The sequence below is a fragment of the Carassius auratus genome, chromosome 17 (assembly GCF_003368295.1).
Source record: "Carassius auratus strain Wakin chromosome 17, ASM336829v1, whole genome shotgun sequence".
Taxonomy (NCBI): domain Eukaryota; kingdom Metazoa; phylum Chordata; class Actinopteri; order Cypriniformes; family Cyprinidae; genus Carassius; species Carassius auratus.
In genome coordinates this window covers 12,804,651-12,948,829 of record NC_039259.1, presented here as the reverse complement: position 1 = coordinate 12,948,829, position 144,179 = coordinate 12,804,651, and the positions used below count along the sequence as shown (strand labels likewise).

Below are 144,179 nucleotides of genomic sequence, written 5' to 3'. Positions count from 1 at the left end.
AGTTCTGCTGACTGACATGAATATTTACCATACCACTATTATAATTAATGCTCAATTAATGTACACGTAACAGGCCCCAATTCATCCAATGATCTATAAATGTGTTAATTAACATGAACTGTTTGATTAGATTAAAATGAGCTGTTTTAATGGATATTAGTGTTGGGAATGTGAGGCTTATGGTTTGTGTTTGTATGTGAGCAGAAGGACATTGGAGACGTGGTGAAGGAACTGTCAGAAGATGCTTCAGAGGACAGCAGTGATAGCATGTCTGACACCCGATGCACAGAAAATAATAGCACCACTACCTACAGCAAAGATGGACGCAGAGGAAGGTGGAAGAGGAGAGGTAACACATTTTATGAATTTATATATTGTATAGCCATAATTAGAGCTGGAGTGTGCAATGTTTGCATCCCTAGTGTCACCAAATAGAACTGCAGAATTCAGTAATTTTCTAACAGCTTTCCTGAACACTGCACCTGTCTAGAACCACTGCATCGGAGCAATGATATCACCAAAGTGCTACTGGGGGGAACTAACATACAAACAGCTCATGTCTGTATATTAAACTGGGTTTTAACATTTAACAGATAATTTCTTACTTAAATGCATTATACTCATGCATTATGCATTATATTGTTTTGAAATAACTTGCTACACAGAATAAGGATCTTTTGTAACATTATACATGTGTTTACAGAATAAAAATGTGTCCTTGCTTATTTTGTGAATCTTAAAGGGGTCATATGATGCTGCTAAAAAGAACATTATTTAGTGTATGAACTTGTTTGTATTAAATGTGTTTATGTGGTTTAAAGTTGAAAAAACACGTTCTTTTCCACATACGGCACATTATTGTTTTTCCTCTATGCCCCGCCTTTCTGAAACACATCGATTTCCACAATTTGAGTTGAATTACTGAAATAAATGAAATGAACTTTTCCACGACATTCTAATTTATTGAGATGCACCTGTAGATTACATTCTGAACCATGAATGTGAAACTCATACGCTGATATGTATAAATTACCTCACATTGAAGTTTAGGTTTGCCCAGTTCAAGACAAAGTATTATTTGAATGCAAAACACCCTTTAAACAGGAAATTCTCCTTTTTTTTTATGATACCACTTCCTCATTTATATATATATGAGAGAGTAGTACGAAGCTAACTGAACTAATGTAGGTTTTACCTCCGTTCATCTTGCAGAAACAAATTATTTGAGAATAATGCACTCTAACAGAGTGAATTCATGCAGAACCAAGTACTGTAAGTAAGTCTTTCATCTAAATATCCTGGTGAAACTTTGAAACAGTGGATTGAGAAACCAGGAAATAATAATTGCTTTAGCAGCATGCTATTTATGGAAGCTAGTCTTATTAAGTGTTTGTCTTTTTAAAAACACCAATCGTTTAAAAATGTGCTTGGGTGACTGAATTTATATTTACTATTATTTATATTTTCATGTTTATGGCTTAGATTCTGATCTCAGTACATGATTGTTTTTAGTTGTGTTGCCACTACATATAACATTTGCTAAATATATAAATGTGTATTTATGTCTTCCAGACTCAAACATTTGTTTTGAATTCTGCAGATTTAAATACGTCAAAAAGGACAGTTAAAAAGCATATTTATGAATTTATGGTTATTATGGAACAATATAATAGCAACATAATTTCCAAGTGCAAACTAAAAACTTTTTTTTTTTTATATAATAAAAACACACTAAGAAATAATATTTCAGAATATAGACTGCACTAATCATGTATATGGTATTTGCAAACTAATTGTTTATCTGTTTTAAAATGTCCTTGAATTGTCATGGAGTCTAATTATGAATATGCCGTTTCATTTGTGTGCGAGTATAACTGTGTTTGTGGTGTTGCAACTAATGAATTGCTTTCCTACCATTCTCAGTGCCAGCAAAACTGCAATCTCAGCCGTCCTCCCCACAGTCTCGCTGTTCATCTCCGTCAGTCTCCAACAGCAAACTCATATCCCCATCACAGAAACACAGCAAGAAGGCCCTCAAACAGGTACTGCCACCTACACTTATTAGTCCTGCTTATTTATTGGGTTATAAATAATAATTACTAAATAACTAATTTAATATACCACTATAGATATATTCATGTGGCATCAGTTATGCTTCAAGGGATAGTTCACCCAAAAAGAAAATTCAGTCATTAATTACTGCCAAAAACCCTAATGTCATTCCAGACCCATAAGACCTTTGTTCATCTTTGGAAACACAAATTAAGGGACTGCCGTGTTCAAGGCCCAGAAAGATCATATAGGTAGTCCATCGTGATACTGTTGTGAATGTGTGTCGAAGATTGTTGAATTAAGTCGTTATTTTTATTTTCTTTGGGCACAAAAAGTATTCTCATAACCCCATTAAATTCCAGTTTTCACATGGACTATTTTAAGGATGTCCTCGCCACCTTTCTGAGCCATGATGTGTGTCAGTTTTGTTGCCGTCTATGGAGGGTCAGAAAGCTCTCGGATTTCATCAAAAATATCTTAATTTGGGTTTCATTTTTGGGTGAACCCTCCCTTGAAGCATTACTGATAGCACATGGATATATCTACCTTGGTATATTAAGATCTGACCTGCTGTGATATGAACCACTGTTTAAACCTTGCAGTTGAGACCCCCTGTGTTCTCTGTTTGCTGCACAGCAGTAACCTATGTTATTTAAGCTGTGGGTTTATAGACATTCTTTGTCATACTTCATTCATAGGCACTGAAACAGCAGCAGCAGAGGAATCAACGGCGGCAATGTGGAATCCCCAATACCTCCAGCCCACGACTGCTCCTCAAGACTGTCAAAGACATGACTCATGACTCCTCCAAATCCTGTACATACATACATGCATACATACATCTCCAAATCCTGTACATACATACATACATACATACATACATACATACATACATCTCCAAATCCTGTACATACATACAGTATGTCAGATTGAATCAAATTAAAGCCTGCTCCTTAGTTGTGTCCAATGTCATTTTTGAACACGTATATAAATGCAAAATGCATATTAAACCGAATGTCTCCGTTTGCTCTAGCTTGGGAGCTGAAACAGACCGAGCGCTGTCCTGCCAGTCCACACAACTCTACCTCCAGCTCGTCCTCCTCCATCAAAGCAGATGTGTGCCACGCGACTGGGGCCAGGAAGGTGTCTCAGCGCACCAGTAGGCTCGGTGCCAGTGAGTATCGTCACAGATCACGGTCATTTGTGTCAGCACATAAAATGCCGTAACTGATCCCCCGCCTTGGATTTTCAGGACAACTGAAGCGTACCAAGTGTGAGATAGATGTTGAGACACCAGATTCCATCCTTGTCAACACCAACCTGCGAGCGCTCATCAACAAGCACACTTTCTCAGTGTTGCCTACAGAGTGTCAACAGAAGCTCCTTAAGATGCTGCCAGAGGTTGACCAGCAGGTAGCAGAACACAAAAGGACCCTGCAGTGTTGAACATACAGTATTATTTTGTGAATCATGAATCTCTGATTGTCATTGGTAATACTTTGCAGGCTAGTGTGGATGGTGCACTGAAGGTGACCAGCTCTGCCTTGAACAATGAGTTCTTCACATCAGCAGCACAATCTTGGAAGGAGAGATTGTCAGAGGGTCAGTTGTTGTCCTCAGTGATTTAAAATTAGTTAAAAGCTTAAATGTGCACAACCTAATTTTGCTTTGCTGGCATTGCTCTTGAACAGCAGGCACGTGCACACATAGACATCAAAGGGGGCTTGAGCACCTGCCCTTTTTATTCCTGGAGAGAAAGTGCCCTTTTTTCTGGGGTGCTTTTTTTATATATATATATATTCCTGTTTGAGCACAGCTTCCCTGTCCAACAAATATATTTATTGAAGAATAGTATATCTAAATATCAGGTCAGGAGTTCTGAAGCGCTCATTGACCACAAAACCCCCTGCCCCCTCCCTTCCCCCTTTGCCCGCAACGGCGCACATCAGATACACAGACACACACCTGCAGGCAGCAGCAGCCCCTCCCAGAAGTGTTTTTCTTGGCTTGTGCTGAGGTGAGTGGAGCTGGTGATGAACAAAAGATTAAAATACCAGTGCCTCGAATAATGCTCGAATTTACTGCTGATTAGCCAAAGGCGAATATAACTTAGTTAACCTGTGTTTAGCTAGCATGCATGCCTCATGAGCTACTAGACTAGAGCTGTGTAAGGGATAATCCCTATACATTATCCTCCTGCTTTTTACATGGCTACCTACCAAATAAATAAATAATTTGACACAAAATATTAAAAGGGAGTTTATTGATTTAAACCCGATTGTATTGCTTCCGCTAAAGAAAATAGTACACTCCGTCTCTACGGTTAGAATCCTGTGAGTCCATAGCAACGCTCTGTTTTTCATGGCAACGGTCTGTTATACTCCGCACAGCGCTCTGTTATCAAGAAATAACAGACCGCATTCTACATTGGAGATCAACCAAGCCATGTAATAAAATAAGTTAATAAAATAAGAACGTCCCCAGTTAGTTAATGACTTACATCAAGAGTCTTTCCCCCTGAAATTTAGAAATCTAAATTGGTGAATCTAGAAGAAATCTTCAGATGCAAACAGATGGAGGATAGGCTACACTCTAAAAAATGTAGTAAATCTGAGTAACTGCATCTGTACATTAATAAATAAAACTGAGTAGAAATAAGTTAACATTAAACATTAAAAATAACTATATTTATAAATTAACTTTTTATTTATGAACTTTTTTTTAATTTCCTCTAAACCTTTATAAAATAGTATTCCATACAACCACAAATACATACATGACATTGGCTTTTATTTAATTTTATTTAAATTTTACTAAATTATTTTGGTAAGTTTAATTCAAACAATCAAGTAAGATTTTCAGAGAATTTATTAAGTTAATTAAGTTAAATATTTACTAAGCCACAGAATATTTTTTGAGTGTGGTTTAAAACAAACTCCCATCTAAATGTGGATTTTGAAGGTTTTATTTGATGATGGTGATGATACAGTCCTCCCTCAAATGTGAAACTAAGTCCTTGTCAGTCACCATCAGTTATTGTGTATGTGTACATGCATAGCAATAATAATATTAATGTATTTGATTAAAACATTAAGGCAATTCAGTATTCGGATGCTTAGTTGTGTGAAGCTAAAAAGTTATTTTGCTTGTGAAACAAAAAGTATTTAAACAATTAATTTTAATCATGCTTGCAGTGCAGGGCCAGGTAGGCAGCATAATGCAAAGTTAACAAAATAGCAGCAACATTCCTCTTCAGTTTAGAGTGAATATTTGTGTTGATTTAAAAGTGTTATGTGTTCTGATAACACCAAAATAATTAAAATGATGTAGTGCCTTGTGCAAAAAAATAAACAAATTATTAGTAAAACACACCCCTCTGCTTGATGCAGTTATTTTGGTTATTCTAAATATATACTTGAAACTAGTAGCATAGAAAATGTTTTCAAAACATGCACATTGTGGGATGGTTTCCTTTGCTGCTCTATAAACCTAGTGAATACTAAGGAGACCATGGTTTCTGTGTGAACTGATTATTTTGTAGACATCTTTTGAAAATTAGAGTTTGAGGAAGATAAAATTAATTAACTTTTTTTATTATTTTTTAAAAAGGAGGTCAGTGTTGCTTTAATATACATACTTTATTGTTTAAAAAAGAAAGAAAAGAAAAAACGTAATTATGAGAAGTGCCCTTTATTTCACTTGAGCCCCTGCCCCTCAAAATGTCTGTGCACGTCCCTGTTGAACAGCATTGGTTATTGAAATGTAGATGAAAATGTCAAGTGTTCATGCAACATAACAAAGGCAAATATACTGAAAAAAGTATATAAAAATTCCCCACTGTATGTGGAGATGTACTTGTCATCCAGTTTATTCTGCAGCCGAAAGTGTCCAATAATACAGGGGCTACAGAAATAAAATGAGTAGTATTTGGCAGGTCATGTGATCTCAGTGTGGTAGCCACCATGAGGAAGCAATGTCCTGTAGAAAAATACAGATTTTTCTATTGCAAGAGTAATTTGAATTGACCTAATTTTAAAAAAATTAATTGATTTCTTTATATATATATAAAAAGTAAAATTCTTAACGAGTAAACATTTTGCAGTGGAAAAAAGTTACTTAGTGTGCTATATATAAATGAATCTTCAGTATTTGTGTGACTTATGCAAGGCTGTACTCTCAGGTGAGTTCACACCAGAGCTGAGACTGAGAATGCGGCAAGAAATCGAGAAGGAAAAGAAAGTGGAGCTTTGGAAGGAGCATTTCTTTGAGAGCTACTATGGTGAACAGTAAGTCAGCCACCAAGACTCATGGAAATACTGTAAAAGAGAATCAGAAAGTATGGTCTAGTTCAAGGGTGTCTTATTCTGGAGGGCCACTTTTTTTTTGCAGAGTTTAGCTCCAACACATTTAAGTTTCTAGTGATCCTGAAGACACTGATTAGCTGGTTTAGGTTTGCTTAATTAGGGCTAAATTGTAGCATAATGTGGCCCTCCAGGAGCAGGATTGCATGCCCTGAAGCCTGAAAATTGATAGAAAATTGGTCAGTGGGTGACAAGATTATTGTATCATAGGTGATGTTTTGTTTTTGATGTCCTTTTTCCTCATATTCTGTCTTTCTTGATTTTAATTTCAGATCTGGACTGAGTATAGAGGAATCCAGAGAGCTTACAGAGGTTAGGAGTGTTCCTGAACCAGCTAAAAGCACGGTCTTATCAGAAAAGCCAGCGACTGTCAAAGAGTCTCAGAGGGTAAACCCAGTGACAGAGGTCATCCACATGGAGTTGAGATCCAGAGATGTGAAATCAACAGTAACACATGTCTCGACTGAAGAGCCGGTCAAACCTCCTGCTCCAGAGCAATCACCTTTATCCTTAGACACGAGAAAGGATGCACAGGAAGAACTGATTCCGGAGTCCTCTGTTCAAAAAGCAGGGGAACCCAAACCTGACAGTGAAAAAGCACTGGAAAATGAGATCACATGTAAGACCCCAGCATCTCCTTTGGAAGCAGTGGTCACCTGTTTGAAAGGAAGTGAGACGCACACCCCTAAAGATGAAAGTCCTGTTTGTGAGGCTGGACAAACCGTAATGGAAAGGACTAAGGCTGGATCTCCAGTAACTGCTGCCACTTCTGAGGCTCTGAAAAGAAAAGTCTGTGATGAACAGGATACAGAGCACAGAACAGAGAAGAAGCCCCGTGTCACTTCATCAGAAGCGTCATCCACAGTGACAACTAAAGAAAAAGTACAACAAAGAGTACCTCCTCTCAAAGTAAGTTTTAGGTTTCATTTGAACAAACCCCTAGCCTTAAATGGATAGGGAAATTCTGCTATTAACTACTCACCCTTATGTTGTTTCAAACCTTCAAGACCTTTGTTCATCTTCAGAACAGAAATTTAAATCTTTTTGATGAAACTAGTGAGTGGCTTCTACATTTAAGGCTCAGAAATGTATTAAGGATATTGTTAAAATAGTCCACGTGACATCAGTGGTTCAACCTTAAGCTACAAGAATATTTTTTGTGTGCAAAGAAAGCAAAAATAATGGCTTATCCAACAATTTCTTGTCTTCCGTGTCAGTCTTCGCTGCACATTCATGAGAGTACCATGACACGTGTGTGGTGCTGCTGACACAGGAGCATGTGTTCTGATGTAGAACGTCACATAGATTTTTTTAACATTGTTCTTGCTACCCTTCTGGGCCTTGAACTTGTCAGTAGCGTTGCTTTCTATTCAGGGTCATAAAGCTCTTGGATTTCATCTTAATTTGTGTTCTGAATGAAGTTCTTATGGAATTGGGAGGATATACTATACCTTTAAATATTAAGCACTGTTGCACACCCTGTCTATGCCAGATGAGTGGAATGAGATTCATTAGAACCCATTAGAATCATTTGTGCTCTTTTTATATAAATGTAATTGGATTTGGAACGTTTGCTTTGATGTTTCCTATGTAGACACCTTTAATCTGTTAGCAATGGTCACACCCAGTGTAGACATGATGTTGTTTGTCGTTTGTTCTGCAGTATCTATTTGATTGATGTAGGTGTGGCAGTTGTATTGTGTGAGTTATTGAGGAGAGGATTTTCTTTCACTTTTCTAAGCAATCAGACTTGTATACAACTAGAATACTCTAGCAATCACCTAGGCATGCTAGCAATGACCAGGCAACCACTCAAAGCACCCTAATATTGTAGTACACTCTTAAAAATAAAGGTGCTTCATGATGCCACTGAACAACTTTTTTGTCTAAATGGTTCCATAAAGAACTTTTAACATCTGAAGAACCTTTCTGTTTCAAAAATGTTATTTGTGGTGAAAGAAGATTATAAAAAGGTAAGAAAGAGATGGGTCTTTAAAGAACCTTTGACTGAATGGTTCTTTGTGGAACTAGAAATGGCTCTTCTATGGCATCGCTTTGAAGAACCTTTTAAGCATCTTATTTTTAAGAGTGTAGGGAAATTGTCTGTACAAAGAACTGTAGAAAATCTAATAATAATTTTTTTTCTGTACTTTATTCATTTTTTGACATTAAATGCCACACTAATTGTAATTTTTACTCTTTTAGTAACACTCAAACTCTTTCTTTGCAGATCCCAGTGTCAAGAATTTCCTCTGCCCCTGCATCTACTGAGCAGGTATCTCCAAGAACTCCGGTTCCCATTCCGTTGACACCCCCTAGCATTCGACCTGGTTGCACCGGTGCACGCACTTTAGCTGACATCAAGGCAAAAGCCCAGTTAGCACGTGCACAGCGTGCTGCAGCAGCAGCAGCAGCCGGGTCGTCTTCCTCAGTGGGAACTGGGTCAGTTGGAGGTACCTCAACACCCTCTCCAGCTCGGTCCATGTTAGAAGATTTTTCACCAGCAAGCAGCAGAAGTCAATCTGTTTCACCTATAAAGCTAAGCTCTGGATCTCCAGCTCCTGAAGGCACAGTGACTCTCTCACAAACCTCTCCTTCCTCAGGTTCCACTGGACACGCAGACCCTGGTCTTGCACAAGCCTTCAGTGTAAGCCAGGGTTTTTTAAAAGATAATTGCTCTTCGATGGGGTTGCAAACCACTGGGTGTACGCTGAACCCAACGAGCAAGGATCAGCATAACCTCCTCAGTCCTGCGGGGTCTCTAGCACCTTCATGTCAGGCAGGAAACGTGACTGTTCTGAACACAATTGCACAAAACCAGAGACCACAGCAAACACCTTTTTTAGCAGTGTCAGTCACCAAGCCTAGCTCTTCAATCCCAGCAAATAATCCTCTGGTCACCCAGCTTCTTCAAGGTAAAGAGGTTCCCTTAGAAAAGATCCTCCCAAAGCCACTAGCCAAAATGGAGGTTCAATCTGTGGCCATTTCTTCCAGAGATAAAGGGAATCTTGGTGCTACCACTGCTGGGTTGAAAAAAGATAGCTCAACAAACCAAGAAGAATCCAACCAACTTGGGAACCAAGTTCCTCTTGGCATGCAATTTGGAAGTGTGGACAAGTTGGTAAAAGTTGGTACTCAGGACCAGATGCTCCATCCACTAGGGCACAAATGCGAGCAGAAGAACACCAGCTCCAACTCCCAATTTCAGTCCTGTCAGTTAGGTCACCATGAGGGTAGCCATGACCAGAATATCTATCTAGGCATCTTTGGACGGAAAAGGGTATCCAAGCCAGCTATGACTGGACACTACCTCCTCAACGTGTCCACATATGGTAGAGGATCCGAGAGCAGCAAACGGCCCCATCTAAGTAGTAATAGAGGCTCTGCTCTCGCCAACCTGAAGAAAGAGAAAATCGAAGCAGAGGAGAGTGTGAAAGTGAATACGAAATCACTAACCCTTAACCCGAATTTCCCAATGGTCAAAGTGGAACAGCAGGGATGTCTCATAAATAAACCAGATGATGGTTTGCCACCACAACCCTGCTCTGATATAAAGTCTGAATCTCCGTCCCTGAGTTGTTTGTCCAGCAAAGACGAAGGCAGCACTTCTATTAGAACCAAAGAAACATGCTCAAGAGCACAGCTTGATATGTGCAGCAGTATACCGGGTAAAACAGAGCCATATCAGTTAGGTGACTGTCACCAACGCATGTTCTTGTCTCAGAAAGCCCATAATGGACCTCAGTATGGTGGCACTATCAGTATGTCTGTCCCTCACACGCTGAACCACAGTATGGCTGACACTCCAACTTCTCCCACTGTGTCCTGCAGTGGTGATGGTGAGACGGCTGCTGGAGGTATGATGTCTTTTTCCGTCACTGTCACTGCCATACCTGCCGGTCACCTACTGGATCAGGACAGTCAGGGTGAGACCTCACCTGAACAAGCCTACATAGAAACCTCTGCGATGGAGGACGTTCAGTCAAAGTGCTACTGCCGGCTGAAGGCCATGATTATGTGCAAGGGATGTGGTGCTTTCTGTCATGATGACTGCATTGGTCCATCCAAACTGTGTGTGTCATGTTTGGTGGTGCGATAATTGTCATGAGGATAACCTGCAACTTGTAGGATAAACTGCAATCACTGCAGTGAGGGGTAACAGAAATGTTACTACAGTACAGCAGTGTTCATGTATCCGTTGTCATTTGAGAGGCAAGCTGTTGTGCTGTATTGGGGGAATTCACTAAGAATGAACTGCGTCGCTAATAGTGCTGTTTAATTGCACGTACCTTCTGCTTTGTTTTAGTGGATGATATATACAGGAGTTATATGCAAATCAGGTAACATGACCAGCAATTCAGTTCTGAGTACTTAGTTAGGTGAATGCAGCAGACTACCTTTATCTGGCATGCTTTACTGGGCTGTTCGGTTTGGCTGCACTAATGCAATCCAGACTTTGAATCGGCACCATAAAATTCCTAAAGTGCTCGACTACACTGTATGTCTGGATATGTACCAATTCTTTTCTCCATCATTTGCATTTCAGCCCTTTACGCGCCTGGTTAAACTGGATCGTGGATGCTAATGAAGACGCCGTGGCTTTTTGCACTGAAATGCAGCGCGTAACTGTTTAGTGAATTTGCCCCTTTGTTTTACTTTACTGAACAAACAAATAACACGCTAAAAGATAAGGTATGAAAAATGTGCAATGCCGAGTAATACTTCCTCGCATTCATTGAGCACCTTGTTTTAGACTCAAGACTCAATATTGAATAGTGGCAATATTTAAGCCTTGATCTATTTCTGTTCTATTTTTGTAATATCATTTTAGAAGTTGAAATGAATATACTACTATTTTTGTAGATGTTAAAAATCATGATTCCCCTCCACCCTTCAAATTGCGGACCTTGTACACATAATTCACACTAGTTTGCTGGATTAGAAACGATAATATCAACATATAGTCTTTGCATTTCCTGTAAAGCTATTTGTTGGTTGGTTTAAGCCTTTGTGACACAAACAAAGAACCACACAACTGAAATACCAGTTACTGCAGAATTACTGTGAATATGTAAACCTAATACATCAGCCTGCCTTGTTACTAGGTTTATATGGTACTGTTCAAAGTTATTTATGGGACAGAAGGGAGTTTGGTCAAAAATGTTAACAGGCTTCTCTTAGATCAGTGGGTTTTAAATGAGAGAAGAATGTAATAACAGGTTTATACTGATAATGGCAATAATTTGTATATTTACAATATTTATTAAATCAAGAGCATTAGTCCCTTACATCTAATTTTCATCATGAAAAAGGATTTATTAGGGTTGCCCTTTTTATGTTCAGAAAAATGTCTTTGCTCTAAAAAAAGAAAAATGATTTGTATGAATTAAAGCACTTCTTAAACAATCTAATGTACCCTCTCAGGAGCAAAAACAGGTCTTAATCATTTCAATAGCCTGTGTCGAATCATTTAAGTCGTTTACGACACACCAGCGACATTGCCTCTAATTAGAATAGCAGATACTCTCTGTACCCTCAGTTTTTGGGGTTAGGAAAATAATGTAGTATCAACAGCAAAACTATTATGAGCAATGAAGTTAAACACTCAGAAGGGAGATTTAATGAAGATTTTTGTTATTGTTTTGTTTAGTATTGTAAATACTGACTTTCTTTTAGATGTAAAAAAATTTCTACAAAGCATCTTGCCTAAACATATCCGATTGTCTCTGATAACTCAAGGTTTTTAAATTGTGAAGTACTGTCCAACACATCATCATTTGAATCATTTTAATCATGTTTCAACATTAAATGTCGTGGCTCAGTTTCTGTCCTGCTACACAGATACATTTTTGATACCAATAGTTCTATGTATGTTAGAAAAAAAACTTGTTGCATCTTTGAATTAGGTTTTTTTTTTCTTTATCATCTGCCTTCCAGGCAATAGAAATGTAAAAGAATTTTAGATAGGATTTGCTTGGTAATATACCAAAGTTGATTTATGGGGACTAGATAATCAGATTTTGTTTTAATGTCTAGTTAAGCAAAGTAATATATTTTAAGTAATATATTTTAATAAAAAAAAGTCTATTTACAAAATGTTCAAGGAACAGGGTATTTACTATATCTTTTTATTGGCTGTCTCATTTTGGTATACCTGTGTCTAAGGTGTACATAAACTTTTTACACAATTTTTATCGTACCAGGGCCCCTGTGATCTGTTGATATTTTTGTGTGGCTAGTTTTGCCTGCGAAGAATTGATGTGTCCTCACAGTGGATTTTTAATTGACTAATAATATCTGTGTGAAACTTGCAGCTCACTTTATTGATTACTGAAAGTTAGAGAAGAAAGAAAGCTTTTTACAGAAAAAAAAATAAAATCCATCAGGTTATAGTGTTTGTGTTGTATGAATAAAATATTTAGCGTGGTGGTTGGGTCGTGCTGAATGTCTTTGGGTGTGAGGTTGTTTCTGTGTAACTGGCTTTCATTGACTTTTGTCAAACTGTCGCTTTCATTTACATATGTACACATATGCAGCATTTAAACATACAAGAGACTCATAGAATATAACTGTGATACCTCCATTGTACTTTATATCAGGCCTTAGATCTGATTTGAATAAAAAACTAAAACAAGTGATGTTTGGGTAAACTTCCAGTTCTTGAAAATGTTTTAATTTGTCAGCGTTAAGTTAACCGCAGCGTTTGACTGTTGTTGGTTATTTACTGCTTTAATTTCCTTTGATATAGCTGTTGCAGCATGGAGCATGACTTACCACCACCTCAGTCGCCAACCTTATATGCCTGTGACATTTTACAAAATACTTGGAATTTTTATTAATGAGGCAATGTTTTCCCCTGTGGAACCCTGAAATTATTTGAGATGTTGGTATTCCAGAACTTACAGTGGCTTCCACAGTGCGTGTTATTTTATGTTTTAAAAGTCAGTTTTTTTTTTTTTAATGTAAAATAAAGGTGAATGTAATATAGTAATTGTAATCAGCACTTGTAAGCCAAGTGTATTTTATCAAGAAACAATATGAATAAAATGCAGTAAAATGATTTTTTTTATTCCTTGTTTTCAGTTATTTAAACATTAAGGGATGACCTACTGCTTTACTACATATTAAAAGGTCAAGAGCACAAATGTTCACTTTTACACCAATTCATTTAATTTAAGTGTGAATTTCACCGTGACATAATGTTGCTATGTAAAACAATAGTGATTCACAGTGGGCTGTTCATGAAAAGTTGTGTAACAAACGGACTGACTGCAGAGGGTTAGTGGAATGCAGAGGTTTATTGACACAGAAAATTCCGAAGCAGTGGGAGAGATGCAGGTACATGGATTCTTTGGTGAGATGGTATGGAGATAGAAGGCGACAGATTAACACCAGAGCATCTTCTTACAGAACCGGGGGTGACCAGGGTTGCCGAATAGTAGCACACACCTCAGTAGATTTTGGAGATGGAGACTAGGAGGGATAGTTCGCTGGAGAGAAGGTAAGAAAAAAAAGAGGTAAGTTAATGAAGTCAATGTAGGTAACTAAGACAAAAGGAATGTTCCGCTTTGTAGCCAAGAGATCGCACAACTTTGTGAATGAGGTGTGTGCTCTTACGTGCTGCAGAATTGACTCAATTGTGAACAAGTGCCGGTGATCAGTATTCAGGTGAGGAAGTGCGCTGTAATGAGCCTGACTGACTTGTGACAGTACCCCCTCCTCCAGTGCCCGCTCATGAGGGCCAAATACCCCAACGACGATGTGGTCTTCCTCTGCCTCGAGGAGCAGGACGATCTAGGGGAGATGTATGGAATTCCTCTAGGAGTGTGGGATCGAGGAGCATTCTTCTGGGCCATAACCTTCCCAGTCGACGAGGTATTCCAGTCTGCCACCATGCCGCCGGGATTCCTGAATCTCTTTGACCTTGTAGACAGCTCCTTCTTCCAGAAGCAATGGGAGAGGGGGTTCTTCTGTCCTTTCAGGCTCTGTGGAGACAGGAAGGTGAAAAGGTTTTAATAATGAGACATGGAAGGTGTGGTGAATTTTGTATTGAGGAGAGATTTTGAGTCTGTTGGTGACCGGGTTGTTGATCTGTTCCTGGATTGTGAAGAGGCCGACAAATCTGGGACTAATCTTCTAATTCTTGCAGGGCAGGCGCAGCCTGATGTCACTGGTGGATAGCCAGACTTTTTGCCCCAGTTGGTAGGTGGGAGTTCGGCGAAGGTTGGCTGCCATCTTTTGTCTGCGCACTGCCCATTGGAGGTGATGGCGAGCCTCGTCCCAGACTCTCTTGAGCTCCCGGAACCAGTAGTCGACTGTGGAGATGTCGGAGGGGTCTCCTGACCAGGGGAAGAGAGGGGGCAGAGTATGCACTGGAATGGTGTAAGACCCGTGGATGGTTGACAGAGTGATTTCTGGATGTACTCGGCCCAGCCCAGGAACTGGTTCCAGGAGTCCTGGCCATGGCAGAAGGTTACCAGGAAGCGGCCGACTTCCTGTATCTTCCGCTCAATTTGACCAACGGATTGTGGATGGTATCCTGAGGAGAGGCTTACGGTCACATCTAGGAGTGAGAAAAAGGACTTCCATACTTGGGATATGAATTGGGGTCAACGGTCCGACACAATGTCCTCAAGGAGGCCAAATTGGCGAAAGACCCAATTGAATAACAGCTCCGCGGTCTCTAGGGAGGTTGGAAGACCCTGTAGGGGAATGAGTCAGCAGAATTTATAGAATCTATCAACAATTACTAGAGTACAGGTATTACCATTCGAGGGGGGCAGGTCTGTAATAAAGTCCACTCCTAGATGTGACCAGGGACGGTATGGAATGGGTATTGGGCGAACCTTGCCGACAGGAAGATGATGGGGGCTCTTAGAGATGGCACATTCGGTGCAACCCCGGAGAAATCTCCTGACGTCTCCTGCCATATTGGGCCACCAGAAGCGGTCTTTTAGCAGCATTGCCACAAAGAAAAAGCTTGAAGTGGTAGGGGATGTGGATGGTACGATGTAACCCTGTATGAGAGCAGGGAATCAGATCAATGAAGCAGTTCCAGGGGCTGTGGGGAGGCAGTTGTGAGGGCAGAATAAGTCACTAAATTCTTGATAACAGGAGGGAATATCTACAGATAGTTTCTCTACGGGACTCTCGATGGAAGGTAGTATTAAGGGGCAGGACCTCCGATGGTCTCCTCAGTGGAGATGGCTGATTGGGGAAGCAAGATTGGAAACACTGGACACCCCACCGGAGGATTTTGCCTGACGACCAGGAGATGATCGGATTATGTTGCACCGGCGAGGGGTGACCCAGAATGATGTCCGCTGTAGAGCACTTGAGAACCAGGAACTTGATGGATTCAGTATGTAACAGGCCTACAGTCATTTGTACCGGACCCACACTATACCGGACATGCCGCCGATTTAATGGTTTTCCTGTTATGGTGATTGCTTGGTAGGTGGTTTCTTTAGCGGCGGTGGGTAACTTGAGCTGGCGGCAGAGGTTCACCGAGATAAAGTTGCCGGCTGACCCAGAGTCGAGGAGGGTGGAAACTGGACAGTGGTGGTGAGTGGGTTCATCTTAATGGGAGATGGTTTAATGTAACTCGCCGCTGGACGTGGAGGGCGAAGGGGACAGGCCAGGATGTGATGCCCACTTGAGCCGCAGGATAGGCACAGTCCCTGGGTCAGCCTTCTCTGCCACTCAGTTGGAGTTAGACGGTGGGTGTCAGTCTGCATAGTTTCAGGGTCAGACTTGGGAGGATTCTGGGGTTCAGTCCGGCAGTAACGTGTGGATGGTCGGGTGGGTGAACATTCCTGGAGGCAGGACTGAAGGTGATTTGAGTACACTATCTGAGCAGGGAAAGTAGAAGTGGGATGTTGTGGTGGATGAGCCCTTGCTGGAGAAACTGGGGAAGTAGCGAGAGGAGTTAACACACGCGGTAGCGAATCCACCAGTTCCTGGAATGGGTCTGATATACTCATCCTCAGCTTTTTACGGTCCTAACAAATGGACTGACTGCAGAGGGTTAGTGGAATGCAGAGGTTTATTGAAACCAGTAATTCCGAAGCAGTGGGAGAGACAGGTACGTGGATTCTTTGGTGAGATGGTATGGAGATAGGAGGTGATAGATAAACACCAGAATATCTTCTTACAAAACAGGGGATGAGCAGGGCTGCCGAATAGTAGCACACACCTCGGTAGATGCTGGAGATGGAGACTAGGAGGGATAGTTCACTGGAGAATCATAGAAGTCTCTAGGAGATGAGGAGATACTTGTTGGAGAGAAGGTAAGCAAAAAGAGGCAAGTTAATGAAGTCAGTGCAGGTAACTAAGACAGAGGAATGTTCCACTATGTAGAGATCAGACAACTTGGTGAATAAGGTGTGTGCTTTTATGTGCTGGGGAATTAATGACTTAATTGTGATCAGTATTCAGGTGAGGGAGTGCGCTGTGATGAGCCTGACCTACTATATTTATAATTGTGGGAAGTCGTGGCCTAATGGTTAGAGGGTTGGACTCCCAATCGAAGGGTTGTGTGTTCTAGTCTCGGGCCGGACGGAATTCTGCATGTACAGTTCTCTCTCCACCTTCAATACCACGACTTAGGTGCCCTTGAGCAAGGCATCGAACCCCCAACTGCTCCCCGGGCGCTGCAGCATAAATGGCTGCCCACTGCTCCAGGTGTGTGCTCACAGTGTGTGTGTGTGTGTGTGTGTGTGTGTGTGTGTGTGCCCATTTCGGATGGGTTAAATGCAGAGCACAAATTCTGAGTATGGGTCACCATACTTTGCTGAATGTCACTTCACTTTTTTTTTTTTCATAAATGGCTGCCCACTGCTCCGGGTGTGTGCTCACAGTGTGTGTGTGTGTGTGTGCATTTCGGATGGGTTAAATGCAGAGCACAAATTCTGAGTATGGGTCACCATACTTGGCTGAATGTCACTTCACTTCACTTTTTTTTTTTTCATAAATACTCGACAGTTTCAAAATCATTATTGCAATCATTATATGTGTAAAACAAGCTCCTCCTCTTTAAAAACTAGTTCTGACATATAACACTTTGACATAGAGTGAATTGGTCTAGTGTTTGTAGCTCCACCATAAATACATGAATACCAAAGTTTTGTGTGAGAGGTAGGTTCGGGTATTGCAAGATTTTATATTTTACCTTCAAAAAGACCTGTTGTAAAGAAAAATGAACTATAGAAAAGTCAAGAAATTCTGACTGCATTTAACGCTTTTAGATAATAACATAGGCCTTTGATAATAATTGCTTAATGTCTTTATAATAAATTAATCAATGCATCATTGCATTATTTGTCTGATGATGTTCAATTATCCATGTTTCAACCATAAATAACCAACAGCTGTTTACTATTCCACATGAATCATGGTGATTTTGGCCTTTTCAGTGTCCCACTGTAGGAAGCTACAGACTTTCTCAGACGATTTGCACTAATATGTCTATAATTTATTTTATGAATGCGTTATGTGCATTTTCTCTTTTGATTTGATTAGGACACATCCTGGTTTTTTTTAAATGGTATTGCGTGTGATTTAATGTTTTGGCTACACATTGCAATATTTCAAAAAATCTGAAATGCAAAAAATTTCCCACCCTATAATAAGCATACACAGTATAGTCACTCACACATTTGAGCAAGCATATTGCACTGCATTACATAAAACAAACAGTCGGCTAATAGCTTAGTAATAATCGTGCACAAGAAGAGCACTAGTGCTGCTCAGTGATGGGAAGGCAGGGGTGCTCTGCTGTCCTCTGCTGTTGGCTGGTGCTCAGAAAAGCGCTCGTGCTGCAGTTCCTACAAGACCCAATCAAACGGAACGCTAAGCACGGCACAAACAGGACGATGGGGGAGCGCAGCGCGAGCAAATTGCGGATTATTGGGTCGGTATTTGTCAGCCTATATTAAAAACAGGTGAAACGAAAGAGAGGGATGATGAAGATGATGAAGAAGACGATACGCCAGGGATCGAGCGCGAGACCGTTGATCGCTCTCCTCAGATGCTGATGATGGTCGCGCGACCTGCGTGATTTCCTCCCGCTGGTAAGATCATCCGCTAATGATGCTTTCACATTCAGATACACATACAAACACACGCAGCCAAACAGACGTGTCCTCAGAATATAATCTCACGGATCCAGCTGTATGTGCACCATATAGCATCTTATTTATTTAACACGCCAGGTACACAGGGAATTAAATAAAGATAACATGGCCGTATGCATTAAGCGTAGATGCTGTCATTTAAACCCATTTACTATACACAGTGTGTACATCCGTTGGTTAGTGTAAAATCCTCACGTTGCGCGAGTCTAGAGGTGCGGTGTGTTACTTCTACCTTAGTGGGCCTTAAATTCACTTGGAAGTAGCCCTGCATCATGCGATTAGATGAGCAAATCTAACGAAACGATTTGTTGAAGCAAGAAGTCATAACGTCAGCAGTGTCTTTAACGGTCAGGAATGACATAATGCTCTCTAGCGGTGAACGAATCAGTGCTTTTGAGCGAATCTTTTAAGTGAACGAATCTTGTTCACTGACTCGAATGTTTTGATTCACTGAAGTGTCTCCCGTTGACTTCCTGTCATTAGGATCCAGTAGTAGCCTATCTAGTGTTAAGAATACTTAATTACTAAACAAATACGCTGTTTAGCTGCTAGCTTAATTCGGAATAGCACTGTAAAACCTGCATTTGTTACCTATCCATCTAAATTAAACCCATTAAATGTAGGCCTAGCTTTGTTTGCATAAGTGGTTGATTCAGTAATGTGAAATAGGCCTAATATTTTTCACAATAATAAAAACAGTGATTTTAGATGTGCAGCAGTTGGGTTCTGGAAGTAAAAATCATTACTCATTTTCTCAGTTGGGAAATTTATTTTTTCATGATAACTTGCGAATCTTTCTGAATGCCTACATTGTTTATCAATGGCATATGGATTTGTTGAAGCCATCTGTGCTTTTAATTTTAGCTCATTTTTTAAATAAATGTTTAGCAGCAGAAATCATGTTGGAAAAACTACACTTCCCAAGATGCTTTAGGAAAACTATGCCAACTAGAGAATCAAATTGCCTCTGCAGGGAACGCCCTCTCCCATGAAACACCCTGAATTATGTAATAAAGATGGTTTTCCTGTGATTGTAAAATTCATATAGGGATAGCTCACCTAAAAATGAAGATTCTGTCATTAATTACTCATCCTCATGTCGTTTCAAACCTGTTAGACCTTCATTCATCTTCGGCACACAAATTAAGATATTTTTAAAGAAATTTGAGAGCTTTCTGGCCCTCCCAAAGACAGGATCCTCCTAACACGGTCAAGGCTCAGAAACATAGCAACGTGATTGTTACAAATGTATTGCCACCAAAGTATTTTCGTAGCTTTGTAAAATGACGGTTAAACCACTGATATCACAATGGATCATTCCATCGAGCTCCTTGCTACATTTCTGAGTCTTGATCATGTTAGGATCCTTGCTGTCTGAGAGGGCCAGAAAGCTCTCAGATTTCATCAAAAATATCTTAAGTTGTGTTCTGAAGATGAACGAAAGCCTTACGGGTTTGGAACGACACAAGGATGAGTAAATAATGACAGAATTTTTCATTTTTAGGTGATCTGTCCCTTTAAATATTTTTCCTGTGCTTTGCAGTAAGTTTAACAAACAGGTGCTGGTCATATAATCAGAAAATCATCAAAAAGTTGATTTATTTCACTAATTCCATTCAAAAAGTGAAACTTATATTAATTCATTACACACAGACATATATATATATATTGATATGATATATTTCAAATATTTATTTCTTTTAATTTTTTAATTTTACAAAGTCAGTTGCGCTGGGTGCAAGATAGGGCCCACTGTTTTTAATTTGATTGGTCTTTTGCAATGCTTCATGGGATTGTATTTCTTTTCTTCACTAACCCGCTATAGTTCACAGTCTTAAATATTTTTTTGCTAACAGTAAAAGTTTGTATCTTATGATTCACTTTGTAGCTAGTTGGCTTGTTTAATGGCTTATAATGCTTTAATGAAGACTTTTTTTAAATCCCTGAAAAAAAAATGGACAGGCACTAATGCACTCTTTTCCGAATTGATCTGCTGTTTTGAGTCTGTCACTGAATCAGTCACTTGATTTCATTAATGCTCGTCAGTTTTGTGAAAATAGATGTGTGTTGTTACTGAATCAGTAGTGAATGAATCATAACAGATCATTCACGATGTGAATCAAAGGATTCAAGTCTCTGGGATTCCTAAAAATCCTTTCTCCTAATGGAAACAGCAAGTAAATATGAGTTGACGGCTGATGTAACATTTTATGGTGAGGATGTAAGAACAGTAATAATAACTCTACACTTTAATGTAATATCCAGTATTATGTATATATTTTTACATGCAGTACATTCAGAATCCGTTGTCTTCATGTGACTCTTTAGCGGCTCGTTTCTCATCTCTCTTGTCTCTGCTCATTACTTTGACTCACAGCCACATGCATGCATCTCCTTTTCCCACAGTCATTACACTCACTGCCTCTATGATGTGTCCTCTTCTTGTCACTATCAAGTGGCTTCTCCTTAGCGGCTCTTGTATCATTAGTCAACAGGATGCAGTCTGTGCAGACACTATTGTCATACATAATCAGCACTAGCACAGATCAAGAGAACTCACATGCCCTTTTGTGAACGGGGGATTTATTCCAGGGTTTATTTTTGTATGTGTGTGGGCTGGATTGGGGGGGATGGGTATTTCCCCAGATGTCAACATCAAAATGTTTTTCCTCACATAGGAGCTTCCTGGTTCCTTTGCATCACCTTATCTGAGTCCCAGCCAACCTGACAGGTCAGTAAGAGTCTTAAGGAGCTTTCCGTGGACTGACGGTATGCACTTTCAGTTTGCAAAAGATCATATAGGACAGCTCTGAAAGACTTGTTATTGTTTCTGTTTCTTCGCGGAATATTTATAACATATTCGAATGCTATTTTGTGAGTTTTGCTGCTATTGTATGTCGTGTCTTCGTAAAGAGGCCGTGGTTAAGCTGTGGTATTAAATGGACCTTTTTGTGTTGTGTAGAATGATTGAAGAGGGGAGTAAAAGCAGCAAGTCCATGGTGGAGAAGAGACAGCTCTTCATGGAGATGAGTGAGTTGCTTTCAGAGTTAACAACACTTTCTGCACAATGCACCACACACATACACAGAGGCCTTGTCGAAATCTATTCGCCTTTCACTGCCACAGGGCGATAGACTGGCACAAACTAGTGTCTCTGGTTGGAAGGCAAAACTGATTTTGAGAAAACAGTAGAACTGGGTTGATGATGGTCCAAGTAAAACTGCAGTACAAAATGTCACAGTTGCTTTGTATGTTAAAAGTAATTTTGTGCATGTCATAAATTACATTATTTTTGAAGGCATAGTTCACTCGAAAATACCTCATGACTTTTTTTCTTCTGTGGGACCCACTTATTGGCCTGCTTTTATGAAACTTTGATGGTCACATTTACAGATTCTCTACAAACCTTTCATAGGTGAAATCAATGCCCCCAAGAGTTTACACATGGGTGAAAATTCTCCATGCAGATTTTGCATGTGTTCAAGTTGGTAACGTGCATTGAACAACAGAAAGCTGCTTGATTTGAAAGTGATGTCTGTGTGACGTCTGTGTGAAATATGCTTTATTTATTGCTACACTATACTGACAATAGACAATGGATCTTTTTTTGCCCATCATTTTTTGCTAATGAGACTAGACAGTGCCTTTATGGTGGGTGATTATTCATCATTTTGCAGCTTGACAGCAGGGATCCCTTTCATGAATAAAAGTTCTTTATTGGAATGTACTGTATGGTTCCATCAAAGAACCTTTAATATCTGTGGAAACTTTTCATTGTGCAAAAGGTTTTTTATAGTACAAAAAGGTTCTTTAGATTATTCAAATGTTGTTTACAGAAGTTGTTTTAATAACTGTTCACTGAAAAGTTCTTTAGAGCACCCAAAATTATTCTTTTATGGCACTGCTGCAAAAAAAAAAAAAAAAAAAACCTTTCGGAAGTTTAATTTTTATGTGTGTATTCACTTTCTTTATGTAGACAAAAGCAGCTAGTACATTTTTCAACATATATGTGTTCCTTTTAAATAAGGAACAACATGAAGGTGAGTAAATAAAATCATTTGAAATTTTGAATATCATTGAGATATACTGGATTTAGGATATGCACTACAAGAAAAACTTGCTTTGCTTGAAATTGTGCGGTTTCACTCACTGGTATTTCAGTTGTTCTGTTCCAAATGCTCTGCAAAGGCATATTTTTTGCCGTTTGGAATGCAATGTAAATGTGATACATAAAACTCACTGCACTAGCATGTCAAAAATGCTTTTATAATGCAAAATTAATGTAAACACAAAACATCTGATATGTTAAAATAACTTTGTGCATTAGTGTGAATGCAAACTATTAAACCTGCCACTGTTTATGTCATTAGTAATAAATGGTTTATATTCCCTTGTATGTTTTGAAGATATATTTGAGTTGATTACAATTCTTGCCAGGCACTGATTTTATTTATTATCAAGCTGTAGTTATATAAAAAAGTACTAAGTAATTTAATAAAAGTGCACTCAAGAATCGTTTTGGAATCGGATTGGAATCGGATGCCTAATTTTCCCAACCCTAGTAAATAATGGCAAAATGTGAATTTTGGAGCAAACTATAAAATCTTTTAAGGGACTTTGCAATGTGAAAGTAACAAAACAGATGCATGTCTTTTTCACCAGGGGCACAAAACTTTGATGTTATTCGCCTCTCAACGTATAGGACGGCATGTAAGCTACGATTTGTTCAGAAACGATGCAACCGTAAGTCATGCCTCCATTTATTTTAAAATAGCATTTTACATATTTTACACATTACATATTTACATGTACGTGGTACAACGTCACTTTGGTTGTATAACATGTCAATTTGTACTTGGATATGAAAAACAACGAAACATATCCATTCCGTATTTTTAATGATCTCACTGGTGTGTCGTAGTTCATCTAGTGGACGTGTGGAACATGATCGAAGCTTTCCGTGACAATGGGCTGAGCACGTTAGACCACAATGCGGAGATTAATGTGTCACGTCTGGAGACCATTTTGTCTTCCATCTTCTACCAGCTCAACAAGCGGCTGCCCACCACCCACCAGATAAACGTGGACCAGTCCATCGGCTTGCTGCTAAACTTCATCGTGGCCACTTATGACAGGTGTGTCGTTAGTGAGGGAGATTTGTTTTTCTCTCAGGGGGTCCCTTGTGGCAGTATGTCCCTGCAAACCTGATGGCCTGTGAGTCATGCAGTATGCATCGTGACAGGAGTGAGCGTTTGGAAGGCATAGGCTCTGTTCCAGAGCATAGTGAGCTGCCTACGGAGGCAGCATTTCAAGACACTGAAAATACACTAATAAGGCTGAGGTTATAAAGCAACCTTATTATATTGCAATCACATTTACCGATTTGCATGCAAGATCCTGTCAGTTAAAAAAAAATAAAAATAAAAACATGTATATATATATATACCAGTATGTATTCATTTTATCCAAAGCAACTTAAAAATGAGGACAATACAAGCAATCACAACTAACAAAAGAGCAATGATATATAAATGCTGTGACAAGTCTCTGTAATAGTTGCGTATGAGTCTCTCAGTAGTCCTCAGTGTGAAAAGAAATCATACAGTCATTGTTAGAAAGGGTTCAAATGTGAAAAAAAAGATGCTGGAAAACCAAAGATTTTGTGGGAGCTGAAATATTTTTCTGACTGTAAAGTCAGTGTTCCCACAATAACAGGCTGGTGTAAAACCAATAAATCATTCATTGAAGAACGTCATGCATGTTTACTGCACCAATGTTTACTTCAACAATACAACAAAATTATATTGCGTAAACTTTACATACTTCCGAATAGAAATCTCAATTATGCGAACGAATCAAGTTTGCGAATATTAAGAATATTTTTTTTTTAACATACGCTAACAAATCAACACTTAATGAAAATCAATAAGTAACAAGCCGTTACACACACACACACACACACACACACACACACAAAAAAAAATGGTGCACTGGTGACTGAATGAATGAAATTAATTGTTAAGTCAGTTTTGAACTGGTTCATTTACATGAGTTGTTTAAACGAACCAGTTCACTAAAATGAATCACTAAAAAAGAGCTAGAGGACATTTTAGCTTCCTATCCACAGTGTGACAAAAATGGTGTTGCTTTTTTGTCATGCTACACTTCTGACTGTTGCAAAAAGTATCTAGTAACTGAAAAACGTACACTATATACTGTAAAGAATACAGAGAAATACATAGTTAAAGAAAACAGAGAAATACATAGTTAATGTGATATCTACTTGCTTTTAAACTAAAACGGATAAAAACCAGGGAATTATGATAAGCTTTGGCTATGAGGTTGTGGGCCTTGTAACAATATCAACATTATGTACAGTAAATGTTCTGTTTAAACATACATTCCCAAAAGATTGTCTATAAGAGTACAAAATTTGGTGTAGTCCAAACATTAGATGTAATTGACAGAATTCTTTTGGCTTGGGATTGCTATGACACAGCGTCTTCTGATAATGTGTTGTTTGTGCTTCAGTGAAGGCCATGGGAAGCTCACAGTGTTTGCTATGAAGGCAATGCTAGCTACGATGTGTGGCGGTAAAATACTGGACAAATTACGTTGTAAGTATCATGCCTATAATACAGCTATTCAGCAGTTATTTTACAAAGGCAAAATATATGTTTTCTGTCATAAAGTGGAGTTCATAGGCTGAATAAGGCTTAACTCTTGTTGATTAGCATTTGATCAATGGAAGTAGTCATAATGCTGTCTTTATTTTGCATAATAGTTACATTTTTCTCTGCTAAACTGTCAGTATTACTCAGTTTTAAAGACTGTAAGCTCATACAGTGTTTTAGAATTTGGAAAGTGTATTTAAGTCTATTTTAAATAGACAGGCTTTTATTTTAAAATAATATACAAAATGGGCTTTTATGCCGAAAGGTTTCACTGAGAGTTTGGCTCCACCTTCTGGACAGAATGTGTACTGATCTCAAAATTACATAAGATTTCTGAATACTCAAAGTTATTAAAAGCATCTCAGAACTAATAATAATACTAATAATAATAGTAATGTGTTTTCATCCCACAAGAGTCTTTTAGCTGTATACGTAGACAGTTTTGGTCAGAATGCTTTGCATCATTTGATGAAAATACACCAATCAAATGTCAATTCATCACATTAGTTAGATTTTTTTTTTGTGAAATAATAATGCATTTTACCCAGATGTTTTCCATTTCATGTATTTTATTTATTTATTTAAGCCTTTTTTTTATCGCTCCACAAAATTTTATCATTCATATTGATAATGTTTAATGATAATTATTAAATATCCTCATGCATCATAAATAATATGTAAATTAAGAATTCATTCTGAACTGTTTGCTCTTAAATATTTAAGACATCCCAATTGAAAAATAAATATACTAAAATATATTTTAAATGCATTTATTTCATGCTAAGTATAATAAAGATACATTTACATGTTTCTGTACTTAAAAACAAAAAACCCTGCAATTGTATTTTTGGTAAACTAAACTGGTATATTTAAATTCTGCTAAACTAATTTTGTACTTAATGAACTTTAATTGTGTGGAAGTGCTGAAGTCCATCTAAAGATATACTGAAGTATATTTGATTGTGTAAAAGTGCAACCATACTTCAGGTACACTTGAAATATCTTGTATGTAAAACCCAATATTATACAGAGGTCATAGAGTCCTTATTAATAGTGATATTAATACACATTTCAGGCATAATATTAAGACATTTTTAATTATATTCTTTATATCAGTAAGCCTCAAGTGGTAGCCCATGTCAAAACATGTTAACAGGTTTGAACTATACTTAATGTGAAATAAATGTATTTTTAATATACAACATTGTTTTTACTAGGGATGATATAATCACTTCTGTCTCTTTCAGACATATTTTCCCAGATATCAGACTCAAATGGGGTGATGGCCTTTGCCAAATTTGACCAGTTCCTGAGGGAAGTGTTGAAGCTCCCCACGGCGGTGTTCGAGGGGCCGTCCTTTGGCTACACCGAGCACTATACGAGAACATGCTTTCCTCAGCAGGTGAGTACACTAATCTGCTTCAGAGAGCGGCGAGAGTCCCTTTAAAACGATCGGGATCTCATTCAACCTGTCTGGGAGTCTTCGAGGCTTTCACTAAGAGCATCTTATCTGTGCTTTGCCAGAAGAAGATCTTGCTGAATACGTTTTTGGATGTGTTGATGGCTGATCCACCCCCGCAGTGCCTCGTATGGCTACCTCTCATGCACCGACTCGCTAATGTAGAGAATGGTACGTGTTTTTATGTTTTATATCACTGCATCTGGACACCTGGCTCACAAAATATGGCTCAGTTAAAACCCGGTTTGTGCTTTTGTGCTTGTATCCCACAGTCTTCCATCCAGTGGAGTGCTCGTATTGCCGGAGCGAGAGCATGATGGGTTTCCGCTACCGCTGCCAGCAGTGCCACGGCTACCAGCTTTGTCAGAGCTGCTTCTGGCGGGGTCATGCCAGCGGCCCCCACAGCAACCAGCACCAGATGAAGGAGCACTCCTCCTGGGTATGTACTGTAGCTAGCGTTAGTTCACATTCAGCCTTCATTTACTCACCCTCATTTCATTCCAAACCTGTATTCATTTCTCTCGTCCACGAAACACAAAAGGACATGTTATGTCCAATATTCAAGCTGATCTTTAGCTTATAATGAAAGTTAATGGTGATTTAATAATGCCCTAAAATGACAAAAAAAAAACCCTGTAAAGGTACATGATTAAAATACTTATATATTAATGTTCATATATTATATTCAGTGTGTTCAGTGGCTTTGTTAGAGCAGAAGAGCAGAACTGAAGTCATTAATCACAGTAGATCTCAATTATGCAGTCTAACGTTTGACAGTAATTTTTGTCCGAATGAATTTCTGGACATGCTTTTTGATACATGATACATTTTAATCATATTTAATATATTGTTTTGATGTAATAATATAAAAATACTAGGTAGAAATATATATATATATATATATATATATATATATATATATATATATATATATATATGTGTGTGTGTGTGTGTGTGTGTGTGTGTGTGTGTGTGTGTGTGTATTGAAAGAAACTACTTTTGTGAAAATAACAGTTAATATATTATATATATTTTAATATGTTTTAGTCCTGTGACAAAAAGCTGAATTTTCAGCATCATTCCTCCAGTCTTCAGTGTCACATGATCCTTCAGAAATCATGCTGATATGCTGCATTTTGTTGATTTATAATCAATGTTGGAAACATATGTGCTGCTTAATATTTTTTGGGACCTGTGATAATTTCTTTCAGGATTCTTTGATAAATAAAAATAACAAAAATACATTTTGTGGTACAATATACACTACTATTCAAAAGTTTGGGTCAGTGTAAAAGAAAATAATATTTTCATTCAGCAAGCATGTGTTAAATGGATAAAAAGTAAAAGTAATGAATCATTTAGAAAACATTTTATTTTGAATAAATACTGTTCTTTTAAATGTTTTCTTCATTAAGTAGCACAACAGTTTCAACACTGGTAATAAATCCGCACATAAGAATGATTTCTGAAGGATCATGTGTCACTGTAAACTGGAGCAATGGCTGCAGAAAATTCAGTGCTGCGTCACAAAACTAAATTATATTTGAAAGTATATTAAAATAGGAAGCCAATATTAGAAATTGCAATAATATTTCACAATATTACAGTTTGTTGTTTTTTCTCATGTTTTTGATCAAATAAATACAGCCTTAAGGAGCATAAGAGAATCATACTGATCCCAAACTTTTGAACGGCAGTGTAGTTCAAAAGAACAGCATTTATTTGAAAGAAAAATATTTAGTAAAACTATACTGTCCCTTTTGATAAATTTAATGCATCCTTGCTGAATAAAAGTAATAATCACCCCCCCCCCCACAAAAAAGCAATCATAAGGACCCTAAAGTTTTGAACAGTAGTGTGTTCAGTTTCAAAATAGTTTGGCCATGCGTGAGTGATGGATGAGCAGCAAGTTTGTTTCCTGTTAAATGCCATTCTTCTCTAATTCAGGATTTCAAGGGGTTCGTGTTTTTCAGCGAGTGAGTTATATTGATTACATTTTTAATACTCGAGCGCTGTTCCAAAGCTCAGTCTCATTGCTGGAAATCACAGCTTGGGAAACGATTCGCACCGCCTCCCAAATCCAATTATACGTTTTTCCCCCCTCTTTCTTAACCTGTCGATAGCGATTTTTTTCTAACCACAGAGCAAGGATTTTGCTGAACCAAAGAAATGTTTCCATTAACTTTAAATGAAATGCATCACATATATCTCTCCATTAAATTATTATTTTTATGTACAGAATAAATGTGCATTAATTCCCTTTTTATGCATCGAAACTGCATATGTTTGAATTGCGTTTGATATTGTTACTTAAGTACATGTAAGGTATTGTATTTAGTGTATATTTTTAACCTTGCAGGATTTTTTTCACTCATTTTACAGAAGTCTCCTGCAAAGAAGCTCAGCCATGCCATCAGTAAATCCCTGGGCTGCATGCCGATGGGAGAGCCGCCTCACCCTGTGTTCCCAGAGGCAGCGGAAAGACCTCAGGACCTCGCACACACCACGTAAGAGTGCTTATCCAATCACACTTCTCTCTGCTATCTCAGCTCTGTTCGACATATACATCCCAAACCATTCATTCACTGCATCTCTGAGTAACTTTGAACAAACAAGCTCCTATTTACTACAGTATAAGAACGTAAAGTTTATTCAGACAGCTTTAACGTGTTACTATTTCTCAATACTGTTTCTTTACATTTATATAACAGTCAGGTTGTAATTGTAATCACGTCCTCTTCACGTCTGAAATTCCACAGTATTTGTTTCTTATTTCTATAGCGAGAGCCAATATTGATCTGCAGATCTGTCATGGGAAAGAAATGTAATTAGGAAATGCCAGGAAGAAAGATATTGTGTGTAGAAATATATGGGTACAGTTTTCTCGTTTACTGAATTATAAATATCGGGGAGCTGAATCAATCTTGCCAGACCTTCGCTCTAAGGAACAGGCCCTGCTCTATAAGTACTTTCATTAACTGACACATGAACTTGGGGATTGATGAAGACCATAAAACTGCTGAACGTATGTGCCCTCCTCTGGAGGGAAAGTGTAGCAGATTTACTGTGTTCATTTATTTTGCTGATAAAGTACCAGTGTTATTTGATTATGAGCCATATAAAGTATTAACAGCTCGGATAACAATCGCATGATTTTATAATATCATGCTTGTGGTTTTTGAACTGGACAGCAGTAAAGCAAGACTGCACCTCATGATAATTCATTTTAGTCTTAGTTTATTATTGATTTTAATTTAGTCAGTATTTTGTTATTCATCAATTTAAGTCTATGTTTATCATGACATCATTTTAATCAATGAAAATGTGCTAAATACCTATAGTAAAATGTATTTGAAATGCATTAATTTTGTACTAAGTATACTACAAATACATTTACATATTTAGGTTCTTAGTAAAAATACCATGCAATTGCACTTAATATCACCATCATCATTTTAATAAATTGAATTCCTGGACTTCAATATTGGGCATTGATGATCAGCATTAAAATCTGACCTTGATGGAAGACATGTCGCCAACATCACAGCACTCCAAACAAAGTGCATGGCACTGTTTATGAAGAGAAAAAAACGTGAAGTAAAAAATAAGATTTAGCGGTCCCATGATAGATCCCATGCAGGCAGACGGTTTCCCGTGGGGCCTAAAATAATAGCTAAAGTGCACAGTCATGCTCCAGTGGCATTTCTGAGTTGGCAGAGAATAGCTGCCCCAAAACTGATGGAGTTTTAAATTTAATGGAAACCTGAGGCGCATCCCCTTGAGGATCCCGCTCTGTACCCGAATAGAGATATACAAGCTTTTTAAACCAAATGTTTCACTCAGACATTCCCTGTGACCCTTTCTGTCTGAAGCAAAGGATGGTGGATGACTGCCAACAAGACAACTGAACATATTTTTGGACTTTTCTTTATTTTTGAGTCACCTAATCAATACCAAAATTGATTACTTTTTTAATGCACATAACATTCCTGGTCTTATTGAACGATTTTTTTTTTTTTTACAAATGTTTTTAAATCTAATCATTTTTTCCTGCCTTTGAAATGACTTTACCTTTTAACTGATGTCATGAATTACTTTTACTTTTGAATCTTTTCCCTCCAGCCGTCAATCACCGTTCTGGTATAAAATGCATATTTTCACATTTCAATCAATTTCTGGTGGATAAAAATTAAGTGTAGGGTGTAATTTTGTCCTGTTTCACTTATTATGCCGCATTACAAAACTAAATATGTTTGCGAATGACGCAACACCATGTCTACAGGGTCTACTGTCAACATTACAATTGCAATAATTAATTTCTGCTTCATAAACAATGTTCTTGGACTTCTAGTGGCTTGGATGTAGAATGAAACAACCTTGGATGTTTCTAGCTATCTGACCCTCCAATACAGCAATGCAACTGAAATGGTCCCAGGTGCAGAAACATAGTAAATACATTGGTAAAACGGGACATGTGACATCAGAGGCTCAACTTCAGTTTTGTGATGATACGAGAATCCTTTTTTTTCCCCCAAGAAAACTAAAATAACATATTTTACTCAACCATTCTTCTCCCCCGAGTTACATCTTCCACCATTTTAGAGAGCATTACAATGCATACGCACGCTTTCCCCATAAACAACACTTATTACACAAATTAGGTTCATTCGCGCACTTTCCCCCCGAATGTAAACACTGATTATGTCCAATACGTTCTTGGCTACTCTCTAAAATGGTGGAAGATGTAACTCGGTGGAGAAAAGTTGTTAAATAAATTTTTATTTTTGTTTTCCTTGCGAAAAAAAAGAAAGAAAGTATTCTCGAAGTATCGCAAAACTGAAGTTGAGCCACTGATGTCACATGAACTGTTTTACCGATGGATTTACTACGTTTCTGGACATAGGAGCATTTCAAAGTTTATTTGCTGTCTATGGATAGTCCGATAGCTCTCAGATTTCTTCAAAAATATCTTAATTTGTGTTCTGAAGATGAATTAAGATCTTAAGGGTTTGGAACAACATGAGGGTGATTAATTAATGACAGAATTTTCCTATCGTGGTGAACTAACCCTTTAAAGGACATTCACACTTACAAAAAAACTTATGAAGCAGCACTTTTAATGCCAATTAATGCCAGTCTTTAAGTTGTCTGTTATTATTATTTCTATTATTGGCAAAATCTGTAGTATTTAATTTTTTGTGTTGACCTTGATGTTGTTGTTTTTTTTTTTTTTAAGTAAAGTTATAGATATATAGCCTATATATTTTCTAAAGATCTTTCAATTTCAAGGTTCAAAGGCTCCACACATTTAATCTGTGCTTTAAAATTTTGGTTTACGAATACATGCAGATCTAGTATTTCGTATTCAAAATTTAAACTCCTGTTTCATGCAAAATATGAGATCCCTTGAGGCATATAGTATTTAAGATCAAATATGTATTTCAAATTATGCTTAGATCTGTTTTAAACTGAATTCTAAATGCAATTTTGCGTGTAAGTCAATGATGAAATAACACACTCTTAATGATGAAATTGCCTCTGAACTCACCCGAAGGGCACATTTGCCAGCTCGTGTTCAGCTGCCAGCATCGTCTATTTTTAGTTCCCAATTTCAGATTGCTAAGCAATTAAAACTGCTCTTGAAATATCCCTTTGTACCACTCGAATAGCATCAGCTTCAAATAGTCCTTGTGTGAAAGACTTGTAGAAATGTATTTTCAAATAACGCTTCCTGTTTAGGGATAAAGAGAGTAAGAGTCTTTTGTAATGCTTGCTTTTATTGGCCATGCAACAATTAGAGATATGAAAGTGTTGAATTAGAATAGATGAATATCAGAACTTGATTACAATGCAGAGCACATTTTCACACATTTAAAGACATGAAATGGCATTCGCCGCCCATTTAACTTCTGTAATGTGACATATTTCAGAATCAATCAGGATTTAAATGAGAAAATTATGTAAGTGGCAAGGAAAATCATTTCTGAGGTTGAGCAAGTTATCACATTTTGATTAAAGACTACAAAGACGTACATTTTCCCCTGTAATGTGCACAGATAAGTAATTTACAATAAGAGCATTTACATATTAAAAAGTAAGAAAGAGGTTCATTCTGACAGTAAACATGCACTCTGAATACTCGATTCATCCCCTTCTGTCACAAAATGTCCTCTCGACTTATCTAAATGTAGTTTGAGGTGCCTGTGGGCCAAACGATCTCTCTTTAGTGCTAAATCAATCTCAAGCCTCCAGTGTTTGCTGTTTACTATGACTCTGGAATGTAACAATGCCACTTTTATGGACTCCAACAGATATTATAGTCTTTTTCATTGAGCATCTCCCTCCGCTCAGACAGAGATTTATGCATTCTTATGTTGAGTATTGAAGGAAGTGGTTCTGCTGAGATAAATCTCATTGGTGTAGTCATAAATGCTTACTAAATTGCTAATACATGTATTACTAACCTAGGCTCATTGGAAATACATGCATCTGCCTGCATTTTTGCTGAAAATCTATCATGCATACAATTCACTTGTTTCTAGCGGAGCAATAGAGGCAGTAAAACACCAGCACATTTTATTCCTGTTTTTAAACAGTTCTTTGCAAAATACTGTTATGACTTCGAAACAATTTTACCATAGTGCAGCATTTATGACCTAAATAATTTTGACATTTGCATCACATAACCAGCTCCATATGTATGTACTGTACCTGTAGTAAACATGCTCAGTAGCGGACCTGGTATATTATTGCATTTGCTATGCAGAGTCACGAGTTGCTAAAAAAAAGAGCTAAGAGATTTGAAGCAAGATAAAATAGTTGGTTTCTTCAGCAAATGCATGCATTTTTTTTTTTTTACTCTTGTTTGATTATGTTTTTAATTTAGAGGTGTTATGTTATTTACAAATTTAACGGAGCATTAACCTTTTAGCGCTATCAAACTAAATTGCCGTGATGCATGCAGTACAACATCCAACATAATAAAACATTGTAGATTCACGTTCATCTATTTATTCTGTTAATTTTGCAGAGATGTCGCTAGAATCACATATTTCAAATGAGGTTGCATATTACTATTGGTCACACTTTATGTATTTATTTATGACTCCAAACATTTTGGCATATATCTCATTTTCCTGGCAGATTAATTTTTTCTCATGATTTCTATTATTTGATACTGCGTTGAAGAGCTATATGTCATCAGTTGCTTCAGTTTTGGTTAGAAACAGAAAACAAATCAGGATCCTCATTATTAGTGCTCTGCCCCGTCATGACCATCTCTTGCTCTTTGGGTAGCTGGCAGATCAGTGTAAACATGTCTGACTGCCCGTTACTGCCCCTCACAATTGGACAGCATAGTGTTCTTGTTGGCTTTGACCTCAAGGTGACATCCATCAACATGATCCTCCACATCCCACTGTCACAAGCTGCAGGCCGCCTCGTTCTGATTGGTCGTGGCAGAGTCAGAGAAAAGGAAAATCAGGTCTGCTCAGCCCCGTGAATCAGACAGACACAGGAACTCTGTGGGCAGCCTTGTTGTTGTTGTTTTAAGTGAGATGAATTTCTATGATGAACTGCTGGAGTGTTGTTTTTCTGACAGCTAATGGCATATGAACGCATGCCTTTCAGATCTTCTCCTGTTTGACAGATGGAGTTCTTTAGGACATGCTGAACCATAGGCAGGGACAGATGTCTGTGACTAATTTGCAGTGGATATAAATGAATCAAAATGGCGCAAAGCATATCGTTTCTTGAACCACTGACAGAATGTTTGTGGGTTGTATGGATGGTAAATAGGTCAGTGATGGACGCTCACAGATCTATTGAATCATTAGAAAAAACAATTCATGAAAAAAAGACTTGATTACACCTCTCCTATGATGAAAATATTCTTGAGTTAAGGATTAAAATTTATTATAATATTTTTGGGAGCATGAAAAAAAAATGTAAAAACCATTTTAATTCAAAAATACTTTTTTAGTTTGGGGGACGAAATGTTGTTCCTTTTTCAACTATGGTGTAAAAAACAAAAAAATGATATACCGATATATATTAAATCTTCTTTGTAGGAAGGTACTGGAGAAAGTCAATAAGGTCGATTTGATGAAATGTTTATAATTTAACTAAACTTGGTAACCAAATGTGCATTTGACGCTCCTCGTTCTTTTATTTGCTTAATCAGCATGAATTAATGTAAAGAAGCAGAAACAGACATGGATATATAAACAGCCAAGGTCATATAGCACTGATGTTTCTCTGCAGATGTGGGCCCTGAACCAGAGGCATATTTATAACTTTCAGCTGAGACGGGATATAAGATGCTTCATATTTCTCCAGCTCGGGCTCTGTGAAAGTACTCACTTCCCTGTAATTAACCAGAGGAGAAGAGCGCCTGTGAACGGCCCTTGATGTAATTCATTTGACCTCATAAAAAAGATGTGAGCGTGATTTTTGCCTTCCTCTCTGCTGAGGACAGAACATCGGGATGAATAAATCTACATTCGTAGCACGTCTGACATCTAAGACCTGTCAGTCTCTGGCTTTGAATCTAGAGGAGTTTGTTAATCAGAATTTAGGAGACGGATTCATCCTGGTTTGATCTGCTTGACGAATTTGAGTGGTTGGAGATTAGCTAAGATGTAGCATTTGAGGTTCAAATTAGAGCTGAAGAATCCCTATCTAGTTAGCAGTGGGTTACATTTTTAGGATCATACCGCACCATATGCACATTGATTGGAGAGATATATTGAATTAGAATGGCATCAAAGTTTCCCATACTCCCTTAATTTACCACATCAATCTAGCATTGAGGACTGCAGTAGTATGCTCTCTTAGGTGATGGCTCAGGGTTGACTAGTTCATTAGTTTAATTTAGTAGATTTATTTTGTCTTTATGAAGAAGCTTGCAGAGTGTTTTTAGTGTGCTGTCAGTGTTAAAGGTTTTTTTCTCCCATCTTTTTGATGCCAAGGATTCGCAAAATATGATTGTCTCCCTGGATCCCTACAGTACAAACCACTGCTTTTGCAAAAAAAAAAAAAAAAGAAATCAACAAAAAATTCACTACCAGCCTTATTCACTCCTGAAACGCATTATTAGTAAACATGCCAGATTACCTTGTCCAGTAAATGTACTACATGTGTTATTCACACACACACACACACACACACACACACACACGCACACACACGCATGCACACACACACACACACACACGCACACACACACACACACACACACACACACACACACACACACACACAGACACACACACACAGACACACACACACACACACACACACAGACAATGGTTTTCTGTTCTTTATCCATACTGCTTCCATTCACACATCAGCGCCAAAATGCCATATGCCAGGAATGACCTTTAAAGGGGTCAAACTGCCTATTTTATTATTTTTGTACCATTCTCTGTGGTCCACTTATAATTATAATGTCATCAAGATTTTTACATAAAAACATGTTATATCATAAATTAAATGAAGTAATAGGCTATTTTCGCTCCTGTTTAGGCCCCTCTCATTTAATTTGGCCTGGCAGATTCTAGACTTGGAAGTGAACGCCCACTACATGTGATTGGCTAAAAGTTGTGTATGTTTGACAGACTACATCCATCATAGACGGACGCTGCAGTGATTTAGTTTAAAAATGCAAAAACACATATAAAAAAAATTGTAATAGCAGACAAAGCAATAGTGATCACGTAATAAAATCACAAATTAATTACTCACACTCATGTAGTGTGACGTTGGATCCAATATATTTGGCACAACATCGTATTTTAGTATCAGTCTTTCTGAAAATGTACCTTTTTTGTAAACAAATCCGCAGTAAAATGGAGTGCACAAAGGACCAAGTTCGTACTGATGTGGTCTGGATCTTCATTAAAAATAAAGTTAATCCGTTCTTTCCCAATGTTAGGAAGACAATGCAAAGACGGTTTATCTGCAGCTTGGCACTGCATGGTGTCTTCTTGCATTTCTTTATCGTTTGGTTTCTGCATAGACATGTATAATTTACATTACATGCACGAATCTGTGAGCAGAGCTTAACAGCCAGTGATTACAGGCATTGGTTTTCTTCGTCAGAGGTGGTGCATAGCCACACTATTACATCATAGAGTGGCACATTCACTTTCTATACACAATGTAGATAATCGCTTTTCTTTGACACACAGGTTTACAGGTAAACAGCATGGAGTAACTGCATGGGCTCTATCAAAACTTTGTGATAGGCTTAAAAAATGTATGGAAATGGCTGTAAGAAGCATGTCTTAGGTGTCTAATTATGCAGAGCTAGATCAGACAAACTGTCAACTAGTCAGTTGTGGAAATATCTAGATTTGCACTTAAAGTATTAGACTATTGTTTTTGTGTAGGCTGCACTGCCTTCTGTAATAGTGTTGTAAATGAAGCTCTCCGCTGGAAAAGAGGGAATTGTTTGCTCTGGATTAGGACTAATGTGGGCGGCTGGAAACAAAGATCGGAGAATTTGAAATGTTCTTAGGGAAGAATATGAGTGGCTGAAAGTACTGTATGTGCATCTAAACAGAGGAGCCGGGAGGCTGGAAGAGAGAGAGAGAGAGAGAGGGAAGAGGAGAGAGCAAGAGTGTGTCTGGATCGTCACCGTGTCACGTGACTGTCAGGTTTCCTTGGAGACAGCAGCAGTGTTGTGCATTGAGATGCTCCTTCAGTTGAGCACAGAGCAGGACACGCAGCTGGACAGAGCGGTCACTGCTTACGTCTATCTGCTTGACAGACGGCAGCTCTTTGGCTTGCGGGAGGTGAGTGAGTAATTGCAAAGAAATGCATAATTAGAAAATTAGTCTTTTGTGTTCTTAACATGCAGTTATAGTAAACGTCTAGCATTGTTGTTGTGGATTTGCTTGCCATGTGTTGGATCACTTTGCTCGATGCTGGTCACTATTTCCTTCAAGGTCTCAGAAGGATGCCACAGCTCGTCTGCTCGGATTGCAATATGAGGACGTTTCACGAGTCGCGTGACACGATGCTAGCAGCCTCAGGGAACATTAACGTTAGGACGTCTCGGTAATGCTAATGCGCCGAACGTCTGAGCGACTCAACTAAGGAACGACATTCTTTGGATGTTTCCTTTCATTTAAAGAGATTGTGTTTTCGATCGCAGAAGACAAACACCTCATATATTAGCAAGGTTCGTGGAAAAACCTGGGAATATCAGGGACGTTTATAAATTCCGATTTTCAGACTAGGAAGTCACTGAAAAGTTATAGAAATTTCTGTAGTTAATATAGATTTTTCAAGTTGTGCTAAACTCTGATATTGAAGCTAGCTGTCCATTTATCATACATTTTCATTCAATTATGGAAAATTTTTGAAAATGTTTTAAACAACATAAAAGCACTAGATTAAAACAAAATGGTATAGAAACAGTTTTTACTCAGAATTTGATAGCAAATTTCACAATTATTTACAAAGAAATTAATATCACATTGAATTAAACAAACATTTGAAGTAGAAAGAATGAGATAGTATTTTTTTTTGTAAAATGTACTCCAGTAATCTTTCCGTTCAGTAAAGTTTTATTTACAATTTCACAAAAAATTACAATGTAATATAAGGAAGGGAAAGTTTTATTATTTTATTATACTATCCATTGATCATAAATAAGTGAAAAAGTATGGAAAACTTTTGTGAAAATGCATCAAACATACGGTTAAAAAAGAAAAAAGAAACATGAAAGAAGGAGATTTAAAAATGTGGTATAGAAACCGTTTTCACTCAGAAACTGATGTAATATAAGGAAAGGGAATTTTTAAGATGGTGACTTCCTTTGAATGGGATTTTCACAAAAAAAGTGGGATTTCTCGAAATAAGGCAAGCATGAAGGTCAACCCCTAAACCTCAGCATCACTGGGTAACCAGCAGATTGTATGAAAATGTACAAATAAGATTTTATAAATTAATAGGAATTAGCCACCAGTTTGCCAAAACCAAAAACAGTGAGTCGACAAAAAGCGATTTATAACATCAAAATGATGGAATAACCCTTATCAAATGAAGAGAGAGGTCCTGTCATGTGTGTGTTTATGAGGACCAGATGGATCCCGTGGCACTGTTTACTCACACAAATTACCTTCTGCAGTGTCACCCCCTCCCATTTCTCCCAGCCTTCTCCGATTTCTGCAGCTTTAATTAGACTTCCTCCAAACCCTTTTGTGGTCTTGTTAACTTAATTAAGTTTGGGCAAATGGCATTAAATGAAAATGTGTGCATCTGGAAGGCGATTATGATGAGGAAGTTTAATGTGCGCTCAAATGGTGTACTTCAAAAATAACATCACTTCTTAGAGCGGTTTGATGTCCCTCGCGCGCTTGGAAAGCTTGGAGCGTCATCCGTAGGTTTGTGTCTAGGCTTGACTGGAACTCTGTGATTTTGCAGTCAGCTGAGGCCAGTGGCCAACGCCATGAACGATACCGTTCTCATTTCCTCCGGGGCGCCCACACCTTCGAAAAGGTAAGCGCTCCACACAGGCTTCTGTCTGCATGCTGATGGTGTGTGTGTGTGTGTGTGTTTTAAGCTCCTCCACTTAAGCCTGTTATGTGAAATAGCTTGTTTTGAAATTATGCTGCATGTGGATGAGTAGAAGATTGTAGCATCTTTCTCTGGGCAGAATATTTTCCATGTTTATTGCATCGCTGCAGAATTAGGTTGAATGTTTGCCTTTCAAAGGCAGATGACTAAAAGCAGCGAATCGAGAAATTGTCCTGCTGTCTCCGAGCCCTCTGCGCGTCCCGAGCTGGGCTGCAGCCCAAGGTGATCCGGAAGATAAACTCTGATGGAACGAAAGCCTTATCTTGTAAATAGAGAGCTGGTCCGGTTGGCTTTTTCTGTTTTGTTCTGTTTACATTTGCCCAGGTTCCCAAGACCAATGCCTTTGTTTGTAGTCACGTGATCTTAGTTTAGGGTTCAGATTAGCTGAAAATGAAATTCCGTCATTTTCTGAATCTTTGAAGACTTGAGACTTTCATTCTTCTATAGAAATACCAAAAAAAAAAAAAAAAAAAAAAAAATTGAAGTAGAATGTTCTTGCTGCTCTTTTCCATGGAATAAAAGTAAATTGAGACCGATTCAGTTTCACAAATTACAATAGAAAGAAGTACCATAAAAGTAATATACTACTATATTTTGCATCTTCGGGTGCCATACAATAACTTCATTTGAGTAACAGAATGAAATTGAAGTTGTTATTCACTGAAAATCTTCCCAGCCATGGTGTTTTAGTATAGGGACCAATTCTCACTATTAACTAGTTGCTTGTTAGCATGACTATTATTAACATATTGGCTGTTTATTAGTGCTTATAAAGCACATTTTCTGCATGACCATAATATACGTCCCTAATCCTAAACTTAACAACTACCTTACTAACTATTAATAAGCAGCAAATAGAGGAGTTTACTGAGGCAAAATTAGTTTGTTTAGTATATAGTATAGTAGTTTATAGTATTGTATAGTAGTATGGTTTATTTTAATGGTGAGAACTGGACTTTAAATGAATTGTGACCTCAGTCGTAGTTGGGAAAATGAAAATTGTCTGTAATAATTTACTCATTTGCATGTTGTTGCAAAACTTTATGACTTTCTTCTGTAGAAAAGAAGATATTTTGAAATATTTATTTATTTATTTATTTATTTATCCGACCAAAACTGATTGGTTACCAGAATTCTCCAAAAATATCTTTCTTTCAGAAGAAAGAAATTACAGTACAAATAGTTTGGGATGAGATGAAGGTGAATACATGAGGATAGAAATTCCATTTTTGGTGCAAATGTCCCTTTAAAATTAAGTGACATTCATGATGACTTCATTTATGTGACAGTTTGTGAAGAGAATAATGCTTAGATGTACGTGGTAAAAAAAAAGTAGAACAGTTATTAGAGTTTGTTGTACATTCTTGTGGCAGTTTCTCAAGCAAAGGTTTCAGCAGCTGAAAAATGATCATGCCATCACTCCAGTATTTCATAATGTGGCATTTATAAGAGATGGATTGATGCAGTGTGTGAATTACACACAAAACTTTCAGATGGAGTGACAAAGTTCGGGCAGAAGTTTCTGCTAAGATTTTTCTTGCACATCCAAAATTGCCTCTAGCATTGGAAGCATCTTAATTTATTTTTATTATTTACATTCAAGCATGTGGTATATGTTTTTTTAAGTTACTTGCATTGCATTAAAGATATACTGTATCATGCATTCTTTGGAAATTGAACTTATGACCTTGCTCTACTTTTTGAGCTATAGAAATTCAACTTAATGACATGTAAATAGAGATACAGGTTTTTTTTTTCATTTTGCTTTCATTAACTAAACAGATTACTGTTGCTATAGTTTGATGTCTGTTGTACATTCTGAAGAGACTGTAGATGGTTCGCACTCTGAAAAACTAGACGACAAATTTGTGCATTCTCTTGTACATTCTGACAAATTTGTTGAGACATATACAGTATATGGTTTACACAAAAACAAAAAACAAAAAAGTTTTTCAGTGTTATTTTACTGTCACTTAAATACTTTTATAGTTTTTGGTAAATATTTAGTTCATTTTTGTTTTTATGTTTTTGTTTTTTCATTAACATTTTTGTAAAAGGTTTAGTGATTTGGTTATTTTTATTAACTTTTTTAATGTTAATATAGTTTTTATTTTTATCTCAGTGCTTCATTTGCAACTAGCTGGAATGAAAAAAGTTATTTCATCTAAAAGTAGCAATTTTGACTTCTATATTCAGAGCTTCATTAGTGGAATCAGTCCCTCTGAGCTCCCTCATACTGTAATTTGCACCTTGGTTTGATGAATTTCTTTCGAAAAGATACCTACAGAAACCCACGGTTTATTGCATAACATTTTGTATTTTATTACACTGGTGAGCTCTGGTACAAACACTTCCATCATCCGAAAATTCAGTCCCACTCTTTATAAGATCCACCATTCCCTGTTTATTTACAGCTGCTGCCAAAGCAGCCCGTTCCTCGCAGGCTTTTAGTGTGCTGCATGCCTTCATCTGAACACATATTAGAAAGTAAGCTGCTACATTTGTTGTCATGTGTCAGGCCACTGACAGTACTTAACATCGGGTGAATACTAAAACACATCGAGTCTCGTGGCAGCAAATCACTTGAATGGAGCAGATGTGGCATGTTTTGCTCAGAGAGGGGTTGGTTTGTGTCTATTCTGCTCTAAATATAGCCCAGCGTTACAGTTAACACTTAAGGACTACAGTTAACACTTCACCCTACATGATCAGAGTCAGTCTAAAAACAGCTGACTTTACTCCACTCTTTAACCTCAGGCGATTAAATGAGGTCTGTGGTGGAGGGAGATTGGAGATGTTTCCATCAATAATGTGCCACTGGTTATGAAATCAAAGACACAGACTGTCAGCCGCCCTGCTTGAACCTGTCACCCAACACCACAGTCTTACATTGCAACACACTGTCTGTGTGAGTATGATGTCTATGCCTGCGGAGCCAAAAATGTATGCAGAATTATACTGCACTTCATTCTGATCTCCACTCTTGTTTACTGGCGTCTGCCAAAATGGAGATGTTAGGGGACACAAGAAGTGCTCCTTAGCATTCTTATGTAATTACGCTGGCAACACTTGATTACGTTTGTCAGAGTCGTGGTGATTTTAAGCAGTCAATACCAATACCGGTGGAATTACGCCGATTACTAAAAGCATTCAGTCGAGAAATTGGCTGCTGTCTGTGAACCCTCGGTGCATCTCAGGCTGGGTTACAGCCCAAGGTGATCCGCTGATCGTTTATTTGCACGTGCTATCTGCATTGTTTTAGCACCTCATTCGCTAAAGGAATTATGCAAATCAGGTAAAGCTGCAAGTGCATCAACAAAATCTGTAATGAATGCAATTCCCGATCTTTCATGCCAGTTATAAATTGTTTATTATATGGAGGATTCGGCAGACTGCTGTGATCTGGCAAAGACCACTTTACTGGGACTCCAGCACTATTTCAGTCCAAGCAATGGGTTCGATTAAGTTGTGAGTGATTAGTGATTCAAATAACATTTTACACCAACACAAGTCAAATGTATTTATTATTATGAAGAACACACTCGTTTTATTATGTTTGGTCACATGACCCTTCAGAAATCATTCTAATATGTTGATTTGCAGATTTCCTTTATTATTTTGCTGCCTAATATTTTTATGTAAACCTTTTCTTCTTTTTTTTATGAATAGAAAGTTGAACAGCATTTGTTTGAAATAGGAATCATTATTATTTTACAGTAAATGTTTTTACTTTCATATTTTTAATTAATTTAATGTGTTCTTGCTGAATAATAGTATTAGATTCTTAAAAAAAATCGACCTGACCCCAAACTTTTGGTAGTCATAGAGGACAAAGTCTGTCAGTGTGTGCCTGTGGAATTAAGTCTCTGTATTACTACAATGCTGTAAAAGTTTGTTTTTAACATTTTTTTGTCTTTTAAATGTATTATCTTCGTACTGAACTTTTGACATTGCTGATGTCTGCCATATTGTAAGCCACTGATGATTTTGTTTGGACAGTAATGCAGTGCATTACAGCTTAATGAAGATGACTTTCCAAAAAGACATTGCTCAAGCAATTTATAAAACAGACAGCTTTATCTACACTTGCACACTGTTACAAAATCATCATCTTGTTCCACTTCAGTAGTGACACTTGGAACAAACCTGGGACGTGAGCTGGGTGACACACAAGTCGTTGTGTATGTGTGTGTGTGTGTCCTTGTTTATGCTACATGCATTGTAAGGACCAAATGTCCCCATAAGTATAGTAAAACCTGAATTTTTTTGACATTTGACCAACCTGTGGTCCCTACGAGGGAAAGAAATGAATGCAAATAGTAAATGATGTTTATCTGAAAGTGTAAAAATGCAAACAGGTTTTCTGTAAGGGGTACGTTTTGGGTTAGGGGATAGAAAATATTATTTGTGTGTGTGTGTGTGTTTTGTGAAAGAAAAATTAAAAAAACTAAAAAATCTCTTCTCAAACCTTCAGCAACAAGATACTTTGTGAAACTTTGTGAGCCTTGAGCCTTCTCAAGCAGTGTATTTTCTCTGTCGAAGTCATTTTGGGTGTGATTGCGTGGCCTTATAGGAACATCAGAGCTGTAGGCGGGACAGTGAGCGCGAGCGAGTCTCTCTGCTGACGGGTCGGCCTTCAAGGACAAGTGGCCTTGTGTCGAATTTATCGCCTGCTGGGTCATGGCCAGTCTTGCTGCCAGGACAGAAATATCATTTTCCATTTGCTCCGAATGAGTTTTTAATTTGAAGTTAAGTGAGTATTGACCACCTGTCAGTGGATATGAAATCATAGACTCCAGCTCTATCACAGTCTCGCCGTACAGCGAGTGTTCATATGCTCTCCGTGTCCTTTACCCACTTTTGGATTGGAAAGGGTCAAGAGTGTACTTTTTTGTTTTATAGAATGTAAAATGATAGAATTAGATTTTGATGGCCATCGTTTGTCTTCTCTCTGACCCTTAAACTATTCTTATGACTTAAACTATTCAAACTAATAACTATATGAACTAGTTTGTTTGTTAATATTTATCATGATTGGCTGATGTTCACACTGTCACTTCTAGTTACCATATATTATTTTATTTTGGCAATAAAGTTGAGGTGATGTAATCTGTTTTGATAGTATTTTTTACCTTTTTCTGCACTGTATAGAGGAAGCATGGAAACTATGTGCCATCCATTTTTCTATTTTCCATAAAAGGCGCTGCAAGTTTGGACGGTTAATTTTTTTCACAATTTTGTGGCTGGTGAATCACAAACATGCGCCTCGATTGCTTTGGTCTGTCTATTTAATTTTTAGATTGTGTTATTACTTAGTTTGATTTGCCTTTTATTTTGTTTAGATGCACTTTTTTATAAGCACAGGAAAATCACAAAATAATAATAATATATTTCTGAATTTATAATTAATAATGTAATAATTGGAATTCATTGTTTAATGTACTATTGCATAACATTTAGATTTTAGTAATTTTTAATACTTCAAATGCAGTTTTAAACATTGAACATTTTAGTAGTAGTAGTAATAATAATAATGATAAATGATCGTTACAATCATTCTGTATTATTTATCATTATTTTTAAATTTGAGTATTCTGAATAAAATGTACATATTTGGAATAACATTTTAATGATTGCATATTACCTTAATGTTACATGTAATGTTGTGAAATAAATAAATAATAGTAATTAATTTAAGTATTTTTTTATATTTCAAACGAATATTCTTGTAATATGTTGTAATAATAATAAAAATATTTCAAATGCAAATTTAATAAATGAATTTTGTTATAATTTCAGAATGGAAAATAAATAACATTTTTATAATTATTAGCAGCAGTAGTAGTAGGCTATTGTTGTTGTTATTATATTATTTATAATTATTTTATTTTAGTAATGTTTAATACTTCAAATACAGTTTAATATAATTGAATATTTTATCATTTAACATCAAACCTATTTGTCGAAAGTCATTTACGCATTTCTTTGCGTAAAGCTGTTTAATGAGTAAAAATGACCCAGAGCACCTTTAAGTGTCAGTATAAGGGTCTAACAGTTGCTGTCGGGTGACATATCAACAAGTGGATCCTTCTCAGCGTGAAACTGATCATTATAAACAGCATGTCTGTCTGTGAGACGTCTGGCATGAAAACATCCCTCTTAATGAACGACTCCGCTGAGACTGTGAGAGTTCAGGGAGGTCACGGCGCAGGGCCTCAGACACTGACACAGCAACTCGTTTATTATCCTATTGTATTATCAGACTGATGTAATATTTGTGTTACATTTGATTGATGAATGCGGCGTATGCAAGTTGATAAATGTGTGTTTTTGTGTGGTGTCTAACTCGCAGAATGTATACACATTCACACATATGCGCACGTAATTCACTCCTAATTGTAGAAAACTTAATGAGGAAGAAAAACATATGCTCCGTCATCTGCTCCAGCCATATGCCAAACCCTATAACATAACAGCCAGCACACTACCAGAGCCTATGCATTCACTTCTCTGCATCCCTTCAGACACAAGGGACCTGCTCTGAGGATCTTAGATGGATGAAAACGCTAATACTCATGTATTACAAATAATCGAATGTAATTATAAAAAATGTATCTATATAAAATTGATGAAATTATATTTCCTCTGGCTCAGTGGTAGAGCATTGTGTTGGCAGCGCAAATGGTTGTGGGTTCAATTCCCAGGGAACGTGCATATTGGTAAAAAAAAAAAAGTATACCCTGAATGCACTGTTAGTTGCTTTGGATAAATGTAAATATTAGAAAATAAAAATGCTAAAAATATGATTATAATATTTTATGTAATTATATTAAAAACATTACTCAAAATTTGACACAAAAATGTGGAAGATAATATAATAATCATATATCCAGCTAAATATTTTTTTTTACTTTGTCTACAATAAATGTATATAAAATTGTTAGTAAAAATTATTTACACAATATTCATTTAAAATTCACTTGAACAATTTAGAAAGTCTATATTATATTATACTATATAACATTATAACAATATTTACTCCAAAATTGTTAAAACATTTTTTTATTAAAAAATATATTATATATCTTGATTTTGTGCATATAAATATATAAAATTGCTGTAATTTAATGAACAATGAAAATATTTACTCAAAATAACAATATCGCAACATATATTATATTATATTTATTATTTTATATTATATTATATAACAAATGTCTGTAAAACCTGTAAAAATTTCTGTAAAAATTAAATAAACCGTTACAAAATATTAACTCAAGATTCACTACAAAATTTGAATAAAAAAATATTAGATAAGATGAGATGAAAATAGGATTGATAAAATATAATATTATTTTAATATTAAAATGTATATCATAAACTGTAGATTATGAATAGTTTATAGCTTTGGAAGCCATGATGTCAGAGTAGCTAATTATGTTATGTTATGTTATATTATATTATTTAAAGTGTAATAGTATTAAAATAAATGAAATGATGTATCATGGCTGTACTTAATATGCTTTGAGCTAGGAGTATGAGTGTATGTCTTCTATCTTGAGCATCCACGTTTTAGAGTATCTTCCCCAGACCTGTTTCCTGATGCTCATCTATCATCTCAGATGTTTCATTAATCATGTTGATTTCTGGAACACACATCACGCTCCATCCCTCTCGTTGTCTCTCTTCTCATTCTGTCTCTCCGTCTGGACTGTAGCACCCTTGAGAGTCCCAGCAGACTGGATGAAGAGCATCGTCTGATCGCGCGCTACGCTGCTCGTCTGGCAGCAGAGGCCAGCAACTCCACTGTGAGACTCACTTCACACACACACTCCTGTACTGTACAATGCAAGGAAAAAACACCTTGTTGCTGACGTTTTCAGAGAACACTTTTTTACTCTGTGGAATGTATTGAAAATCAATAGCATGTTTAGTAATATTCATTTGTGTACATCTGGCTTTATGCGCCATATTTTTATATCTGTTCATTTATTGGCATCTTTATAATTAGTTTTGAGCATTATCAGCGATGCTAATTATTTTGTCTTTTAGCAATGCCCTCCATCTGATCTGAGTTTCAACTTTGATGCTAATAAGCAACAGAGGCAGCTCATCGCAGAACTAGAGAATAAAAACAGGTAAAAACATTTCTTCAAGCTAAATGAAAATAAGTCATTATGTATTCATATTTACTGTGCCGTAAAAGAATAACGATAATTGAAATGCTGTAATCATGTAATATATTTACTTATTCAACCGATAAAAAAATGTATGATTTAAATTAAATATTTTAATATTATTAAGAGTTATATTATACAGAAATAGCAGTAATAATAATAATAATAATAATAATAATACAATTATACATTCAATTATTCAAACAAAAATAGTTTCAGTATTTAAATATTATTTACAATTGACACTTATCAATTACAGTTAATGAAATCATATAATAATTATTATTAATATTTTAACATACTTGAATATTCGAACAATAAAATCATCATGAATTACATTTAACCAAATTATATAATGAAGATGATAATGATAATAATAATAATAATATATTTAATTATTAAACCGATAAAAACATAATTTAAATTAAATATTTAAATATGATTAAGAGTTAACTATATTATACAGAAATAGTGATAATAATAATAATGGTTATACATTCAATTATTCAAACTAAAAATACTTTAAATATTTAAATATTATTTACAATTAACACTTATTAAATACAGTTAATGAAATCATATAATAATAATGATTATTAATATGTTAATATACTTGAATATTCGAACAATAAAATGAGAATTAATTACATTTAACCAATGTATATAATGAAGGTGATATTGATAATTATAATAATGTATTTAATTACTCAACCGATAAAAACATTACATATTTAAATTAAATACTTTACTGTTATTATCAATTAAATGATATAACAACTATAGTAATAATGTCTATTATAATTATTATGTATAGTTGTATAGTATATTGTTAATTAAAACATTTATTGTTTTATTAATAATAATAATTATTATTATTGTAATTATTAATATTATTGTTAAAGTCAAGAGTGATTAATGAGACTGTGTCGAGTGCTTTCAGTAGGTGCCAGTGAGGTTCATTTTGGTTTCTGTGTGTGGTGCATTAAGGGAGATACTGCAGGAAATCCAGCGTCTGCGTCTGGAACATGAACAGGCTTCTCAACCCACTCCAGAGAAAGCCCAGCAGAACCCCACTCTACTGGCAGAGCTACGACTGCTGCGGTACACACACACACACACACACACACACAAAACAACAGAATGCATGTAGTATTAGAGTTCAGAGTTGTAAAGAGGAAGCGTTCAGTGCTAAATTAGTGTTTCACACCGTTTGAGGTTATTAGGAGCAGAACAGGTTTTAAATGGACTGGGTGGGATCTCACTCCCTGTAGTCATTGTTCAAGTCATGTAGACAGAGTACCTTTTATAGGCACCAGAGGGCATGTAGGAGCCAAATTAGCTTTCTTAATGATATGTTGGTCTCATTAGATGAGTGAATGAGCACATTTCCATTATGTTGTGTTTTGTGACATCTTTGTTTTAGTTTCATGGAGATTTAGTCACATTATGTGCAGTCTGAGCAGTACGACTCCATTTGAAAATGTATATGAAAGGGGTCATATTCTACACTTTTGTCATGATTTTTTAATGTTAATCAGGATTTCATAATCTAGTTTTCAATTTTACCATTAGCCGTCATCATTCAAACCCGTTAAAGCTTTGTTTTTGGTACTGTATCTTTAAGAACAAAATATGCAAATATCTTGGTTCTGAAGTCAGTGCCATTATAGCATGAGCCGTTTTTGCCACTTAGTTTTTATAAATTGTATGAGTGGATTATGGAGGAAGCTTTGCATTATGAACATAGTACAAGGAGCTTTTTATTTCTAAAAGCAAAGACAATCCTGTTTTCCATCATATGTGCCCTTTAAGTCGTGTATATTTGGCAGTCATTGATTTTTATGATTCATATGGTGATTTACTTATTCATTTTGTTTGTCATTTGGTTCAGGCACAGAAAAGACGAGTTGGAGAGGCGCATGTCGGCCCTTCAGGAGAGCAGGAGGGAACTGATGGTCCAGCTGGAAGGTCTCATGAGGCTGCTGAAGGTACAAAACTTGTTGGACAACAATTTGGCTCTTTATTTCCCTCGGCCTCGGCATGTATGAAAACTTCATTTGTTTGCTCTGTTTTTTTCTGCACCTTTCTCTTCCCCACCGCGGTCTCTCTGACGTGTCTGCTTTCTCTCACTGTCATCTCTCATCTTCTGGCTGACAGGATGAAGAGCAGAAACAGGCAGTAAGTGTTCTTACACAGTTCTGCAGTCCTAGAGTAAACATGCGGGGTCACAGCTGCAGAAGTCTGAACTCACATATGTGTTGTGTATAGCTAAACAGGCATTTTCCAAAAAGTGATAGGTGAAATATTAACAGGTTGCATAACGACGAACAATTTAGAAGATCGCTGACAAAAATAAAACCTTCTGTCATTATTTACTCACTTTAGCTTACTTTCTTCTGTGGAACTTATAATGAGATATTATAAAGAATGTTCAGGCTGCTCTTTTCCATGCAATGAAAATGAATGGGATTTTTTTCCAACCGAGCTCTGGAAACAATGAAAATGCTATAAATATACTTGGAAATCAGTTCATGACTCATTTGACTGCCATCATATAGCACTCACACTGGATCTTAATTGTTTTAATTATCATGTGTGAATGTTATAATGACTTTACCATCATATAACACTCACAGCAAATCCTAAGAAATATTAATAATTTAAGTTCATTATAATTGATCTTAACTTTGCACATATTATATATATACATACATATATATGTGTGTACTTTTTTTAATTAAATAGACAAAATATTTACTCAGAATTATTTACAGATATTTGATTGTATTTGATCTTGTAATGCAATTTTTAGCAAATCTAAAAAAAGAATGTAAAATTTTAAGTCCGTGTACATTATAATACTGTAATGACTACATTCACAATATTTGCTTTATTTTTTTTATTTATATAGACACAATTGCTTTGTTAGTCATTGGCTGTGAACTGAAAATTATTATCTGTATCTTAATATATTTTAATAGAGGTGCATTTATATTTTTTTTGTCATTTTTGGAGCATCAGACCATTGTGTTCCACAAAAGATAGAAAGTCATTTAGGCTTGAAATGATGTAATGGTAAGGAAATGTTTACAGAATTGATATTAAAAATGGCTGATAGGGGAAAGTTGCTTAATAAGAATAAAGCATGAGTATATCTCGTGAGCTTATTGCAGACTGTCTCTGTGGGTGATCTCTGTCACGTCTGCTCCTCATAACGAGGACATGAAGCTCCCATTTCCAGTCAAGTCCCACTGCTTTGTTCCTGTGACCCAGGGAGGGACCACGAGCCGCATGTGTCCCTGCCAAATATCAGAGACCTGCTCTCCTTTCATCAGGGCTAAGCACCTCACGTCTAATGTGACTGCAGTCTGGCCAGCCATCTGCTGTCTGGCAGTGGGCCACAGGCCCTGGGCCCAGCATCAATCTGTGGGACAGTGCGGCTCTTTTCTACCCTCCTTTTGCTCCTCTAATGGCACTTGCATGATGCTCAGTGAGCTCTCAGGCCAAAGATGTATGCACTACAACCTAAAGAAACAGAGCAGATATGTATCGGCATGTTTGCAGTACTAGCTTCAGGGAGCGAGGGACCAATGGAGGTTCAGGTTGTTATAAATCTAGTGTCATTTGTGCATTCTCCTTCCTCATCTCCCTCCTGCAGACGGGGAGTTCGCCCCACTCATCTCCCAGCCACAGTGCCAGCTGCACCATGCCTATGCCCATCCGCTCCACCTCAGCCGGCTCGACCCCCACACACACGCCCCAGGACTGCCTGGCAGGGGTCGGAGATGACGTGCTGGATGCCTTCTCTCAGGGTCAGAAGTGTCAAACTTTGCATTGACATTATCATCCACATAAGATGTTTGAAGACGTTTTGAAGAAATCTAGAAGATGATTAGAGGATGTTTAGAAGATGCTTAGAAGATGGTTAGAGGATGCTTAGAAAAATATTAGAAAATATTTATAAGATATTCAGTAGATGTTTAGAAGATGAATACATTATCTTTAGAACTTTTTAAAAAAAATGGTTAGAAGATTTATAGAAAATGTGTAAAACATGTTTGGAAGATGATAAGAAGAAGATTAGAAAATGTTTAGAAAATGTTTAAAAGATGATTAGAAGATAATTAGAAGATGTTTAGAAGATGATTAGAAGATGATTAGAATGTGTTTAGATGTTTAGAAGATGTTTAGAAGATGATTAGAATATGATTTAGAAGACGTTTGGAAGATGTTTAGAAGATGTTTGGAAGATGATTAGAAAATGTTTAGATGTTTAGAAGATGTATAGAAGATGATTAGAATATGATTTAGAAGACGTTTGGAAGACGTTTGGAAGATGTTTAGAAGATGTTTAGAAGATGTTTAGAAGGAGAGAAAAGTTTTAGATGTTTTTTTAGATGTTTAGAAGATGATTAAAAGATCTTCAGAATGTTTTTAAAAATGGTTAGAAGATGTATAGAAAATGTTGAGGACATGATTAGAAAATGTTTACAATATGATTAAAAGATGTTCAGAAAATGTTTTGAATATGTATACTAGATGTGTAGAACATGTTTAGAATAGCATTAGAAGATGTTTAGAATAATTTTAAAAGATGATTACGAGATATTCATAACAAGTTTACAAGAGGATTAGAATATGTTTAGGGGAAGAATGTCCAAACCAATCTTTTCCATAAAAAGGACAGGGGCTTTTAGTACTACAAAATACCATAAATGTAGTCTATACAACTGTTATCTACAATATTCTAAGACAGGGGTACCAAACTCAATTCCTGGAGGGCCGGAGCTCTGCAGAGTTTTGTTCCAACCCTGCTCCTACACACATACCATGTAGTTTTCAAATAAGCCTGAAGAACTTGATTCATTGGACCAGGTGTTTTTTAATTAGGGTTGAATCTAAACTAGGCAGGGCTCCGGCCTGACACCCCTGGTCTTAGACATCTAATGCCATTTGATAGCTCTGAGTGAGGAACAGACTGAAATTTAAGTCGCTAAATTAATTTTGGATTGATATATTATAGCTCTGGATCTTGTTTTTGCTCTTCTTTCATCCAGGTGTACCGAGAAATCTCCGTAATGATCTTTTAGTGGCTGCAGACTCCATCACAAACACTATGTCGTCACTTGTGAAAGAACTTCACTCAGGTACTCTTGTACACTCACTTCTCTCCTCTAAGTACCCACTTTGTGATTTGAGTGGTCATTTGAATGTTTGTACATTTTGCAGTGGATGACGGTTTGGAGGAAGAAGAGTGTAACATGCGAAATGGAAGAGAGAAGGGTGAGTACCAAAGGCTCTTCTTGCCATTTTACCCTTATTTCTTACTTATTCCTTTACTTCTGTTCTCTCAGAATTACAACATGTAATATTGGTGCATTCCTAATTATTTAAAGATATTAAACTTCCACAGTCACCAGCTTATAGCATGTAGTCATTAGTTGACCGTAGTTTCTCGGTTTGATTGAGGCCTTTTTTCTTTCTTCTAGCTGAGTCAGAGTAAAAGAATATAGAATATTTCATGTAAGTATAAATGAGTACATTGTCTAGTCCTGCCTTTAAAGTGCAATGTACTTTGGAGCCGTTATGACCCCCTAACCTTAAATTTGTGTTTTGTCCAGTGTCATCGCTGAAGCATTCTGGGAAAAGGCACTTCACCCCTTCATTCTAAGCCCCAGGAAACAACCAGCGGCATTAAAAGCTCTCTGGCATTCGCACATAGACAAATGCATGCTCTTCCCCAACTGGGTTTCACTGTGTGAAACAAACTCTTCATCACACCTTGCATAGAGCAAGTTGTATTTATTAGAAAGTATATAAATATAAATATATATATAAATCTAGCTCTATGTCGATCTGTATAAATCCATTGTTATCAAATTACCCATGAGAATGGCTTGTTTGTGCTTTCTTAAAAAACCTTTATGACTTTGTGATTACTACTCTCTGAAACGAACGCACTGTGCATCTTCATGACGTCACTCAAATGGATCTATGCTGTAGCTATTTTTCCAGATGTTCCCCACACAGGAAGCTTTTTTGTAAAACTGGTGATGATTTTTTTGTGTTTTAATGCATGGAGTGGCTCTACTGGATAGATGGAGATGGCTTGTATTTGCTCTGCATGTGACATTTATTCTGACCGACTCGAGTGATGCCTGCTCCGTCGCTCCTTGTAGTCTTCTGAACATCAATATGCTGCTTCTGCATCACACTCATCCGAACCACCATATATCAGGGACGTCTCGTAGAGCTTGCCGTTTGTCTGGGATTTCCGCTACTGTGTTAAGTTTAGCCTGTCGTTGTGGCCGTTGTTTCAGCGCTTCGGTATTGCCTCTTAGTTTGGAATATCGCACATGTATCTCTCTGTATTTTTGGAGCGCATAAACGGACTTTAATGGAATACGGATGTATGTTCCGTATATCCATAAACCAGCTTAGCCAGCCATCTTTGAGTGCACACGTCTCTGTAAACGTTACTTCAAAAGCTTTATTGAGTTCAGTTATTGAGTGTACTCGTGTAAAATAAATGAAACCAGTGCTCAGGGACTGTTGAGAGAGGAACGTGGTAGCAACGCTTGTGAACAAATGGCTGGAATTTACTTTGACACCACAAAGGTCAAATGTCAAAGATTAGCACAGGTCATAAAATCTTTATGGAGTGTGGAAAGCATAATCGTTGTATGGAAACCCATCTCAGCCACATAAAAAAAAAAGCTTTGGTAATTCGTAATTATGACATCAAAATTTTAAATGATGACATACTAAGTCATAATTATAAGATAAAAAGTCAAAACTATGCAATAAATAGTCAAAATTATAACTATTTTACAAAATTATAACATAATTATAGTCATAATTATGACAAAAAGTTGAAACTATGAGGTTAGAAAAAAAGTTTAAATTATGAGTTATAATTGACAATTCAACACTGAGATAAAAAAATCTTGTCATTAAATCATGCCATAAAAGCATAAAAAATTATTCTAACATAAAAAATATAACTGTTACATAAGAAGATTCAAAAGTTTGTCATAAAATTTGGAAGTATGACATACTTAGTCAAAAAAGATAAAGATAAAAAAGATTGAATTCACAATTGTCAAAATTTGAAATTATAATATATTATAATTATGACAAGTCAAAACTGAGATAAAAAAGCATAATTGTCATAAAAGCATAAAAATTATAAAGGCAAAAAAGCACAAAAAAATCGGACATTAAACACAACTATGACATAAAAAGTTGTAAGTCATAAAAGATTGAAAAAAATCTGAATTATAACAAAATGAACATACCAAATCATAGTTAAGAGATAAAAGTCAAAATAATTACAAAAAGTTAAAATTGAGATAAAATGGTCAAAATTATGACATACTAAGTGATAAATATAAAATCACAAGTCGAAAGTATGAGATAAAAATCCTTGTTATGTGACTTGAAACTGACAAAGTCTAAATTGAAATATTGTCATAATTAAGAGATAAATGTTACAGTTATGACAGCCAAAATTATGAGAAAAAGATATTACTGACAAATGTTTGAATTTTTTTCTCAAAATTTCAGCTTTTTGAATTATTTTGAATTATCTCATAATTATGACTTTATTTATTTTGTCTTTTAATGTTATAATTATGATTAACAAAAGCATATTTTTTCTTTCTTATGTGACAGAAATGGCTTCCATGGTGTGTTAGGAAGAAGACATGCTTTATGCTCGTGAGGAAGAGAGTTTGACTTACTGTACTTGAATCAGAAGGAATTCAGGTTCAATAATTACATTAACCTAATTATTATAAGTATGTAATTGTGTTATACTTGTGATTTGTTCTTCGTTAGTTTGGTTTCAAATAAGAAATAATTACCACTATTTAAAAAAAGAAAAAAAAAGTTTTGTTAATGACTGCTAACATTTGAATGTTAAATTAGATAAATCCATTGAGCAACAGCTTAAAGTGAGTTTTGGTGTGGAATATTAAGATTCTTTGACATTTATGAGGGTCATTAGATGAAATGATTCATTCACTGTTTATTACTTTTCTAAAATGCTCGTAATTCTGTATAAGGGATTCTTTTAAATGGCTAATATGAACAGTGAGGTCTCACTTACACTGGAAGAAGTGTCGCTTTTGTTATAGTGAGTGCAATCATATATATTTGCGTTTTGAAATCAGATTTTAAATATCATAATGCTTGCTCTGTGTTTCAAAGAAAGGAATATGCAGTGTCGTCGGGAATTTATTGTTATTGTTTAAGCTTTGACGAGAACGTTCGAAATACTCTCAGAGGGCAATTTTGAAACTTTGATTATGTTCCAACATTTGCTACAAATATGAATGCAATCTTCTGATGTAGGTGTGTGCCTAGATGTACTATATAAAGTGTTGTATAAAATAAAACATTCTGCATATGTGCAAGTCAGCCTTTAGATAGGAGTTTTATTATGTGACTTAGTCGGAATGCAGTCATTATTTATCTGTGATCTTTGAAAAAATATATATATTGTTCTGCCTTTAAAAGTTGTGCCAAACTGTTTGCCAACCTGTAGTGCGTCCTTTAGGTATTTGTTTTGTGTATTTGTGAGTGTTAAAACACAATTTACTGATTATGAATTTACCGAAGCAGTCCACCGAGAGGGTAACTAATAACAGGATGCCTTAGATGGTTGAAACGCAATATAGTTTAGGCGGAAGGAACCCTGCTTGAAATCAATTGCAAGCATCATTGCGAATTTATATGTTACAGATGGGCCTCCGACGGAGGACCCTCCTATGTTATCAAAGTTAGACGAAACCTAGTTCAAAAACAAAATTTGCAACATCAGGTTTTCATTTCTTTGGCAAAACGTTATTTTATTGTGTTTTAAAATTCCAAACTGTCAGTTGAAGCTACAAACACTGTTTTATTATTTCATTTGGTGGTTTTGCTGCTGTATACAATCTTTGATTGCACTGGTTTACGTCCATATTTGTGTTTACGTCACCCCTATGTCTTTTTGTATACTATTAAAGTGTAAAATATATGAAAAAAAAAAAACTTGTGTGTGTCCACAGAATAAGATATCATAGTTTCATTAAGGGGATCCTGTGATGGCGGGGCCACCCATAAAAATTTAAATGTGAATTTAAACAGCGCCCTGATTGAGTTACAAAATCAGCGTATGAGTTATTTTCCCGTTATGCCGTGGACAACCATGAAATCTCTTAATCTCATGTCATTCCAAGTCAATATGACTTGCTGTGTTTATAGTGCACTTGTCACTTGTATAGTGTGCAAAAAAGATGCAATTAAAGCAGTTTTTAACCCAATATGAAAAAATGACAAACATAAGACAATTTAAAGGGACAGCCGCACACAAAAATGAAAATTCTGTCATCATTTACTCACTTTAAAGTTGTTCCAAACCTGAATGAGTTTCTTTCTTCTGTTGGACACAAAAAAATTATATTTTTAAAAATGTTTTAACCAAACAGTTGACAGCAGCCATTGACTTCCATGGCAATGACTACTTTTATTTATTTTTAAGAAATAAATTAATATAGGTCTGAAATAACTTGAGAGTGAGTAAATGATGACAGGAATTACATTTTTGGGTGAACTATCCGTTAAACTCTCATGTTTGCCATGTTTTCACATTGAGTGAACTATATGTCATCTAGTATGGTTGAGTTCACTCAGGTTTACTGAAAATAAACGTCCTGAAATTTCAATGGACTCTGTTTAATAACAGACCTTATAAATCACTTTTAAAGCAAGTCTATGCACTTGAAACGAATGCCCTGTAGCAGCTACAGTAGTTATGCAAGTACAGCTGCTACATATATAAATCTTTTCATTTTTTCTTTTTTTTTTAACACAAATGAAGCTAAACCATTTTTTTCAGGCATATTCAAAGCTAATGTGTAAATGAGATAATGTACAGAGCCCCACAATTTATTGAATTCAATTAATTTATTAATTAGTTCCCTCATCTTTACATTGTGGCCACATTGTACTAATTTGTTCCCCCAATTTATTAATATGTGCCCCTTAGTTAAATGAACACCGTTTAACTAAATTAAAATTGGGGGCATAAGGTTTTACATTTTTTTATTTTTCCCACGCATTATTCCAGGGTTCTGAAGTGACGCCTTTAATTTGTCTCAAAAAAAAAGAAAAAGAAGTGTGCGGACATAAAACATATAAAAAATCCAAGCACATTCTGTTGATGTATGAACATATTTGACAATCGCAATGAATCTGAATTAGTGAGACAGACCACATGACCGCTGTACCACCTGACCACTGCATATTCATGTGCTACAGCTCTGATCAAAATGTCACGTTTTTGTTATCTCTAAATTACAGTAACTACGACATGGCATGAACGCAGCTATAAATCCGAGTAATGCTGCATTCGCGCCATGTCGTAGCCTAATTACCGTAATTTTGAGATGAAAACACATTCACCCTGTATTGTAATTATGAGATAACAACTTGAAAAAAAGTGTTTACATCCTCATAGAACTCATAATTACAACTTGTAAACTGGGAGTTTTCTAAAGGCTGCGGCTTGTACCACATGAGCGCTGCATAAAACCAGAGAAAAACTGCGGCGCTTACAGTAGTAATATGTAATTAAGCAGTTGTTTTTGTAATATTTATGTTTTAAAATTGACTTTTGCCAATGTAGATGTTTTCATACAAAATTAATGTGAATATAAACGAAAGACGTGCAGCAAAAAGTTAGATAACTTGGCTATCCATGTAACAACAAAGACTGTAGAATACCGTAATTTCACAATTACAGTAATTAATGCAAAGATCACACCATCTCGTAATTAACGTAATTTCGAAGATGACAACACTTTAAATTCAACTCAGTGCTGTTAACATCGTCGGATTGCGGATTATCCATTTATATAGTGACAATATGAATCTGCATGAAAGAATGTTACATAAGAAATATTACGAAATAAGTGCTTTAATTATATTTTACTACTAAAGGTGCCACCATTTTTCTCTGGTTCCAACAAACGAGTTGCAATGATCACGTGGTACAGGCTGTAGCTCTCAGAAAACTACCAGTTCAACAGTTGTAATTACGAGTTCTATGAGGACGTGAATGCTTTTTTCAATTTGGTATGTTGTAATAACGATAAATAGGATATGGCCTGAACGCACTTAATACAGCGAGTTCTATGAGTAAGAGGAGTGTTTTTTACAAGTTGGAATCTCATAATTAAGACATAGGGTGAACACACCTAACACCTTAAATTATCAAAAAAGACAAAAATGTAGAACGTGTCTTGATTGGATGTTGAGTGGGCGTTGCTTTAAAAATTGAAGGCTGATTTGCAGGGGCGTGGTTTAAATAAGCGGACTAAATGATTGGAGAAGTCCTGCCTACAGTACATCTCCACAGAAGAGACCGTCACTCTCTCACTCTCTCACTGGAAGGTCCAATTCTGACATTTTGATAGAATTTGTAATAAATTGATTAATCAATAAACAAAACATACAAAGCTAAATCGTTCGCCATAAGATCTGCAATATGCATTTGAAAAATAGATAGGATGATTCCATGCTTTTAAGGAAGACGTGTATCATGATGATGCCTCTCTCTGTCAACCAATCGCTCTCCCCGTAAGCGGCAGTCTCTAGGACCCAAGGAGCGGCCTCTGCAGTCACTGAGAGCCGAGCATCTGGAGGAGAGCTGGCCGGCTGGGGAGGTGGTGGAGGACGGCGAGAGCGAAGCAGAAGGAGGATCCGGGAGTCAGCGAAAACAAAAAAGGGGTCAGGCCTGGAACTTGGCGAAGCGGGTAATTAACACTGCGATGCACTTGTCTAGAACCTAAAGCCTCCATCGAAATAAGTCTCCGCCGTGGGGCTGGCTGTTTTTCGGGGCGATACGGAGGGGGGCGGCTCGATGTGGCCAGAGGTTTTTCCTGCTCGTACAGATGTGCGACTTAATACAGCGCGATGTGCTCTTGAACTTGATGAGCGCTCATTTGTAGCTCCTCGCAAGCGTAGAGGCAGTGGCTTTGAAACAATGGCTTTGTTTCAAAACCTAACGAGCTGCCTACCTAGACAGGTTTGATACTCATTCTGTTCCGCAAGCGCTTATGATGCACAAAAATGCCAAAAGACACACTGAAGGTGACCGAAAGTGCTGTCTAGGTAGGCAGCTCACCTAGGTTTTGAAAGTCTCACATTTAAGCCGCCTTGGCCTGTTGGAAATGACTGTCCGAATAAAGGCCGAATAATCCGAGTAGGCGGATGATTAAAAGAGCTTTTGTGCAGTTACAGACTATGATGGACACGTGATCAATTAACACCTTGTGATTGGATACCTGTGACACATCTCACCGGTTATTGAATATTAATGACTCTGGCCATTACCCTTGTATTTATGGACTGTACTGTGGAGGCCAGAGTTTACTAAAATACCAACGTTACAGTTATTGTTAGAACTGTGAGATTATAATAAATTAATATGGGATGTCCAGTTTCTAGAGTTTTCCCTCGTTTTACTAAAACTAGCAATATCAAGTTACCTCATTCTAGTCACTATAATGTGTATGTGGGCAGAAACTACTGTATGGTTACTGTTATTTAAAAAAATAAACTATATATATATTGATAAAAAAAAGTTATGGATAGTTCACCCAGAAATGAAAATACTGACATTTACTCACCCTAATGTCATTCACAACTTCACAAGCCAGTGGCACTATTATATTAATATATATTATATAATACATACTATTATATATAAGTATTCTGAAGCCGTATACATTAAGTTTGTAAGAACAGGGGTTTTTATTCTAAAATCCCATACATAATAAAATTTTATGTGTATTCATTGTTTACAAGAGGTATAAGGTCAAATGATGTTTGACGACATAAATGTCAAAATTCATAATCAATAAATTGTGGTTTAACATGCACAAATACACAGAGCAAACACCTAAAGGATGCCCTACATCCTAATAATTATTTAATTTTTGAAACAATATGTTTACTTGATTGAGATTTCAGAGTCAACAGTTTCAATTTTGGTTTGGTTCACAAAGAAAGTTATTTGATTTTTGGATGTAGCACACAAACAATTTAGATTACTTTTTTGATGCTTTTTGTCATTTTCACTGGCTGGAAAAGAGCAGCATGGACATTCTGCTAAACCACTTCTTTAGTTTTTTTTTTTCCATTGGAAGAAAGGAAATTGTTTAAGTTTGGAATGATATTAGAGTAAGCAAAGAGTATACATTTTTGGGTGAACTGCTCCTTTAACGATACACTCGCCTAATTTATTGACCTCCAAATCAAATTTCATGGGACTTTGGTGTCCTACTTGTAGAGAAAGCACACTGAAGCACCAATACATGGGAGTGAAGAATAAAATGTACAGATCCCTTTAAAACTGCTCTGAGGGAGAAAATAGGAAATACCATAAAGCGAGGAGTTCATATTTCACCCCAGAGAAGGATTTTCATGTAGCAGTTGAGAATGCATACATTTTGAGTCAACTCACCAATACCTTATTTTCTGGTGTATTAGACGGAAAATGTACGTGTAATTAATGTTGATTTCTCATTCATGGCCTGAATGTGATGTCTTATTCCCTAATATCTGTTTACACAAGGTTTTAATTACTTAAAAGACATTAAGAAGTGCAGTTGCCATGAAATTTGATTTGGAGGTCAATAAATTAGGCGAGTGTATCGTTAAAGGAGCAGTTCACCCAAAAATGTATACTCTTTGCTTACTCTAATATCATTCCAAACTTAAACAATTTCCTTTCTTCCAATGGAAAAAAAAAAAACTAAAGAAGTGGTTTAGCAGAATGTCCATGCTGCTCTTTTCCAGCCATTATAAGTTATAATTATATTATAAGTTTTTCACTTATTCTGAAGGCAAATTTTTATTATTAAAGAGTTATTGTTGTGTTATTCTAATCTTCTGGATGTGTTCGAGTGCTGCTTCCTCTGATTATGGTGTTCCTTTTCACAGGGGATCCTAAAGAAGGAGGGCCATCAACCCCCCCCCCCCACACTTTTTTGTTCTTTACATTTTTTTTTATTATCTTTTTCGACTTTTGCTTTGTGAACAGTCACTCATTTGGCGATGCCGTCCAACACAGTCACCACCGCCGCCGCATTCAAGAGCTCCGACTTCAACTGTGACACCAACGGAAATCAAATGGTAAGACGTTAATGAGTCTCTGGACATTTTTATGTTCGGTCTGTTGTGTACTTCCTGAAATACGGCTAGTTACCATCAGTGAAATGTGTTGTGTTTGGAAATGCCTATGCTAACTTTGTATATACTTTGTATATACAGTGACAAGAATTTGATAAATACTCTTTAGCTTTGAAAATAAAACTTCAGTGCGTCTTTTAACTGAAACCTTCGCTATATTTAGCTACATTTATGCCAATGAAAATGGTTGTTCCCATGATTTGAAAAGAGGTGGTGACATCTTATAAATGCAACATGGAATTCTTAAATTAATATGAATGATTTTGACATTTTTAACATTAACTAGCATAAGCGTTGGTTCACGGCATGTTGACATGTCGTTCCAAACATGTATGACTTTATTCTTCTGCGGGACATTAGAAGAAAATATTTTGAAGGACCAAAAAGTTTTGGCGGCTTCCAAAATGTCTCAAAGGATCTTCTTTCATGTTTCACGGAAAAACATTTTTAGGTGAACTGTCCCTTTAACTCTCTCTTCAAATCCATCACTACAATATTTCATTCAGTGTATCATTTTAGTTTGACATGATTCATTTCCACAGCAGTGAGTCGCGGGGCTATCGAGTGTCAGCGTAGAGAGAACATAATAAGTAAACATGAGTGAATTGTTATCAGAGATAGTGTCTGCTCTGTTTCGTATGGGCGTTTAGTGACGTGGGTGTTGTCATGTGTAGGAGAGGCTCCCGTTCGTCTGATTTACGGGGGAATTCATTCTTCCCCACCCCTGCACCCATGGACCCGGCTACGCTCGTAGTCCTGTTGCTTGGCAACAGTTCATGCCTTAAATATCCGGTTGGCGACAGAAATAGAGCAAAGATGTAGACGGTGTTACTGAGTTCACACAAGGCAACGCCGATTTCTGTGCACACCCTTTGTTTTTTGATTGTTTATTTGTATCATAATGAGAACATTGTGTGAGGGTTTATTTAGTCATAAAATGTGGAAAGACCATCACAAGAAAAGAGCAATGCTAACTCTCCAGAACTCTGCATATTTTAAGTAAAAAGATATATATATATATATATATATATATATATATATATGCATCATATTTTTATATATATATATACAGATATACACCAATCAATAAAAAAGTTGATTTGAATGTAATTGTATATTTTAAGGTAACTTGAGATGCTATTTGTACTCTGCTTTATATCAGTGTCATTATGCATTACCAATAAGGAATTCCAGTGGTGTCCCGCCATCTTTCGGCCATGCTGGACTTCTCAGTAGTCATGGCAGACGGCGACAGCATCCTCATTAGCATTCTGATTTAGAGCCGGTGGTTTGATTCATCCCAGCCCTGAAGCTGCTGCAGCGGCTACATTAGGATCATCTTTTCTCTCCCGTCCACCCTAGGGTGCTTGGCTGGACCAAGAGTGGCTATTGTTGAGGAGGGAAGACACAGTTGTGTTAAACAAAGAGAAAGTGAATGAGGGGAGAGAATGAACCACTGAAAGTCTTTGTAAGTGTGTCAGGAGAGAGCCCAGAGAGTACGGGATCTCTCCACGGCTGTATCACCCCACACTTAAGCTCGGCTAAAAGAACGATGCCAGTCAAACACTGGCTTTTCTCATTAGCTAAACAACCCTGGCGTGAAAGATAGAGTGATATTTAAAGTTCTCGCACTTGTTGTGTTTACTGGAATGTTTTGGTGTGTAAAGGTTTAAAATACATATTGTAAACTAAAAACTAAGGCTGAATTGATTTTAAAATTCCATCCAATACTGATAAGCTGATTATTATTTTCATGTTATGGCTGATAACTGATAAATAGCCAATAGTAAACTCTACTGTTTTGTTTAAAATGCATTGAAAATAAACAACTGATTTTATTGTTAAAAGCAGTCATTTTAAAGGGAATGTAGACATTACAACATTACAGGGGTTTATTCGATTTTGAGATAAGCTAGATTACAGGATAATATTGCTTGTACTGTATTTTTGATCAAATACATGCAGCCTTGGTGAGCATAAAAGACTTAAAAGAGCCTAAAAAAAAAAAAAAAAAAATCTTGTCAACAACCAAAACCTTTGGACTGTAGTGTAAATATCCAATAATCGTTGATAGCAATTGATATCTAATAATTGCACATTTGAAAAATTCTCATTATAAGCCAATGGGCCCTATTATACACCCGGCGCAATACGATGCAAGGCACGGCGCAAGTATTTTTGCTAGTTTCAGCCTGACGTAGTTCTCAATTTATCGTCCTGCATCACGTTGTTTAAATAGTAAATGCATTTGCGTCTATTTGTTCGCCCATGTGCGAGCTGGTCTAAATAAGAGGTGTGTTCAGGCGCATTTTTGGCACGTTGCTATTTTGAGGAGCTGAAAATAGACTCCACCCTAGACCAACTCAAACCTGGTCTATCTTGCGTTTTTTTAAGTTTTATTTAGAGAGCATGTTAATAATATGCACCTATAGGTGGATGCACAACATGTGTAAACTTTGCTTATTACACACAGGGACGCGCAGCAGCACACAAACATTTTTTTTTAAATGAAAAATTACATTCCACCATGTAAATAGCAAACCTGCCAAGGTGCAAGAGCAAATGGCTTTTAAAGGGAATGGGAGATGAGACTCTGATTTGGTTTATTGCACAGTACGCCCCAAAAAAAAACACCCAGTACCCATTAAGAGAATAGGGACAACCCATTTAGACCATTTTCCCATCGTTAAACTAGCAAAAGTGGATTTGGACACTCCCTGAGTGCACCTACCGCTTTAGACCATGTTCTTAGATCATTAAAATAGGGCCCAAAACTGATATGGTGCGGCTAATCAGTGAATTTAAAATTAAATAGTAATTAAGTAGCTGCAGTTTATATATATATATTCAAAATGTTTTGGAATGGAACTTAAACTATATTTTCTTTATTATCCATCGATCTCAAAATGGCTAAATGCCTGAGAGCTTGAATATGAGCTTGTAAGGACTTTGGTTAAATAATAATGTTTAATTTGTTTATTTGTTTATTTGTCTGTTTAGAATGAGAACTCTAGAACGGACACCGTGATTATTGATGAGATCTGCACTCCTGTCCGCAAGGTTGGACGGCCTGGCCGCAAACGCAAGCACCTCCCCGTGAGTATCCTAGAGACCGAGCTCTCAACACTCAACCAAACCACAAAACACCCAGCTTCCCTTGGGATTCGGTTTATTTTCATTTATCCACCAGGCGCTAGTCTTGGCAGTGGTAGGGAACGGGTAAATAGGCAAACATGTGGTTGCTGGTAATGACATGGGGCCACCAGGCACATTTCTTCAAACTGATCAAACCTGAGATTTTAACTTGGCGGACAACAAAACACACAAAGACTCCTATAGACTTGAAGGAGAGACCTGAGCATTATCTTGACTTGGGCCTAGCAAAATCCTAACAACCCCATAGCAAAGAACTAAAAACCACTTGAGACCGACGACAATAGCACCTCAGCATGGTGTTGACAAGTTTGGTGTGGACAGTAATTTTAGTCACGATCTTACTGTCTGAGACAAATTTCTTGGATCATAAAGGGTTTCTAATGTCATAGAGGAAAAATGTGAGTTTTCTACGAATGTACAATCCCTGGCTGTTCAAAATAGACATAGACCACTAAATGATATCATATTTTCCCCCAAATTATTGTTAATGTACATACTGACTTCACCCTAGGCTGGATGATTGCATATTGTGCATTTTTCAGTAATACGTTTGTCTTTTTGTGGTATGAATAAAGTCTATGTTATGTTGTACTTTATTTTACAGTGTGTGTACTTTGATGTTTGTACAATGTACTTACCCCTGGCCCCTGGCCCTTGGGTAATGTTATATGTTATATATATATATGGTTAGCTTTAGTGGTAGGTAAAGGGTTAGTACCTAGTTATTGAAATCACTGTTGTATGTATGTAAATAAGTATGTACATATGGAATAGGACTGAAAAATAAAGTGCTACTATGTTTCATTTAGAGAAATAATGATAAGTATCATAATGTAGATTGCACAGTCTTGCACATCTTTGTTCATTCTTCAAGAGAACATTTACTTGTATGGTGAGTAGATTCACAGTTTTGGGCCGGCATCTTGAACTTGAGAATGCGTGTACAAAATGTCACGTCCGATGCTTTTCATAAAGTGTGTGACCGACTTTGTCGACACGAAATTGTGGCTGTTTGTCTTGGCTACAATTTATCGTACAATCTGGCATGCAGTATTGTACACATCGCACATTCAACCTTGTTTATCCATGGACTTGAGAACTTGCAATTTGATGCATCCAGTGCTTTTCATAAAGTGTGCAGCCGGCTTTTTCAACGATGAATTGTGGCTACAATCGTGAAATTTGGTATAAAACACTACACACAACTGACTTGTCTATCTCTTTCAGATCAGATTCAGATTCAGGTCCAACTAGAAGTGACAGCCTGGTGTAAGGCTGGTCTGGCGAAGGCAAACGGTTGCAAAACCAATAATCATGTTTTAATTCAAAGAAGCACAAGACACACACAACTCAACTTCAAGTAGAACGGACAAAGGTTAAGGGGAGAACTGAGAGTATTTAAGGGGGAGCAAACAAAAATGTAAAAAGTTAATTAATAAAACACAGGAGAATGAAATGATAATTAGGCATGAAACTAGGTCACGATTACATATTGTTGCTAAGGTATCTATCCTTACAGTGCTTTGTTATATGGAGCTGATTGGTAGATCGCGATCTATCTAATTCATTTGTCTACACAGTAATTAAAATGCGGCAGACTTTAATGGACAGTAAAATAAAGGCAGAACAACGTAACATCATATTGATGTGCGGCTAAACAAAGTCAGAATGCCGTAACTGAGGGTTCCAAACAAAGTAAAAGAGCCGTAACTGGTGTTAAACGGTGGTTTGCCTTGGTTTCTACGGGGCTTTTCGAAGTTATGATTGAGACGCACATTATTTTCTCAGAAAAACAACGAACTTGATTTGAAATACTTATACACACTTCTACATACTTATACACATAATCTTGAAAGTCCCCAAAATATCAATAACTCATTTTCGATGAAAATCAAAGTTACTGTCTTTTGCCTTTGCACGGCAGTATAGATTAGCCTACTCACTGGGCGCTAGAGAAAAGTCGTTTGTCGTGTGGGCCCTGTAAATATTAGGGATTGAATTATGGGATTAAGTAAATTCATTTCCATGCCCAGTCCCTCGTAAACATCCCTCTTCTCCAGAGCCAGTATTCCTGTTTTTCTTTTTTAAATAATCCCCGCTCTTGCATAATTATTTCAAAGAGGGCATGTCAGGGCATGTGGATGTTCGGTTGCCCCACATCCTCTCCTGCCTTCGCCTGTGGACATTTTTGATTGTATTATCCTCCTATCCCATTCCTTCAACAGGTAATTTTGGACCTGTGAGGAAAGTGATGTCTTACTCTGTGAAATGTAAGCCACATGAAGACAGATAGAATAATGTTTGAGTCATCTCTCATAGAGGTGCTGACTGCAGATGTGGAGGACTTTGTTAGCACTCTGTGTTTGACTGCCTCGCTGAAATGTCCTGGAATTGTGAAGCTGTCTAAGGAAGACAAGGCTTTAAGTGACGTATCAAGAGCGATGACCGGAACTTTGAAATTCAGCTCTATTTTTGATCTTGAATGGTAGTAGCATTGTTTTCCTTTATCCTTATTTCCAAACTTTAGTGCAGCATATACACATGGAGGGATTTGTTTCTAGGTCACATAAGGAAGGTGCTAATATGAAAGCAAACCACATTGTTTAGATCACTGGACTGCAGCCAGCACCATTGTTTCATGGTTTTCCGGGCAATTCTGTGTTCGGTTGGACTTAAGGGCATGCATTTTCCATGCAAAACATGCCATTGTAAAGCTTGGGTGAGGTGGGAAGTTGCTTTGTGCTTAAGAGGGTATTGCTCTTAAAGGGATAATTCATCCAAAAATGAAAATTCTGTCATCTATGACTCCCCCTCATGTTGTTCCAAACCTGTACTTCCTGTCTTTTGTGGAACATAAAAGAAGATATTTGGAAAAAGATCATTATATATTTTTTGGACTATACAGTAGAAGTCAATGGGCGCCAAAACTGTTTTCTTACCAGGATTCTTCAGAATGTCTTCTTTTATGTTCCACAGAAGAAAGGACATAATACTGGTTTGTGTAAATGACAGACTTCTCATTTTTGGGCAAACAATCCCTTTAATGCTTACCAAGACCCCAGACTGAAATAAATAAATAAAAGGATTTGTATGTGTGTGTGTGTGTAACAATAAAGTCAAATCTTTTTGCCAGTAGTGACAGTTGAGAAAACATTGTGTGCTTCCATATGCGGTTCATTAGACATCTTCTCTGTAGAGAGAACAAAACCATAATGGCAAATTTGTGGAAAAAATGACTTATGACTATGGCAATTTTTCATATTTGAATTAATTGAACTGGAAACTGAACTGTGATGTATATTTTAATTTTTTTAGTTGTTGTTGTTGTATTAAATATACATATTTATAGCATATTATTGCGGTGTTTAGGTAATAACAGTATTCTTAATATATATAACCAAGAAACCAAGTCTTACCATTCAAGTCTTAAATGTTAATGTTTCGAAATTGAGATTTATACATCATCTGAAAGCTGAATAAATAAGATTTTCATTGATTTATGGTTTGTTAGGATCAGACAATATTTGAAAATGTGAAAATCTGGAATCCGAGGGTGCAAAAAAAAATATAGAGAGAAAATTGCCTTTAAAGTTTTCCAAATTAAGTTCTAGCAATGCATGTTACTAATCCAAAATTAAGTTTTGATATATTTACAGTAGGAAATTTACAAAATATTTTCATGGAAAATGATCTTTACTTAATATCCTAAAGATTTTTGGCATAAAAGAAAAATCGACAATTCTGATCCATACAATGATTTTTTGGCCATTGCTAAAAATATACCCCAGCGACTTAAGACTGATTTTGTGCTCCAGGGTCACATATATGGTTCAGTTATATGTGGATAAAAAACATTGTTTTGGTGACCTATAAAAAATCTTATAATTATAATTTTTACACACACGCACAAACACACACACACATATATTTGTATAATTTTTTTTGCAAACAGACAGAAATATTCTTGCAAAATAGAGTAATATTTATGGCACAAATATTGGGATTACTATGCAAATGTCACATTAGCGAAAGTTTTCACTAAATATTTCATGAGAAGAAATGATGTCCTGTTCCGGAAGTATTCTTTCTTTTGAGTCCGATCTTCTCAATGAATCATTTTATCCTGTTCACACAACCACTCTGAGATTTGCTCACAAAATCAGACAGATTTGTTTCCCTACTGTCTTTTTTGTCTGTCTATCCCAAGAGCCCATCTGAATTATATTTTTTGGGTCCCTTGAATGGCTCTTAAATGTCTATTGAACCCCTCCCCGCATTTTATTGCCCATCAGATGAGTCCATAAATCACTACAAAAATAAATAAATATATATATAACTATATATAAAAAACTATTTAATATTATAGCTATATAATAATATACTTCTCCTTAACAAGTCAAAAACATTGTATCATATCTGTGCGTGAATAGTTGTGTTTATTTCTCAGAGTTAATGGTTTGTTCAAATCCCAACAATGACTATAAGCAGCAGTAATGGTCACACTAATGGACAGTAATGCATTGTACAGTATGCACTTTTCAAAGAGACTTCAGGGCTCTTAAAAACATTTTTCTCACAGCACCAACTGACTCTCTTCAAACAAATGGACAACATTCCTCCCATACCACCCCCTCTCTGTAATGTCGAATGAAAAATGAAGCAAACGGAAAGAATAAACACAAAGATTCCAGCATTTGTGGGCGGCACGACGCGGTAACCCTGTTTTTAGTCAAAATTTCCAGAGTCACCCAGAGTCTTGCTGCGACAAGTTAGACCATCAAAGGTATGCCGTTGAACAACTTGACTGTTTGAAATCTTCTGTCATCATCACGACACAATCCAGCAGCTGTTTGGGAGATTATGTCTTTCCTCTCACAAGAGTAGAGTAACGGTTGTGTTGTGTCAGTTCACTGTTCGATCTCTCTTTCATGAATGGCTTTGACATGCCGAGGCAGCGAGGCGAAGCGGCAGCTGCTCCTCTAAAGAGAAATGCCACTGTCAGATTGGCGGTTTAGCTCTCTGCGGGCTCCCAGTCTGTTTGTCTCTGCATCGCCAGCCTCTGGTCTCAGTCTGGCTTCCCGAGCCCATGTTAAGCCGGTGGTTGGATCCGATGAGCGATGTGGTTGTAGATTAATGACATACCTCACAGTGCCTTTGTGTAGTCGAGGGGACTTGATGGCACTTGTATTATTGTATACATTACCATTCAAATTAAATTTAGTTAGATAGTAAAAGTTTTATTCATTAAGGATGCATTAAATTGATCAGAAGAGACAGTAAAGATATATATAATATAAAAGATTAACATTTCAAACATCACAGAATCACTGTGATGATTCATCACTGCTTAATATTTTTATTTCCACACGAAAAATTGTTTTCTTCATTGATGATTTTAAGAAATGTGTCTGAAGGATCATGTAGCACTGAAGACTGGAGTAATGTGTGCTGAAATGTAGCTTTAACATCAAAGGAATCAAACAGATGATAAAATAGTTATTTTAATTATATATATATATATATATATATATATATATATATATATATATATATATATATATATATATATATATATATATATATATATATATATATATATATATATATATATATAATATATTTCTTTCTTTTTTTCCCCTTTTAAATACAAAGAAGAAACTATTAAGAATGTGTTTTTTGTACTGTTCCATGCAATTACATTAAATTGGAGATTATGCTTTCGAGCTTCAAAATGGCACAATGAAAGTGGTCCACATGAATTGTGTGATCTATTTCAAACATTTTGAACAGATTAAATTTAAATCCTTAACTTGGTTAAACTTTGCCTCATCAGTGAGCTTTATCTGTTGTTACCAGATCATTAAGTCTGAGAGAGTAAGATAACGTGTTTATTAGTATTGTTGTTAATTAAAAATAAAAGGGCTATAAAAATAGTTTTCCATTCATTGAAAATAAAAATGAAAAACAAAGCTAACAAGAAGAAAAATATGAGAAAAATACTTTAAAAACCCTTTGAAGTAAAAATATATAAAAATTAATAAAATGGCAAAAGCACATACTGTAACTAAATTCTTGAAACTTAAAATAAAATTAAACTAATATATATATATATATATATATATATATATATATATATATATATATATATATATATATATATATATATATATATATATATTCATTAAAATAAATATTATATTTATCAAAATATTAATAAATAGTATATAAATAATGGCAAAAAATAACTGCATAACATTTTGATTGGTTTTGTAAACTGGATAATCTGATTAATAATCTGACACACACACACACTCTCTCTCTCTCTCTCTCTCTCTCTCTCTCTCTCTCTCTCTCTCTCTCTCTCTCTCACACACACACAAACACACACACAAAATAATATATACATAATTTCTTCTCATGAAGCAAATACTTCAGACCACTTCAAAAAAGTGCCACTTTTATTATAATTGTGTAGTTTACATGCTTTAAAGCTCTACTCTCCTGCCCATACTGCAGCAGTATTAGAAGTAGCTTGTTATTGTACTATTTGTACGTTTCTTTGTAGACAGATGCATAGAAACATTGTACTCACATTACACTTAATGTGTAGGAAGAGCTTCCGTGTCCTCTTTGTTTCAGATTAGATTAGATGGTTCAGATAGGTAGTTTAGATGTCAACACAAGGACATAGGAAATGGCCTTATACCGAGCAGACGAAAGACGAGGCCTAGACTGCAAATGAAAGATTTGACTTTATGCTGCAAATTGGGTCTTCCTCTTTAATTTGTGCTCTGTGATTCATAACCATTTTGAAGTAAGTAAAGGTTATTTTCAGGAAGCCTTCTGGAAAGGTAGTTTTTATTAAAAGAGGGGGTGTTTTAATGACAGTTTTATTAAAATCCTCATCCTCTACCTTTTTAAGGCAATGTTACAAGATGATAAAATTCTCAAAATAAGATTTCAGCGTATGATGCACTGTTTAGCACTGGCACTGTATCTACACCTCACAGAAAAACCCAACACAACCTATGATGACAACAATTAGCTGCACGCAAAACGCAAACATACAGCGCAAACAGTGTCTGATTTATGAGTGAATGATGCTTTTATTGAATCAGTTAAAAGACTCACAAGTTTGGAAGAATGAGTCAAATTAATTACTGTTTACTTAAGACGTCAGGCCGGTTGTTGAATGACGTCTGATTATTTGATTTAAATGGTACTTAAAAAAATATTTAAATATTCAATATTACACTATGTATGTACTTTAGGAAAAAATAAATGTTTGTTTCTGTATTTATTAATACATTTTTCCCTATTGGTGCATATTTTTCAGTGAGTAAATTAAGTGTATTTTTATAAAAAATACTGACTTCTGTTTTTTTGGCTTTTTGTTTTTGCATGTCAACACTTGTACAGTAATGATGCTTCTAATCATAAAAAGAGGATTGTTATGGTTAATTTGGTTTATTGTGTGTTGGAGGGCAAATTTAATTAAAATATTGCATCTGTTGTGCCGTAGGCAGTTGCTGTTTTTCATCAGAGCTTCTGATTAATAATAGGTTATAGATGCATGACCATCCAATGGGATTTTGTATTTTTCTGCTGCAGGTGGAGTGTTACAGGCCAGTGGATCAGCTGGTGGGCGGGGCTAAGCAGCACAAAGGGGTGGGGCTCCAGTCGTCTTTGCTGTCCCAGAATGGAGATGTTGAGAGGCATGAGAACAAATCGTGCGAAGGTCGCCACCCCACGCTGGACAAGAATGCTGTGGAAAACGGGCTCCCACGCCAATCAGGCTGTCGGGCCGAGTCGGCCTCTGATTCAAGCCTGAGCCCATCCCAGGACTCCGAGAAGTACGAAGAGGACACACTGCCAACTCTGCCTCGCAAGAAACGAGGGAGACGGAAGCTGGAGCGGCCGACTAAATGTGAGTTATGCTCAACCTTCCTTCATCATGTTTCACAGCTGTCTGCTCACTGAGCCACTCGTGGGCCCGAGGCCAACAACATGTCATCATGATGGTTAAAAAATACAGTATTTAGTCACTGAACAAGAGGATTGTAAATCAGTTTTGGAGGCTTTGTATGTACTATTGACTTGAAGGACAAATAATTATTGTTAAATGAGTACATTAATATGTAAATCAGAGTAATTATGCTCCCAAAAAAATCAAATTTGCAAACAAAAGACACCAGCCTCCCACACTGTGTACAGAGCGATTTGGCAAGATTTACTCTCCAGCAGCGTTTCATACAGCGATTTTGTTTTCCAAATGGGGGAACCAACCACCCCTGCCACATATCCATATTTGTTTGGGTTTAGTTTCACTATGTATACAAATTTAAGCTTTTTATTGTTTTGTTTTGGTTTTATTTCATTTTTTTTATTTAATTTTTTTATATTTTTTTTTATTGAAACATAAGCAGTACCTCACTCACCATGGGAACTTTCAGTATAAAAAAGATTCAAAGGTTTCAATTATTCAAAGGTTTCAAAGGTTTCAGATTCAAAGGTTTGGTTTCAATTATTAATAGTACTGCAAAAGTTAACAAATGCAATTAAATTAATAGATTTTGTGCAATATTTATTTTTAATGTTAATGTCAATTTGACATCATAACTGTTATATTCTATTCTTTAGTATTTTCAAAAAATTTAACAGAACCTTTAAAGCAGCATGCTGAACCTAGTAATTACACGTGACCATTATTATTTTTTAACATTATTTACCATCATTTTATATTACCATTAACATTGTTTTTATTTAAATAATGTTGTTATTTTTTATTATGTAACACATATTATTATGTGTTAACCAGGGAAAGGTTGTGAGATGAACTACTAATGTTTGGTTTTGCTTTAACCTGTTAACTGTCACTCACATTTTTGAACATAGACTTGAAAGTGCATGATCCAAGCCTCAATTTTTATAATTCATGACTGAAAACATTTTGTAACATGACTTTGATGTACCATTTTCATGGTAATGCAATGTTTGATTTAATGGGTTTCAAAGGATGAATTTTGAGATTTTAGGTTTTCAAGTGATATGTAATTTCTGATGATTTCTAAAGTGTGATAGAGAAAAAGGCATTTTTTGACAAAGGTCAGAACTCCTGATATGATGTAGGTTTTTGAGCTGCACTCTTGCCATAAATTAATTTATTACTTTTCCTACAGTATTTTTAACAAAAAGATTGGTAAAATATCTATTTAGGAGTCTAGACCTTCCCAACGCTATATAGTTTGTCATAATTAGATTAGGATTTATTTGTAATATAGGTTAAAAAAGTGAGTGAGTATTCTCACCGATTCAGTCTGATTCAGAAAATCTTTTGAACGATTCCTAAAAAACAAATCAAGTGATTTGTTCGTGAATTAAACTGTTGTGCTGTATTTTTGGCTTGTGTTCTGCTACAAAAGACAATGCAATAGAAAGCTGTGTTGACTATTAGTTGTCAGTAAATGATCACGCAGGACCTCATTCATCACTTATCACTTTTCACAAGCTCACAGCTCTGCTAAAATATATTTATATTTTGCAGTGGCACTACAGGTTCATCAGGGTTTCTGAGATGCTCTTGAATACTGCTCCAGTGTGATGTTAATTATCAGACCTCTCTCTCTCACTCTCTTTCCATACTGTGAGGTCAGGTATTGACCTTGATGAGAGCAAGGCCGGGTAGACAGAGCCGTGTCTCTCCTGGCAGCCTGCCTTGATTGGGTCAGTGCACAGAGAGACAGCAGGTCTGTGTTGTGGCCGCTCTCTGTGGGGGCCGTGCCAGGTGCATGGCACAATGCCCAGGGCACTTACACACTGATCCTACATCAGTCTCCCTAAACCCACTTTATGGTGAAAGACGCCAACTTGTAGACCTATGTAAAATGGTATAAAGTCCAGACAGTCCATTTATAATGCTTTTGAAATCCAGTAAAACGTCATATAGCGAATAATCAAAAGTATGTGCTGTTTGCTAGCACTACTAACAATGCTATTGTCACAGCGTGGGTCAGACAAAGACGAGGAGAGCTGGATCTCAGTGGAATGTTTATTTACAAAAATAAGCTAAACACATGCATTTAGACAGTAGCTGAAAATATGAGCAATTTGAAGAAGCATTAAATACACAATACAATGAGGAGAACAACAAGGTACAGGTGAGAACGTTTCCCCTTCTTGTTTCCATGGAGATTCGTTATGCTTGTCACGTGACACACCGCAACCACGAAAACACTATGTGACAGATGTGTCACTTTTATTTAGTTTTTAATTTTTTATTCAAAATATTCACACACTTGGTTACCATGTCCTCAATATCTGATATTCCGATGCTTGTCTGATAAAAGATTAAATAATTATAAATGATTTTGACCGTGATCTGTAACGTGAGATGGGTGCCGCCATATTCGTACACAATGCAGTTCAGAGAATCCTGTCAGTCGGATTTATAGCATGTAAATTAATAAATTTCTCCCAAAATACATATAAGTAAGTGGCTGGCGATCTGGGAGAAGAAGAGAGTTAACTTTATAGTTACTTATACGTACTATGTGTATCTGATAAGAATAGAACACCTTTGCAAATTATATTTGAATGAATTGTTATTGCTGCTTACATTTACATCCGTGTATTTTATAAATACTCAATCTATTGTTTTATAGTAAGTACTGTATGTGTAATTAAATGTCTGAAACCCAAACGAAACATTATGTGGTTAAAAACACTGCATAGTTGTGATTATATGACAAATGCAATGCGTGTCTCAACACCAGCAAAAGCAGGAAAGCACAGTTTGAATATAGCAGTTATGTGATGTCACTGAACAGTTTGAATCCCATATGTGGGACCGTACAGGCCTGTTCACACCAAGGACAATAACGATAAAGAAAATCGTTCTCAATATTAAAGAATAGCGGAGTCCAAAGCACAGCTATAGTGATAAATGCACAGAGAAACAATATACCGAATTTTCCGGACTATAAGTCTACACTAAGCAGCATAGAGCGCCCTCTCGCGGCTGGAGACGGTAATGTTTTCTCTTGGTTCTAAATAAATGCGACTTATAGTCCAGTGCGACTTATAGTCCGAAAAATACGGTAGTTGGAATCACTTTCAGAATGCTTTTTTGAACGGTGAACGCTAAAAACATTGACACCCAATCAGAATCCATCCTGCTATAACAAGCTTAGAATTTAAAAGCGACAGACGAGTGTGCGCTTAGAATGGACAGACGATATCGTCCGCTGGTGTGGACGCTAATATCTTCATCTTTACAGTTATCATTTTACTCATCGTTCTTGGTGTGAATGGGTCTTGCTGCTCAAATGGTTAATGTCAGAATGTTCATTTTTGGGTGAACTATCCCAAATAATTTTTTTAGTAATTTACTCACCCTCTGGGCATCCAAGATGGTGACTTTATTGGTGATAAAGGTGACTTTATTTCTTCAGTAGAACCGTTAAGATGATTATTAGATGAAACTGTGGTGCTTGGTGATTGATAAAATGCAAGTCAATGATTGAGAGTCAAAAAGCATATCAGGCAACACAAAATGAATATGCTTTGCTCCTGGTATTTTCACAGGTATTTATTTTGTGTTGCCTTAAATGCTTTTTTGACTCTCAAAATGATGGTAGCCATTGACTTGCATTTTATGAATCACCAAGGACTGTGGTTTCAGCTAAAAATCTTCATTACTGTTATACTCAAAAAAAAAAGTCAGTTACATCTTGGATGGTCTGAGGTTGAGTAAATAAACAACAAGTTAAAAATTCTGGGGTGAGCTATCCCTTTAAAGACTGTTTTTCCCACACATTTCCTAAATGAAACACTTTATGAGGGCTTGCGGGCTCAGGTACTGTCCCACAGGGTATCACAATTGTCATTTTCAGGTTTCAGAAGGGTGATCAATAAAAAAATATATCTTAACAGTTTTTCTATAAAATAAAATAAAATAAGTGATTAAGTGAGAGTGAATTTACAGAGAATATGTGACAGAGACAGGTTATGAGATATATAAGCAAGTTTATTTGTAAGCAAAATGGAGATTGCAGCTATAATATACCCAAGTTAATCTGAAATCTATCAGTCAGGAGCTTGTTAAAACAAATGAACATTGGACGCCTTAATATTATTGGTAGGCTACATAACTGGTTACAGATTTAACCATAAATAAGGTTTATTTGCACTAGTCACTACCACTATTTACCAGACTTCGTTAACCTGGTGCTAATGCTAATCAATACTAATCGCTAAAAGATCAGTCAGTCATTAATTCAATCCCACCATAGATTTTACTGAACCATGTATTCTGTATAGTGAGTCAAAAAGAACAATCTTGCTTTGATTGACAGAGAATGGGCAAATCCGGCAGTACCTGTCTTTTTTATTCCTCTATCTAGAGGGCACAGGACGTATTTCATTCCAGTGAAGGGGAAATGAACGCTCTGAACACGCAGGCTGGCATGTGCTCAAACTGGCACGCCAGACGCTAGATGGGCACAGCGTGCCAACCATGCTCACAAACCCAGTGACCTTGGCAGTCTCAGCGGAATGAACCCCTTCCTCACCGTACAGACAGGGTTTCTTATTCCCATCGAGCCACTGAGAAAAAAGGAAGAGACAGAAAGAGGAGAGAGGATTTGCACTTGCTATAAATGTGAAGAGGACTCACGGGTCAAGGCCTTTTGTTTTGGTACTTCACTGGCAGGCTTTTGATGGCTCTTGTGAAGAAAACAAGCTCTAAGGTTTTGCCTCTCGGCGCTCAAGTGTTGTGATGTGGCTGGGTGATGGAGCTTTGATAGACTTTAAACAGACTTTTCTTAGGCTAGTGGGTTATTAAAATGGGTGCTGTCTACTTCTTTTGACTTCATGTCAGTATAGAGACGTCATGAATATGCCATAACAGACTGCCTGTAAGCCTGGTCTAAATCCCACAGATCTATTTATATGAAGTTGTTGTCCTGCTCATCATACTTAATGATTATCAAAATGAGGTATTTAGGGTTCTTTCATGCATTCATTTGGGGTTCTTTCATGTCTTTTTGCTGTAGGCATATATCAGAAAAGTGCTCTCAAAATGCAGTTTAATAAATGAGTGGTAATTTTAAAGGCATTTTATATATTTTTAATTACTTCATTTTAATTGTTATTTATTTACTTAATTATTTTATTGTTGCATTGACAATGTGGAGATGTTTGTGTTGGTCTGAACAGATGCATTTGCAGACTTCATTCAAATTCAAAGGTTTCTCACACTGATCTCAATATTCATCGCAGATTTTAATTCAAAAAATTTATTATAACAAAACGTATTCTCTATTTTTCTCGGCATGCATATATATATATACTAGTGCTGTCAATCGATTAAAAAAAATTAACTAATTAATCGCACAATTTTTTTAAATTAATCGCGATTAATCGCGATTAATCGCAATTAAAAGACTGAAACTTTTTGGATATGTAAATGTAAAATGTAAATAATTAATGTAAACTCAAGACAAAGAAACTATTTAAATTCAAAATATGATTGTTTATTGGAATTTTTGTTTAACTTGTAACACAGATTTTCTCATGTAAACAACATACCTGCAATAAACCATCAATATTCTCCAAATTAACTGTTGGCTTGAAAGCCATATTTATTACAGAAATAAAAACACAGGCATGTAAGTACCATTTGAATTTCAAAACAATCAATGCCAATAAAAAACAAAAATGATTTCCATGTTCCATGAATTCTAAGTGGACTGCAAAAAAATTCCAAAGTATAGTCATTGCCAGTGCTTTAAGTGGGCCTGTATGCACCGGTACCGCCACTTCCAAATATAGCTCTTGAGCGTACCGCCACCTCTCCGTGCGCCCAGAACGTGCTTGTAGCGTACCGGTACGCTCATTTGGACATCTGTTTTAATAGAGGTTTTAATCTTTTACCTGCACTGCCGATTTTCAGAGCGCCCTTCACAATGCAAGCTTCCTAATTCATCCCACCCAGAGCAGAAACTACATTACCCATTCACCCTTAAATAATACAAGTGAATAGCGCATGTGTCGCTTTTCCCACTGTTAAGTGTCAACAACTCAACGTGGCCGGAGAAGGTGTGTGAAACTCGTTGTGAGTTATACTAAAGCAAAATCTTGAGTATTTATTGTCTGATAAACATTAAAAACTGTCTGCGGAGGTTCAGTCGTCCTGCAGCCCCCGCTGGCTGTTCATTGGCTGCAGCATCTTTTTTCTAAGTTCTAAAAAAATACCGTAGACGGCAAGGCACAAATTTAGATATTCATTTATCTAATTAATCTATAGCCTATGCATAAAGACAATATGATCTTTTTGTCCCCTTTTTGTTTTAAAGCTTGATGAAGAGAGAGAGCGCAAGTTGCTGCAGCTGCGAGGAGGACAGTGATGCACGCGTACAGGAGTGATTGACAGTTCGCGGCACTGTGTACAAAAAATACTCCGCTACACAATTATTTCTTTATTTTCGTTTAAGCTTATTAACGTTAGCGTTACAGAAAGGTCTGATTTACGCACTGTTACAGTCATACAGTCATAATGTTTCTTGTGGCAGACTGAAGAGTAATCCGGCAGAGTTTTATACTGAAACTTTCCGTCTAAAAGTCCTTCCTTGGTCTTATCCATATTTCTTTGCACGTTGAACACACATAGGCCACAACTGGAAATAAAAAAAACTGCAACCGCGTTAATTGCGTTATTTTATTTTAACGCGTTAAATATTTCAAATTAATCGAATGCGTTAACGCGCTAATTTTGACAGCACTAATATATACATATATATATATATATATTATAATTGATAAACTTTCGTGACGACGCGCAGGCCGTCTTTTTACACTGGTCTCAGGCAGTCGGTTGAAATCACCAGTCCCCTTTCCACTCTCCACACCACTTTACTTAAAGTATGGTCCTCGCCTATTTTTGAAGGTAAGAGTATGATCTCAAATATGCTCTAGCACCCCTCTCACGATACTTTGTTGTCATACACCTATCAGTTCAAGCAGCGTTGCTTCAAGTCGAACACACCTACTGGTTTTGTGGTGTTGTTGTTGTTCGCCCTAGAAAACGTACATCCACCACACATCATTGCGTCGATATATCATTGATATCGTGATATGACACATTTTTATAATGTAAAAATGTATACCGGTATTATCATGGATGGTATGGTATGGCACACCCCTAGTTATTATGATTATTATTAACTCCTCACAAGATTTCTGACAGAAGAGTGAAAAGTATTATCGGAAGTGCCAAGGACCATATGTAGAGGGCTTCGGAAAGACCTGGAATTACAATTGTTTCAAGAAAATAATAAGTAATGCACTCAAATCTCTTTAATTTCTCATTATTTCCAACTTGCAGAGTTCAAGCTAATCTTTTTTTTTTTTTTTTTTTTTTACCTTTCAGAACTTTGATGTGGGAAAGTTTGTAATGGTGAATGTTAATTTTGATCTGAATATCATGCTAATGTTGGGCTTCAAAACAAAAAGAAGAAAGGGTTTAGGAAATAAACTATTCTATCAGATGCTCTATACAGTAATAAAGTAAATTAGTCAATCTGTAGCTCGTTTTCACTTGAACGCAAATGAACCTTTTGAGGCTTTTGAGGGGCCACTTTTATTGATGTGGTAGTGGAATTGTGGGTGTGCTTTTGGAAAGCTTTGTTGAGCTCTCAGTAATATTGGCTTCCTCAACCCCAAGTTAGAAGGGAGTCTCAGTACTCCTGAATCATGAATCATCATGATAGCCCTGCTAATGTTTCTGGTCACTGGTAATCGTAGCCTCTGGCTAACCTCGACCTAACCTGCTGAACCCAGCCAAGACAAAGCTGTTTAGCCATGAACGACATCCTTTTGTATGTGGAGACGTCAAGAGTATAAATCAATGCCAGGGCAAAAAAGGAGTCAGAACTTTTCAAGAAATTCGGGAGGACTCATTATGGCACTGTGGAATGTGCGCAAGATGAATGGCGTTAGATGAGAACGGAGAAAGTATGAGTGTTGGGGAAGTTATTCCAAAATAGTAGTTAGTTACTGATTCTTTTTTTTTTGGTACATTTGATTGCAATGGTATTAATTTACTGTTCAGACTGACTGGTTATCACATTAACCATTATTAGCTGTAGATTGAATCTGCTGCCATTTTGTTTTAAATTTTCTTAGTCTTTTTTTTGGATGAAAATGGGGTACTACATCAGTCGATTCAGTCACTGACTCAACATGTTTCTTAGGGGTGTTCACATTTTTGGTTTCAAAAACAGCTAAATGCAGCACAATGGAATAGAGCAGGCTATTTTTAACTTGACACACCATCTGAAAAATACTTCTAACTGTGCCATTAAAAAAAAAAAGGTGTGAGACACAAAACAACGGCCAAAGACGATGGGGCTGCCCCGCTTGCAAAGTCACTGAATGTCAGAGATGTCAAATCCGCTATGATTATGAGTCAAAGTGGTTTTTTCATTGTTGCTAGTATTCATGATGGCCTGCATGTCTGTGTTCTTATTGGAGCCTGCAGAGAATGGTTTAGTTTGTGTGTAGCGCACATGATCAGTTTTGATTTCATGCTTTTGGAATTACTCCTAGTTTTTGAGGCAATTGATATTAAAAGCAGTGGTTGACTGATATTGGATCTTCAATGGCTGAATTTGATACTGATGTCTAGAGCCGTGTCGGCCGATATAATTCCATATGAATGAGCACTTGTTTTTTTACAATATTATAATATTTGAAAAATATGTGGATGCACTGATACTTTATTTTAACATTTTGAAACAAACAAACATACAGAAAGTAAAAAAAACAAAATCTGTTATGCTAAGTATGGAAACAGAATAGCTTCAAAATCATTCAAATAATATGATTGAGAAAATTGAAACCCGCCCTCTTATTAAAAAATGACACATGAAAAGCACAATTCATAAATAAACATGGTGTGTTAACAAAATGTTTGTATGGTTGTGTTGTTACCATGTAGATTTATGTAGATGTTTTGACAGATTCACAATTATTTAAATTGTATCCTGCATTATTTAAACTGTGTCCTCTTTATTAAGCCAATCATCTGTTATGCTTTCAATCCAGCGAATTATAGTACACATAGTACATCTGGTCATGTTGGCCAGAAACTTTTTTTTAAATGGTAATATTTTGGTGCCACACACAAAGACACATTCATGCTGTGTGTAAGTAAATATTGCCCTGTGGCAATTTTCACATATTTAGCAACCCAGCAAGTCTTTTGGTAGTGATTGACTGACATTAATACTCTGTTTCTAAAGTTCTCCGAGACTTTAATTTAGTAACACAAAGCCCTCAAGCTAAAATGGTCCGTCTTCCTGCTGCTTTTGGCGTCTCAGCTCTTTATTCAAACTCTTTTACAAGTAAAAACCTTCTTTTGGACTCAAATGAGAATAGTTTATTTTGGCTCAAAGCTATGTTATGCTTACTCCTCCACATTAAAGCCTGGTGAAAATTTCTGTTGCTGCAAAAATACCATTGAGGCCTTATACTGGAGATTGGTGAAGACTATTGCGACAGATCTGGACTGTCAGAAACATTTCAGGTAATCGCTTGTTCTTGTGGCTGTTTCCCTCTAGACGTGGAGCACAAGGAGGACGAGGGTGAGGACTCTGCAAAGAATGAGGTAAAACTGTCTTCATGTTGTGTGCCTGTCTGTGATATATAGTGTGCACTTTTGTGTGTTTCCGTCTGTGAAAATTCAACCTTTCCGTTAATTGCTTTCCAGCCACTTCATTATGAAAGAAATGGTACCCTAATGGTGAAATATCAAATACACTTGGTCCTCTGCTTCAAAAAAAGGGTCCCTGTTCTCCACCAGCCGTCCGGCCGCTCGAACCCTCGAGTACCCTTAGTTTGAGAGTCCCCCACTAGTCCATTTGCGAAACGCTTCGAAATCATTCGCTGACGATCCACCTAATTCCTTCCTTCATTTAGGATCGCATAGATAGATAAGACGTTAATTTTTTCTTTTCTTTTCCTTTTTTTTTGTTGCTTTTGTCACTTTAAACAGGGAGCTCGAGGGAGGCTCCGTGGGGGAGTGGGCTGGGAAGTCAGCCTCCGTCAAAGACCCATGCCCAGAGTAACCTTCCAGGCCGGTGACCCTTATTACATTAGCAAGAGGACCAGGGAGGAGTTGCTGGCAAAGTGGAAGTTGGAGGTGAGTACCACTGCTCACCACTGTCCCAGAGGAAGAGCGATAGGGAGCTTGTCAGCATTTCTATGATAGCAGGAACGTTTGCCAGGACGACGACTCTGCGAATCACCTAGACTCTGCGAAATCCAAGTGTATTTGATGAGTCTTTTGATCTCGCATGAAGGTACCATTTATTTCATGAGATGTCTTGCTGGCTTCTTCTCACATGGAAAATCTATTGGTTTACTTATTATAACCATGCACAGACATGTCCGTTATGAATGCTGTGGCCAGTCAGAGGTGTTAAAATAACGGTAATGGTAGTTTATAGCAGTCAATAATCCATAGATACAGTATGTTTTATTTATTTATTTTTTGTTCCTGATTGGCCAATATGAGAGATTTTAACGTTTATCGGTAATAAATATTGGATATTTTATTGTGCAAGCTTCTTTACTCAATATTGCATTAGTTATTAATGTTCAATTAGATGTTTAACATATTTATATACAAACTATTTGAAATGTTTATCACTTATCGGTATCAGTATATCGGTATATATTGGTACAGTAGATATATTCGTCAGCTTATCTGTATTGTGTATACTGTGTATCTGTATAGTTGTGATTGTTGTATAGTTGTGACAAAAAAAACAAAAAAACAACATGACTGGACACTTGTTGCTCCTGGTTAGGATCAGAGACTTCCCTAGCATGGGACGGTTGACCTAGTTGTACTGCCCTAAGAAAAGCCATAGTTGGCCTTTGTACTGTTTAATTGTAGTTTATAAATCTATTGCACTAATTATTGGAGACATCGCAAATAATCCAAGATCAAGAATGTGACATTTCAGGAAGAAAATCAAAGGTTATATCATCATTCCTTTTTTTTTAGTCTAATAGTCTGAGTCATGTTGAATTTTTATGCCCGTTCCTTGAATGTGCAGAGCTGAAATTGTTGTGATGTGTCTTGACTTGAATGTGAGTGTGATTTCTGCTCCACTAGTGGCACTTAAACAGGTTTCCAGAACACTCCTGTCTGTCATTTGCCAAGCATACAGCTAGTCCCACCCAGGGTTATTTTTAAAGAAAATCCAGTTTAATATAATTTAAGGGACAGGTTGGTTCACAACATAAAGATATAGTTCACACTAACAGACCGGTAACATGTCAGTATCAGTTCTCACTATTATCTATTGTTGCTTATTAGCATGCCTGTTAATAACATATTGGCTGTTTATTAGTACTTATAAAGAACATATTCTGCATGACCATATTCCACATCCGTAATCCTAATACCTAAACTTAACAACTAACTTACTTACTATTAATAAGCAGCAAATTATTATTTCATTGAGGCAAAAGCCATAGTTAATTGTTTGTTAATTGCGAGAATCGGACCTTAAAATAAAGTGTGACCAACAGACGATAACATTCAATGTATTACAATAAATCACTGCAGTTTTAAGGTCAGGTGTATTCTGATGATCTCTAAATGTTTTTATCGTTCAACTGCTGAAAACAATTCGGAAAGTGTGGAATCCACTTTTATCATAGAATTAAAAATATTATTAAAACTTTATAGTTATAGTTATCGTTATTGTCCCTAGTGTGAATGAGCCTTTACTGATCGGTTTGACGGTCTACAAAAAAGGCTGGGAAACACTGATTTCAATCATTAATTTAGCTCTCTTAAAGGAATAGTACACCCAAATTATGTCAGTAATCACTTACACCCATGTCATTTCAAACCTGTAAATGTCTTCAGAACCCAATTTAAGATATTTTTTAGTCCATCTGCCATCAGAGGTTCAACCGTAACGTTATGAAGCAATGAGAATACTTTTTGTATGCAAATAAAACAGAAATGATGACTTTATTCAACAATCAATGGTAGAAAATTGTTGAATAAAGTCATTATTTTTGTTTTCTTTGCATACAAAAAAGTATTATCATCACTAATGTTACGGTTGAACCACTGATGGCAGATTGGACTATTCTGATGACGTCTTTCATACTTTTCTCGATCTTGACAGTGTAAGTTACTTGGCCGTCTATGGGACAGTCACAAGCCTCCCGGTTTTCATCCAAAATATCTTAAATTGTGTTCTGAAGACAAACAAAGCTTTTACAGGTTTGGAACCACATGGGGGTAAGTGATTGATGACAAAACTTTCATTTTGGGGTCGAGAAACCTTTAACTTCATGTTGTTCCAAACCCTTAAGACCTTAATTCATCTTCAGAACACAAATTTATATATTTTTTAAGAAATCCAAGCTGTCAGATCCTGCATAGACGTTGTGGTACTCTTGTGAACACACGTCGAAGAAAAACTCAGAAGAGAAGAAATTGTTGAATAAAGTTATTTTTGTTTTCTTTGCGCACAAAAATTATTCTCATAGCTTCATAAAAGTGGACTACTTTAACAATGTCCTTACTACCTTTCTGGGCCTTAAACGTGGTAGTTCTGTTGCTGTCTATGCAGGGCCAGAAAACTCTCAGGTTTCATCAAAAACATCTTAATTTGTTTTCCAAAGATGAGCGAATGTCGGGTTTGTAATTAATAACAGAATTGTTATTTTTGGTTGAACTATCCCTTTAACAGCCATTGCAAGAGTGAATCTCTAATAATCATCACAGGTACAGGTGCTTGACAGTTTTTCTACTGTGTTGCATGGTGAGAACTGCTCTGTTACATAACGTTCTTTTTCCTCGGTAACCAAAGAGCGCCAACCAATCGACATCAAGCTCCCCCCACCCCCATTTTTTTTCCCTCCAACCCTTGCCTCACTGTGTTTGAGGACAAGCCATTAAAGTGTCAGAGATCCTAGAAATACAGCCAAATTAGCCGGACACACAGTTGTCTCATGAGTGGACGTCGTAAAATTCCAGAGAAATGGGCGTTTCGCATTCTTCACGCGGAGAGCAGGAATCCTCCATCGGGAGCCTGGGAATTTTTGTCTTTCTCTGAATAGTCACATTGTGGAAGAGCACAGATCGTAACATGTCATTTCTCTGTTTGCTCTCCGAAGGTCTGTGGAGTCATGTTTTCTCGAAGCAGCTCCACACCGGACACAACAGTGCAGCAGGCTCTATTGATAGGGGCCTTGACATGTTTCCTTCCTCTGGCTACGAGGCCTGAGCTGCATACAGTCAGCAGAGCTTTGTTAGCAGTGAAGGGGTGGCCCTAAGGGGGGAATAAAACCCAGCCTGCTGGGATCATGTCTCTCTCTTTTTTTTTTTATATATATAAGTGCCCAACACTACAGTAGATTCCTCTTTCCCACCCCCATCCCGTTCACTTCACTCCTCCCCCTCTCCCCTCACTACTCTCTCTGCAGTGGAAATGAACTCCGTACTATGGATATAAGGGTGAAGATGAGGTTTACAGCGAATTTCCAGGGCTGCTTGCAAGACAGCCTCCTGGACAGCCGCCAACATTCTGCAAGTCCTCTCTAGCCAACCAGAATTCCTGTTGGGAACCACCTGACCCTGAATTCCCAGACAAAGAAATGTTCATGCTTTCTGTTTTTTTTTTTCCTCTCTTTTTTTTTTTTTTTTTGAAGGGGTCTCCACTGAGCCAAGAGTGGGGCAAGAAAAAAAGCGACTCACACGTTGGATTTAAAGTGCCGAGTGCAGGCGTGTATGGGTAGGTCGGCTGGCTTGTTTGTTGTTGATAGCACAGGGGACAGTGTGCATGTCTGAGTAGACTTGCTGGAGGAGGAATATGCTGACTTCAGGTATTTCCAGGAGACTTGTTACGGACCATCTGCCTTGGGTAGCTTAAAGGAAACCCATCTCTTTAAAACCAGAGTGCCGGACCGGGCTTAAAAACATTGCAAGTACAAGACAAAATGCTTTGCTTAAAAGGGTTTTTTTTTTCTAGCCTGTGTGTTATCACAGGGGGATAGCAGAGAGCTGAATGTATTTCCTGTTTTACTGTCTCTGCAGGATGTTGTGCATAGGGCATATATTTGGCTTTGTTCATGTGTTATAGTTTATTCTTGGTTTTTAAGTGTGCTGTGTTCTGACAGTGTGCTTTTTGTGGTTATTTATACATTAGGGTTGTAGAGACATAGCATGTTTTAGCTAGAAAGAATGCTTTTAGACTTATTTTAAAAGGAAAGTTTTGCTTTGGAGCTTGAAAATAAAGGTAATATGCTTTTTACAGTCTGTCAGATTTGGGTCGGTACCGCAAACACGTAAACCTGGCAGCGGTTGTCGCTTGTGTTGATACGAAAATGCGGTGCATGTCTTTTTAAGGATATGCAAATATGAATGAACCGAGTGAACCCGGGAAGCACGTGTGATTAGTGCACTGCCAGTGCTTGCTCGTACTCTGAGTCAAGGCTGCACACACTGAAGCAGGCAGACTTTTGCACTTCAGCTTTTGAAGATTCATGGACAATTTAAGAAAATAACGGATTTTAGACTAAAATCATTTTGCACGGCTTGAAGTGAACAAATAAAGAGAATGCTTTAAAAAACTTTAATATTAAGGCACTTAGACTAAGACTCATTTAGCATGCCTGACCTCTGCTGCACTAGTAATTACCGAGTCTTTAATGGACCCAGTACAATCGGAAACTAAATGCATCCTCTATTCTCTGGACTTGGAAGGCTAAAAAGTGAACAGCCTTTGTTCGGTCTCTCACAAAGTCAAATCAAAATAAATGCGATTGTCACACAGTGGCGATAGCCATTCATCCCCTGCCTGTTGGAATTTCAGTGTGCACTGCTGTGCTGCCGGCATTTGAATTAAATCACACTATTTCCTCTTATTGTTCAAAAACGTTTAAGGGAGTAGTATTTATTAAACAGTATTTGTTTGGAAACCATTCATAATGTTTCTGTGCGCTGAAGACTGACTGTCTGTCAGCTGTGTACAACAAGTAAATATAAATATTTAATTTTATTAAATTAAAAATAATGTCATCATATTGTTTATTAACTTTATGTAATTGCTATGGTATAATAGTTCACCACAAAATTAAAATCTGCTGAAAATGTTCTCACTGTCATGCCATCTGAAATGTAGATGAGTTTGTTTCTTCATCGGAACAGATTTGGAGAAATTTAGCATTACATCACTTGCTTCTCCAATGGATCCTCTGCTGTGAATGGGTGCCATCAGAATGAGAGTCCAAACAGCTGATAAAAACATTACATTAACATCAGTTAACATCTTATGTAGTGAAAAGCTACATGTTTATAATAAACAGTTCCAGCATAAAGTCTTGTTTAACTTCAAAACATTGCTTCTGGCTAAAACACAATATCAGTTCAGTTCTCTTCTGAATCAGGAGAGAGATCTGCACAGATCACACACTGTGTACAACTGAAAACAGTCCAAAACAGTTATGCAAACAAATATGTAGGTGAATTTTGATTTGAAAGGACATCAAGGGATGGACTTTTTGATTGGAGGAAGCATTGTTGTGGATAATGGACTGGTATTTTGGCCAGAAGCGACATTTGAATTCTTTCCCCCCTAACAAACACACTGCTTTTTACTTCCCAAGTTGTTAATTGATGGACTGGAGTCATGTGTATTACTTGTGGATTATTATAAGGGTTTTGTTAGCTGTTGGAATAACAACAGTTTCATTCTGACGGCACCCATTTACTGCAGGGGATCCATTGTTAATCAAATATTATGCTAAATTTCTCCAAATGGGTTGTAATGAGATAAACTTGTCTACGTCTTGGATAGCCTAAAGGTGAGTAAATTGAAATTTTGGGGAGAACTACATTTATTCTTACAAGCCTATATTATATATTTTTTTGCTAACAATTTTATAATTTATATTTTTTTTATATTTTTTTCTTTCTTCCCTAAAGAAGCAATGTTGTATAGCATGCGTTGTGTCATAATACTGATTTTTCAACCCAATTTTCATCCCAAAATAATTGTTCCAAGGCTATCATTCTATCATAAATGTTAGCTTGTTAGCATATGTAAATGATCACATTTAGCAACTACAATGCTCAGTCTATCACAGAAGCCAAGTATTTAAATTTGTAAGGAATAAAAGTGTAAAAAAAAAACATGTATGACATTGTAACAATGTGGCATTTGGCCCGAATGTCTTTTACATTAGCCTCAGGCTGTTCTTATGATCATAAATCATAAAGGTATATAGTTTTTTTAGTAATGCTGTTTTTCATTCCTATGTCATATGAACAGCAACACATTCAAAGGCCTAACATGCAAAATAATAGACCTACAAGAATCCATGTGCAGTAGCTGATCATAAAATTGAATCGAATTGTCATGGTATATAAAAAATTACAATAAGGTTGGAAAAAAGAATTTGCCAGAGGAGCTTTCTTGGAAAAGAGGCTTGGCTGATCATTGTAATGTGCAGAGCTGCTTAAGGCCATGGGTGTTTCCTTTCAGATATAGGTAGCTCTCCATACAGCACACAATCTTTAACATAGAGCTTCAAAAACACTCTTTCAGAAGGTTACCTTTCTTACCTTTCAGTATTGGATTTATGCGTACTGTGTAAAAGAGCTTTAACTGAAGAGGTTAGTTTATCACTTAGTTCTCTCAGCTTCTGTATTATTCAATGTGGCAATTTTTGGCTTATGTGAAAGTACTGCATTATAGATACCATTACAGTACATTTCCATTTATAGTCCCATAGTTGCTTAAAAGTAAGTTTTCTTAGTGCTGATGCTGAGATTTACATATCATTACTTCAGTGGCTGGAGGATATTATTTGTTAGTTAGAAATGTAAGACTAGTACTAGTTTCAGAAACATTTTCTCTAAATACATCTTAACATCTGTGTTTTTAGTCTTTTAAATTAGCTTTCTATCTTTTGGACAGCCGTGTAGCAAACTAGGCCAGCAAATGGGTAAATTTTCATGCTTTTTAATAATCTTTATCTTTATAAATGCATTTATTCAGTAAACTTTTATGAAGTATTTATTCAAAGTGATTCCAACAGTACAGCTTGCTGTAATTGTTGGTGTTTGTTGTTATATTTTTTTCTGGTTATTTTAAGATCACTGTTGTGGATGACATACTGTTTATATATCTTGTTATTCCTGAGCTGGACCTTGTGTTTGTAGCTGACAAAGACTGTAAAGTACTGTACTCTTGAAAACCTCCCCCTTTCCTTCCTTCTCGTCTCCCCCTCCCTCAATTTCAAGAGCCAGACTCGCTACAGTGAGGCCCCTGAAGAGGGGCGTTTACAGTTGGGGGGAAAGAAAACACCTCCAGAAGCAAATCTCCACTTAAAGCCGCAATGCCTCCCTCTCCTCCCCCAGTTTTTGGGGAGATTTCAGTTTTCTATTGATTTCCTTATTTTTTATGTAGAAATAACCCTTTCCTTCTTCCTGAGTCGACGGTTTGAGACACAATATTGGCACCCTCTGTCATTATTTATTATTGGTTTTGACAGTCTTTAGTATCTGTGATAGCTTTGACAACTTAAACTTGGGGGATTTTCAAGCTAGTCAGAAGTTATGTGTGGGTTTATATCAAAAGCAGGGATTATTACTCTTCATCAGTCACATTGGGTGAGTTCGGCTTGTTGTGTGGAATGTAAATTGTGTACATTTATAGGGAACAAAGCCACATGCATGTGAGTTGGAATCAGTCGTGGGTAGCTCAAGATGATATTTTCTTTAGATAAGGGTTTCAGATTTCAATTATATTCTGATTTAAAGGGTTAGTTCACCCAAAATGAAAATTAACCTATAAATTACTCACTTTGAAGTCATCCTAGGTGTTTATGACTTTCTTCTTTCGTATGAATCCAGTTAGAGTTATTTAAAAAATTGTCTTTGATCTTTTTTAAGCTGTTTCATGCCACACAGTGGGTGTTGCACTGCATCGGTTCATGAGAAGTTTAATAAAAAGCGTATCCATAAAAGTGTCTCACACGGCTCCAGGGGGTTAACAAAGTATTTCTCTAGTGAATTGATGCGTTTTTGTAAGAAAAATATTCATATTCAAAATGTAATAATCACTTTAATCTAGCTTGCACTCACTGATGTAAAACGGAAGAAGTTCTGGGGGAATGACATGAGGTCATCCTTGTGCATGCGCCGGTGAGTCTCATGAAAAAAAACAATGTTTGTTAACAGGAGCAAAGGAAGCATAGTTTCCTTACTTTAGCAAAGGAAAACCAGTCTCCTCTTGGCTTAAATCAAAGTCCTCTGACATTCAAAAAATACACTTTTTTTTTAATGGATGAGCTTTTTATTAAACTTCTCATAAACCAATGCAGTGCAACACCTGCTAGGTCAAACAGCTTGAAACATCAAAGACAATTCAAAAACTCCAACTGAATCTGAAGTCTGAAAGAAGAAAGTCATATACTCCTAGGATGATTTCAGGGTGAGTAATTTATAGCTTAATTTTAATTTTTGGATGCACTAACCCTTTAATCCTGTTTATATGCTTGGATTGAAATGATTGAACTAAGATTACATTAATGATAACTCAAGCCACTGGTGTATGACAGAAAATCTTATATATGTAATTTGTATAAGTAATTGTACATCATGCTGACAGTGGACATCATAATGTAGTTTTTTTTTTAAAATAGAAATTCTATCAAAAATACTTTATACATTGAATAACAGTGATGTGATGTTTAGTATTAAATGTAGTTATTTAAATACTTTTGAAGTAAAAAGTATTTTATTAATTAAAGTGAATGAAAACACATGAATAAATATTTGCCACATAAATGTATCTGATATGGTATAAATGGTATATCATTGTCTCAGTATTACTACCATTGCATTGTGTATAAAAGTGTGTCTAAACTTTTGTGGCTCCCCCATTGTCAAAGTCAATTTTCAAAGAAGTCTCTGCGCAGGCTGTGATAATTCCTCTTGTAAATCCACTGAAATTAAGCAAAAATACATGCAAATAATTAATAGTACTTAATGATTTTAAACTTTAGAACAGTGTTTCTTTAAAAGAAACAAAAAATAAATATTTTACGAAGGAAAAAAAATTGATGCTGAATGTTTTTGTAACTTTGTAAAAAAAAAAAAAAAAAAAGTCCTCTGTAGTTTTCCTGGTCCCAGAATGGTTTAGATGTGTCCCTATTTAACACACTAATAAGATGATGAGTTGAATCAGGTGTTTTAATTAATAAGACAAATAAAACATTCAAGTGTAAACAGTAGGAAACTATGAATTACTTTCTGTTGTTATGTTAATGATGCAGGTTTATATTTCCTCAATTCCACATACCCCAGTTTTCCAAGTTGAATTAAGGACATTGAAGAAGGGTTACAGTGGACAGAAATTTCCCACTGTTAAATTCTGACAAACAGCTTATATTAATTGAAATATTTCTGCTCGAATGCAATTTGTGCCTAGATAAATTAATTGTTGTATCATCTCATCCGCTTAAGGACCTGAGTGTAACAGAACAGTATTCTTCAATCTGAGAAATATTTTCTTGTTACGAAACATGCTTTGCTTGTTGGTTTTGAAATGAGATGGATTACAAAAAAAACTAATATTTAAACATTAGACATTATGCAGCTCCCTTGTAAGTTTATTTAGGCTCAGTTGGAAACTATTGGTATATACCATAACACAACCCAGTACTGCAGAGATAAATACATGCACATATGCACAAAACCGCTTGCATACACTTAAATACTCTTTCCACACTCAACCGCTGTCAAAGACAAACAGCCTGGCACATATGGCTCTGCTCATCGAGGCAGCCAGTGAAGCTATACAGATATTTATAAACTACAGTGGGGCTTCTTGATTTGAGGCCACATGTTTCTACTCCACTCTCATCCTGTCTATTCATGCACACTCATGAGCTCTTGGCTCCAGAGCTTCTCTTCCCCCTTTGCGGGCTTATATGAATGTATAGCCACCATAATGGAGGGAGTGAGCTAAAGAGAGACATGGGGAGAGCTTTCTGGGGACGGATCCAACCATTTTCTCTGTACACACACACACAGGCGACACTGCCAGGTTCACGTGTGTGTGAGTGAAATTGGAGATGGAGTTGGCACCAGCAGCAGAGAAAGTACAGCTGTGAAAGAGATTCACGTGCGAGTGAGAGAGAACGAGAGGACGAGAGAGGTGCAGCTGTTAGGGATTTGTTGTGAGCTGCTTAAGTCATGGCTTGGCTCGTGTCCTCTGATTTGACCTAATAGCTTAGAGTCAGGTTGGACAAACTCGCTGAACTCTCCAGCGCGCATCCATCTCAGCCACGGGGGGAGCTCTCATTGTTACAAAGTGATCGCACACAGTTTTCACCGCAAAGAAAATGGGACTGTTTTCACAGGTTTCTGCCACTTATCAAACTCAAAAGGGCCGCACTTGTGCTTTATCAAAAGGATGGGGATATTTGTGTTGGCACGTGGGATTAAAATACTATAAACAAACTGAGTAGTCACCATTACTCAAGCACTGAACTGTGCTATTCTCAGGAAAGCCACTGCTGTTCATTGTGCTTTACCTCCTCCTCTTCCTGTCCCGCTGTTCCCTACGTTGCAGGCAGAGAAGAAGGCGAAACTGGTGTCTGTGATGAACTCAATGGAGGACCATGGCGAGGTAGAGTCGGAGCCTCAAAAAGACAGCTCCACAATCACCGTCCCACTACTCTTTCCTCCACCAACGCCGCCAGCACAGCAGCAACCACCACAGCCTCAAGCTCAACCTCAGACCAACCTCAAACCCCAGCCTTCTCCCCAGCAACAACCTCCACCATTCCAACAGCAACAGCAGCAGCAGCCTACGGACCCAGCCTCTCCAACTGTTGCCACCACCCCAGAGCCCGTGTCTATAGGGGACGGAGACAAGACTTCACCTAAGTCCACTGACACAGAGTCAGAGTACGAGGTAGGAGTAACTTCCTTATGACCTTGGTGGCTTGGGATTGATAATTTTTAAATATTGTGTAGACATTCTGTTGTTTGGATGGTTGGTTCTGCAGTTGAGGCTTATTTGGTTAGACGGATAAGTTTTGGGATGAATGTGGGATTTTCTTTTTTTCAAATTTACTTTTGTTATCAAAGAAAAATTTCCCACCTTTGACACCTTCTTGCTGATAGGATAATTATTCTTAGAGAAATCCCAGGATTATGCAATGTTATGTTATCCTGTAAATTATCCGGCTAACCAGATTTGAAATCCTTGTTGAAACAGTGGGACGTGTCTTCTGCTGGAGGGTTTGTTTCATATGAAATCTAGGAGTAATTTGAACCTATATTAAAACTATTGTCGGACAGCTCTTGGCCTTAAAAGGTTAGTTCACCCAAAAATGAAAATTCTGTCATTAATTACCCACCCTTGTTCCAAACCCGAAAGACCTTCATTCATCTTTGGAACTCAGATTAAGATATTTTTGATGACATCCGAGATTTAATGACCCAAAAGGTGGTAAGGACATCTTTAAAGGGGGGGGTGAAATGCTCGTTTTCACTCAATATCCTGTTAATCTTGAGTACATATAGAGTAGTACTGCATCCTTCATAAATCCAAAAAGTCTTTAGTTTTATTATATTCATAAGAGAAATCTGTACCGATTTTTCCCGGAAAAACACGACCGACTGGAGGCGTGACGTGTGGGCGGAGCTAAAGAATCACGAGCGCGAATAGGCTTTTGCGTTGAGAGCGTTTGGAAGCTGTGACATTATCGTGAGGGAAAACCCATCCTCCAAAACAAACCGTGGCTTACAGTCAGATTCAGTCGTTTATTTATGATCCAGAATCAGATCCAGAGGCTGAAACTGAACGAAAGCAGCAGCAGCAACGACTCGCTCCGAGCGGGGCTCGAACCCGAGTCTCTGGCATGGGAGGGGACGCACTAACAAGGAGGCAGAGATATTTGAATCAGTTTTACTCACCGCCTGCGGTTCCAACACACGATCGTGACCCTTTTTCCTTGGGATTGCATCATCCTTAAGAAATAAACGATACGCAAATCCGTCGTCAAACTGGGCCTTGTGAACAAGCATTTTAGAAATGCAGGGAACAAACAAAAACACTTGCACAACTCCGTTGATGCTCTGTAAAAATAAACTCCATCCACTGGTCCCTTAATGCTGTTTTTTTTTTTTTTTGGGTCATCTGTGCAGGGTTGTCTTGCCCTGGCAACCAAAAACACACTTCTTTTGTGACTTTTCGCGACGCTCTCGCTCTGATCAGTGAATCGCTCTGATCAGTGAAAGTCTGTGCTGCTCAGCCTCGCTATACGGGAGCGCGCGCTCTTCCGGCAGAAGTGCCCTCATGACCCATATAAGGAAATTCCGCTCCATCTAACGTCACAGAGAGCCATACTCGAAAAAAACTTTCCGAAACTTGTGACAAACCGGAAGGAGTATTTTGGGAACAAAAATACTCCTTCAAATGTACAACTTAATTTTTGAAACTTCGTCCATGTTTAGCATGGGAATCCAACTCTTTAACAGTGTAAAAAACTCAGTATGCATGAAATAGCATTTCACCCCCCCTTTAAAATATCCATTTGATTGACATCAGTGATTCTTAAGTAATGTTATGATGCTAAGAGAATACCTTTTGTTTGCAATGAAAACCAAAATAACAACTTTATTCAACAATTTCTTCTCTTCCGTGTCAGACTTTGACACGCGTTCATGAGAGTACCATGACACATGCGTGTGCATTCTTATGCTTGTAAACAAGCTGCAGCGCACCAGGATTCTACATTCTACAGGATTCTACAACCCTGGCTTCTGTGTCAGCAAAACCACATGCATGCGTCGTGATAATCTCGTGAACATGCGTCAAAGACTGAAATGGACAAGAAGAAATTGTTGAAAAAAAAAAGCTGTCATTTCTGTTTTCTTTGCACACAAAAAGTATTCTCGTAGCTTCATAAAATTAAGATTGAAGGTCACATGGACTAATTTAACAATGTCCTTACTACCTTTCTGGGCTTTGAACGTGACAGTTCCCTTGCTGTCTATGCAGGGTAAGAAAGCTCTCGGATTTCATCGAAAGTATCTTAATTTGTGTTCTGAAGATGAATGAAAGTCTTATGAGTTTGGAATGACATGAGGGTGAGTAATTAATGACAGATTTGTAATATTTGGTTAAACTATACTTTTAATGTGCGGTCATTAGTGAAGCATCTGTAATATTATGTGGGCAAAATAGGTCCACTGTCTATTGTCAGTAGTATGGGGATATACAGCTCACATAGAAGACACTTTCAAACCAAATAGCTTACTATTGATCATCTTGGCAAATCTATGTGACCAACTCGAAATCATTGCGAAATTTGTATAGGAAAACCTTCCATTTATAGTAATCTTCACAGAGTTACCATACAGGTCAAGACAGTAAAAAAGAAATAAAGTTAATTAAAAAAACACAGGTTATTTTTTGTATTTATGTAAAGTTATAGAAATCAAAAGTTGATCCGTCCTGTGTTTGTATATTGCAGGATGGCCGAGGTTTCGGCATTGGTGAGCTTGTGTGGGGAAAGTTACGAGGATTCTCCTGGTGGCCAGGCCGGATTGTATCCTGGTTAATGACTGGACGCAGCCGGGCGGCTGAGGGCACTAGATGGGTCATGTGGTTTGGTGACGGCAAGTTTTCTGTGGTGAGTTTGTGTTCACTCTTACAGCACACGGTGTAAAACGAGTTAAATCTTAAATGAATTACTTTGATTTTCAGGAAACAATGCAATTTAAAGGGATAGTTCAACCAAACATGAAAATTCTGTCATCGTTTACTTACCTTCAGGTGGTTTCAAACAATATTGGTAGCCAAATAGTTGCTGGTAGCCATTCAATTCTATAGAAGGAAAAAAAAATGTTGGAAGTCAATGGCTACAAGCAGCCATTTAATAAAAAATGTCTTCTTTTGTATTCAACTGAAGAAAGAAATTCATACAAGTTTGGAAGAACATAATAACTTGACAAAATTGAAATTTTTGGGGTGAACTATCCTTTGAGCTTTTGTGACAGAATTTGTTGACAGTAAGGGACAAGTCATACTTTTCTCTGGTTTTCAGCATCATGCTACCATTGTTGTCGACAGAGGTTGTATTGTAACCCGGAACATTCATCTAAATGTTTTCTTCATTTTTTTTCCTGGTAGGTCTGTGTTGAGAAACTGTTGCCTTTAAGTTCCTTCCACAACGCCTTTCACCAGCCAACCTACAATAAACAACCAATGTACAAGAAAGCCATCTTTGAAGTGCTACAGGTAGGAATTTATTTGTGGTATAAATCAAGGATTGAACAAATCAGATCTTCTGTTGTTTATTATTATATTCCAAGCAAAAATCTCTCTAAAGAGAATGTTTGAATGGTGTGCTTTGCAGGTTGCCAGCACAAGAGCAGGCAAAACCTTCCTCACATGCCCGGAGAGTGACGACACTGACACTTCTAAGTCAGTAGACATGCAAAACAAACAGATGATTGAATGGGCCATGACGGGATTTCAACCCACAGGACCTAAAGGTCTAGAGCCGCCTGAAGGTAAGACTGCTGTTGTTGTTTCATATTGATATCTTCTTGCTTGGCGAAGAAAACTTATAAACTTAGAAAACACAAACTTATGAGGTTTTCATGCAACTCTGTTACAACGACAGTCTATAATGACTTAATTTATAAAAGGGTTAGTTCACCCAGAAATGAAAATTCTGTCACTGATTACTCTTTCATTAATACTCTTTCTTAATATGTTTCTGGGCCTTGAATGTAGCAGCACAGTTGCGAACTATGGAGGGTCAGAAAGCTGTTGGATTTCATAAAAATTTATAAATTTGTGTTCCCAAGATGAATAAAGGACGTACAGGTTTGGAACAACAAGAGGTTGAGTAATTAATGACAGAATCCTTTTTTCGGTGGACTATTCCTATAAGCTTCCTATAAGCAAAAAGCTCCATAAAAGTGGTCCATATGATGCATGTGATGTGTCTTCATTATATAGCTTTGTGGGAGAATCAGAATAAAATTGAAGCCACTTTAACTTCCCATCTAGTGAGCTGTTAACTTAAAGACCACTGTGAACGAATCACTGATTCAGAGTTACACTTGAGAACTGAATCAGGGAATGAGTTGTTCATTTTGAGTTCAAGTTCTCCTCCATGAACCAGTTGATAGGGTTCACAAACTGAACTGATTTGTCCACAACTCCATGACTCAATTGTCAAGTTGCACCAGTTTGTGTCGACAGCTCATTTGAGGGCAAGGTTTCAGCGATTAATGAATTCAATTTCTGTCTGGTTTTCCCACAAAGCCCATTTGGCTCAACACGATTTGGAATATAGCGAACAAGTCATAAGGGTCATGCTAATTATCTTTTCATTTAATAAACTGTCATTGTATGGAAAAGATATGCATGCAGATTCTTCAAAACTTCACGTTTCGTTTTTGGGTAACATTCACGTTATTTCCAAGTTTCTTCATGCTATTGAGTTGTTGCTGACTTTAAAGGAAAGGTTCAAATTCAGTTTGCTGCTTTTAACCAGAAATTTGCAGACCGCTGAGATTTCAGATGGACAGTTCCTCGGTTCAGAGATTTTGGAGAATTTTGCCTTTTTAATATCTCTTGTAGATGCTTACTAGATATTTATCCATTAAGCTTGTACACATGCCAGCCTGCCAGGAATTCAGTTCTGTTACTGGTTAAATCAAAATGATCCTGACCGCTGGACGTTTACATAGACACACTACATTATCCATTAACCAATAGCTATACGTACCATTGTGACTTTTTCAGAGGAACGTAACCCCTACAAGGAAGGCTATCCAGAGATGTGGGTGGAGCCAGAGGCGGCGGCCTACACGCCCCCACCAGCAAAAAAGCCCCGCAAGAGCACAGCCACAGAGAAACCCAAGGTCAAAGACATCATCGACGAGCGGACTCGAGGTGAGCGGATACTCTCACTGAACCAGGCCAGCGAGTTCAAAGGGTTCCTCGCTCGTAAACACACACCCGCACATGCTAAATCTGGATTAGCGCTCTCATCTCCTCAGCCGGCAGAGTAAACACAAGAGGGTGTGTCTGGAACTATGACAAGGGTCTCGTCTAATCCTACAAGTTAAAAGAGACTTGTTTTCTATTGAATTGTGGCACATGTTCAAACACACAGTAGCTTCAAAATGGCACTTTCACCTACATGTTGTTCAGTTGTTGTTCTAGTAATACATTCTAAAGATTACTTCCCATGTTTTAGGGCAGGAAAACCTAACAGTAGTAATAAAGAGACGAGCTGTTAAATCAGCAGGGAGCTTTATTAAACACTCAAACACAGGAAAACTGGAGCAGGCTTGCACCATCTCCTTTGTGGCTTACATGTAGAGCCAAGAGTTTCACTTCACTTGCAACAGTTTTGGCTTTATATTTCACCTTAGTTATAATAACACCTGCTTAATATTTAATAAAAACAATTAAAAAGTGGTGCAATAATAATCTCATTAAATGATAAAGTATCCATGATATAACATACACTACCGTTCAAAGGTTTGTACTGTTCAAAAAGAGTAATATTGTGAAATACAGTTATAATTTATATGAGCTGTTTTCTATTTAAAAATATTTTAAAATGTCATTTATTTCTGTGATTGTGAAGCTGAAGTTTTAGAAGCCTTTCAGAAATAATTATAATATGCTCAAGAAACATCAGTTGTGCTGCTTAATGTTTGTGTGGAAAAGTTTTTTTTTTTTGATGATTCTTTTATAAATACAAAGTTAAAAAAAAGAAAAAGAAAACAAATATAATTTTTTGTAACATTATACATTTATTTACTGTCACTTTTAAAATTAAAATTTTATTTAATTTATTAATTTCGTTAAAAACTTGAAATATGTAAACGGTATTCTTTTTTTTTACTACAGCACTGTTGCTGCTTTAATACAACGTGTATTGCAAAAGGCATTATGCAAATTGAAATGTATTTTTATTTAATTTTTCACTATACCACTGCAAAACATAAATAATTTCAAAGAAGCAAATCTAGCAACTGCGGTTTTGTTGACATTTTTGAACTAATGTCAGCTAGTATGATGAATTAATTTGTCTTGGGATTAACAAATGTCAATGTGGCAACTGGAATAACTGACTCCAAACCTTGCATTAATTTTTAATCCAGTTCAGTACTGAAGACTTTCAATTATTCAGCTGTCCATCATCAATTATTTCTGACATGTACTACAAATTAAATATATTACCGCTACAATTAGCAGCATTATATCAGTTAATAAAAATGATGGCATGCTATGCTATGGCAGTGTTTTGTCTATAAAAAAATTTAATTGTCGAGGTGATGTAAATGCAAACCTTTGAAATTTTCATTCAAGAAGATGTCAAGTTGAATTAGGCCAAATATGTGAAACACTGGGAGTTTTTCCAGTTTTTGTATGTTTATTTTTCTGTTGTTTTTCAGAGAGGCTTGTATACGAAGTTCGTCAGAAATGTAGAAACATTGAAGGTATGTGTTACACACACAGATTGAGATGTGTTTCATAACTGGCTGTCGGTCAGTGTTAGAGCCTCTGCTAAAATCTCTCTCTCACTTTGAACACTTCCAGACATCTGCATCTCCTGTGGCAGCCTTAATGTTTCCCTGGAGCACCCACTCTTCATTGGAGGAATGTGCCAAAGCTGTAAGGTAAAAGCCAGGAAATTCCTGCTTCCTACTTCCTTGAAGGATGCTTTGTTTGCTTGATTGTAATTTTATCATGTCCATTCACATTACTGGCAGATTTTATTGTCTGTGACTTGAAAACAGATGTTACATACTGTATGCTGTACATAATCATTTGCATTGCAAAACATTCATAAAAAAAAGTACTGAGACAAATTGAGTCAATCAAAAAGATGTTGGCTGTAAGTTTTATATGGTGGTTGAAATACAATGCTGCATGAACTCAACCAATCAGCATGTTCACCAGCACCCAAGTCCCACCCCCAGAACCTTCTGGACTTTTGAAAAAGTACTACTGTTCCACGCGAGCAGGGACTGAGGGGCAAATTCTTACCCGGAACTTTATTTAGATCCTGGTTCCTGTGGTGAAAACACACCGAGTAACGGCCCAGAGTAAAGTTACTGCGGTGGAAACAATAGTTTTTAATATCAACCATCTAACGTTCATCATTTTAATACTGGAAAGAATTCTTATATTGCTCCATCCATAGCATTTAATTATGAAATTAATGGTGCTGTCAAATGATTAATTGCATCCAAAATAAACATTTTTGTTTACACAATGTATGTGTGTGTAATGTGTATACTTAATATGTATATATAAATACACTCACATAAAGCGTTTATTTAAAAAAATATTTACACGTGTAAATTTATATTCCTATATAAATATATTTAATTAATAAACGTAACTTATTTTTCTTAAATATATACATGCATTTTGTGTTTATATATACATAATAAATATACACAGCACACATGTATATATTATGTAAAATAAAAAAGTTTTATTCTGGATGCGATTAATCGCGATTAATCATTTGACAGCACTTGAATTTAAATGAGTTGAAATATTTTAATGGATTGGCATTATCCTGCTTGCTAATAATTTGTATATATTTATATTTTTTAAGGGGTCATTTGATGCTGCTAAAAAGAACATTATGTTGTGTAATGCAATGGGTTTATGCGGTTTAAGGTTAAAAAAACACATTATTTTCCATATAATGTACATTATTGTTTCTCCTCTATGTCCTTGCCTTCTGAAACGCGTAGATTTTTACAAGACTCGTTGTTCTGAAAAAGTGAGGTGTGCTCTGATTGGCCAGCTATCCAGTGCATTGTGATTGGCCGAATGCCTCAAGTGTGTGATGGAAATGTTACTCCCCTTAACATACTATGCTGTCTCCCAAGCCAGCAGCACAAGATTCACTCCAGCTGCTCTGCTCGTGCACATCCCATCATCAGTTCTCTTTTAGAAGTTCAGTCAATGTACTGTTAGGAGTAACAGAAAAGCTCAGGATATCGGTTTATTTCGCATCAGAGTGTAAGGCACGTTTATAAACCGAATAACTTAAGTAATTTGTGGATTAGTGCGTACTGGAGACGCAAACTGTTTCAGATTATTCAGTTCGATTTTGTGAACTGGTTCAGATTCAGTTAAATTTGATCCGGACATCACTAGACGAGACAAAACCAGTAGAACCTATTACAAATGAGGCTTTAGTTGCATCCAGTGGGGTCACAATTACTGGTTACAATTACTTAAAATGTCTTTTTACACGTTGCGTTGTGTATCATGCCGCGTAAACATGAAACCATGTCTCCATTTGTGATTTGAAAAACAACAGACAAGCCTGCTCTACACTGCTCAAAACTCGGATTTGAATCATCGTTGGCAAACTACTTAAATATATACAATGTACTTACAGGCTTTGAGTCAGATGCGCCAGACTGTCCTTGCAAAGTTTGAACTGCCTCACTTTATAGAAACAGCCGTTGTGCCAAAGATGCATTGCAAGCTACTGGTTCAGGAATCAATGCTCGTCCTCCATAATATGCGCAGCACACATCTGAATATTTGTGTTGAAATACAAATTAACTACTGATTTTTAGTCGTGTCCTTTTTTGGAAGGCCAAATAAAGTAGTTTCGCTTTTGCAATGAAACACAGTGACTCCACGACATGGCAGCTGAGAGAATAAAAGTTACGCCTTCTTTCTTTGCGTGAACGTTTGGGTGGCGTTATGCAAATCTTCCCACATAGTGATGTAGAGATGTGGGGGCGTGTTAGAACGAGCCATTTTAGGGGGGAGTGGTTGACTGTTAACTTTTATAAAGAATATCTCTTTGGATTTGAGACTTCAGTCTTTGCAACTTTACAGATTTTGCAGACTTTATGCACCAAGAGCTTGTAACACTCCAAAGAGAAGGGAAAAATTTGAATCGCATCATATGACCCATTAAAAAAAATTCAACACGATCAAATATAAGTACTAAACTACCACCATACGTTTTTGAAATGGCAAGTGTTTTTCATTTGTCAGCCACATATGCCCAGTATACCTCTTCATACGAATGAATTCCTATTTGAATTGTTTGTCCTTTTATAGAACTGCTTCCTAGAATGTGCGTATCAATATGACGACGATGGCTACCAGTCCTATTGTACTATCTGCTGTGGAGGGAGAGAAGTGCTCATGTGTGGAAATAATAACTGTTGCAGGTGAGACAGATTCTCAGCAGTGAGCTAAAATGTATTATTTCCATTTTCTACCTCAATCCTGCATTGATTCCTCCATTCTATCTTTGTTCTCCTGCAGGTGTTTCTGTGTGGAGTGTGTGGATCTGTTAGTGGGGCCCGGCGCGGCACAGGCAGCTATTAAAGAAGATCCCTGGAACTGCTATATGTGTGGGCCGAAGGCTCAATACGGCCTGCTGGAGCGCCGAGCGGATTGGCCTTGCAGACTGCAGCACTTCTTTGCCAACAATCACGACCAGGACTTTGTAAGCAACAAAAAGCCCCAGCTTAAAGGGATACTCCACTTAAAATTATCAGTGACCAATCCTACATTAGCAATTGTTACTCTCCATCATATTATCAGACAAGCTCTCTGGTTCACTGTGTTAAGCATTAGCCTTGAACCTACATAATTTTTAATCACATAATGTGCAACTGAATGATTCTTGAAAGACTAAAAAAGTCATTTTTTCAATGTCACACTTGATTCCAGCCTGTATATGAATAAAATACATTAGCATTCAAACGTTTTGGGTTAATAAAATGTATTGTATGTTTTTACAAGTAGTCTCTTGCGCTCACCAAAGCTGCATTTACTTAATCAAAACGACATGAAAAACTGTAATATTGTGAAATATGTTTACATTTTAAAATATGATTACATGATTAAATATTTTCAAATATAATTTATTCCTCCAAAGTCAGAGTTTGATTTTCAGCATCATTATTCCAGTCAACGGTTTCACATGATCCATCAGAAATCATTCCAATATGTTGATTTGGTGTTCAAGAAACATTTATTATTATCTGTGTTGAAAACAGTTGTTACAATATTTTGTAACATTATAGATGTCTTCACTGTCACTTTTGATTAATTGAATGCATTATTGCTGAATAGAAGTATTAGTTTCCTAAAAAAAAAAAAAATTGCACAGACCCCAAAGCTTCGAACTGTCCTGTACAATAACTTTTGACGGCTTCATAAGCACTTTAGCCTAAAATACACATTGTTCTAATCTTCCCTTCCTTCCTGTGGGACATTCTGAAGCCTGTCTGAGTGAACAACAGTCCGAATTCTCATGGAAAGTCTGGCAATATCAGGAAATGTTCAATTTGTAATTCCCAGACCTGGGAAAGTCACGGAAAATATGAAGTAAATATAGATTATTTGTCAGTTCATATTCAGCTCTAGAAATGACAGTGGCAACAAATTACTCTTTTTAAGTGCAATCTACAGTATATAAAACGTTCTATCCAGCAATCAAGATTGACTGAAAATGGAACGTAATGTAAAATAAATAAAAAACATGAAAATGCTTTGAATAAAAGCTTTTAACAGTAACCATAGGGTTAATTGAGATCATTTTGGAATCACATAGTGACATCATTTTTGAAGTGCCGCATTGTTTGAGCAGCTGTGAGCATTTTAATCAAAACTGGTGTGGTTTACAGTGTAAATGTGAATGGTTTGAGAGTTTTATTATGTAATTATATGACTCCTGAAACATTTGCTTTCCAGACCATGTGAAAGAGCAGCTTGGCTAACGGCCATTGTGCTGAAGAGCAGCCAGAGAGTGTTACACAGTCACAGTGCTTTGTGCACTGAGTACACATCTTAACATCATAGAGTTTTAGCTTACACACTGCCCTCTTTAAATGGACTACCGTACAGGTTAGCTAGCGTTTGCTATTGTCAGCGTTATTGAATACTAAGATGTTTAACAAAGACCAGAGATAAGCAGCCACACTTAATCACAAGAAAATGGTTAATGAAACTGGCCAGTGACACAGCGTTTATTGTACAGGCGCTCAACAATAAGCCCTTGTTACTGGACTGGGTTAATGTAAAGGCCTCTTTGTTAGTTACAGACCGTATGTACAGACAGGTGCTCTTTCATTACCAGAGCAGTGTGCTTTAAAGGGCTCTCTCTCTCTGTTTATCTTGTCTGTCTCTCGTCCACCCTCCTTTTTCACTCCTCCTTTCTTCTCTTTCAGGAACCACCAAGGCTCTACCCTTCGGTTTTGGCAGAGAACCGAAAACCCATTCGCGTCCTGTCACTTTTTGATGGGATCGCAACAGGTTAGTGAAGAATGTCCGCCCTTCCTTTCATCCTCTCAGCAGAAAACAGCGCTGATCACGTTGCACTCATCCTGGCTTTTAAAGTGCATTTAGTTTAACTGTTGTACTGGCCACTCGTCGACACGCTCACGTTCTAATGTGTGATTTTACAGTTTTGACTCTCTAGACGGTCCATGTTCGTCATTAAAGCCTGATTATTCTGTGACGTATGCATATTTGGTGGACAAGACACTACTCAGTGAAACTTTCACTATAATATAATTTAAAATCCATCAAGAAACTGCAGTCACATATGAAATCCAGTCGATTAAAAAGTAATTTACACAATCAGGAATTTGGCACGAGGATGAAATGTCTTTAGACAGACTTAGTTGTTCACTCAGTTTTGTTGTGTTTACCAATAAAAAGATGCTTGATTGAAAAATGCCTGATAATTTACTCACCCCCATATCATCCAAGATGTTTATGTCTTCCTTTCTTCAGTCGAAAAGGTTTTTTGAGGAAAACGTTCCAGGTTTTTTCTAGGGCTTCAATAGGCATCAAGGAGTTGATGGTCCAAAATGGTGTTTCAAAGGTCTCTACATGATCCCAGCCAAGGAATAAGGGTCTCATCTAGCAAAGCAAATTTTCATTATCAAAAAAATAAATAAAAATGATTTACTTTTTTTCCACAAATGCTCATCTTGCACTAGCTCTACTTCACGTTGGAAAGGTCATGCATGTTGTAGGCAGAAGTAGCGCCCCAGTGAACATGCAAAGAAAGAAACAAAGAACACAAAGAAAGAACCACAAAGAAACGCCCTTTTACAAAAAAATGTATTTGTATATTTTTTCACCCTACCCTGCCTTTTTGAGCCATAGTACACAGACAAAGAACTAACGACACGTGACTTTTCCAATTTGATTACATCATGTGAAGTCATAGATGTGCATCGCACATCTAATGCAAGATGAGCATTTGTGGTTAAAAAGTAATGAAAATGACCAATCATTTTGCTATGTAAGACCCTTATTCCTCAGCTAGGATCGGGTAGAGCCTTTTGATGTTGCACTGACCTTCAAACCGCTGGCTCCCATTGAAGCCCACTATATGGAGAAAATCCTGGAATGTTTGACTTTAAAACATTAATTTCCTTTCGAATGAAGAAAGAAAGACGTGAACATCTTTGATGACCTGAGGGTGAGTAAATTTTTATTATTAGGGCAAAGGCTGTAAATGCCATGTGACTAGTACTTGCGTACTTCAATAAAACGGTCCAATAATTAGCAAAAAATTAAATAAGCCTCTTAGTTGTAGGTTGTGATGGTGTTTGTGATTCTGCCAGGGCTGCTGGTTCTGAAGGAGCTGGGTATCCAGGTGGAGCGTTACGTGGCCTCAGAAGTGTGCGAGGACTCCATCACTGTGGGCATCGTTCGGCACCAGGGACGCATCATGTACGTGGGTGATGTGAGAAACGTCACCCGTAAAAACGTGAGTATCGTCCTTCACCTCAGTTCACTGTTGAAGTCTGTACATGTGGTGGCCATCTTGGTAACTTGGCGATTTCTTTAAGTACAGCTCTAATAAAACTGCACAAAAACTACTTACTTTTGACCTTTAACAAAAACCTTTGAGAGTACTGGGATCATAAATAGGATTTCTCAGCTTAGAACTTCCAGGGTAACAATTTCTCTAATTTGTTTTTCAGTGAATGGTATTTTTTTGTCTTTGTACCATATAGGTTTCCTACTTGATTACGTCGACAATATTTTATATTGATCAATCTTTCTATTGCTTTTTTTTCTTTGTCTAATCTGTTCTTCTGCATCATCCACAGATTCAGGAATGGGGTCCTTTTGATCTCGTCATCGGTGGAAGTCCTTGCAATGACTTGTCCATAGTGAATCCTGCAAGAAAAGGTCTCTACGGTAGGAGTTTATTCAGCTGTGTGTTCTAGCCTTAGTCTTTAGTATTAGTGTTTACACTTTCACATACCATTTCAAAGTTTGGGGTCCGTAAGACTACAAAATATTTCTAATTCCATGTTCTTTCAAACATTTTATTCATCAAAGAATCCTACAAAAATGTATCATGGTTTCCATATTAAACATTACAACTGTTTTCAACATTGATAACGATAAGATTCAGAAATGTTTCCTGAGCACCACGTCAGCGCATTAGAATGTGACACTGTAAATAACGTCTGCTGAAAATTCAGTTTTGCCATTACAGGAATCGATTGCATTTTAAAGTATTTTAAAATAGAAAACAGTTCCTTTAAATAATAATAATAATACTACTTTAAGTAATTATATTTTACAGTATTATCAAATAAATGCATTCTTTGGTGAGGCTTTTTTCAAAAACATTCAAAATATTACTACCCCCATACTTTTGAATGGTGGCGTCCTGTATATCTCAATTGTATTTATAACACAGCTCGTATATTTGTACATATTTACCATAATTGTCATATTGAGTTTTCTTAATGATTTTCAATCTTCCTTTTTGTGTTTCAGAGGGCACGGGTCGACTCTTCTTCGAGTTTTACCGGCTGTTACATGAGGCCCGCCCTAAAGAGGGCGATAACAGGCCGTTCTTCTGGCTCTTTGAGAATGTGGTGGCTATGGGTGTCAGCGACAAGAGGGACATCTCTCGCTTTTTAGAGGTGTTGGAACACAATGATTAAACTGTGCTGAATTTGTCTTTTACTGTCAGTGGGGCTTTGGTACAAACCAATAGGTTTTGCTGCCACCTAGTGGTAAAATTACCCGCTGTGTAGAAACGAATAAACCCATTATCTGCTTGCAAGTCAATATTACAAAGGCTTAGGATATGTTTTATTATCTATTTTTTATTAGTGCTGTCAAACGATTCATTGTGATTAATCGCATCCAAAGTAAATGTTTATGTTTACATAATATATTTGTGTATATATTTAAGAAAAATATTTATTTTTATATTTGTATATTAAATATATTTATTTATAATATAAATATATACATACATATTTTCTAAATATATACTGTGTGAGTGTGTATTTATATATACATAATAAAAATACACAGCACAAACACATATATTATGTGAACAAAAACATTTATTTTGGAACGCGATGAATCGTTTGTCAGCACTTATTTATTTATTATTTATTTGTTTATGTATTATAGTGCAACCCAGTGATGATCGATGCCAAGGAGGTGTCTGCTGCACACAGAGCTCGCTACTTTTGGGGTAACCTGCCTGGCATGAACAGGTTAGTTGGACATGGACTCTTCATTCATTTCATTATTTAATCTCTCACTTCATCATTTTACCCCTCTATTTCCTTTTCCTCTCAGACCGTTGACCGCCATGTGCACTGATAAACTGGACCTCCAAGACTGTTTGGAGCATGGCAGGACAGCTAAGGTACTTCTCCGACCAACCCTCGACTGATTTCTGGATAAAGCAGTTTAAATCAGTTTCTTTTTGCCTTTTTTATAGTTTGATAAGGTGCGGACCATCACCACTCGGTCGAATTCCATAAAGCAGGGCAAAGACCAGCACTTCCCTGTCTTCATGAATGACAAAGAGGACATCCTGTGGTGCACTGAGATGGAGAGGTACTGAGACAAAATGCCTTTAAAAAATTCTAAGTTGTAAGTCCAAATGTAAATGTAAATTGTCACACTGACATTTGTTCAACAGAGAGATCTCGAGGGCCCGCTTCAGTGAACAGTGAGTTTTGTCTTATATTGATTGAATCATCACTCATCTACTGGCTCACTGAAACCATATCCTACTCAACAGAACAGAAAATGACTACATATCTATACTATGAGATATGTCTATCCTTTGATATACACTGATGTAAACACTGATATACACTGAAATGGCTTGACAAACACAATTTTTTTTTCCTGGTTTGGTATATTTTAACCTGGCTTGATTTAAAATCCTTTCTGGAGATTCAAACACACGTGGTCAGATAAGACAGAAAAGAAAGTCAACACATTGTTGCTTCATTTAGCAGAACTGTGTATAAACTTGCACTTAAATGTGACCATAGACCACAAAAGTGTACATTTTCTGAAACTGAGATTTATACATCATCTGAAAGCTGAATAAATAAGCTTTCCATTGATGTATGGTTTATTAGGATTGCTGTTTTGATATATTTACAGTAGGAAATTGACAAAATACAGGTGCTTCACAATGAATTAGAAATGTCGTGAAAAAGTTCATTTATTTCAGTGATTCACTCAAATTGTGACACCCTTGTATTAAATAATTTCAGTGCACACATATTGAAGTAGTTAAAGTCTTTGGTTATTTTAATTGTGATAATTTGGGCTCACATTCAACAAAAACCCACCAACTCACTGTTTCAACAAATTAGAATTCTTCATAAGAACAATAAAAACATTTTTAGTGAATTGTTGGCCTTCTGGAAAGTATGATCATTTACTGTACTTGTACTCAATACTTGGTAGGGGCTCCTTTTGCTTTAATTACTGCCTCAATTCGGCGTGGCATGGAGGTGATCAGTTTGTGGCACTGTCCAGTTCTTCTTCTCCTTAGCCCAGGTAAGCTGCCTCTGATGTTGTCTGTGGTTCAGGAGTGGCTTAACAAGAGTAATACGACAACTGTAGCCAAATTCCTTGACACGTCTGTGTGTGGTGGCTCTTGATGCTTTGACTCCAGCCTCAGTCCATTCCTTGTGAAGTTCACTCAAATTGTTGAATAGATTTTGCTTGACAATCCTCAAAAGTCTGTGGTTCTCTCAGTTGGTTATTCATCTTTTTTTTCTCCACATTTTTTCCCTTCCACTCAACTTTCTGTTAACATGCTTGGATACAGCACTCTGTGAACAGCCAGCTTCTTTAGCAATGAATGTTTGTGGCTTACCCTCCTTGTGAAGGGTGTCAATGATTGCCTTATGGACAACTGTCAGATCAGCAGTCTTCCCCATGATTGTCTAGTCTAGTGAACCAAACTGAGATATTCAATTCAATTCAAGTTTATTTGTATAGCGCTTTTTACAATACAAATCATTACAAAGCAACTTTAAAGAAAATTATGTTTCTACAATATTTAGTAATAGCTTATAAGTGGTGACTGTCAGTTTGTGCACGTATAACAGGATTTTTAGAAAATTTAATACAAGACGTAGTAGGCTATGATGGATTGTAACGTGGTATAAGGCTAGTTAGGTATGCCGGAGCTAAACCATTTAGGGCCTTATAAGTAAGTAATGATAATTTGTAACTGATACAGAACTTAATAGGTAGCCAGTGCAGAGACTGTAAAATTGGGGTAATATGATCATATTTTCTTGACCTGGTAAGAACTCTAGCTGCTGCATTTTGGACTACCTGTAGCTTGCTTATTGAAGAAGCAGGACAACCACCTAGAAGTGCATTACAATAGTCCAGTCTAGAGGTCATAAATGCATGAACCAGCTTTTCTGCATCAGAAACAGAAAAAATGATTTGTAGCTTGGCAATGTTTCTAAGATGGAAGAATGCAGTTTTTGTAACATGGGAAATATGATTTTCAAAAGACAAGTTGCTGTCTAATATAACACCCAGATTTTTGACTGTAGAGGAAGTAACAGTACATCCGTCTAGTTTCAAATTGTAATGTACAAGATTCTGTGTAGTGTTTTTTGGTCCAATAATTAATATCTCTGTCTTATCCAAATTTAATTGGAGAAAATTATTTGTCATCCAATCTTTTACATTTTTAACACTCTGTTAGCTTAGATAATTTTGAAGCTTCATCTGGTCTCGTTGAGATATATACAGTGGAAGCTAATTCCGTATTTTCTAATAATATTACCAAGGGGTATATTGTGTATATTGAAAATAGAAGGGGACCTAGGACGGATCCTTGTGGCACTCCATATTTTACTGGTGATAAATGAGATGACTCCCCATTTAAGTAAACAAAATGTTAGCGATCGGACAGGTAGGATCTATACCATCTAAGAGCCTGCCCTTGAATACCTGTATAGTTTTGTAATCAATCTATGATTATGTCATGATCTATGGTGTCGATTGCAGCACTAAGATCAATTAAGACAGAGATGCAGCCTTAATCTGACGCAAGAAGCAGGTCATTTGTAATTTTAACAAGTGCAGTTTCTGTGCTATGGTGGGGCATGAAACCTGACTGAAATTCTTTATACAGATCATTTTTGTGCAGGAAGGTGCTCAATTGAGCAGACACAACTTTTTCAAAAATTTTAGACATAAATGGAAGATTTGAAATAGGCCTATAATTTGCCAGTTCACTAGGATCTAGTTTTGGTTTCTTAATAAGAGGCTTAATAACCGCTAGCTTGAATGGTTTTGGGACGTGACCTAAAGATAACGACGAGTTAATGATATTGAGAAGCAGTTTTTGATATTGAGATACCATTTTGAAGGCTCAGGAAAATATTTGCAGGTGTTTTGAGATGATTAGCTGATTGGGATGTCAGCATATTGTAATTTGTTGAGATAGTGAATTGGTGGGTTTTTGTTAAATGTGAGCCAAATCATCACAATTAAAAGAACCAAAGACTTAAACTACTTCAGTCTGTGTGCGATGAATTTATTTAATACCCAAGTTTCACAATTTGAGTTGAATTACTAAAATAAATGAACTTTTTCCATGACATTTTAATTTATTGAGAACCACCTGTATCTTCATGGAACATGATCTTTACTTTATATCCTAATGATTTTTGGCATAAAAGAAAAATCGATCATTTTGACCCATACAATGTTTTTTTGGCTATTGCTAAAAATATACCCCAGCGACTTAAGACCGGTTTTGTGGTTCAGGGTCACAAATCTACACTTGTGAATACTTTTTAACTAACTTTTTGCCCATTTCACTTCTTATCAGGGTGTTTGGCTTCCCTGTCCATTACACAGACGTGTCGAACATGAGTCGTCTGGCCAGGCAGAGGCTGCTGGGAAGGTCATGGAGCGTCCCTGTCATCCGTCACTTGTTTGCACCACTCAAAGAGTACTTCGCTTGCATCTGAACTCAAATCCAGTACAGATGAGAAAAATCTAAACCGATGTAATACCAAGAGCTTCGAAAGCAAGCTCTCGTATGTTATCTGCAAGTTTGACATCAGACGGAAAAAAAACAAGGTATTTCATGTTTTGTTTTGGTTTTTTTCTTCTGGTTTGGAATAATTGACTCTTTTTTTAATTCTATTTAATTTTTTTTTTATCATTCATTTGACTTTTTAGCAGTGTTATCCAGTATTTGATTTATGTGTGCAAGCTATACTTGAGACATGGCCTCCTTTTTAAGGCACTGAGAGACGATGTAACAAGAAACGAGAATTCGTTGAGACGGAAATCGCATTTAGTTCGCCCAAACATTTCGCCTCCTGATTTTCTCGACTGTCGGGTCGCGGATCGATCCATTTCCCACGGTGCGCGTCTCTTTCCTCTCCTCCAGCGTCTGAGCCTTGGTAAGAGCAGGAAAAAAAAGTTTTCTCTTAGTGTCAGGGGAGCTCTTGTCTTAACCAATCCAAAACACCAGATCACAAATACCTCTTTGTTTACAGTTTCTATACACAACTGAAGGTAATAAAGGTACTACTGTAATAGGTGACAATATGGTGCTTCGAGGGGGTGAAAAACATTGCAACTCATGTGGTGCTACTACTCGAGACAAGATCGCGGGGTTACGTTTTGTATCATCGCCAGGTAAAACGAACGACTGAAACCTTGAAAAAAAAAAAAAACGACAGGTCAAGCCAGGTCTGCCACATCTCATTTTATATCTTTTACAGCCTTTTTGTACAATACTCTCTGGTGCTCTTTTCAAAAAAAAAAAGAAAAAAACACGCCTCAGCCTTTCAGTCTTTGAGGTCTGCTTCCTTCAGTATGCGTGCAATCCAAACGCATGAAACCAGCCACATGGGCGGTGATGTTTTTGTCATCCATACCTTGAAATCAAAGGCTGTGGTGAGCTACTTTTTTTCTAGTGTCACACAGGCCAGAATCATTACTGTACAACTCTTAGCGCGCGTGGCGGCCGCAGGAATGATGGCGTCGGTCGGTCGGTCGGTTGTCTTGTCGGCCAGGTGAATCAGCCTTCAACTGTGGCGTCCGCAGGCTATTCTCAGTCAGGTGCAAAACTTTAAAGGTGCGGCTTCACAATGTTCTTCTACCTTTTAATAGCAATTTTTTTGTGCTGTGTTAACAACAATATCAAGCACTTTTGTATATGTATACTTCTTTATTTCTTTGATATATTTTTTTTTTACTTTCTCCTTGATTCTTGTGAATTGTTATTTTTTTTTCTTGGTTATGTTTAATGATGTGAAACTCTTGCCGTTATATAAGGTAATACTTTGTTGTGTACAGTAGGGCTGTGCCAATAGATGTGAACGAATGAGCTAGGATAGAATAAATCCGTCTGTCGTGCCGGTGGTGAAGGGGCCGAATTTGAATAGCACCCCTCTAATGTTTCCATGTGCTACAGAGTCGCTTTATCATAAATACAGTATAGTGTCTGCTCACGGTTCTTACTGCTTTATATAATCCCAAAGTGAGTGTGTTTGTTAAGTATCCCTGTAGGAAAAGTAGTCGGATGGGGTGAACTACGTCTGGTCCCTAGCGTAGATCTGAAAACATTATGATGTTTGCCAATGGTGGATGTTGACCATGTCAATGATGTAGTTATCACGCAAACTAAATTTGTGAATCTGGTTAGAAATGGGCTCTAATGAAAACCTCGTTAGACTCTTTTTTTTGTATTTAAGGCATTGCACTGCTTACTAACCTTAACATTTGTCACGTTCTGCAAAGTTGCTTTTATTATTTTCCCAGTTTTATCGACGCCCAGATTTGTTTCTTTTTGTACATTTTGTACATAGAAATTGTCTGTTGCTTTTTTAATGGCCTATGAGATGTACAAATATAATTCTTTGCTAATATATACTATAGAATCAAAACAGCACTCAAATCGCAAGAGGGGGTAATTGACAAAATGGCAACAGGCTAATTGACATAAGCTATAAAGCAGCAGGGTGTCTTTTGTAATTATTTATGTGTTGAAAGGAGGATCACACTAAAGAATGAGTTCGCTAAGTGATTTTAACAGTCCCATCTTTACTGCACAGCCCTACATACAAAAGTGTGTTTCGATTTGCTTTTTAATTCTTGTTTTAAGTACTAAGAGAGGGATTGTAGGTGTTTCCTAAGGTGCTAAACATTTTATCTAATTGAGAAAAAATATATTATTTGGAAAATAAATAAACTTGTCTTTTTTTCGATTGTTTCTTGTAGTATCGGAGAAGCACTATTATTTTACTCTCTCGTATAAAGATATTAACAAAGGCATTTTAACTTTGTACTTGAAAAAAAAAATTATGATAAATGATGAAAGATTCTTATATTGTTTTAGAATAGACATTGCTGTAGTTGTTGCTTATCTGTGGGAAATCATGTACTCCTAATGGGAAAAATTAATAAAAATGTAATAAATTTTGCTGTTAACATGTACTTGCTTAATATCCAGGCAGAATTGCTTCTAAGTCCTACATTCCATGCCATATATCCAGCCCTCCATCTTCTTTTTTTTCTGTTTTGTTAAATTTAATTTGCTTAATTTGGGTATATATATAAATATATATATAAATATTTGGCTGTAACAGCCTCTTGTATGCTCTCCTAACAGGTTCTCTGTATATCTCAGTGACACTGTTGATATTTGTGACCTCTGTTGTGTCATATAAACTTATTTCAATCCTTCTCTTCTTTTGCAATCAGCTCATACAGCAAATGTAGCAATCATTCGCCACCTCTCCCCCTTTCTTTCGTTATGTGCCCAGAACGAAGAAAAAAGGCTCCTTATGTACTTGTGCTGGAGAACACTTGAATAAATGTATTGTTTTTTTGTGAAAAAGTTGTGTTTTCTTTGCAAGTATCAAACAAAATATATGTGATTATTAAGTAAATTATTAATTGTATATGATTATTAGATTGTTATAACATTTCACTTCTAAATATGTATTATTTGTATCAAATATTTCAATATAATATTCTGGAAAGGATGCATACTATTAATATAAAATATATATATATTTACATAAAGGTGCATCTAAATATAATGAAATATAATTATCCCCCGTAACATTACAAAAAATGAAACTTTCATATGTTATAGATTCATTACATATAAAGTAAAACATTTTAAACGTTTTTTTTTATTTTTATTTTGATCATAAGAGCTTACAGCTCATGGAGGTAAAAAATATAGTATCTCAAAATATTAGAATATTTACATTTGAGCTTCATTAAATGATCATCCCTACAGTATAAATTCCATTTATCACTTGTTCTTTGAAACCACAATAATAATTGAAGACTGCTGACTTGGCAAAGGTCCAAAAGACAATCATTGACACCCTCCACAAAGAGGGTAAGTCACAGAAGGTCATTACTGAAACAGAGTGCTGTATCAAAGCATATTAAATGCAAGTTGACTGGAAGGAAGAAATTGGGTGGGAAAAGGTGCACAATCAACAGGGATGACCGCAAGCTTGAGAATACTGTCAATTGAAGCTGATTCAAACACCTGGGAGAGCTTCACAAGGAGTGGACTGAAGCCGTAGTCAATCCATCAAGAGTCAGATGTCTTCAGGAAAAGGCTACTACTAACTGTCACAGAACCAAGCCACTCCTGAACCAGAAAAAAATGTTAGAAGTATTTCACCTGAGGTAAGGAGATAAAGAACTGGACTGTTGTTCAGTGGTCTACAGTCCTCTTTTTAGATAAAAGTAAATTTTGCATTTTATTTCTAAATCAATGTCTGGAGTCTGGGGGAAGACTGGAGAGGCACAGAATCCAAGCTGCTTAAAGTCCAGTGTGAAGTTTCTGAAGTCAGAGATGATTTCGGTGCTATGACGTCTGCTGGTGTTGGTCCCTTGTGTTTTATTAAGTCCAAAGTCAATGCAGCCTTTGGAGAACTTTATGCTTCAGTAAATCGGAGATGCTGATTTCGTTTTTCAGCAGGACTCAGCACCTGACCACAGTGCCAAAAACACTTCCAAGTGGTTTGCTGACCATGATATTACTGTGTTTGATTGGCCAGCCAACATGCCTGACCTGAACCTGAACAACATGAATCTTTGGGATATTTTCAAAAGAAAGATGAGAAACAGTCGATTTGAGCTGAAATCTCAATAGTGCTTCAGCAGTGCCACAGGGTGATCGTCACCAATGATGGAGTTTGTGCTAAAGGAGCCCGGCCAAGTACTGAGTGCATAAATGAACATACTTAAAAAAACTTGAACTTTTCTGTTTTGCAAATCCTTTTTCTTATTGATCTTAGAAAATATTTGAATATTTTGAGATACTGGATTTTTTTTACTTTTATGAGCTGTAAAGTCTACTCATCAAAAAAAAAAAAAAAAAAAACTTTTGAAATTTTTAAATGTAATGAATCTAGAAAATATGAAAGTTTCACTTTTTGAAATATATAAAAAAAACTTTTTTAAGATATTGCAATTTTTGGCGATGCACGTGTGTATGTGAATATCAGTATATTACATTGAGTATATTATATTCTATGGAGTATATATATATATATGTGTGTGTGTGTGTATATATATATATATATATATATATATATATATATATATATATATATATATATATATATATATATATATATATACATACAGTGGGTACGGAAAGTATTCTGACTCCCTTAAATTTTTCACTCTTTGTTATATTGCAGCCATTTGCTAATATCATTTAAGTTCATTTTTTTCCTCATAAATGTACACACAGCACCCCATATTGACAGAAAAACACAGAATTGTTGACATTTTTTCAGATTTATTAAAAAAGAAAAACTGAAATATCACATGGTATTATATAATTTTTATAATTTGGTATTTTGTATAATATGTAATACTTTGTATTATGTAAAATGGTTACATTCTGGAAATGACAACTTAAAAATATATATTTATTATAACCATAAGTATATGTACACAACTATATATAGAGTTTTAAATTATTGTGTTAGTTTATTCATGTATATATTAAGCAGTAATACAAATACATATATTTTATCAAAGATTATATTTTTTACAATATCTATGGTATTTTGGTTAAATAAATAAATATAATACTTTGTATGTCTATATTATACATACTAATTTATATTTGTACATTTTATATTAGTATGCATAAAAAACGACATATATAACTAGTACTTCTTCTAGTTTGCACGGTTGCCACATTGGCAATTTGGCATAATGATCCAGTTCCATCCCCTATAACTCTGTATAAATGGTACGTACCGCTGACGACAGGACACGCCCATACTGCAATGCCATTGGCCGCTGCTGAGGCCATCGCTATGTGTCTCCTGTGATTGGTCAGCGCCGGCTCTCACAGTCTGGATGCTGCTGCAAGCCTAAGGTTTACCAACCCAAGCATCTGCCTGCCGTCTATAACAGGCTTTATTGTTCACCAGTGCTGAAAGTGAAGGAAAGGCGCTTTTTACGGATATATCAAAAGAAGTAAGTGTACTATGTCTCGTTATTTTGCATTCATTTGTAAGCTATTTTCAGAAACTCATCATCACTGACTAGCACAGAGATATATTGCTTGGCTCTGAATCGTGTAATTTTGTGGTATGGAAAGAATCTCCCAGTCTTGCGTCTCGTGTTTCCCGTATATCATTGCTAATGTGGCTTGGTAATTGTTTAACTATCGATTGAACGATATTTAATAATCTAGCTGGTTAATGTGGATGTTGTGAGTTATGTCCATAAACAGCTCGAGCACACCAGCAAAAAAACCCGATTAAACGCGAGCTCACGCCCGACATCTGATATTTCCGTTATGTAGCCGTTGTAATATCCTTATAAATGTTGAAAAACTAACGCACGTTGGTATTCCTTGACGCCTTGAGACATATTGAATGTGTTGTGTGGAGTAAGGGCTTGGTCGCCCCTTTGTGTGACATCCTCGATATGGTCCAAATGGGATGAGTCTACATCATCATCAGCCTCTGAATGAATCCTCGTCCATGCAATCTACATATCAGAAGACATTACTAATGCACTGCATTGCACAAAATGTGCATGTGCACATGCTCATAAAATACCTCTTTAAGTCGTGTTTACACTTCATGTGACTGCATGCATGCTTTGCAAACTAGCATTGAAAATTCAAAAATATTATATATATATATATATATATATATATATATATATATATACACACACACACAAACACACACACATATATATATGTATATATTAGTACACACACACAAACACACACACACACAAATTGTGGAATACAGTATATAATTTAAAATATTTAATTTTTATATTTGAAATTATGTATATCGCATATATTGCACAAATTCTTCCTGTTTTACATTCCATTCATTTTCCCCTTTGGTACAATTAATATTTTATTTAATATAATGTAAATATTATTTGAAATTATATTTATTGTCTAAAAAAATATATCATATTTCTTTATTATTTATTCAATTTAAAGTTAATAAATATATTTAAAATTAAAATCAAATGTAGAATTAATAGAATTACTGAATTAATTATAATTTAATTATTTAATTATTATAAAATTACATTTACAATATATATATATATATATATATATATATTCAGTTTATTACACTTATTCTTTCTGCTCTAATAGTTCAAATTGCACTGAATATCCCGCCCTGTTTTACTGAATGGAAGTTTTTTTCCACAAGAAAGATCAGAAGTTTTCATGTACTTCATGCTACCCAGAAGAGTGCCATCTGGATCTTATGGAATATGGCACGGTTCAAAAGTGGGTCATTCCTGAGGAAGGCCTCCATGAGTCATGGCGAGGAACAAATGCTCCAATAATTTTTCTTCGAGCTGTGTTGTGAGGACAGGACAGATGTAGCTCATGCACCATACTGTTTCTTTTTATAGTAGGATGTCTGAGGACACACCCTTATTCTCCAGCTCCATAGTAGCCCCTCCTTGCTCACATACACACACACTCCATTCACCATCAGGGGCTCAGAACAGGGGGGTGGGGGGAACCCTGGGCAGCACCATACTGTGAATATGCCGCACCCACCTGCCCCCGACTCACTTTGCAGCATAGACTCGCATGCACGCTTTCACTTGGGATTAGATCATAAGGAAGTGCGGTGCTGCAGGGAATGTACAGCAGCAGCTGCTAGCCTACATATATTTCCTGCACATCCCTGCTCATGCAGCGCTGGAAAATCTGGGTCAGAATTAATTTTTGAGCATTTAATATGATTTCCACGCTCTGTTTCTGTAGTGTGTTGGATGTTGAGGTTTTGTTGAATCCACATTACTGGAACGTTTGTTGCAGTGCTGAAACTGTTTCAATGTGTCATGAATAATTAACATGTCCACATGTAATTACCATGTAGTCGATAATGTGACTAATCATGCCAAGCTGCCGATAATCACACATGTTGGTGTCAGTTTACCCGCTAAAGTGAGATTCTAGAATGGCGTAATGCTTTGCAACCTCTTTAAACTAATGTTGTGGAACATTTGGACTGTGATATGAATGATTGATCCTGTTTGGACGTCAAGTAAGGACATAATTGGTTTCCATAGCACAAATGTGGAAAAATGGATAGCTGCAAGCTCTCTGTTGAGACATGTGGTGTCATTCCAAAAGTATGGGGTGTATTTTATTATATAAACAGGGTTCCCACTTCCCACGGTCATGGAAAACCTGGAAATATCACTCACTGGGATCTCAATATAGTGGAACATTTTTGGAAATTAATATAAAAAAATTAAATGATTTAGTAGGCTTCATATGTTTAATAAAATGCAGTAAACAGGGCTCTAGACTCATTCTTTCCGCTAGTCGCGCTGGTGCAACGAACTTTCTCAGTTGGTTTCACTAGCCCATGATTTGGTCGTACCTTTTTTTTTTTTTGCTGCAACATGAGATTAATCAGTGCCTGCCGATGGATAGTTTTTCTGTAATCATAGTTAATAGTTATGGTAACAAATGTGGCATTAACATTCAACCCGTTCTTTTTCATCAGTATTCTCTATGATTTTAATGTTTTTTGAGTCTTTTACTATGTTATAAGCCAGTCTTCAGTTGCTTTCGCTTTTGCGCTCAAATGCCTGCTCTTATTGTCACGTTTTACAAGTAAAGATAATTTTCTGTTGTGCTTACATCTTTACACCTTTCACTTTTTAAGACTAAAACAAATGCTTGAAAGATGGATTCATTGTTATACGTAATGAAAAGTACAACAATAAAACAGTACAATTTTGCTTAGCTTGTCAGTGAACTACGGCTCTATGTAGTAAATGCTGCTCCAAATGAAATCAAGTGATGGAGATTTACTACTAATCACAGAACTGGGTTTACTGACAAAATTTGCATGACAATCGCGATTAATCACTTAATCATGCAGCCCTAGCATATATATAATGTATATTAACAAAAATAAGACGAGGCATGGCCCATATGGCATATATTGTGTAATATGTAGACTAATATATTACAGAAAGTATAGAAAACACATGGAATTAAATAAATACGAAAATTAAATGGAAGCCTCCATAACGTGGAGGGAATCATTGCTTTATAGAACATTTATTTGAAATAGAAATCTTTCGTAATAATGAAAAATAAAATGAATGTCATTTTTAATAAATTTCATGCTTCTTTAATCATTAGTATTATTTCTATCAAAAAAAAAGACTGAATGAGTTATAAAGACCCTGTAGTTTTATATAATAGACATCAACACTCTGTCTTTGGATTGTCGTAGGTCGAACCATGTGTTCCAGCTCAGCAACGGTGCGCATTCTTATAAAGGGAGGTAAAGTGGTGAACGATGACTTCACACAAGAAGCGGATGTGTACATTGAGAATGGCATTATCCAGCAAGTGGGCAAGGAGCTGATGATCCCAGGTGGGGCCAAGGTTATAGATGCCACAGGAAAGCTGGTGCTCCCGGGTGGCATAGACACCAGTGTTCACCTGAACGAGAGCTTTATGAACGCCAACACCGCGGATGACTTCTACAGCGGCACCAAGGTATGAAAGTCAGAATTCACTCAAACTGACTTACATTCATAATATGTTATTGGTCATACTAGGAATTATTTATCAGTTGTCCATGTTATTCTAAAGAAAATCTTGCTCCACGTCTGGACAACATTTTTTTATTTATTTGGCTGACATCATCAAGACCTCATTTTTAAATCCCACTTCTCTCAATTCATTCAATTCCCAATGGTTAAAATCAAATCCCACACAAGTTTGTCTCCTGTTTCACTTGGAATTATGTCAAATTAAAGAAGTAAAATACTGCTTTACGTGATAATCATATATTTTGCCATGGTTATGAACATTTTGATTCCCAGCTAAAATAATATTCAATTTAGGGCTTGACAATTAATACATTTCAAATCGCGATTATAATTATGGATGCCAAAGCTACGTAATCGTTCAAAGCACCAATTTTCAGCTTGTTTATAAAAAAAATACAGCATGCAGTTCCATAAAACTCTGGTATAAACATCCTTCAATATAAATTGTGATAATCATAATTAATAATCGCAATTGTGATTTTTATCATAATCGTGCAGCCCTAATTTAATTATTTTTAAATAATTGTTTCATTTTATACAGATTTAAAGTAATCATACACCAGTTTCCTATTTCTGTGCCATATTTGTGGCCTAGTGGTTAGTAAACTCTGTTACTCATGTGGGAAACGTAGGATTGAATCGGGTTTGCGCCAGATACCAATCTCATATTTTTTATAAACTGTGGCAATTTTCCGAATGTAAAAAAAAAACTAGGGAGGTTATTAAAATGGCTTAAAGGCTTCAGCTTTGTCACTTTTAAGATGAAATAGCTTGGCTCCAGTTGGGGCATATAGAGAAAAAGTAGAAGGATACAATTGATTTTTTGACTTTGGACCCCCACACTCACACACCTCGGGTGGCTCCCACCATCTGCCAGGGGCCTATTATCTCACAACAACTCAGTAAGTTCTTCTCCTCAGAAGTAACTAGTATGGTAGCACTGCTAAGAGTATAGTACTCTAAATCTTTTTTTTTTTTCAAAAAAAGTAGGCCTATTTTAATTTTCCTTACACTGTATTTTATACAAATGATTTTTTTTCAGATAAGCGTTTTCATACAGTGGAAGATCTGAACTAAAATGATGTGTGATGTAACATCCATTTAATGTCAAATTCATTTGTTCTTGTTTTATAAATACTTCAAAAGCGGTGATGCGCTCGCTTCAGCAGCCCTGCCTAAATAAATCCCATGGGTCACTTAGCAGACACTGAGATGCAAGAGTGAGCATTGCACACTCACAATCTGCCTCCATCCACCGCAGGGCTCGATTCACCCTCACAAATACATACACGCTCTTATTCCCAGAGTGCTGGGGGCTTTGAGATGACAAATAAAGAGTTGTTATTGTTAGCCTTGGCAACACAAGTGGCATTCTCTTCCCCCCTCCTCCCTGCTACAGCCATGAGACTCGCCGGGCACAGAGACAAATGGAGATCAGATTTTGTTTCCATAGATACAGGAGCACTGCTGCAAAGACTGCTGCAAAAGCCTTTCACTCGTGCCATTGTGCCAGAAGACAATGGTGCACAAATACACGCCCCTTCAGTGGATGTAGCTGCCCGGATTGTGTCAGCTGAGAGATGCTTTTAAAGAGGACCGTTTTTGTGGTTGAATTACTGTTAATCATTGTTTCCTCGTACTGAAAAAAGCCTTCTACTGTTTTTCTGTAAATGCTCCGACAGACATTGTGGGATATTAATTAGTGGTGTTGGCTAAAGCATTATGAGCAATGCATATTATTATTTTATAACATTTTGGTGTATAATCCACACTGTCTTTGACTTAAATAATGAGACCAGCAGCCACCAGAACACCTTAGTAATGCCCATAATGCCCTGATAACCACCCAAACATCCTACTGTAGCAATGATCAGCGCATCCTAGCAGCCAGCAGATTACCATAGCAATGGCCAAAGAAATCATGGCTGAATGTCTGATGCTTACGGAGCTCAAAATCGGAAACACTTCGGGAGCTTCGGTCATCATCGGATTGGTTGAATTATAAACGATTTCCAGGAGATGTGTGTCACATTCTTTAACATTCCACCTTGACGTCAAACCCCCTCATGGAAGAAGACAGCCATTGTGTTTACAACTGTGACAATGAGCACTTATCAGGATCAACTAAATGCTGGATTTTCAAAAGTACGTGAAATAATTCAAGTTTGCAGTATAGAATCTTTAAAATATGTCAGAGAGTTTTACACATCAGTCTGTTATTGTAGTAACATTGCCACGTGCCTAAACATGACAATGCACAAAATGAAATGTGATTGGTTGCTTTAGCTCTCGATCATATTGCCTCTTGGATGGGCCTTGGCAATGGGCCAAGGTTCCCAGACCTTCTGCCATCAGTCTGAAGATCTGGCTACGTAAGACTAAGATCACCCTAGCAAAGACCTAGAAATAAGAACATCCTAGCAGTAACACCCTAGAAACCACCCATAGCTCCATAGCAATGCCTTAGTTATAACCAGAACATCATATAAACACTAGGGATGTCCCTATTCTAGCTGAACACGCAATCATTTGTGTGAAACAGAAGCAGTTTAATGTGAAGTTAAAACTCTATCAGGTGCTTTTTGATGGAAAACAATGCAAAGGTTTTTTTTTTATGCATAGTTTATCCAAGGCTGTTGTTTTTTATGTGCGTTTTATTTTTATTGTATAAAAATATATTTTTATTGTATATTGAATTCATTTAGATACTAATTTTCCAATATTTGCTTAAAGTTGTCTTGTGTTTGATGCAAAATAAAGCCAATAATTTAAGATTGTTTAAAGTTTGTACATAAATAATTATTGAATGAATTGATTCATTCAACAAAAGACTTGTACCGGCAAATAACTATTCTTACCAGTGATTCCCAACGGTTTTAGAGGACAATTACTCTTCGTCGCCCCCTGTCGTTTCAAACAATAATACAATGGCAAACGCGACAAGTATAAAAGCCTCGTCCATAGAGGTGCGCGCGCAGTCAGCGGAGGCTCACGAAGTGGATCCAAGCGAAAGTATAAATCCTGCTTCAGACAATCTGAAGCATCAGATTGTGATTTTCAGTTAATTGTTTCAGATTGTCTTAACGGCGTTCTAACACTGCAAGCTTCATGCTTTCTAACCATATGTTGCAATTATTGTGCGTATTGTACATATAAGATTTGTATAAAAGTGTCTGCTGAATGAATAAATGTAAATGCATATAAATGCCTATAAACTACCCAGAATACCACGAAACAATGGCTTAGCAACTCTTCCATTTACATTTTGAATACAGTTCTCAAATACAGGTCTAATTTTACCTTGATTAATGTTTTCTGAGTGCTGTTATGTAACGTTTTATTTCATGCAATGCTTTTGTGAGCATGCTGGTATTATGTTATGTTGTTGTTGGCCCAATAAACCGAGTTATTGGTACTGATGCTGTATGGATTGGTCTGTTGTTTGATTATTTCTAGGCTGCTCTGGCTGGAGGCACCACTATGGTGATTGGTCATGTGCTGCCAGAGAAGAACGAATCATTGCTGGATGCTTATGAAAAGTGCCGCTCTCACGCTGATGCCAAGGCCTGCTGTGACTACGCTCTTCATGTGGGAGTGACCTGGTGGGGACCAAAGGTACAAAGTGTAGGTTTGCTGAGTAGGCAAACTCTGTCTCTATAGTTGATTTAGTGCTTTTCCTGTTTATCACTGTGAAGCTGCTTTGACACAATATGTTTTATATAGAGTGGTTTAGAAATAAAGGTGACTTGGCTTGTTTTGTGATCACAGGTTAGGGCTCAAATGGAGACGCTGGTGCGGGAGAAAGGGGTGAACTCCTTCCAGATGTTCATGGCATATAAGGATATGTACATGCTGAGGGACAGCGAGCTGTTTCAGGCCCTGCAGAACTGTAAGGACATCGGTGCTGTGGCCCGTGTCCATGCAGAGAATGGAGAGCTGGTGGCGGAGGTATAAATCAGGGAACTGGTGCGAAACCATATTGTAGGAACAAGTTCTGCTCCAAAACCTAGTGGGCTGTTTACGGGCAGCAGCTTCACACATTAGAAACAGCACTATTTATTGTTATCAATAATTATTGACATTTCGTGAAATTCATGTGATACTGCCTTTATTTTGGTCAAAATTATCATGGATAATGTTGGCATCTTTCTTCCTGCATAGTCGTTATTTATCATGTTATCGCATGTCTGTTTTTATTCACACTAGGGTGCCAGAGAAGCGCTGGATCTGGGTATTAGTGGACCGGAGGGCATTGAGATAAGCAGACCTGAGGAGGTAAAGTAACCGTTCAGATCCTGTGACCGTGAAATAGTTTTCCTTTAAGATATTAGCCGCGCTGCCACTCTCACTCCAGCTCCTAGTCTTTCCCGTCTCTATATTGCATTTCCATGGATTATTAATACTCTTAGGCGACTGTTCATCATTAGGTTTCACTGGTGACTTTTGTGTTTTCTCACTTACTTTGGGAATTTTCCATGTGCAGCTGGAAGCAGAGGCCGTCCACCGAGCTATTACCATCGCTAACAGAGTGAGTTTGATGTACAAGAGCGTTGATGTATTTTATTCATTATTTATAGCTCCGATTACAGCCCAAACTGCTTCAGAAGTGATGCTTTTTGAAATACTAACATAGACTTGAGTGATTGCCTTTTCTTAGCAAGATGCTGTATCATTAGTTCTACACACGAGTGTTTTAGTGTTAAAAATATAACAAATAAAGATTCTGTTTTTCAGAATTAAAACACATGGGTAATGCAAACACTCAAAACCTATTGCAGATCTGCTATGATTCAGTAATTTGACAGTTTTTCTACAGCTCTATAAATGTTGTGAACAACACACAAAAAAAGCCCACACTTTTGAGCCAATCAGAAACCTTAACAATCAGAAATTTGAAATATACACATTATGCACATGCTTTTAAGGACTTTAATTGTGATTAGCATTGTTTGTGTTTGTTGGTCTCTTAGGCCCACTGTCCCATATATCTTGTGAATGTGTCCAGCATGTCAGCAGGGGATGTTTTAGCATCTGCTAAAATGCAGGGTAAGAGCCAGGCAATGTCACTCAAGGCCACTTCACACTCACTTTAATATATGGCTGGCGAATCTTCACCAGTAAATAACAGAATGTGACTCTGAATACTGAAATGTGATTGGTCGACAGGGAAAGTGGTGCATGGAGAGACGACCACAGCTCATGCTGTCTTAAACGGGCTGCAGTACTACCACCAGGACTGGGCCCACGCAGCTGCTTTCGTCACTGTGCCACCACTCAGACTCGACCCCAACACACCCAATTACCTGCTCAGCCTCCTGGGAAAGTAAGTGGATTGACTGTGTACTGAGGAGTTTCATTCAGTCCTATCTGTGCAGTCACATAAAAGGCTTTTCACTGTGGTGCAGCGACACTCTGAACGTCGTGACATCGGACCACCGACCCTTCACCACTAAACAGAAGGCGATGGGCAAAGACGACTTCACTAAAATCCCTCACGGTGTTTCTGGGGTGCAGGACCGCATGAGTGTGATTTGGGAGCGGGGAGTGGTACGTTTCAGTTAATCTAGTCAAAAGTTGATGCAACTAAAAGAGCTGTAGGAACTCCATTAAACACTTCTGCTTGTTTGCATAAATATACAGTAAACGAATTAACACCAAACCAGGTGTGAATATTAATGAATATCATGAATATGTATTTGTTACCTGACTTTCACCTGCTTAGTTTGCTGTAATGATTCATTTGAAATACATTTTGATGAAAATGTAATGAATGAAAAGCTAATAATTAATTGAATTATTACTTAATGTATGATGCAGCTGCTTCTAACAGTTGACAGAATTATTGTAAACCCCTTCCTTAATGGTTGTGGGCAATTTTAGGCTACAATTCATGCATGAATTTTAGTTACATTATGGGACTTGGATTGATCCAAAAAGGTTATGCAACAGTGTGAGGGTGCCAATAAGTATCAATATTACAGCACTGTTCAAACATTTGAAGATTTTTTTATTTTAAATAAAAGAAGTCTCTTATACTCACCAATTATTTTGATGATGCCTTCATGTAATAAAATATACAGTACAAATAGTAATATTGTGAAATATTAGTATAATTTTAAATTATTTTTATTTAAAACCTAATTAATTGATTAACTAATTAACAAATTAATTGATTCCTGAGTCTTTAGTGTCAAACCTAAAACAGTTGCTTTTTTTAAAATCGTGCTGCATTTTTTAGGGTTTTTTGACGAATACTAGGTTCAAAAGAAAAGCATTTATTTGAATATTTATTTTATAACAAATGTGTTTGTCACTTTTAATGAACTTAAAGCATCCTTGCAGAATAAAATGATTAATTCCTTTAAAAAAATCTTTCTGACCCCAAACCTTTGAATGGTAGTGTGTATAAATAACATTAAACACAAGTAGTGAATTACATATTATGATATAGCATATTATAGACAGTAAACTTGCTGCTCAAACCACAACAAAGACAAACATCATGGAGAGGACAGGAAATGACATGCATCAAGAATAAAAAACTTTTTTAGGTCATTCTACTTATCTTCCTTAATAGGTTGGAGGCAAGATGGATGAGAATCGTTTTGTTGCCGTCACAAGCTCCAATGCTGCAAAGATCTACAACCTTTACCCCAGGAAGGGCAGGATCATCCCTGGAGCTGATGCTGATGTGGTCGTCTGGGATCCAGAATCAACCAGGTCTCCAAAACAATGAATTCAGTTCAAATCAGCGGATAATTTCAAAAAACATTTCATACTCTAAGAAATGTCCTAAATTAACATGGTTTTGTGTGTCCACAGGACCATCTCTGTGTCCACTCAATGCCAGGGTGGAGATGTAAATCTGTACGAGAACCTGCGGTGTCACGGCGTCCCACTGGTAACCGTCAGCCGCGGTCGTGTGGTCTATGAAAACGGCATCTTCACCTGTGCTGAGGGCTCGGGAAAGTTCTACCCTCTCCGAACCTTCTCAGACTACCTCTACAAGAAAATGGTGCAGAGGGAGAAGGTACTCAGAGCACAACTCTCACTCCACTAGATCATGTTTGTATAACAGTGAATGGCAGTGCATCGCCTGTTTGTTTGTGACCCTCTTCTCTCAGTGTCAAGCACTCAAGGGGGTGGAGCGTGCGCCCTACACTGGAGATGTAGCTGCAGTGCAGAATTCAGGGAAGAAGGAAGTGGGCCCTTCAGATGGGGACATGAACCCACGTCCCTGCACACGCCACGGGGGAATGAGAGACCTACATGAGTCCAGCTTTAGTTTGTCTGGTACAGTAGTGTGCATTAAATCTGAACTAAAAGAGTACTATACTTGACACTAAAACACACACATACACAGCAAAACACACACACACACACACACACACACATTAATATATAACTTGTTTTTCTACGGTAAAACTGTCCAACAGAAACACCAGCGGGGAAAGTTAAAGTGGGAGTTTAATAAGCTTATTATTAAAAAGAACAGCTGAACATCAGTTCATAAATAAAATGTGTAGGCTATTTGTTTAAATGAAATATATTGTTTAAATTGTTACTGCCTTGAGTTATTATTTTTGAATAAATGCAAAATGAACACTGATACTGATGTGATATACTGATAAGACTTATAATTAGAATATATATATATATATATATATATATATATATATATATATATATATATATATATATATGCAGAACCTATTTTAAATGCCTGTAAAATTTCAGTAAAATATTTTAATTGACATTTTCCCTGAAATTTTTAATTGTAATATGAAAAAGTGTCATTCTCATTCTTGTTTTAATTATATTGTTAAATATGTTTTCTTACAATTACAACATTATTTTACATAACCATACTATATATATATACATATATGTGTGTGTGTGTGTGTGTGTGTGTGAGAGAGAGAGAGATTCTGTACAAATAATTTTAAAATAATATAGAAATATTTAATGTGTAAATAGAAAAATACATTAATGTATAAACTATGTAAATGTGTTTGTTTATTTACAGTTAGAGTATATGTAACCTGTGTAGCTCAATGATTTTATTTTTTTTGCCAGGTGCCCAAATTGATGATAGCGTTCCAAAGAGAGCTTCGGCGAGGATTCTGGCTCCACCTGGAGGTCGTTCTAGTGGAATCTGGTAACATTTCGGATCAACAATTGCACAAGTCTGCAACTGAACACCTACATCTATGACAACCTCACATCTGATGAAAAGTATTTAATTTGAATCACTTGCAACTAAATTCCTGTGTGTTTTTCTATGTGTGTGTGTGTGTGTGTGTGTGTATACGAAGGAAAAAAATATATTTGACATTGGAAAACAAGGTATACGTCGGAAATAGTTGTAAGAGATTTGGTGATCCAAAATGTTCCAGGGTGTTTTGTTCTTCATATTCAGTCAAATGAAATAGTGAAGGTTGTGTTCAGAATAAAAGACAGATCCTTTTACTAATTGTTTTTGTTCCCACATTAACAACAGTACCTTTTACGTGAGCTGCCGTATAACCTGTTTTAAAGATAGCAACTGCAAAGTTGTTTAAGAATGGGAATGTTATTAGTTTGTGTATTTGGTCATGGCTTGAAAATGTGAACCATTGTAAAGGTATTTAATATTTGAACTGTTTTAATGTGTTGGCAGATGACTATACATTTACCTCAGTGTTTGTCTCTGGAGTTACACTTGTGCACATTAGCACTCTGCCTCTCTACTCTCACAACTCTTACAGCGACCAATTTTTACTTTGTGTTGAGGTGTTAATATTTGTTCTTATTTTTGACACTCAAAATTCAAAGGCAGTACAAGATATTTAATTGTTTCTCTGTAATAGTTCATTACACAGGTCACTTGTATTGCTTATATCTTCAAAAAAGTCATTTATGAGAAGCATTTTCAATTTTTTCCTGTCATTTATAAGCACACGTACCAGACCTTCTAAGATGTGAATTTTGTGAATAACAGTGTTTACAATGTCACATATCAGATTTAGCTGTGGAACTGATCTAAAACTGAATTGATCTTTCATTTTTCACTGCCCTGATTTTCTTTTTATCCACTAAGTGTACATTCCCTGTTAGTGTTACAGGCACTTACGAGTTATTCTTCATAACAATAGCATCATTTTTGCAGTGTAGCTTTACGTCTGTTCTAGAATGAACTGTTTGCCGAACACTGACCTGTAAAGAGAGTTGAATTCGTTCAGTTGTTCACTGAACTTTAACACTGTGCATTAGTGACTATTGATCTGCATGTTTTAAAACAAGTCCGGAAATTTCTGCTTCACTTCTGATCAACACTAACAAACCTGTAAAAAGACACCAGACAGCTCCCCGAGGCATGTGTTCGTTTTCTACATGTACTGTATGTCTAATTAAGCACTTGAAGAGCTTCTGTAGAGACACAGTAACTTTAGCCGTACAATGTTCCAGTCACACAAGCAGTAGAATGGCAAGAACATTTCTGTTGGTGCTGAATATTCATGTCTTTTTTATTCTGGATTTTCAGTATGCTTTTTTTTAATATGAGCTGTGTATGCACTACAGTTGGACGTATTAACGTATTATGTTTATCTCATGAAAAGGTGCAAATAAACTCCCTTCAACCTCATGACTGCATGTACAGTATCATTGAATAAAATGTAACATGGAATATTTATATGGATGCTTATAATATTTACCAAATACACTTTATAATTACGTTATTAAATAATTGTAATTCATAAGTAATTACTAAGATATTGCAATAATTTGAATATATTTATTTTACGTTTTTATTTCAACTGCTTACACACCAAATCTGTACTTGTCACACAGTTTCTGAAACCTGAAACTCATACACCAAATCTGCAAAACTACTGATTTCTCTGCCTTTGACTTCGTTTTCAGTTTCATGAAAACACTTTTTTTTTGTGCAAAACACAACACACAATTCTCTATGTAACACAAAAATCTAACAAGAAGTATCTTGATTTCCTTTTTTAAACACAACCAACCAAAATGCCGTTCCAGTTCACCAGTGCCTCACAATAACTCGTCACATCTGCTTTACTTAACAGCAGCCAATCATGGCTTTACAACAATAATAATACCTAAACAAAACATCCACACAACTTCACATGGTTGATGTGTTTCTTTTCTTTCGTACTATGTAACAATGCAATGTTTCAGTCTTTTCAATATTTTTTTCAATATTATTACTCTGCCATTTTTTTTTCAATCGTGTACAGAAATGTAGCCTACACAGAAGCTCATAAAAGAAGAGCTTTAGGTTTTTAATAACTGTGTATATGATATATCCAAAAATATAATATTATGGCAAAGGTGTTTGCAACGCAAGACAAATGTTTGCTTTTAAGATGTGTTTGTGATCTATTGAACGCAGTGCTGCATTTTGCAAGATATGTGAGGCATTTTGAATTTTGTGTGTAAACCGTTGAGATTTCAATTATTTTAAACTTTTTTTTACATATTTCATATTTATTATATTAATATTTCACATTTATTCATATTTCATATTAATATTTAATGTTAATGTATTTTCATTGTGCCTCGTCAATCACTGTAACCTCATTTTAAAAAAAAACTTTTAATAAACTTTTGTTTATTTTGAGCTTTTCGCCTAGCTAATATGTGTAGGATTTGTCAATCCTGTTGTAGTTATACAGGAGACAGCTTAGTACAGCTACAGTGTTCTCCGTTTATAATTTAAAAACAGAAACACACTGGACACACTCTGACAATAACGTGCTGTTATTCAGGTCTTCACAAAGACATGCGTCTGTATTGAGGGGCGCTGCGCATGCGCACAGAAGGCCAGTCTGTTGCAGGAGCGCGTGGCGCTATTGACCGTAACTAGGCAGCAGCGCATATCTGGCAACCCACAGTCCAGCGGAGAGCAGAGTATTGCATTCTGCCAGTGTAATATCAACATTGGAAAGGACGCATTCAGAATACAGTGAGTAGAATATTGCTAAAACATTATAATTCGTTGGTATTCTCAATAACGTATGACATTAAATAAGCGCTGTGGCCTCGTTTATATGTGTATGATGTATTTATGGCTCGAGCGTGTGTGTTGTTGCTCATATAACTTTACGTCGGCGGGGCCTGCAGAACTGTCACAGTAATGGACTCACATGCTTTACACATCACTGCAGGCTCCAGTCTGCTGTTTTATAGAGCAAAACGCGAAATTTATGTGCACATTTTGACGTAAAGACCGCGAAAGAACCACATCAGTGGTAAACAGAGAGCGTTAAAGGGCCTGTGTTACTCTCATCATGTACGAGACTGTAATATAGTTAAATATGTCGATTGCAGAAAAGGATAAGTAAACATGAAACGAATGCATATGTTTGTAATAATAACGAATATTATTGGCATGACATGGTAAATCGCGCATAGTTTATCCAACTGAAGGTAAAACAAGCCGGTGACCTGTCAATCTCTGCTTTATTTCTTTAGACCCAGCATGATACCGATATTTTTTTTTAATATTATTCGGGAAAATACCATTTGTAGAGTGCCAATAATCGTTTTTAACCAGTTTTTTGTCTTTTACTGATTCTTGAGGCGTGAAGAGAGAAAAAAAATTAAAGTAACTTACCTGTCATTAGTTTAATATAGCAACATTAACTGATTATGATCTGAGACTTACAATATTACATTGCATTGTTTTTTTATTATTAACCGCTCATTATATCTAAACAATTATCTCATAAAATACTAAAACCACCTGTTCTCTGTCTACTACTTAATATTATAAGATTACAGATGAATACATTTAAGATTAATGTACTGAATGTAAAATAAATGTGCAGTAGCCTGTCATGATCCTGCCCTTGTGTCCTTGATTTTTCCTAGTCTTGAGGCAGGATCATGACAGACCCTTGTTTTGTGTACAAGCGCATGGCCTTGTCTTTGGGCCATGTGCTTGTGTTGTCTCGTTCCCTTGCCCCGCCCCCCTTGTTAACCTAGTCGTGTCTTGATTGTCCCATCTGTGCCACCTGTCGTGTCTTGATTGTTCCCCCTATTTAGATCTCCTAGTGTGCTCTGTCTTGCGTCGGTTCATTGTGATTTGAGTGTTCCTCTCCTGTGATTGAGATTGTATCCTGTATAGCCGTGAGTGTTATTTGTAGTTAGTGTTCTCCTGTCTTGAGTCTTTGTTTGCCTTGTTTATTGAGTTTTGTAGAATTATTTAGTGTCTACCCTAGCCCTTGTTTTCCCCCTCGTGGGTTTTTGTTTTCCCCTTTTTGTATTAAATAAACTCTTTGTTTTGTACTTCCTGTCTGCACTTGAGTTCCTCCCTTGCCTAACCCTGACAGAATGAACCGACCAAAAGGGAACTCAGCAGACAGGAGGCAATACTGGATGTTGTCAGCCAGCAAGCGAGATTGTTTTGAGGGCTCTCGCCTTGTGGTGTTCCGGGGGACCAGGGGAGGTCGTTCCGGAGCGAGCGAGCGGGCGAGAGGAGGAGCCCCAGAGGTCCCCACCTACCCAGCTGCCAACGGTTCCAGAGGGTCGTATCCTGGCCGTGGCCACTCTGGGGGATCAGGCACATCCCTCACCGAGTCCTGAGGTGCCTCCCACACCCGTCGGTCTCCCCGGGAAGCGAGGGAGACGGTTATCGTGGGAGTCTGCCTCGGAATTGTCGGAGTCAGCCCTGCCAGAGACCAAACTCCCCCAACCCGCCTCTGACCCAGCTGTGGTCTCTGCACCGCGCCCAAGGAGGAAGAGGAGGAAGAGGGGGCCTGCCGGTCCTGTGACCCCGTTTCCTCCCGTGCCAGCAGCGGAGAGCGCTGGCGTGCCCGTGCCAGCAGCGGTGAGCGCTGGCGTGCCCGTACCAGCAGCGGTGGGCGTGCCCGTGCCATCAGCGGAGAGCGCTGGCGTGCCCGTGCCAGCAGCGGTGAGCGCTGGCGTGCCCGACCCAGCAGCGGTGAGCTTGCCCGAGCCAGCAGCGGAGAGCGCTGGCGTGCCCGAGCCAGCAGCAGTGAGCGTGCCCGAGCTGAGCGTGCCCGAGCCAGCAGCAGTGAGCGTGCCCGAGCCAGCAGCAGTGAGCGTGCCCGAGTCAGCAGCGGTGAGCGCTAGCGTGCCCGAGCCGACAAAGAAGAGGGCTGTATGCAAGTCGGCAGTCGTGAGAGCGGAGGAGAGAGCCGCGGCCGACTCTGCAGCAAAGACTCTTGTACAGTCGGTCTCATCTCATAAGGAAATGCCAATTGTCCTAGCTGCTAAAGCATTTTCTGATTATTTGTTCCGTCTTGTTCAAATTTTAGAAGTCCCCGTCAGTCCTGTCTTGTCCCCTGACCCTGTCCCCAGAAGTCCCAAATGTCCAGCCGTTGTCTCCCCGTGTCCCGTTGATGTGGCCCTGTGTCCCGTTGATGTGGCCCCGTGTCCCGTTGATGTGGCCCCGTGTCCCGTTAATGTCGCCCCGTGTCCTGTTGTTCCCCCGTGTCCAGTAGATGTTGTCCCCTCGTGTCCAGTAGATGTCGTCTCCCCGCGTCCCGTAAGTCTTGCCCCGCGTCCCGTAAGTGTTGCCCCGCGTCCCTTGTCTGCTCCCGTCATGTCCCCGGTCAGTTGTCCCGAGACCCCTCCCCGCCCCTCACCACCCAGACCTGCCCGTACCCCCCGTCGTCAGCCTTTGTCCTATCCTCCTAAGATTCCTACCCCTCCCACCCGCCCTGGTCTGTCCCCCATGAACTTTGTGGTCCCGCCCCCTCCCCTTCCCTGTTTGTTTTTTTTATGTCACCCTAACCCTGCCATTGTGTTTTCATGTTTGCCTTTGTTATTATTAGTCATGTCTTGTTGGTTTGTGTCTGTGTCCCAGTCTGTCATGTCAGTCATGTCCCGTGTTTGATGTTCCCTTGAGGAGCGTCTGGAAGCCGCTCCTTAAGGGAGGGGTTCTGTCATGATCCTGCCCTTGTGTCCTTGATTTTTCCTAGTCTTGAGGCAGGATCATGACAGACCCTTGTTTTGTGTACAAGCGCATGGCCTTGTCTTTGGGCCATGTGCTTGTGTTGTCTCGTTCCCTTGCCCCGCCCCCCTTGTTAACCTAGTCGTGTCTTGATTGTCCCATCTGTGCCACCTGTCGTGTCTTGATTGTTCCCCCTATTTAGATCTCCTAGTGTGCTCTGTCTTGCGTCGGTTCATTGTGATTTGAGTGTTCCTCACCTGTGATTGAGATTGTATCCTGTATAGCCGTGAGTGTTATTTGTAGTTAGTGTTCTCCTGTCTTGAGTCTTTGTTTGCCTTGTTTATTGAGTTTTGTAGAATTATTTAGTGTCTACCCTAGCCCTTGTTTTCCCCCTCGTGGGTTTTTGTTTTCCCCTTTTTGTATTAAATAAACTCTTTGTTTTGTACTTCCTGTCTGCACTTGAGTTCCTCCCTTGCCTAACCCTGACAGTAGCCTATATTTAAAAGAAACATTATTATTATTATATGAAGGGGTTAATAAAATGCCTAATTTATAAATGCGTTTTTAAAGTTTTACCTCAACTTTTAGGCACATACACATATATTGTGTCTCTGTAGAAGATGTGTGTGTGTTTTCAGATGTGATTTCCATCACGCAGTCTGCTGGATGCACCATGTCTCAGAAACACTTGAATTTGGATACATTATCTTTGAAGTATTGAAATTTATAGTGTGATTACAATTTCACTCTGCGTCGATAACTGAAGAACAGAACTGAATAACACTTCGGATTAACCAAACAGAAACACATTAAATCCAGACGCAGTGACATATTCAAAGAATGCATTCAATACCATATTTACCTGCTACCCTGTTGTCAACATGAACCTGTAAATAATATAAACAGTATATATACATGTATATGTGTATATATGAAATCACAGATGCCGTAAGATTTCAGAGTATTACAATGAAGCGCATTATGTACACAGTGACTTTGTTCTTCTTTGCTCTTTGTAGGAGATGGCAGTGAATGTATACTCCACATCGGTAACAATTGAGAACCTGAGCCGACATGACATGTTGGCATGGCTGAATGACTCCCTTCAGCTCACCTACACCAAAATAGAACAATTATGTTCAGGTGGCCTTATTTCTCAAAGTGTTTCTGTCTTTTATGTCTTGAATGGCACTGGCATACTCTTATTTGTGCTCCACCGTATATTATATAACACTACTGTTTATTTCACAATAAAAAGGCTTTAACTTTGCCTTTGATCATATAGTATATGCTAAATGTTTGTACCTCTTCCAGTGTAATCAGTCAAATAAAAGCATTTACTTTGCACTCAACACTAGTGAGGTTAACCAATCACATGCATGCACGTTGATCAAAGACGTTTTTCTTTATTGTTCCCCATAATGCAATGAATGAGCTTTATTGACCCATGTTCTCTTTTGCTCTTTATCCTCAGGGGTGGCTTATTGTCAGTTCATGGACATGTTGTTCCCAGGGTGTATTCTTTTAAAGAAAGTGAAATTTCAAGCAAAGCTGGAACATGAGTTTATACATAACTTCAAAGTACTCCAAGCGGCTTTCAAGAGGATGAACGTTGATAAAGTTAGTTGGTCCTTTGGTCTATTTGCTTCTATGTTCATCTCACATTTTTTTTTTTTTTTACTTTAAATTGGGGCTGAACCAAAACACAACAAAGCAAATGTCACATACTGTATACAATGCCATCAAAAATGTTTACTGTATTTTTGTTTGTAATTTTATATAATAATATAATATAACTTATGCTTTAAACAAAAAAAAAAAAAAGAAAAAAAAGCAACCGGTAGGTATGAGAGTTAATGTATAATGTGTCATTTATAACTAGGTTTAACAGTGTTTTTTTGAACATTCATTTTTATGAACCATCCATTTACCATAGCATGAAACTAATTAATATTAATTATAATAGACACCTCGAATAAAAAAATGAGAAGCAACTTTCATCAATATCAAACATCAGGCCTGGGTATTGCTTAGCAGATCATTAGTTAAATAGATAGAAATGTAAATTAGTTATTAAAGTTTGGCTTATATACACTATGGTTGTAGTATACATTATACAGTATGTTTGTATATTTTTGTTTATCAAATAATCAGTCAAGATGTCTAATGTTCATTGTTATACAGTACAGACCAAAAGTTTGGACAAACCTTCTCATTCAAAGAGTTTTCTTTATTTTCATGACTATGAAAACGGTAGATTCTCACTGAAGGCATCAAAACTATGAATTAACACATGTGGAATTATATATGGAATCATATACATAATAAAAGAGTGTGAAACAACTGAAAATATGTCATATTGTAGGTTCTTCAAAGTAGCCACCTTTTGCTTTGATTACTGCTTCACACACTCTTGGCATTCTCTTGATGAGCTTCAAGAGGTAGTCACCTGAAATGGTCTTCCAGCAGTCTTGAAGGAGTTCCCCGAGAGATGCTTAGCACTTGTTGGCCCTTTTGCCTTCTGTCTGCGGTCCAGCTCACCCCTAAACCATCTGGATTGGGTTCAGGTCCGGTGACTGTGGAGGCCAGGTCATCTGGCGCAGCACCCCATCACTCTCCTTCTTGGTCAAATAGCCTTTGATGCCTTCAGTGTGACTCTACAATAGTCAATAGTCATGAAAATAAAGAAAACTCTTTGAATGAGAAGGTGTGTCCAAACTTTTGGTCTGTACTGTATATGCATTTGTATTCTGTAAATTTCCTAGGATATGAAAAAGAATTTTAGCATTAAGATTACAACTTCGTGTTTTATTGATCAAAACTTTTCCCCCCCTTTTGTTATCCAGATAATTCCTGTGGAAAAATTAGTGAAAGGAAAATTCCAGGACAACTTTGAATTCGTCCAGTGGTTTAAAAAATTCTTCGATGCCAATTATGACGGGAAAGAGTATGATCCCATTCAAGCTAGACAGGGCCAAGATGTGGCGCCTCCACCAAATCCAGGTGAACATTTTTCCCACAAACCCAAGAGAACTGGTCCCTCAGGTAACCTCGAGATTCTGCCACCCCTTTGCTGCATTGATTGCTGAGCTTCTCCTGATTGACAGCGTGCTCTGCAAAGCAGCTGGTTGTGCACGGGCCTCAGAATGATTTACTCCATGCCCAAGCTTCCATTAATGAGAAAACAATGAATTCAGCATTAAAACAGCTCTGTGTTGCTCTGTTAGTGCAGTACTAACACACAGTTTTCCAAGATCAGTTCCGCAGTGCTCTCTCTTGTGCTGTCCTGAAGGGTCTTTTTGCTTGCTTAGTTTCACTTTGGTCAGTCCTATTCATCCCTCAGTTCCTCCAAATTATTTATTGGTCATTTTAAAGTTATCGTCACCTGAAATAAGGTACAAAAAAAGCATGCCATTTATTTTAACCCTCTATTGCATGCCTTATAATTTTCTTGACAGAATTTTAATAAGTAATTTTCAAAGTCAGTTTGGCTTGCATAAAATCGAAAACAGAAAGAAATTGATGTAATTACTGTATGTGGTGATAGAAAGAAATAAGTTCATAAAAATCTAACAAAAAGTAGAAACAATAGAACAAAAATAAAACAAACAGGAACAATTACAATATAAATACAGTTTCATTGTATTTATATTTCTGTATTTAAACACTGTAATGTAAATTCTAAAACAAAATATTATGTAAAAAAATATTGTAAATAAAGCAAAAAAGACACAACTGTTCAAAGGTTGGGGGTCAGTATAAATTCCTTTATTTTTATACATAATACTTTGATTTATAAATATGAAATGTTTCATATTATAATAATTTCTGAAGGATCATGAGACAGTAATGGCTGCTGAAAAAGGCCGTAAAAGGAATAATTTACATTTTAAAATGTATTCAAATTGAAAACAGCTGTTTTAAAGCCTTGAATGGTAACTTTTGATCAGTAGTGTAAAAATTATTTATGAACTCTTTTAAAAGGAATTTTATTTACTAATAAATGTAATTTTTTATAGGTGAAAAAAAAATTTTTTAGGCAAAGCATAATGTTGAGCACAAGGATGTAGTGCTACCAAAAAAACTAAATTTGTTTCTATTATTATTATTATTATTTAAAGTCTTCCCTTCATGAACAGCCCTTTATTGACATCTTTTGTGCTTGAAAAATGATGGAAAAGGGTTAACCCGGGGCAAAGTTGCGCAATAGAGGGTTAACAGTCAAGTATTGGAAACATAGAGTCCCCAGAGAGGTACAACAGTGGTGTCCTAATTTGCTGACAATTGACTGCTTTTGTGATCGTTGGGGTGGATTGGGAATGTGACCTCCATTTAGTTTGTAGTCACATCTCGTCACACTTCCCCGACTTTGGTTAAACCTGCCAGATATAAAGTGGATAATAGGCTTTTGGAACAGTTAATGTTTGATCACACACACACACACACACACACGCACACACAGGCTTAACCAAAGTTATGGGGTAACAAGCAGCCCATGCTGTAGCTTGTTAAAGGCTGATCTTACTGAACCTCTTCTGAAGCTCATTGTAGTGAATCATTAGCTCTGTTCAAAAACCTAGTGAGCTCCCACCTTAGATTGCATTTAAAGGAATAGTTCACCCAAACGTGTAAGTTTGCTAAAAACTTACTTGTCCTCAGGCCATTTAAGCTGTAGATAAGTTTGTGTCTTCAACAGAATATTAGCATTACATTCAATTTAGAAATTTAGTATTACATCACTTGCTCACCAATGGATTCTCTGCAGTGAATGGGTGCCGTCGGAATGAGGGTCCAAACAGCAGATCAAAACATCAAAACATTAATTAATTCATATAATGTATTTAACTTCAAACCATTGCTTTCGGCTAGGTCCTCTATCCATAATATACCTTTCTTTCTTTTTTTTTCTCAAGTTTTAATTTTTGGGTGAACTATTTCTTTAAAGGCATCATAGTAGTTTCTTGAGGATTATCAAAAGATTGGGCAGCAAAATTGTCTTATGAAATTCTGTCCAAAAAAAGGTATTGTATGTTTATATACTGTATATTTGAAGGTAATTCCAAAAAAAAATTTAGTAAGCTTCCTAAATAAACAAAAATAATTGTTCACGGACAGAATTGACTGTTATTTGAGCATCCATTCAGAGTTCTGTTTGTGGGACGTTTCAGATCAGTCACTTGTGAGGGTCCTTTTTGGCCCACTATGGTATGGAACAGAGCTTAATGTGTTTAAAGAAGCGGCTAGAAATAACAAAAACCTAAAATTGCATGAATTAGTTTGTACATTTACTGAACAGGTCCCATTTATTGTAACTAAATGAAAAACATCTCCAATTTCAGGGCCTCAGAGAATATCGCCAACAGTACCTAAAAACATGCCCACACCCCAGAGGGTGACCACCACCATAAGGAAGAACCCCACACATGCCCGAAATGGGGGAAGTGATGCTGAAATCATGGAGCTTAATCAACAGGTAGAGTCCCCGGGAGGGTAAGGAACACTTACTCTACCTTGGAATAACTTCGATTGGAGATTATAGAATTGAGTATAAGAAAGTCATTTGTTCATTTTTATCTTTCTTTTCTCAGATCATTTCTTATCTTCTATCTCACCTATTCAGATAATTGAATTTTATTTGATATTCTTCTATGTCTGGATATAGATTGTCTTATTATAATAAGCATATTGACTTTTTCCCAGTAAGGAAATGTTGTGTTCTGATGAGTAGTATAATACATTGTGTTCTTTGTCTTTTGCTTTGTTTTTTTAAGTTGATGGAGCTGAAGTTAACCGTAGATGGTCTGGAGAAGGAGAGAGATTTCTACTTCAGCAAACTTCGAGACATTGAACTGATCTGTCAAGAAAATGAGACTGAAAACAACCCCATTATCAGTGGGATAATTGACATTCTGTATGCTACAGAGGTACTGCCAATGACTTTTCTGATCTTTTTTTGATAATTATTTGACTGATATAAATGCCAGGTTGATTCATAATTGCGTTATAATTTTTTTTATCCACTGTTGGCCATGTTCAAGTGATCATTGTTCTGTGAATTTTTGCATATGAAATCCAAGTGGGTCATGCAGATTTGCCACATTAACCAAAAGAAAGTTGCTTCTGTGTGAATTGTGCTTCATATGTCACAACACTGACAATAGATAATTGATCCTTTTTTGTCTGTAAAATTCTTTAAATTTGACCACACCACCAGCTGGACATGGAAATACCAAGAGTTAAAATTTCCCATTATAGATCTAAATGTGTGCCAGATGGGCCATGACTCAACAAGACTACATTTCCTAAGAGTTCTAATGCCAGTTAAGTAAAGTAAAGAAGAAAAAAAAAGAAAGAAAAACCCTGTTTGTCAACTATTACATTATAAACTTATTTTTCTATTATGTTCATTAGTAATCGCCATCTTGAAAGTCAAATTTTGAGCATCATTCAAGTTCTAAGCTATCTGAATTAAAGCAAATTAAAGCATACTGATAACTCTATATGAAAATATGAAAAATGTCAAGCTGAGGCCCCAGAATTCGAATCAATTATTTGAAATGGACATGAAATGACTCTAGTCCTAATGCTATTGTCAGTGCTGAGTAAAGTACTTACAAATTGTAGTCAGTTATCTCATTACAAATTATATGATAAAAAACTGTAGTTTCTCATTTTAGGTAATGTATTCTGATTACTTTTTTTTTTTTTAAATCTTGTTTTAAATTTACCATTAAACATACCATAGTGATATAAAAAGAAGAAGAAAATATATAATGGTATTTTATACAGTGCAGTGTTGAATGCAGTATTTAAATACCATGATCACCCTAAAAATGCTACATTTTTTTATACAGGATGGCTTTGCACCACCAGAAGATGATGAAATAGATGAGCAGGCCCACTTGGACCAGGACGAATACTGAGCATCCTCCTCTTCACCATTTCCTCTCCCCACCAACATGAATGACTCCCCTCTGTCGCACGCTGTTAATATCCTCTCAGTTTCCCACAAATGTATGGGCTCACCATTTATACTCTATCTCTTTGTCCTCTGACTCTGGTTTATGCACTACATAGGCATCAACAAACACTGGCCGTCCTCACCCCCATCCAGACAGTAGCACCAACAACAACACATCCTAGCCGTCACAGCATGACAGAGAGAATGAACAAAAGAAAAGGCATCATAGATCGTGGGTAGCACAATGCACTGAAAACTAATGTAAATACTGTGATGGAAAAGACATTTTTGAAGAAAAAGAAAAAAGAAAAAGAAAAAAAATGTTGCTTGGAATGCAGTTATTGCTTGTGTGATTTTGATACACATTTTCTCTGAGGTCTGTCTCCGCTCCATTCAGTATGAAATGATCAGTATCATCTGTGTCTTCAGCTTCAGTCTGCCTCTCTCACTGACTGTACACTTTTAAAGGGATAAATCACACAGAAATGTCTGTAATCAATTTCTTACCCACACGTTGTTCCAAACCTGTATGACTTTCCTTCATGGAACAAACGAAGAAGGTTGCTCATTTTCACATGACTCCAGTAAATAGGTACTGAAGCTTTTAAGCTTGAAAAAGGACACAAATGAACCATAAAAGTTCATATGAGTCATATGCTATATTCCAAGTCGCTTTGAGTACACCTGTGACCAGGGGATCATTGAGTTGATGAAAATCTAATGAAAACACCAACAAGATCTAGAGAAGATGTCAAGATTTTAAAGTAAATAATGAAATAGAGGCACACTTGTAAGATTTCTTTAGATCTCTACTGAAGATTGAAAGCTTTGGTTTCCATTCATTGTACAACCAAAATATCATACATGTTTGGAACGACATGAAGGTGAGTAAATAATGACAGAATTAAATTTTTTGATGAACTATCCCATTAAAAGACTAAAAACAGCAGACTTTATCAGGAAGAATGCCAGTAATATATTACGAATATTTTATATCTTCAAAGACACTGATGTCATGTTTGTCGGTAACATGATGGAAAAAGATTCTCAGCTGTAGAGAGGAATTTTATACTTTTGAAATATGGCAAGTGACAGGGTAAATAAAAATAAATAAACAAACAAACAAACAAAAAATGACATGAAAATATGTCAGCGTGGCTTTAAAATGTGTGAGACAACAGTAACTTATGGCACAGGTTGTTTTGCTTATACCCAGGGAGCATGTGAATGTTATACAATTGATGAGTGATTGTTTGAAAATCCTATTTTTCTCTTGTGCTTGATTGTGACATTATTTTTACACATCAAAACAGAAACTCACCAAATGGATGGAAAGTGGTATTACCGTCAAATTGAACCATTGAGCATGTGGGCCAGTACTCATCGATACTGTGTACATTTTATTTTGGTGGCAATCAAACGTGATACTACTGATCAGGTGAGGTCATGTCGAATTGAACTGACGTTTGCTGCTAGTGTTGCTGCGTTTATGCGTTTTGTTTTGTATTTATTTCACTCAGCTATTGAATGTGCATTCTTAACTGTAAATCATATCAGATTTGTATAAGGCCCTGATCAAATTAAACAGAGATGCTAGATGTCATTGGTTGAATCTACTTCTCTCTGTGGTGAGAACCTGAGTCATCTTGTATTGTTTCAGTATGGCCATAATTGTGTTTGCATAGTTTTGAGTAAATAAACATTTGTGAAAATCGATTTTGTCCATGCATGTCATAAAGCTGCATATTAAAGGGTTAGTCAAATTTAATGGCATACAAAAATGTTCCGAATTTAATTCAAATAATGTGTAATTGACATCAGAGCCAATATTTCGCATTCTAGTTTTGTTCTCTGGTGATTGTGCCAATAAGTTTACAATCAGTGATTAAACACTTTAAAATTACATATCTTTGTTTGATATTGACAGCTGTTTGGG

The 144,179-nt window shown here is 36.9% G+C and overlaps 5 protein-coding genes across 18 annotated transcripts in view; all 5 read left to right on the top strand.

The window, feature by feature from the left end:
* The window catches only part of asxl2 (ASXL transcriptional regulator 2), an 18,416-nt gene extending 5,365 nt beyond the window's left edge, over nucleotides 1–13,051 (top strand). For 2 of the 3 annotated variants that reach the window (XM_026285893.1, XM_026285894.1), the window contains 9 exons: nucleotides 205–349; nucleotides 1,924–2,042; nucleotides 2,751–2,868; nucleotides 3,086–3,226; nucleotides 3,305–3,465; nucleotides 3,558–3,654; nucleotides 6,233–6,338; nucleotides 6,686–7,322; nucleotides 8,644–13,051. In XM_026285893.1, the coding sequence (XP_026141678.1) occupies nucleotides 205–349; nucleotides 1,924–2,042; nucleotides 2,751–2,868; nucleotides 3,086–3,226; nucleotides 3,305–3,465; nucleotides 3,558–3,654; nucleotides 6,233–6,338; nucleotides 6,686–7,322; nucleotides 8,644–10,512 (3,393 nt within the window). In that variant the 3' untranslated portion in view covers nucleotides 10,513–13,051. Of the gene's footprint in view, nucleotides 1–204; nucleotides 350–380; nucleotides 1,273–1,923; nucleotides 2,043–2,750; nucleotides 2,869–3,085; nucleotides 3,227–3,304; nucleotides 3,466–3,557; nucleotides 3,655–6,232; nucleotides 6,339–6,685; nucleotides 7,323–8,643 lie in introns of those variants that run through there. The other variant, XM_026285895.1, reaches the window with a different exon arrangement.
* Nucleotides 13,052–17,951: 4,900 nt separating this feature from the next.
* On the top strand, nucleotides 17,952–53,433 carry dtnbb (dystrobrevin, beta b). Of its 3 annotated transcripts, XM_026285892.1 has the most exons (21): nucleotides 17,952–18,484; nucleotides 21,226–21,278; nucleotides 21,510–21,577; nucleotides 23,210–23,290; nucleotides 23,469–23,682; nucleotides 25,079–25,164; nucleotides 26,469–26,623; nucleotides 26,746–26,851; nucleotides 26,953–27,119; nucleotides 29,063–29,187; nucleotides 39,113–39,187; nucleotides 46,983–47,073; nucleotides 47,318–47,403; nucleotides 48,430–48,543; nucleotides 49,334–49,430; nucleotides 49,600–49,620; nucleotides 51,101–51,254; nucleotides 52,500–52,589; nucleotides 52,672–52,725; nucleotides 52,932–52,965; nucleotides 53,064–53,433. In XM_026285892.1, the coding sequence occupies exons 3-20, from the start codon at nucleotides 21,511–21,513 to the stop codon at nucleotides 52,943–52,945; spliced, it is 1,797 nt and encodes a 598-aa protein (XP_026141677.1). In that variant the 5' UTR covers nucleotides 17,952–18,484; nucleotides 21,226–21,278; nucleotide 21,510; the 3' UTR covers nucleotides 52,946–52,965; nucleotides 53,064–53,433. The 3 variants fall into 3 exon arrangements, with proteins under 3 accessions (XP_026141677.1, XP_026141676.1, XP_026141675.1); XM_026285891.1 differs by lacking the exon at nucleotides 39,113–39,187 and having other exon boundaries at nucleotides 17,954–18,484; nucleotides 26,749–26,851; XM_026285890.1 differs by lacking the exon at nucleotides 39,113–39,187 and having other exon boundaries at nucleotides 17,958–18,484.
* A 5,236-nt stretch (nucleotides 53,434–58,669) lies between these two features.
* Nucleotides 58,670–113,461, top strand: dnmt3ab (DNA (cytosine-5-)-methyltransferase 3 alpha b). 8 transcript variants are annotated; one of them, XM_026285882.1, is made up of 24 exons: nucleotides 58,670–59,243; nucleotides 61,435–61,626; nucleotides 64,684–64,779; nucleotides 72,451–72,766; nucleotides 82,458–82,504; nucleotides 82,892–83,038; nucleotides 93,498–93,857; nucleotides 96,427–96,585; nucleotides 97,086–97,193; nucleotides 97,312–97,468; nucleotides 98,715–98,864; nucleotides 100,382–100,426; nucleotides 100,527–100,606; nucleotides 103,035–103,147; nucleotides 103,245–103,428; nucleotides 105,158–105,242; nucleotides 106,568–106,713; nucleotides 107,060–107,141; nucleotides 107,742–107,890; nucleotides 108,393–108,478; nucleotides 108,564–108,633; nucleotides 108,709–108,827; nucleotides 108,913–108,942; nucleotides 112,099–113,461. In XM_026285882.1, exons 2-24 carry the CDS (start codon nucleotides 61,549–61,551, stop codon nucleotides 112,238–112,240), a joined length of 2,949 nt encoding a protein of 982 aa, XP_026141667.1. In that variant the 5' UTR covers nucleotides 58,670–59,243; nucleotides 61,435–61,548; the 3' UTR covers nucleotides 112,241–113,461. The 8 variants fall into 8 exon arrangements, with proteins under 8 accessions (XP_026141667.1, XP_026141670.1, XP_026141668.1 ...); XM_026285883.1 differs by having other exon boundaries at nucleotides 58,672–59,243; nucleotides 93,513–93,857; nucleotides 107,060–107,150; XM_026285881.1 differs by having other exon boundaries at nucleotides 58,672–59,243; nucleotides 107,060–107,150.
* Nucleotides 113,462–117,604: 4,143 nt separating this feature from the next.
* On the top strand, nucleotides 117,605–130,980 carry dpysl5a (dihydropyrimidinase like 5a). 2 transcript variants are annotated; one of them, XM_026285879.1, is made up of 13 exons: nucleotides 117,605–117,755; nucleotides 121,031–121,299; nucleotides 124,812–124,970; nucleotides 125,124–125,303; nucleotides 125,562–125,630; nucleotides 125,839–125,883; nucleotides 126,326–126,401; nucleotides 126,522–126,678; nucleotides 126,761–126,902; nucleotides 127,933–128,075; nucleotides 128,178–128,385; nucleotides 128,480–128,648; nucleotides 129,432–130,980. In XM_026285879.1, exons 2-13 carry the CDS (start codon nucleotides 121,039–121,041, stop codon nucleotides 129,515–129,517), a joined length of 1,695 nt encoding a protein of 564 aa, XP_026141664.1. In that variant the 5' UTR covers nucleotides 117,605–117,755; nucleotides 121,031–121,038; the 3' UTR covers nucleotides 129,518–130,980. The 2 variants fall into 2 exon arrangements, with proteins under 2 accessions (XP_026141664.1, XP_026141665.1); XM_026285880.1 differs by lacking the exon at nucleotides 117,605–117,755 and adding an exon at nucleotides 119,355–119,485.
* Nucleotides 130,981–132,205: 1,225 nt separating this feature from the next.
* On the top strand, nucleotides 132,206–143,959 carry mapre3a (microtubule-associated protein, RP/EB family, member 3a). 2 transcript variants are annotated; one of them, XM_026285877.1, is made up of 7 exons: nucleotides 132,206–132,327; nucleotides 136,302–136,425; nucleotides 136,757–136,902; nucleotides 138,129–138,285; nucleotides 140,622–140,755; nucleotides 141,054–141,206; nucleotides 142,137–143,959. In XM_026285877.1, exons 2-7 carry the CDS (start codon nucleotides 136,305–136,307, stop codon nucleotides 142,203–142,205), a joined length of 780 nt encoding a protein of 259 aa, XP_026141662.1. In that variant the 5' UTR covers nucleotides 132,206–132,327; nucleotides 136,302–136,304; the 3' UTR covers nucleotides 142,206–143,959. The 2 variants fall into 2 exon arrangements, with proteins under 2 accessions (XP_026141662.1, XP_026141661.1); XM_026285876.1 differs by having other exon boundaries at nucleotides 138,129–138,327.
* Nucleotides 143,960–144,179: the final 220 nt, after the last annotated feature.

What these genes read in the sequence shown, in the direction of transcription:
- dtnbb (XM_026285892.1), top strand. Translation starts at nt 21,511, where the DNA reads ATGATTGAAGAGGGGAGTAAAAGCAGCAAGTCCATGGTGGAGAAGAGA. An exon ending in TGTTCAGAAACGATGCAACC is followed by an intron (nt 23,291 to 23,468) that starts GTAAGTCATGCC and finishes GGTGTGTCGTAG; the next exon opens with TTCATCTAGTGGACGTGTGG. An exon ending in GAACTAGAGAATAAAAACAG is followed by an intron (nt 47,404 to 48,429) that starts GTAAAAACATTT and finishes TGGTGCATTAAG; the next exon opens with GGAGATACTGCAGGAAATCC.
- dnmt3ab (XM_026285881.1), top strand. Translation starts at nt 61,549, where the DNA reads ATGCCGTCCAACACAGTCACCACCGCCGCCGCATTCAAGAGCTCCGAC. An exon ending in ACAATCACGACCAGGACTTT is followed by an intron (nt 103,429 to 105,157) that starts GTAAGCAACAAA and finishes CTTCTCTTTCAG; the next exon opens with GAACCACCAAGGCTCTACCC. An exon ending in AGGGCCCGCTTCAGTGAACA is followed by an intron (nt 108,943 to 112,098) that starts GTGAGTTTTGTC and finishes ACTTCTTATCAG; the next exon opens with GGTGTTTGGCTTCCCTGTCC.
- dpysl5a (XM_026285879.1), top strand. Translation starts at nt 121,039, where the DNA reads ATGTGTTCCAGCTCAGCAACGGTGCGCATTCTTATAAAGGGAGGTAAA. An exon ending in TGACCTGGTGGGGACCAAAG is followed by an intron (nt 124,971 to 125,123) that starts GTACAAAGTGTA and finishes TTGTGATCACAG; the next exon opens with GTTAGGGCTCAAATGGAGAC. An exon ending in GTCCAGCTTTAGTTTGTCTG is followed by an intron (nt 128,649 to 129,431) that starts GTACAGTAGTGT and finishes TTTTTTTGCCAG; the next exon opens with GTGCCCAAATTGATGATAGC.
- mapre3a (XM_026285876.1), top strand. Translation starts at nt 136,305, where the DNA reads ATGGCAGTGAATGTATACTCCACATCGGTAACAATTGAGAACCTGAGC. An exon ending in CAAGAGAACTGGTCCCTCAG is followed by an intron (nt 138,328 to 140,621) that starts GTAACCTCGAGA and finishes CTCCAATTTCAG; the next exon opens with GGCCTCAGAGAATATCGCCA. An exon ending in TCATGGAGCTTAATCAACAG is followed by an intron (nt 140,756 to 141,053) that starts GTAGAGTCCCCG and finishes TGTTTTTTTAAG; the next exon opens with TTGATGGAGCTGAAGTTAAC.